The sequence below is a fragment of the Sander vitreus genome, chromosome 7 (genome assembly GCF_031162955.1).
Source record: "Sander vitreus isolate 19-12246 chromosome 7, sanVit1, whole genome shotgun sequence".
NCBI classification, from domain to species: Eukaryota; Metazoa; Chordata; class Actinopteri; order Perciformes; family Percidae; genus Sander; species Sander vitreus.
In genome coordinates, this window is record NC_135861.1 from 21,824,043 (window position 1) to 21,968,221 (window position 144,179).

Sequence of the window (144,179 nt, forward strand, 5' to 3'; positions counted from 1 at the left end):
AAGCAGACAATATTGTAGCTGTGTTGTATAACTGGTAGAAAGTTGCAGAGTAGGCCTACAAGTGTCTCATTCCTGTAAGTGAAATGCTATTTTATGTACGTTTGTGAGTCAACCGATATCTCCTGTGGCTCTGGAGGGAGCTTTCCAAACTTCCAAAAAATGACCCTGATGGTCCAACCCTGTTATTTTGCATTATGGGAAGTGTTTTTGAGCTCAGCTAAAAGTTAGGATATCTTTGCCTCTGCTGCTTATGGGAGTACATTACTAAATTGCTGGAGTAACCATTAAAGAATATTTTCATCGAACTACATTTGGCAATTTTGCTGTTAAGGCTCAGACAAGATGATATTCAATTTGTTTGGTTTGAACTTCACTTAATTTCTCAAGTAAATCTCCATTTGTCAGATGGTCTAAAAGCCTCAGAATCCTCCTCCACCCTCATATTTTGGATTAGGGGTGGCTGTTTGACCATTTCTGTAATACATTAGAAAGGGTTGCCACTTTGTAGAGCCTCTCTGAATTAGAATTGGCTGTTAGGGCCAAACAGATGATTTAGTTTAATTAAGTCAGAATGACATACTTGACCTTTTATGGTATATGGATCTGTGTGTTCATAAGAGCAATGTTTGTAGTTTTTTTTTCAGAAAAAGTCAGCTCATTTTTGTTTGAATATTATTTAAATCAGCAGTTCCCATCTGCAGTTGCCATGGGGATATGTGGGGATATTGTGGAGTACCTTGGCTAATTTGAAAAAAAAAAAAACTAAAAGAAATTATAATTTTGTAAAAAAAACACTTCTACACATATTTAGAAGGAAAAACTAAACAAATAAAAGCTTAAAAATTGGTGTGAGGCTGATCTTTGGTATATTAGGTTTCAAAAACCAATAAATTACCAGTTACAATGAGCCGACAGCACAAATGTCACCTGTTGCAAAACACATGTGCGAGCAAGAATGTGTGAAAACTAGTTAGCAGAGGATTGAAATTAGAACTGCAAAAGGTAATGATACATGGTTGAAGCATTCAGCGTTTGGCACTCCAAGTATATGAATACAGACTAGACCAAACTATAGTAAAAAAAGAGCCAAGCCTAAAAATTTGCAGGATCACTGTCTTGTATGAAAATATACAACATGCACCTTTGTTCTAATATGTTCATCCTTTGCTTGTTCAAATAACTATGCTCATTTAGAGTAAGCTACGAGACTTGTATTTGCACATCCCTGTAGACAAGAACTTTTCTAATTTAAAAGTTTTAACTAATTTATTTAAATTCAAGTTGTTTTTTTTTTTTAAAGAGCAACAGCATTTCTCCACCATTTTAAAAAAACTGCACAAAAACGCACTGTAGCATTAATTGGGCAGAGGCCCGGCCTCCAGAGCCTGGACAGGAAGTGCTGGGTGCACCAAAGGTCAGAAGAAACTGCTCCGATCAGTGTGTGGGTGTATCTCCAGATAGCAGGGAGAGGGGAGGAAAGGAAAAGGAATGAGAAATGGGAAATGGAGAAAAGCTGAGGAGGGAGAAGGAGGAGCGAGGTTTAAGTGAGACAGCAGAGAAAAACACACACACACAGAGAGAGAGAGAGAGAGAGAGAGAGAGAGAGAGAGAGAGAGAGAGAGAGAGAGAGAAGGGTTGGAGTGGGGGGAGTAAGTGGTGGAAGTGTTTTTGTGCATTGTGTGAAATGTGATCATGTCCTGGAGCCGCTCAGACAGCTGGGAAGTTCCCCTGCCCCTGGCTTCCAGCTGGGAACACTCTGAGGGGACACCAGGGCTGCAGACCATATAGTTCCGTGGTTAACCCTTCATCTGCTGCTGCTGCTGCGGAGCTATAAATAACGACACTCAAACGCCTTGGAACTTAAGTCACATTTATTGATTTTAGCCAGTATGACTACCTTTACACAGACCTCCCCCCCTCTCTACTGGAAAACACCAACACTTTCATAGGATTAGTTCAGCAGTAATACATCAGACTCAACTTGTCTTTACATTTTTTTTCTCCATATCAATTTTAACACCCTGACAAAAGTTTACATGTTTGTTTTCAATTCTGTGTAAAGGTTCCATGACTGAAAAACATGCATATGACATTTAGCTGTAATCAATATGCCACTAATAATAATGCACATTATTGATAAGAATACAGTACTGCATGACAATTCAAATAAATACCAACATACAGGTGAAGTCGTTATTTCATATAAAGATATCAAACTCCCATAATGGATCAATACTGAAACACAATAGGACAACGTAAAGTTTGCACAGCTAATTTTATTATCACAATGCTATCGCTTCCAGCAAACAGAAAACTTTTTCCTTTTTTAAAAATGTAAAACTATCTGAATTGCACTTTTATTTCCTAACTTCTTGTCCATATTGGTAACTTTAACGCTTCAACAAACAAGCATTGGCTATAATGGCACTATTCAAGCTTGTTGATGCTTATTTTGTTTTCTGTTTCCTGAAAACATAATGCTCAAAGATGTAAAAACACACACAACAAAAACTCAAATTGGACAAAAAGAAAGAGAAAATGCGCTCTCTGCACATTTTTTCAACAATACTATTGATATCACATTACCTTCACCAAACAAAGCTAGAGATGCGTAGATGTTTCCAATAGTACACCAATCTACTCCAACACATTACAGATGCTTGGAGCATTTTGTTCAATAGCCAAAAGGGATTTCATTTAGTTCCCAAAGTTTGATAAAAAACAACCTTTTCTTAATACCCCTGAATTTATTGAGTGGGATCAATGACCTGCAGAATTCAATACAATTTCAGTTTTATTGAGCTAATTTTAAAACGATCATCTCACTCATGTAGACGGGAAAATTCCCTTTGCACTTATTGCTGCTCACAGTCATTTTGAACCCAAAGTCCTCACCTATAAAAAAAGCAAACATAAAATACTAGTCTAAGATTCTCCCTTGAAACAATGAAGGCACTACTGGTCAGAAACGAAGAACTAAACAAACCAAAAACAAAACCCCGGCACTCACTCGGAGAGCCACGGCCCCAACTACGTCTTTCTCAGTGACGGTTTGTCTTCTTTCAGAGTCTCGATTCTTTTCAACCTAAACAGTGCACCAAGATTTGGCACGATAAACAAAGAGAGAATGAAACAATTCCAATTTGGAATTTAATTGTCGCACTTGCAGAGAATTCTGAAAGTCAGTGATCCCGTTTCAGTGGAACGCCCTCGGTAAGAAGTTAGGAAAAGCATATCACACCACTCAAATGTTTCCCAAAAACACAACTTACCTATTTGAGTCAGAGCGTTGTCAAGTTTCATTGTGTTATTTTGAACTATTCCTAGGAATAATAAATACATGAAAAAACCCCAGAATTTGATCACCCTGGATTTTTTTGTATGAACATGGCAGTTGACAAACAAAATAAAAACAGCATAAAATATGATGTAACAAAACAATTTAAAACATGATTATTTGATGGATAAAATCTTGAGGATGAAGTCATAATAGTAGGTCTGTGGTTTGTGGAGCTTTTACTAGAGTAAATAGTTTCTGTTACAGTATTTAAGTTTGGATGATGCAGGAGGACGTATAATCCTATAGTCTCATAACCTATACTGAATAACTCACAAACCATAGTACTATCACATTTTCCTATAGGTTAATTATAGTCTGTTATAATTCTATATAATGAAAGTGCACAGATAAACAATAAACTAAAACAAAACAAAAGATGAAAACAGACCAAACAGCTTGTTGATTTACATTGAGAAACAACCCCATGTCCCCTGGCTTGTCGTTGGAGGTTTAGATTAGCCAATCACAAACTCTTGTCAGAATTTCAGTTCATTGGACCTGTGAGAAATTGGCTTCCAGTAGCAGCACGCAAAGGTTTTAAAAATTTTAAAAGCAATAAGAAAGAAGTAGGGCTGTTTATTCGACTGGAAATCAGTGTTTTCTTTTAGCAATTTTTCTCAAGTCCAAATGGCCTATTAGTGCCAACTCTTTTCGGCGAACTCAATCAGCAGTGAGAATGGACCTTGTGTTGGTACTTCGTCATTACTGCAAAATGAAGAAACAAACAAATGATCAGCATTAGCATTAAATACATAATGTAATCTTTTCTTTACTTGCCAAGTGGGCAGCCATAGTCCGACTGCTCACTGAGTAATAATGCTGAGCTGCATAGCCCGGCATTGTTTGTCAATTGACTGTTAATATGGCAGCTGAGTCCACACAGACAAAGCAGACGGCGGCTGTAGTTAGTCAAAGCAACGGGAGCCATGTTAGGAGCCTTGAGGCAGCCGACCTCACTGATGTAAAAAGCACATTCGACACAAATTCTCCTGCAGGTGCAGTTAGGAAGCCAATGACTCACGAGTTCCATAATCTTTGATTCACAGGACAGAGTTGAAGCCATACCCCACCACCCAGGTCAAAGGAAATCGGTCTTTCTCATATGCCATGCAAGTTAATGAAAAATGGGTTATGTCATTGACATGCAGGCTTGCTATAAATCAGAAATTGGATGCATCATGTGGTAAAACTTAAGGTGATGTGGGAGGAGCCTGCAAGCAGAGGTAGGAGGAGCTTTTCAGGTGGCATGCCGTTATGACACCAGATAAGCCAGACATTGATTTCAAACTAGACGGAGCAAAGTGGGAATTCATCTATGTAAGGAGAGGGGGTTCTAGTCACAATCACGTCCTGGGGTCTATCTACTGCTCAGTGATTGCACAGAGCCTATACAAGGGTTAGGGGCTCACCTAATTTGAATCAATGTCCTCTGGTCGATCGAGCAACCAGTCTTCAGTTTCTTTATCCTTCCTCCAAAAATTACCAGGAGTTTCTCCCTCAGGAAACCCCTGGACTCATTTCTTTCCGCAGTATGAGAGTCAGCTCTCAGCCTGACATCTGGCATGTTTGGCTTTCTTATCTGCTCTCTCAGGAGCTGGTTTACAACATGAGTAGTTCTCCCTCCTCTACTCCCCAAACCTTTTCTGCATCAGCGCAAACTGATAGAAAGAATATCTCACATTTGTAAGTTAAGTGAATCTCAAACTTAAGAGTGATTGACCTCTAAGGAGGTGTGTACGATAGCCGTGTCTCCATGCTGTGTGCTGCGGCTTATGGATGCACACTCAAGCAGGGTTGACCGCTGACATTGTTCCATTTTCAGAGGAATAATTAGGCTCCCTCGCTTCATATTTGAGAGTAAGGAATACTGTAGAATCCTGCAAGATTATAACCTGAACATGATCATATTAAGAATATAGATTTTAATACATAGCATAGTGGTAGTAGAAAATGCATAATTTGATAAATCTTGCAGGATTTTCTCACATCAACCCTGCTTTTAGCATCACAAAACTATTGTGTCTATGATCCACAAGCGGTACATGGATTTAATAAACACAAGCCCCACTTATATTTTTTTTCTATTTGCGTAATGCTAGCTTGCAAGGGGTTAAAGCTATTGTGGATACAAAAAACAGTATGTCGCTGTCCTCACAAACCAGGAAACAAAAAAATAAATAAGTCACCCTCCATTTGCAAAGGTTAAAAGCATAATACACACGAGGGCCCTTCGCGTAAACGCTGATATATACACACAGGCAAATATTGGGAACACAACGTATGTGAGGACGTTACCTAACAAAAATATTCCGGGCAACTTTCCCCACAATTCCTTATTCTAGTTAAAGGGTGAGTGGTGATGCTGGAGGAGCAGGCTGCTGACAATCTAAAAGAGAGAAGGTCGTCATGGCAACCGAGCGACAAGACAGATTAGAGACATTAGGAAAGGGTTTTAAGCCACGTTAACCACACAAATTATTTGAGAGCTCTGAGCGATCTCCCAAAAATAGAGGATGGGGGAGAGAAAAAGAACAGTTCAAGCTCAAGTTGAGACACAAGGACAGGGCTTTACATCAACAGATAAATATACCGTTGTTGGGTGGGTCAACAGGCACTTTTGCCGAGTGGTCGGTTGGTTTTGTTTGCAGATTTACTGTGTGCACATGGGTGCCTTTTTGATTTGTGCTCTTCTAGGATTCCCTCCGTATTTAAAAAATCATCTTTGATCAAAACTATATATTGTATCTCTGTTCACAGTAATCATTATATCCACTTTAACAGAAGTAGGAACCTGAGGCACCTATGCTGAAGTGCACTTAATTTGGGTGTGGAGATCGATTTGTCAAACGTTCTTTCTCTCTTATAATATGGCTCAGAAACAATCCATCGCAACATAATTGGTCACATGGAATAGCCCTCCTGTATTTCACCAGACAACAAATAACTCCTCTTTTTACAATGTAGAGCCCTGTAGTACACGCTTTTGCTTTGTACCACACACCTGACAACAGAAAAACAGTTCAAAAGCTCATAAGCGTTTTTAGCTGCAAGCCATGCGATTCTACTGACCCTTTTGTATTGGTGTGCTAGCATCACAGCTTTAAAATGATCCTGAACTAAACACCTGTGGTCACAGGTGCTCCTTTTCTGCCCAAACAATTCTATAATAAAACCAGTAGCCAACCCACTTGTGATTTTTTTAATTCCTGTGTAGAATCATACTGTGCTCCCCTAGCAAGAAAGCAGAGGGAGATTGCATATTTTAGTTCCTTTCTCTTCAAAAGTTCCTTTTTCTTTAAGAGTGACCTGATTTAGACAGTGGGCTGCTGGACACAGGTCCATCCTGGGGGGGGCCAGGACAGAGAGGCAGGAGAGAAAAGAGGGCTTTTATTAAAGGAGCACCAATGCCGACAGACACATCACCGCCAGATCGACATCTTCTTTACAAGTCCCCAACCCCACAATATGTTACTGTTACCAGGCAATACACTTAGGGGGGCAGAAAAACAAGCACAAAAGCTGCCAGTGCCACTATTTACATCATACGTACAGCACCATGACAGCGGAAAGAATAGACACTTCATTATACCCACAATACCCCAATATAACCAGGGCCCTATAATCCACATGCCATATATGTCTACTACAGTCCAAACGTCTAGTGCACACTGTACATACATCTGCATTCCCCTAAGCGTTTACACTAGCACACACACGAGTAGCCGGTTAGTCACACAGCAGTCCCTAGAGGAGCGCAGGCTGGCCAGGGAGCTAAGCGAGCGAGTGGGGCTCTTTAACACTAAGGCAGGGAGGTTTTGGCCCATAGGCCCTCTCCCCTCTGTACACAGCAGTCCCTTGCAGACTTCTCAGCCGCCTCAGTCACAGTAGATCTTGTACTTCTCGCTGCAAAAGACTGGAGGGCCTCCCAGAATGCCGTTGGGCACAGCATTGTTGAGCTCTGGTCGGCCGGAGCCAGAGCAGGTGAGACTCGGACTTACGTGGGGGTTGATGGAGGTGCCACTGGTGGCCTTGCTGCGGGCCTTAGCCCGACCAGTGCTGCCTCCCCGGCGGGTCTGCTCATGGTCGAACTCCAGGTCTTCCAGACGCTGAGTCAGGGCAAGTTTCTGCTGGATAGCCATTCGCAGCAGGGAGTTGAGGGTCTTCTTCTCATCCTCTGCTGCAGCCAGCTGCCTCTGCATCAAATCCAGCTGAGTGACATACTCGTCACAACTGCAAAACAGACAGAGAGAAAACTGTAAAGTCCGGTACAGATTTTTTCACTTTGAACTGTAATTGAATACTATTAGCATGTTTTTACACTGTCAAAACATTCCTGTGTCATACCACAAGGCAGTAGCCTACGGGCAGCTCCAATAATACCAAACAGCCTTTGCCTCAGTGGAGCAAAGAATTTGTTGGCTGTTTGTTAGGTCTGCATTAAAGCATTGCAAAACTGCATTGCAACAGTCTTGAAGACAAACAACTGAGGTACTTGCACCATGACCTTTCCCATGGTTACAGCAGGTTTTTTGCCACCACCAGGTGGAGCCATTGATCCACACAGTGCAGACCTGATGAGACTAGCAGAGCGCCTGCATTATTAACTAATGATTTCATCACCCATTTCTGTCCCCTCCACCGAACTTCACAAACTAAAATGTTCTCAGCTCATTTTAAGTAATTTGAGCAAATACTTTACAATACATAGTGATAACCTTTGTCTGTCCACAGCTTGTCTTAATTGAATACTGCGACATAATAAACTTCATCCTGCCATGCCTGAAAATTACTCCACATTCCAAGAGCTTCAACACAATAATCACTCTGAACTTTCTTACTATTCTTTATTTATTGCAACAACAATTTTTTTTTTATATTTTAGCTTCTCCGAATAATATGAGGAGCGTTTGTGTGGTGGAAGTTATGAATAGATCACATACACTAAGGATGAAGCATTAACCTAAGGGTCACTCAGAAGATCCTTTGTATGTCACATGAGGAACAGGCTGAGGAGGGGTCAGAGAGAGGAGAAAAATGAAGATGTGGGGGAAAAAAAAAAAAATAGGGTTCATTGCTCCAGGCTGAAGCTGTTCACACCTTATCGCCACTTTTCCAGTTGAAGTGAGACTGTATCACTCCTATCCATCTCTTCCGACTCCCATCTCTGTGACAAATAGCACAACTGTCCCCCTACCGCTAAATATCACTGAGTGCTGCACTGCGGCATTATTACCTGTCTCCCTGTGCTCCCGGGGTGTGTGTGTGTGTGTGTGTGTGTGTGTCTAAGGCTGGACAGGTATAGAAAGTGGGTCACCCAGAGGGATTTTGAGGTGGGGGGGTTCATATCTCCACTCTACATCTGCTGTTGTTGTCCTCCCCTTTTTGTTTTCATGCTTTTCTCCTTCGCCAAACCTTTTTTTTCCCTATTCATTACCTTGCTCTCTCATTCATCTCTCTTTCAATCACATCCTCTCTCCCAGCTCTGATCATGCCTCTCCAGCCTTTTTTCCTCCGTCGCCTCCTTGATGCCGTCTCCGTCTGTCTGCCTGCGTCAGTCACTTTCCCTCTCCCTATCTTCGTCATCCCTACTTTCTGTGTTGCTGACAAAGCAATCTGAGTGACATTCTCTATTAATGGCTGACACACCTCTATGAAGGGAGGGGTTGTTATTTTAGCAAGTGGAATCTTATACGCCACAACCTACACCTTACCAACACTTATACTTTCAAAACCACAAGAATGCAGAAATCTTACTTAATGCTGCTCATCTTTTGTATTCCAGCTCTAACTTTCATTTTCTCAGTAGGCGTGTGAGATGTAATATTATTGTTCGGTCAGTGTTTAGTGAAAAAACCATAAATAAATGATTTTTCTGAAAACAAGCAGAATATCTGCCAGTAGGATGAGATTCATGACCTTTTTCCAACCAAAATAAACTGGTTTTTAATATTTTACGGTGCAAGTGTGATTTTGTGATGGTTATTATATTTAGAAGCTGCACTAGGAACAAGTTGAATTGTCTAAACCCACCTGCAAATAGTCTCGAAGGCAAAATCTGAGACAATAAAAAAACACACCAGCAACAGCAGATGTTTTTGCTGTGTGTGTGGTGCTGCACGTGATTGTGGGCCATGTGAACTCTGGCCTTGCCAGACCACCATACAAACAAACCATACCCTCCCCTCTTGTGTGTGCAGTTTGATTCCCAGTGGGACACACACACACCCAGACAACAGGGATCAGTGCTGCTTCATTAAACCCACTACGAGATGGGGGGGGAAAGACGACCCGGGAGGGAGGGGATAGGGGGGCTGGCAGCGCCTTCAGACGGCTCAGCTCCTCTTGCATGGGGGGTGAGAAAGAGGGCGTTTTCCCGGGAAAAAAACAGAGGAGTCTATTCTTCGGACTGGAGGGATACAATGGAAGCCTTTTGGGCCTGCTGATGGGGTGTGGTGGCACAATGTCTGAAGGGGGTTGGGAGGCGGCTGTTAGTCTTTTGAGGATGAACAAGTAGCAGGCACTTTATCTGCATATTGCTGTGATTATTTACAGTAACCAAAGTCATTTATGGATGCTTAAAAAAACCTCCACTATTGCAACAATCATCGTTCACTTCACAATCAATAATGGCTCCAAAGCACAGAAACACACACAAGCTCAGCTCAGCTGTTGTCTGGAGCTTGATTGGTCATGGTGGGATGGCTATCAGAGAGTGAGCAGGGAGGAGGAGGCAAGAACAGAATGAAAGAAAGAATGATGGAGAGGGAATACAACTAACAACAGAACAGAGAACAGCAGGATGATCAAGGGTGCAAGTTAGAGGTGAAAATGTGACTTGGGATGATGGTTTGACTGTTAATCAGTATGAGCAGGAGCTGCGAGCATGTTGTGGCATGTCTTAGGAATGTTAGAGGCAGGAGCTTACTGTTAACATGACACCAGAGACTGCAGCTGAAGAGGCACGCACACACATACAGAAACAGAGAGAGAAGCACGTATAGACAAACATTCAACCCCTTGTCTCTGTCATGAAATTCTCACTGAATGAAATACACTTTAAAGAAATCGCAAGTAACTCTAATCTATGAGAGCAGCATGAAATCACACAAAGGCACAGAAATCTACACAGTCTTTCAATTCCACTCCACTTTTCTTCCCCTTTGTCAAAAGCCACACATTTGTATCTGAGAGTTTTCCACGTCTCAGAAATCGTGGTGAGTGGTGATAACCATGGGAAAAAAAAAAAGAATGTCAAATTAGGCTCCTGTAGTGGGCTTTAACTGAAGGCCTGCCCCCTTCCTCTCTTTCTTTTTCAGATGACTAGAGAATCGGGTGTTGAGGAAGGATGGAAGGGGGGACTGTGATACAAAAAAGGGGGGAGTGTGGGAAACCTCGCTCAGGCGAGTCCCCCAGCCTCTCAATGAGTCCCCTGACCCAGCTCTGTGCCGTGTAGGACAGAATTTACATACCAAAAGGTGAATCCTATAAACAGACAGAATGTAATTCATGCATAGGCACCAGAACAGTGACAGACGATTGGGGTTGGAGCCTCAAGAGCATCACCATCAGGGGAGGTGCTTTGTGCACAAGGAGGAAAACACATGCGTTGATGCAGGCTGTAAACAGCAAGCTGTGATGTGTTTGTGTCTTTAAGCCTCTTTTGCTGGAGAGGCTTAAGATAATGACAGACACTTCACAATGGCTCTACTTCTTCACAGCAAATATGATCTCACACCTTCTCTGCACTGCTCTAACAATGACAAGTGATACAACTCATGGGTCCCTAGAGGGTACAAAATGGCGTCATTAGTAGGAGCAAGATCTGGTTCCCTCTTTGCCCTGGTTGCCTTTGGCCCAAATGGTTTAGCATTACACCCCCATCCTCTAACCACCTTGGCTCTGCAGTGTGCCAAAAGCCCTATGACAACATACACTGTCATATTTGCATACAGGGGAGTTTTCCTCCTGTTACCAATTGATTAGACACTGCAGGTATATGGAGTTACTTCAGCAAGCACACTTCAGGGACAGCTATTGGACTACTGAATGGGTAGGATGAGGGGCGCTGAGCTGACCACACATTCCCTCTATAATACTGTCTATCCCCACCCTCCTCTTCTACCTCTCGTCCCTCTGCACAGCTTGAGCTTTGCTGTGTATTGCGAAGGAGTCTTAAATGCAGAAGGAAAGACTGTCTCAGCATCTCAGCGCAGCCATCTGGACCGAAGATGATATTTACAATTTACAATTGAGCATCAGCATCTTAAGGATATTCACAGAGGAAAAACAACTCAAAAAGGGAGTTGTGCATCCATCGTGGAACCACTATAATTACAAGTTCATGTATGCACCATCCACCAAGGTAATCCATCTGTCCAACAAGTGCCCATACAAGGGCACTAGCACTAATTGTCTTACCTTCCCCAATATGCATACACACACAAAAACAAACAAGCAGTGCGTGAGTCTACTACGTGTTGAGGGGTGAATGCTTAATCCAGACTAAAATGAGGTGGGATTATGCACAGAACCTTTGACCGGCTTCTCTTTGGAATCAGAAAAGATTACTGAGTGTGTCAGTCAGACACACACACACACACACACACACACACACACACACACACACACAAAAAACACTACTTACAGTAGGTGACATATTTAAATGATACCCAGATTAGATACCTTCTGTGCTCTATAGTCAGGATTAATTGCTAGTATCCCTTCCTGACACGATTCTCATGTTACAATAAGACCACAGAGACACATATGGTAAACATGGATTACATCATAATATTATCTTTAGTTTACCTGCTTATGTGACAATATAAAGTGAAGTTATAATAGTGTGTCAGATAAATGCTTTTCTGTCGTATACGAGTCCTGGATGGCAGGATGAGTGAAATATATTTTTCCAGTGATGTCCACTGAGCAAGTTTCCTACCGTGTGGCGAACATAGCTCGGAGAGAGGAAAAGGTGGCCGCGTCCTCCTTCAGGGCTTTGAGCTCATTCCTCAGTTTCATCATGGTCTCGGTTACCATGGCCTTTTCGTTCTCATACTTGCTCTTCAGATTGGCCAGAGCAACTTCAGCTGTCTGTGGGTGGACGAGAAGAACAAAAGGGTCAGAGCAGCTGGAAGGCATAGGGGGTGTATTTCCTGCCGCAAGAAGTCTGCTAATTCAAACCATATCATCTTTTTTTTCGTTTTTCAAGTCATTAAGGCAGCAGCCTGTAGTTGTTATTGTTAGCTGCTGGTTTAAACCCCATAGGTGTGTGGGTTATGAGGGACTTTCATGTCTGCGCTCTGTAGTCACTGAGTAACCACACATATTCTTTAAAAGGACTACCAGAGCAACTGCATAGACAGTGTGTCTCTGGGTTATGGTTCTTTGTGCTCTGGAGGGCTGTACTCAAATCCTGACCACACAGATACTCTGGACAGCTGACATCATTGCTGCTGTCTCAACCAGTGTTTCTTATAGATCTTATCTGCAGTGCATTTGCTGCAACAGCTGAATAGACCTATAATAGCTGACACCCTCTTCTTCTGTTTCTGTCTTTCAATGAAAACTGACAAATGTTTGGGAGTGACACCCACTTAGTTAAAAAAAGACAAAACAACCAACCTGCTTGTTGGCCTTGAGGACAGTCCTCAGGGTTGCAATCTGTTCCCTCTTGGTGCTGAGCAGGGATTTCAGTTTGAGGATCTCCTCCATGCAGGCGTCCTTGTCCTTGTCGGCCACAGTGCCGAGCTCCAGAGAGGCCACCCTCTGGCGTGACAGCTCTGTGGTGCGGTCCACAGCCAGCTGCAGGTGCTTGATCTGGTCTCTGATGATGGCCACCAGATTGTAGATGTTCATCGGCTCGCGGCGGTGTTCAGACACAGGAGAAGGCAGTGAGGAGACCGGTGAAGGGGCTCCGTCGCTTAGGTCGGTCTTACCAGGCTCAGGGAAGAGGCCTTTGGTGAGCAAAATGGGAGAGCGGCGGCCACGGCCCTCCGGGCTGCTCCGACCACCCTTGCCCTGCTTGTAAAAGTCGAGCATGACGCGGTTGGGTGTCTCGTTGTTGCACATGCAGACATGGTTGTAGAGGGTGGCCAGTTCTTCGCTGAAGGTGACCAGCTCGTCCTGTGCCACACTTAGACTACCCTGGGATTCACCTGCCACATCGCTCAACTGAGGACACAGAGAGAAAGGCATCAATTAGGCACGTTTTCTTACAAAGTTTATAAAAACAACAAATCAAGCACTTATCAGAATGTCTATATATAGAGCAACTTCTCACCTTGCGTAGCTCCTTCTCTAGCTTAGCCTTCTCTTCTCTCTCTGACTGACTGGTCTTCTCCAGAGTTGCCAGCTTCCCTCCCAGCGTTGTGACATCGTTCTCCAGACGGGTGCGCTCCTCTTCGTAACGTGACTGACAGGCCTGGTATTCTGTCTTCAGAGTCTTCAGTTCCTCCTTCAGCTCTCCTGCTTCAGAAACAGCAACCTAGCGAAGCAAGATCAATGGTTGAGAATATGTCAAAAACAGAGACAATATGTATTGTAGGATGTTTAACTTATTCCTCAACATTTTTTGAACTAAATCTGACATTTTGTCCTGTCTAGCCTCAACTATAAGAAGACATGTAGGTACCTTGTACTTGCACTCCAGAATCTCAGGTCCATTGATGTCCACCTCGTAGTAGTCTCCATCTTCATGGCTATCACGTTCTTTCTCGTTGTCCAAGGCAGACTGGCGCTCCTTGCTGGCCTGGAGCTTGCGGATGGCGTTGAGGTTCTCCGTGAGGCGGTTGACCTTCTCCTGATGCTCGGAGAGAGCACCGTTAGCCTGCTCTAGCTGTTTCTGGGAGTCCTGCAGGGTGGACAGCAGGTTGACCTTCTCACGCTCCATCTGAGGAGAGAGGCAGAGACACAAAGAGTGGCAAGACGTGAGGTCATCATACTGTACAGTACTCTCTGCTTGGCTTATTGCACACGAGTAATTTCACATTAACCCCGTCTTGGTAACATGATGATGTGAATGATTCCTTTGAAGATAGATTAGATTAAATCTGTGGATTATCTGTCCTTTGGTAACTCTACCCAGTATCAGGCTTGTGTTGCCAAGGTATGTGAGGCTCATTTCCCAGTAGCCCAGCATCAGAGTCAGAATGATCTTGATAATTTGCTGGACTGGGTTCAGCTCAGCACAGGCAGAGACACTGGGCGGGTCGTCTTACACACAGTTGTGCTGATATAAGCACTGAGCTATTTCAGAAGCTGATCTGTAAATAATGTAAAAGTATCATGTACATGCTCATCTGCATACATTATTTATTAGTGCGGAATATATAATGAGGATTCATTTCAAAAAGAGATTGAAAGTTTGATTAAGATTGCTTGTCATGTTGAGGAGCAAAGTATGAAAGCATGACACTGTATAATGCATGATGCATTTGGCATTTAAAAGAAATCCATCATTTAAATACGCTGACACTTGTGTTCTCACATATTTACAAAACTACTTATATTTGGAAGAGGGGGCATACATTGCCAGGGACCTAATAGGGCAATACCAGAGGAGCGGACGTCTAGGATCGATTATTTGTGCACCTAATCAATAGAATAAGATAAGGTAGGAAGGGAACAGAGTATAGCTAAATGAGTAAAGGAAGCTTTTTGTTTACTCTGCTCTGATTCCTGCCTGGAATCTGTGGAATGACCTGGCAGGAGGCTTTAGCAGGCAGTACGACATGCTGCTGGGTCATATCAAACACAGGGCTTTGTCACAGCCCGACAGATTTATCACAATGGTCAGGTTGAGAACCAGAACGGTGCCCACAGCAGGGCAGCGTTGAGGTAACTTCAACTTTACTTTATTAATCCAACAACTGTGTTTATGATATGCGTTTGATGACTGGAGAACAAAAAAAAAAATCGTAATCCCTTAAGCTTCAAAACAATTGTTATCCACAGGTTCCCCGTCCTTTCTGGTAACCATGGTGCCCAATCAGGCGTGGCCCTGGACTCATGGGGTGATGAGCAAGCAGATGACAGGTCCACTGGTGCCACCACCCGCTGCCTCCCAGTCCAACAGAGCCTAAAAGGTGTGTGTGTGTCTCCCTGGATTAACTTTGAATCCCTGCAGCAGCCTTGGTCAGGATCTACTGACTCGCTCACTCTTTCAGACACACCTCCAACCTACTCAAATACATAGTCCTGCTGTATGGAGTTTTTTTTTTTTGGTAACTATTGTCAACCTAGTCTGTTTTGAGGAACAACAGCATTCTTAGTGTGATAAATCATATAATAAGCAAAGACATCTCACCAAGCTATTCCCATATCAAGAATATCTAGAGTATAGTAAAGGTGCTTTATGTCTTTTGACTCTCATTTGCTTACTATTGATTCTCTCTTCACTGAATACACCTAAAGTAACCGCAAATGCTGCTAAAAAAAAGTAATTTACATGCCAATCTGTAAGATTGCGATCGATTTATCTTGTGGAATGGATGGTTATTATTCACTAAAAGTGGATCGCAGGTCAGCGATATCTATTACTGTTAAAAGACAATGTTTTCAGTTTCCCACGGGGGTTAAGAACAAACCTGCATCAACTGCTGTTTAAGCTTCTGGATCTCTGAGATGTTAAGTTCGCTCAGCAGGTCATCCACGAGGCTGGGCGCAGGATGGAACAGCTCTTCCTTTTTGGGCGTGGAGATACGGTTGTCGTAGGTGATGGTATTGGCCAGTTTGGTGAAGCCATTCTCATATCCGTGGAGAGCCTCGTCGTTGTTGGGTTCAGTGGCGGCATCGTCGCTGAACTTGAGACCATCCAGAGAAATGCTAAGCGGGCTGAGGGGAAAAGGTGGGAACAGTGTGTCATTTAGTGTTCTTTACAGTGCGTGCTGAGGCCTGTGAGCGCCTTGTTTGTGTGCGTTTTACCTGTGACAAAGAGTGTCTCCAATGCTCATGTAGTGGGAGAGCTCTTTCCTCAGGGACGCTTTCAGCTCACGCTCAGTCTTGATGGTCTCCAGGGCCTCGCCCAGCTGACGCTCCGCGATTTCTTTCAGTCGGATGGCATCCTCCAGCTGGCTGTTAAGGAACTGAGTGTCTTCCTCTAGACGACGGATCTCGTGCTTCAAACCCTCAAACTCCACCTGGACAAAGGAGGAGAGGGAACACCTTTAATGAATTTTTAGATTCACACAGATAAATAAATACAACTTGATGCAGCTCCAATGAAAATGAGCTGTCAGGCTGGTTCATGTGTGGCAAACCAGCTGGACCAAAAAAGGTCGGTATTATTCATGAAAATGTTAATTGAGAACATATCCATTTAATTTCCCTTTCTAATTAGTTTTTAAAGTTAATTGGATTTGGGGAGACTTTTATATTGGATGTCTAAAAAGTAGGAGCCACCTTTGTTTTGTTTCATGCCCTCTGGGATGAAAATAAGAGAACAGAATTCAAGAGGACAAGGTCATATGGAAAGCAATAACAGCTCAAGCATAAAAGCTAACATCAAATGGAACTATCCTACTTGGACATTCAGCTCTGTTTTATGTTTGCAGATGTGCGACAGGGATGTTTTCATTTGACTAAACCCAGGAAGTGTTAGAATCTCTGTCTGAAGGATGATAGCTGTTAAAGAGTCTGTCAAACACTTCTACAACCACGCGGCAGCTCCAGGCATTAGAAAAACCAAAGACAGCCGCTTATCTCTTTACTGTTTCAGAGGATGTCTTTATTATCGTAATTAAATCAGAATTTGAATGCGCCGCTCATGCTTCTTTGGGCAGTACAAGGAGACAGAGTGAGCTGATGAGTGGAAGGTGGAGGGCCTGTAGGGGTACTAGGGTAAGATGCTGTAAGATAGTATACAGTACATGTGTGTTTAAAAAAAAAAGTACTGGGGTACTTGGACGAGATGCCTGAAACTTCAAGTTTAATTAAACTTAACAAAGACGAGTGCATGATGATAAGTAGCACAAAAGGCAAATTTGCCAAGGAGGGGATGTTCTGCTGCATGATTCAAACATTGTGCAAATAGAGCTGCAGTCATGTTCCATCCTCACCTGGCTCTGTTTGAGCACGGAGACCTGCTTCTGCAGCGAGATGTTCTCCTCCTCCAGCTCAGTGTAGTCCTGCAGCAGACGAGCCTCCCGGAACTTGTACTCCTTGATGTCATCACGCAGCTGATTCCTCTGAAGCTCCACCACCTGGCTGCTCTGTGGTGCCAAACAAATAGACAGAGGGACAAGCAGAGCTGTCAGTACTATTTCAATCTTGTTTGACTGAGTGTGGGAGAGACTCCGGGCTCCCTTCTGGCCAAACCCCTCGTGTGTGTGTGTGTGTGTGTGTGTGTGTGTGTGTGTGTGTGTGTGTGTGTGTGTGTGTGTGTGTGTGTGTGTGTGTGTGTGTGTGTGTGTGTGTGTGTGTGTGTGTGTGTGTGTGTGTGTGTGTGGTGTGTTTAACAGGGAGGTGGCAGGTGTCTCTCCGGGCAGTGGGCCATAAGTGTGCCCGCCTGCCAGCTCTGATGGCACCACAAAGACCGAAGCCTACTTATCTCTCTCACGGTGACAGGCATTCAACGGCCGGTCTAATTGTTTACAGAGGAGTTAGATTAGGCTCGGTTCTCTGTACAGAAAGATACAAGGACTAATCCGCGCAAATTATAGAAATCAGAAGTTGTGCAAAAAGTGTCTCAATTTCAGTTGGATTTCAAAATCTGAAATTTTCATTTAACGTGAAAATGTAACATTCATTTAACGTGCTAATATTTTGAACGCAAGTGCTAGTTACAAGCGAGCACCAGTGTTTGTAATATACTGTAAGTGCAGCTGGCTCTTTCTTGCTGCTCAGGAAAGGCATCATTAATTATATAAAAGGTTAGAGAGGAAAGAAACATGCCCTTCCCCCACTTGTAGACTGTGACACAAACCGAAGAATCCGATGAGCCCTACTGAGCCACCTGAATCCTTACTACCTCCTCACCCTGTTTAACCCTCCGTCCTCGTCTTTCAAGGTTTGACACTGCCCTCCCACCCCTGCTGACTGGCTCGTCCCAAAACATAAGAGCACCACAGGACATTTGGGTGGGGGGAAATCTTAGCTCGCGGCTGACTAGGGCAGATAAAAGCTCTGAAGTAAGGGGATACTCACTGAAGGACTTTTAAAACTGAATAAACGAACATGTGCGTGAACGTAATGTGAGAAAGAGCATAAAGCATATGAAATAGATCTCACTGTCTGAGCTGACCTTAAATGTTCATTTGCGCGCACACACACACACACACACACACACACACACACACACACACTTTGATTGTGTGTGTGATGCATGTCTTTCTCTCAGCAGAGTTGGCAGATATAACCTAATACCAGAGGGACAATTTGCCTCCCAATCCCTTGCCAGGTGGGCCCTTACTCTCATGCTGTCACCGTGTGGCAGCGTCACAATCCCTGCTCTGGGATCATTTCAACGATTGCAGGAAGTCAATCCTGAGAAGCTTTCACTTTGCAGACTCTCTCATGTCACCACTGTCTTGAGACTGAATACACATCAGTAGTATTACTAACTGAAACAGAGTGGGTAATTAGCTGGTGGTGACAGGTATCCTGATGGTTAGAACACCTTTTAATAACTAGACGGACCCCTTAACAGTGATGCATTAAAGACAACTTCCTAATCACACATTATTTATATCTGAGAGAAGTATTTCATAGTAATACAGCTTCATTCATAACCAACAATAATTAATGCTCTATATCTAACTAATGGGACTCAGGAGACGCAACAAAAAACGGTTTGTTTTTGTTACTCTATAATTTGAATTTACTCGCTTATTTGGCTTACTAAGAGAGGAATTCACTGACAAACATTATGTTGCTGGATCCCCGCTGATGAAGAGTACATGCTCCTTGTCTGCTCTGTGTAATAACTCATCACTTTGTGCAGAGCCGAGTTGTGGCTGACGTTTAAAGGTGCATTAATATTCATCAGGGTTTTGCGCATGTCTAATGAGCGTGGGTGTTTGCTGTGCGAAAGCCCTGATGTTAGTGCATTACTGAATAATGCATAGGCTTACAATACAGATCAGTCATACCACTAAGCCTTGATGCAGTGGTCCTGACTTCTGAACGTGAACTGAATTTAAGCAAAAAAGAGCTCAGAGAGTCAGTCAAACCATTAATAGCTTCACATACTCTTGTTGTCAGCTTTGAAGTATCAAACTACATACACAAACATATACACAATTATTTCATTAAGACCTTCAGCATAATCACCATGCTGCTGGGGTAACCATTTGTTTTTAACTCATCAAAGCTGTGCAAGCTGGTTGTTCAGGTCTTGGCCAGGGTTATGTGCCTCAGCTGGAGGATCAGTGCTGTATGGTCCCGATGAATACGGGCCACTACTGAACCTGATTACGATCCTCCTCCAATCTGATTACAATGCAAACCAGTGCTTTGACCTTTCACCTTGCTTCCACATCCTCTGTTGCACTGAGCCCCTCACAGGCTCAGGAGGGGGGGGTGGTTACACTGGCCTGCTGCCTGACAGAAGTTGATTTGAGTAAACTCCTCAGGGTTTGCGGTGGCCATGTGTGTCCCTGCTATAAAAGGGTGAATTACATTAATTAAGAGGAGCGCGTGTACGCCTCTCCTGGGAATGTTTGCGATATACTGCAATGTATGTGTGTGTGTGTGTGTGTGTGTGTGTGTGCGGCTAGATACTGGGATGTGGGATTTTGAAGGCCATGTGAGGTGCCACCAATAGAGAGCTTGTCAGTGGGAAGCCTTTCATGAGCATGGACCTATGTGTGGTTAGTGATGACCACCTGCTGGCTGTCACTACAGGTGATGTCTGGACAGCTGCTTCAATACGCCCACACACCCACCCACAACCACCCACCCACCCACACACACAAATGTGTCACTTCCATGCAACGTGGGTGGTAGTAAAAACACTAAGTAGTACAGCCATACCATAAACTTGCAGGATAGGCATGCTATATTAGATGTTTAATAGCATAGTGATGACTAGCACATGCATGTAGTGTACGTATATGCAGGATAAAGCATAGACTTTATTTGCTCTAATGGACCCTTACTAGGTCATACTGGGCTGCAAAATGTCACAAGAGCACACATTTCAGTGGGTCAGAGCTTCTTCCGACTGTACTGTATGAACTCTCACTTTCAACTCTAAAGCTTTCTTTTCACTATTAAACTACTTTTGACAGCACAGTGGGGCTGAGCCTGCTTAAATCTCACTAAAGCTCTGAGTAATTTTTCAATATGTTTGAGTCCCTTACTTCTGTGGGAAATAGCTCCATCACTTAGTAAGCCATGGTGGCAAGGTTTTAGGCTTAACACAAGTGTAGATTAGGAATGTTTTAATGCTTTATTAAAAGGCCCTGCTCCGGTTTTAATAACTGCAGAAAATTTTGTAAATATGCATTTCAACAAATCCATATTTACTAGCTTTAACACCCTAGTTTCATTCCCTTGAAAGTGCTGTGCAGACTCCCAGATGGCACAAGACTGTATAATGGATATAATAGCACAGACAGGCTCAATATAAATATATATTTTCTATCTTCTTTTTCTTTTCTCTCTTGCACTCTCACTCCGCTGACCTCTTTTTCACTCTCCATCCTGCCCACTTTGCACTTCAGAAAAATGCACATGCACTGGATTTCTTCCCCCAAATTGCTATTCCTACAGTGCAGAGGGGTTCCCAGATGGTATGACACCAAGTTCAGGTCAATTTTAACCCCCTTTCTCGCCTTCTCTGATTTCTAATACCACTGACCTCCATTTGGCTGTTTCACCAACGTGACTGCTCTCATTTCTCCAACCCCCACCTCTCCTCTCTCCTCCGCGTGTCAGTGTGCTTTTAGCGGCACACTAAATCCACATGTACAGTTGAATTCCTTTCTCCTACAGAGTTTTAGTTCCATCATATCTCTCTAATCAGATAAAAAAGAAGTAGACAGGGACAGTCATGTTCACTTCTGCTTGTAGATCTCTGGTGATATTGTGCACTTTTGGTCTTCAGTGAGCCAATGAGAAAAAAATATATATTTCTTGTAGGCTCTGCAGCATGTCAAGGTGACGTAAGCCCAAGTTAAATCTAACTCTACCGAGCTGAGCAAATCCCAGGATAACCTTCAGGAGAGACGAGAAATATATCGCAGATGAACTACAGCTCAACCCTCCCCCCCACCACCACCACCCCCAGTATAGGTTTAGACAGAGCAAAGGAATAATGAAGCTCAGGGGCCTATTGCTACTGTCAGAGTCGGGAATGTGGGTGAAAGCAGATCTGCTTTTATCCTCCTCTTTGCTGCAAGCAATTGTCATTCTATTCAGACTCCATTACGGAGAGAAAACACAGTCAAGGTCACACTTTTCAATGAGAAAATTAAAATCTAAAAGGTGAAAGGAATCTTGTGAGTGCGTGACTGATAGTACTTTGCCCAGTGTGTGACTGTTGAAGAGCCCCCAGGGTGAAAGTGTGTCTGCATGCACTTAACAGTGAATTACTGATTTTGAGGTCATGTTAGATGAAAGTGGAGAAATGTGCACATCAGTACATCTACACCCAATAGCTAAAGTGAATGTGTAGGCCTATTTATGTGTGTGTAGTAGAGTTATTAGGATCCATTGATCCGGCATGGAAAACCTCTTTGGTGCGTGAGCCAGGGGCTTAAATCAAGATCGACACATTTCAGAGCTTCCTTGATGCGGATACTAAAAGACAAATATCATTGGGGATCAATGGCACATGTATCTTCTAAATGTATTTTAGAAATGCACCCCTCTTAAGGGCTGAAAATAGCCTTCAATTGGTGAGACATGCCACTCACGAGGCAGCTAGCTGAAGTGGGAGTAGGATTAGGTGCCGTGGCCAGATAAACCAGATAACATCTGGAGGCCTTAGTTGTGGGTCACTTGTGACAATAGTAGTAGCAATGGCTGGTGCAAATATGGAAAATTAAGCAGCATGTGTCTGAGTTTTCACACCTCTTCTTGTTATATTCCTCTGCCGTGTCAGTGAGTCTTTCCATTTAGAGACCAATTGTTCAACCTTTTCTCTGTTCGTCTTTCTATACTGCCCAACCACTCCAACTAGCACAGGACAGGAGGTGATCTGTCTTGGTAGTAATGTGACAAGATATAATAAGGTAGTCGACAGCACCAGAGCCTTTTAGGAATCCTATTACATTAGCCTCACGTCAGACAATAATACCAGGGAACAAAGATCAACCTTCCTTGGATCCCTTTACCACTCAACTCTGACCTTTCAATAATCAAGGTAAAGCACCAGCGCTGCCCTGACAATTGAAATTCTGTGTCTATGTCCATCTGCTCCACTGAAAACCTGCAGCCTTGCACTCTCATTTCTTCTGATTGCAATAACTAGAATGGCCTTCCTCTCAATGAACTTTAAATGTCTGCCCTCTTCCGACCTTTTAAACTCATCCTATCAATGCAGATACCTCCCTCGCTCAATCCCCCACTTCTGTCAGTTGTATAATCCAGCCAACTGAAACCGCATTTAAATTAAGGGGAAAGCCTCATCTCTGATGGCTCCTTCGGCTGTGTCAATGAGGTGGGGAAAAAAACTATCATGTTTATTATTTAAATGGCCTCCACATTATGACAAAAAGCACAACACTGTAATTTATGTCTGTGAGTGCAGAAATGGTCAGAGCGAGTGAATCATTTCAGGATAACAGTTGTTAGGGCAACAACAATTACTGTTTTAGCACAGCCTGAGTGATGCAAAATATGGAGAAAGGGAGTACTGCAAGCAATCGCAGGGTGATGATGAGGTGGAAACGCATTACATTTTTTCCGAGTGTGACTAGAGTGTAAAGATAGACTGAACTAACACTGATAACACACAACTCAGCGTTTTTATCTTTGGCTTTGCTTGATAATTTCCTAAGAGGCAGGCAATGGGGATCCTCATTCTGCAATGATAATGACAGCCATCACTGGAGGAGGCACAGTCCTCTCAAGACATGAGATTGAATTTAATGAAGTCATGCCTATTAGAGAGCGCCTCCATATAATACTGGCTCATTGTAGAGGTTTAATCCTATAGACTGCAGCGTAGCAGTGAAATGTGTTTTATCAGTGCTTTAGGATATCATTCGAGTCTTTGGCATGGAAGACGGCGATGTCAGTACACAGCTGAAATGCTATATCTAAAGGGTTGTGAATGAACTGGCCTGTACAGAGACAAAAGCCGTTTAACACTGAACGGAGCTTCCAGATCTGTGGAATGGTGCAATAATGACATTATCTAGTGAATGATTTGTAAACAACACACAGTCAAATTACATTTGTAAGGCTTTTACAGGCCTTCTTTTAGCTGTACTGATTTCATGAAAGCTCAAATCCTAAATACATCTTAACTTTACAAGGGGACTGTTGTTGATATGCACGGGCAAAAAAACCCTCACTTTTAACCAAACACAAAAGGCAACAGTTACAGCCCAACTGTCACTTGCATTCCTTGATGAAATTGAGTCATTTATTGAACCTCGTGACTTAATATGATTAGCCATGCTGTCTCAGAAAAGCAGCACGGTCCACCACTAGTGCTGAATTTACTCTGATTAAGCCTTTCTCCTTCTCTAACGGATTTTAGGCCTCCTTCTCTTTCTTTGTACCATTCTTACCATCTCGTAGTGCCACCACCCCCTTCTCTCCCTGCCTGAGCTTTTGGGCTAATTTGAAACCCAGGAGACAAAGGTCTCTTTCAGTCCCGTCAGTCTGGTCACAATGCCAGCGTCAGTGCCCAGGCTCCCTCCATTTGCCTGCCACACACACACACACACACACACACACACACACACACACACACACACACACACACACACACACACACACACACACACACACACACACACACACACACACACACACACACACACACACACACACACACACACACACCCAGAAGTACCATTAGAAGGGTGCCATTATCTCCTATACATGGAGCAATTTACACTCCAGCCCCTTTTATCTAGCCAATTAGAGCTGGCCGGGCCCATGGTGCTGCATCAGGGTGTTTTTAATTTGGGAATGGCACCTGCAGAAAGGCCATCATGCAGACCACCAGTGCAACACCAGTTACACCAAAGCAGTAAATCAGATGTGCAAGAAACATGGTATTCCCTTTTTTTCTCAACTTTATAATACAATGTAAGAAGTATACCCTGAAGTGGGAGATTTAAGAGGCATAGTGTCTTTGTAGTGTGTGTTGTGTGTGTGTGTGTGTGTGTGTGTGTGTGTGTGTGTGTGTGTGTGTGTTTTATACAGTGTAACTTGTGTTCCGTTTCAAAAACATGTCTGATGATGACGAACATCTGGCTTCCATGATGCCTGACTTTACCAACTTAGATGCAGAGCTGAGCAGCAGCTGACCCAATTATAGTGGAATTTGGAGCTTTCCGGAATTAAAGTTGTTTTGAGGGACATGCCATTTAGAAGTCTTTTCTCAGTAAGAAACGCCGCTGACATCTGTCTTAAGTAGTGACTCACAGAAAAAACAGTGATTCCTGCAGCTGTCTGCTGTTAGAATTCACTCCAGAGGGGGGCACCTTTGTAACTTGCCCCCCTCCCAATTACACTGGAATTACCAACTTGACCTGCAAAACAGAGGACTCAGCTAAATCTGCTGTGCACAAACATGGGAAGATTTGCAATACTGATGGGTTTAACCACATAGCAAGAGCATTATACAAAGAGGAGGAAAAAAATAAGTGCTAAATGTCATACTGCAGAATGCCAAATGTAAAGCCAAAGACACACAACCCACGCTCTGTACTGCACTGCACAGCACTGCACTCTTGTCTCTTCTAATGAGGTCAATTAGCTGTGAGTACATGGAAATGGAAGCAGTGAAGAGATCAGACATTGTCCAAAGTGGGGCGCAGACAATAAAGGTTAGCATTTATGATACAGTCGTTGGGGAAGCTTAAGAGAGTAAATATGAAAATGTTTGCTGGAATGTGTGAAGGGTATGATCCGATGTAGGGAAATGGCTTTGTCATGCTTCAGCAAAACAGATTTCAGTTGGTAAAGTGCTCGTTTGAGGTGTTTTTTTTTATTAGGCATGTCACTAAAATGCCACAGCTGGGGCAACAGGTTAAGCACTACTGTCATTCAATGGTTCACAGAAATTTAAGATTTTAATTGATTAAATTATTCATGTAGGATCATGCCATCTTTTGCAACAGAGCATGTTTCAGTTTTTAATTATAACTCCACCCTGCATCACAATAAAGGGTGGAGGAAATCACATTAGGGCTTGAAGGCAAAGTGTTGCTTAATCCGCCTGGTCTCTGTCCCACAGTGTGATTAGTTTTATCTTAGCTAGGGCTGGGTTTAAAAAAGAAAAAAAGAAAAAAATGCTTCTGAATCAAATCGCATTTCATTTGAATGATCCGATATTGATTTCAAAAATCCAGAATCGATTTCTGTCTGTATCATATGAAACAAGAAGACCTAAGGAATCCATTCGTACCAATTACCATGCCAGCTTGTTGGCAAAGGGTGTTAAATAACGCTCCATTTTGGTGAGGGAAAAAGTGGCATGGCCATTTTGAAAGGGTCCTTGACTTAACCCTCAATATATCTGAATGAAATGTCACCCACCACTGACAGGGAGTCTATATGCCGACCGCCGCAGTGCCCATGTTAAATAAAAAGTACTTTAATGCAACTGCCTTGGGGTCAATTCTTAATGTAAACATTAATACCTTTACCTTATAAATATCCTTAATAAAATTGTTAATGAATTGAATCGGAAATCAGATCAAATCGGGACCTTGTGAATCGGAATCAAATCGATTCAGGAAATCGGTGACGATACCCAGCCCTATTCTTAGCATGTCAAAAACATACAAGTTGTTGACTCTGCAATCACACTTACAGTAATATAGGCTTTGACAGCAATATTGAAAGTAACAGAGGTGAATGAATGTGCGGAACAGCACAGGGCTTAAGATTGATCCGGGATGTATATCTGTTTTCTTTTCTGCAGCTTCAGACAGAAAAATCCCATTAACAAACACGCCCGTTGTTCTCAATAGCTGCAGGCAAACAGGGACAGACATGACCCTCTGTTTCAACTCAGAAGTGAGTTCATTTTCAAAGTATTGATGCAAGAAATACACCACCATGATACAGTGTCTTCTGATGAACAGAGATATTCTTTGAAGTGACTTTACCCGGTCCTCTTCTAACGTTGTATAATACATGCAGTGTGCATTAGTAGCATTGCCCTATGATACATAGCCAGCTGACCGAACTAGGCCTGCACGATTCGGGGAAAAATATGAATCACGATTTTTTAGCTTAGAATTGGCTTCACGATTTTCTGCCACAATCTTTTTCTCACGAAGTGTAATGTTTATTGCACACATGAACCATGACAAATCAAATTGGCAGTACCAAACATAGATTTGTTTTGGCACCTATAGCACATTGCACATCACCACAAGCCTGTAAACATAGAGGCTTCAGTGAAGAGAAGGGAGAGCTTTGCAGCGCTTGGGAGTGCTTTAAAACCTTTCATACAGTCCATGTTTAAAACTCACAGAAGAAAGTAGTAGCGTTTGTGATGCAGTCAGCTCGTAAAATTAAATGACAATCAAAATAAAAAAATAGAAGTTATTTAAAAATTAAAAATCGTGAACAGGGTGAATCGAGATTTTATAACGATTAATCGTGCAGGCCTAGACCGAACTGAACTGATTAAATTGTAACCCCCCTTTTATATAATAATTCTGTTCTAATTCTGATTGTGTATCCCCAACTCTTACCTCTCTCATCTCCTGAGAGATGGTGTTGAGGCGTTCATTCTCAGACTGGGTATTGGTGAGGATGTTGCGCGCCTGGCGGAGCTCGGTCTGCAGCTCCAGGACCCTCTGCTCGTAGTAGGCCTCCTTACATGCCGACTCCTGGATGAGAGACTCCTCACGGCTCTCCCCATCCGCTGCTACCTTCCTGTGGTTGGAGTAGGCTTGTCCAAAGGCCTGGAGATACAGTGTCGGAGGAAAAGAGCTGTTGTTTAGAAGCTATAGTATTCAGAAATATGGGCGGATATGTTTTTAATCCATTGTTAATACTATTTAGTGGCCAAACTAGAGACATATGTAAATCAGGGGGTAAAGCATTAACTGGCTAATTTAAAAAAAAATTTAATATCAGGGTTGTAACTGACAAAAGTTTGCTTTGTGATTTAGCCATTTTAAAGTGACAGTAATCTTTACTACTGTGGTTCAGCTGGGGACGGGTGCTCAAAAACTCCCAAAATACTGCCGTTGCCCCGTAGAGATAATCAGTTAGGCTCCATCTGGGCTGCATTATCCCATCTTCCCCCTGGCTCTCCCATCTCTCCCTCCCCTACCCACAGGACGGTGGCCTCAACTGCACGTGCTCTGCAGTGACTCCACAGATGGGAAAACCAAACAGGCAAAGTAGAGCAAATGGAATAGTGTCTGGGTGATCATGAAAGGCCTGTATTCTAATGCTCTTAATACCTTAGGAGATCATAGCAGAGTACGGGAAGGTCAGCAGATAAGATTTGTTTTTTGCAGATTGCCCACAAGGGATGAAATTCATTAAAATTAAATAACTATATAGACATATAGACTAAGGCTTTTGCCTTCTGTAGGGGGATTTTCTCAGTTGAAAGGCTGAGATCAGTCTTGTAGTTTGTGCAATATGAAAGATAGTTTCACTATAAATAGCGCTGCCTTAATTTTGACCTTAATTTGTTAATGGGCGGCTGCGAGGCAGCAAAATATGAACAGAGAGACAAACAGAGACAGACAGAGAGGGAGAGACAGAGTGAGACCTTAACTGCAGCAGAATCTAGGATAGGCTGATCTCTGTCTTCTAGAAATCTGATTATCCCCCTGATTACAGATTTCATTTCCAACCAGTCATCTGATGGAAATTCTGATTCTCATCTCGCCTCACAGCTCGAGTGCAGGCAGTAATCTGAAATCACCTGAGGCACTGAATCTGACCTTGTTTGCAGCTGCAGTACACGCTCTTCTCTCTCTGACCTGCTACTCCCTTACATCTGCATGTGACTGGCTGCTGCAGGCTTTTCTCCGTCTAACTGCGTATCATATTAATGAGTAATTCCTTTAGAGAATGGAAAATCTGGAAATTTGCATTAGCCAAACTGGCCTACTTGCAGGACTAAAACTATTTCAGTGGGTTACAGAAGTGCCTGACATCATGTCTCGTGCAGGGTGGCTACAATATCTCTCACATTCCAGGAAAGATGATGAACAGGGAGATAGCAAGGATGAACTCTCACACTGAGACGCAATATGCTTTATTTAGAAGCAATAACAGTTTGAAATGGTGCTAACTTTGTAAGTAGCATAAGTAACCTCATCTGTGGCAAACCACATATTAGCACATACCTGATTGTGCCAATTTAATACATTTTTACAGATGAGCTGATGACATTTTCAACCAGTTGCAGCAGTTAACATACTGAGCCAACACATGAGAGCTGAAATTAGGTGATTAATTGATTGAATGACAGAAAACAAATCAGAATTTCGATGATTATATATTTGTTTAAGTTAAAATGGAATTGCCAAGTTTCATCTACTCAGCGGTGAGGTTCTGCTGCTCTTCTTTGTGTTATGTGATAGTAAACTTAATATCTTTGGGTTTTGGACTCTTGGTCAGAAAAAACAAGTAGTATGAAGATATCACATTGGACCCGTTAAATAAATATCCTTATACCTTCCCCACAACCTCCCTTCTAACAGAAATCACACCATCAATCAGCAGGAGACTTTTTGATTAAAAGTCCTTACAAGAGATGGGATTAACCCAATCAGAAACCAGGGGAATCCCATTTTTATAATCTTGGTGTATGATGGCTATCCACCACCATCAAGGGACTCCAATCAATCCAATCTCAGAGGCCTGTTCTTTAAACATGAAGTAGAGCCCCTAGCCCAAACCATCTGACCCAAGGCCTTTAATCTCAACTCCCCAAGCGTGGTTTTTAGGGGAGGCTAAATTGGGGCCGCACGCGACCAAGCCTGTAATCCCACAGTGAGCTGCCCACCCAATTTATAATTCATCTTTAGCTTGCCATATGTTGCGTTTTTTTTTTTTTTTTTACATATATGATATGTTAGCATACGTGGATTATTAATCCTTTGTAAAGCTAATAAAAGGCAGATCTTTAGTCATTAGCACGCTGTCTGGGCTGGATTTTCTCACAGAAGGCTATGGCTAACATTATAGAGCTGCATAAGAAAAAGTCAATAGTTCAGGAGATTTATCCCTCTATGGAACCCAATGTCTGATTCCAGATGAGTGCATGCATGATGGGCTGAGGTTAGACACCCTGCTGGGCTGGGCTTTATACTGTGGGCTGTCATGTGGAGATCAAAGTAAATCATCACTGTGATCAAAAGCATCAAGTGATTGAGGATGATTGATAACATGAGATGAGTCACCTTTGGTCTTAGTTCTTTTTCTCTCAGCTGTCAGTATTATTTTCATTACTTCCCCATACACTGCTGACACCAGAACAGAGAATCTAGTCATAAGATTGACACATGGAAACTTTCAAAAGGTATAAATAGAGTCTTACATGGGTGGATGAATGCAGACTAATTTAAGGAAAGATGTTGCTATGCCTGCAGTTTTAGTTTTAGGTACAGCCTATATTAAAAACACTGGTTTCTCTGGTAATTATGTTTATTATACACCCAGGGTGTTAAACTCAATCCACTATCTGTAGGTCTATCTTTCAGCAAAACAAATGTTGCTATAACAACAGCGTGACTGCTTGTGTTCAAAGCATGCTGGAACACAGTTTAATTGTCGCATTGTCCTCTAATCTGACCAAAGACACTGCTTTGAGAGGCAAAGTCCACTGATTAGAAGGTGAGACAAATCAGGACTCAACGGTCATGCATAATTTTTTTGCAATGTGATCCCTGTTAAGTAACAGAGGGGGAATGCTAAACACTTGGTTCTGTAGGGAAAAAAAAAAAGGGAAATCCAAGGCACTCTTCTTCAAAATTATTAAAAAGCCTTTATTTTACTGGTTATTTCATAATAGAACATTTAAAAGACATAGGGAGAAGCAACCCTATGTCTTTTAAAATTTCTATTATGAAATAGCCAGTAAAATAAAGGCTTTTTAATAATTTTGAAGAAGAGTGCCTTGGATTTCCCTTTTTTTCTACACTTTATTGAATTCCCAACCCCAAAGAGCACCTTCAAACATCTGATTGAACTTCCTGAGCACCCTGAACTCTTTTGTCTTTCCAAGATACTTGGTTATGTAGCTTCCAGCCCTGCTGCTAATGTTCAACACCTTACATGGTGTAGGATGTTAAAGCAGAGAGAACATAAGTCACCGAGTTCAACGTGGTTTTCCCCGCTCAGAATCCTCCTGCGCATGTTTTTTTTTGATCCTTTGAGCCAAGAGCACAAGGGAGATGGGCTTTGGGTCTCTGACAGGTAACAAACAGATCGATACTGCCAGTCTCTGAGGCCCTGTGGAGCTTAAATGAACCAAATGTATTTTCAGTTTCTGTCCCGCTGGCAGAGAGCAGTGTTTTTTCTGTGGCATGAAGTGAGAATAGAAAGCGGGTAGAGATGTAACCAGAGATATGGTTACTGCAGACCATGAACAATAAAACCACTGGACATTCAAGTTAACACACACACACACGATTTGTACACACCCAGCATAATGCTGACATAATAATCTCACTAGAGGATGCCAGATAGGTTGCAGCAGGGCATGCCTAATGTGCAATACCAGATGACACAACCTCGAGATGCAGAACTGTGATATGAGAATGCATTTGGCAAAACTTGTGGACTAGAGTGGGTTGATTTTCAGTCTCTACAGCAGCATTCTCGTGCTATGACAAAGACAGCATGTGACGAATGCTGAACAATATAACGCTATGTCAATTTAGTTAGTCATACAGATGGTGAGCGTGTTGGAGTTGACCCTGGATGCCAAAGCAGTGGTCCGGCAACACTGAAGGCTCGTTGGTGTTAGAGTTGTCATTGTAGGCGATTGCACAGGAGGAGAAATGGAGCAGGAAAAAACTAAACAATGAATGAATTATTCTGCCTCGTGACTCACAGCTCACGTGGAGTCACAGTCAGTGATGATAAACAGAGACGTGCACTCTTTTTTTTACCATCTTATCGTCCGTCTCTCTGTCTCTATTCACAGGCCACTGTGCAGCCAGCGACTTGCAAGGGACAGATTGCTTTAAGGTGTGTTTCTATATTTAGCCGTTTTTTAACTGTTCATTATAAAGATCTCTTGGGGCATGAGTGGCATGGTCCTGTGAGGAATGCAAACCATGTCACGCAGCAGTGTATGCTTGTTTGAGTTTACTCAACTGACAGCGCTGTTGCCGATTAGTGCATGTTATGCCAAAACCAATGACACTTGCTATAATGAATAACAGAGAAGCTAATTATTTACTTCAGACTTTACTCTTCAGTGGGATTGAACATTCGCTTTCATCCCTCGACAATTCCGTGGAGGTTATGATTAACTCTCCACTGGTTTAAATATTCCCCTTCTTGCCTTTCACCAACTCAGCAACTTAAAATTGACCTTTTTAAGCAGAGATTTACTATGGCAAAATTACAAGAGGAGTAATTCTAAAGTAGAAGAAACTATTTAACAGTTAGATGTATATAAGGCGTTATATTTGCCAAACAGAAGGAGAAGGAGATGGGGAGGGAAAAAAAGAGGGTGAGAAAGAAATGCGAACGAGGGAGGGAGGGAGAGATATTAGCTGTTGTTTGGCACAGAGCCACATTGATTCACTGCATAGAACAGAGCCGTTGGGTTATTATTCACACACAGGCCTGGACAATTTCACACACTCGAAACGCATACACACCCAGTGTGCCCGAGGTAGGCCAAACGGCACCTGGTGTTGCCGTGTTGAGGCTTGCTCTCCCTTCTGAGATAAAGGAGGAAGAGGTGAGTGTTCAAAGCATCCTAGGGGTTCCACCAACACTGTGTGCAATTCATGTTGTCAACACATACAGGCGATGCACTGCATGCCAAAGGCAAGGAATACACTACAGTGAATATAACAAAGCAGAGGTTAGAGAAACCTAACAACGTGTGAGTATATGAGACACATATTACCTTAAAAAAAAAAAAGATTTAGCCTCAACTGTACTGGCTGAGCGATAAACTCTCATCATGAGACTTGAAGGGCGCGAACCTCCTAAAAACAACCACAAAGCTGTGCCAGATTTTGGATCTCCTCAGTTGCAGGGCAGGACAGAAAAAGAGAGAACGCCAGAGGTGATGGAGCCATTGGGAGAAGGTAGACATTAGGGCTGGGTCATATGGAGAAAATCAAATTTCATGATATTTTTGACCAAATACCTCAATATCGATACCGCAACGATATTGTAGTCTTGACTACTGGTGCTTTCACAAAATATTTACACAATGAGATTTTTGATAAATAATTATCAGTAATGTGGATATAATGACTTAGTGGGTAAAGGCAAATAATAGAACAGTTACAACAGTCTGGTAAGTTCAGAAAATGACATCACTTTACTGTAATGCAGCCTTTGAAATCAGGAAAAGACAACACTTGTCATTTTACTGTCATATTACGATATTCAAAATCTAAGACGATATCTAGTCTCATATCACGATATCGATATAATATCCACATATTGCCCAGCTCTAGTAGACATACAATTAAAGCACACACATGAACACACACACACACACACACACACACACACACACACACACACACACACACGTGTCTCTGCTACGAGTGATGCGCTAATCAGACTCATGAGGCCCTTTACATGCCTCACTGAAGAAGTCATCCTCAACCATATAAAAATATCAGAATAGCCTAATTGGGCTGCAGGAGCTCAGCGATGCAAAATCTCTACATACATTTTATCTGCTTACATCAGGCTGTAATGATTAAGCGCTAGTTAGTGCTTTCTTCAAATCTGGCTGGGGAAAACTAGATTTCATGTTTTATTTCGACTTCACACAGGCAACTAATCTGAAGTCAGCACGAGAGACTCTGTGTGAAGTCAGCCTTTGGTCAGATCAGAGCTTAATTTCAAACATGATGCTTATCTATATTCATCATACGTCTACAAAGACAGGAGCTTTAGAAAATATATCTTCCTTACAACATTTGAACATGAGAATCTCTTTTTTGAATCACAATCATTTTGGAAGATTGTGCTGAGATGTAAATGTCCTTATTTATATGTTATTTAAATTGTATTTTATATATATATATATATATATATGTTTTTTGTTTTTTTTAAATAATGTTCCAAATAAACTACAAAACTAAACTATAAAAGGTGAAACACCTGCAAAGAGAGGACAATCAAGCCCCCCACTGTTATTATAGTGTCTGTGTCAGCCTGAAGGCACTATACTGTGGGTGTTCATGGACTAACTCCTGTGTTATTATTACAGGGTAAAAACAGTCATTATGCCTCTGGCAGTGAGCTAAAGAACCTGGGTCTGAGTTTATTTAACCTTCAGTGCATAGATATATAAGACGAAAGCAGCGTTTACATGCTACACAATAGGCAGTATAATGAGAAAAGGTCATTTTAATGCCACTCATGAGTGAAATACAAGCTAAGCCTAAAAGCCACTAACAACATTTACAGAAAAAGCAGATTTCGGTCGAGTTAAGTGTTTCCTGAGAAGGTTTGTCTTGACTCAAGTTACTGTTTTTGTTTCTTCTATGATGCCATGAAAAATCATCTGTTCTTTCTTGTGCAACGGAAGAGATGAACCACAACATTTTTAACTCTACTTCTGTCTTCAGTATTTGATCTTAGCAGTCAATGAGCTGGGGTCTGAGTTCTTTATCATCGTTCATATCGTGGCAATGTTCCATACTAGCGCCAGCTCTGGGCAATCACAACCTCAATCATTTGCAATGCAAAGACAGCCTTATCGGTGCCTGCCTGTAGTCAGCCTGCCGGTTCCCCTTTAAGCCTGACACTCTGTGGCTGGATGAGATCTCCCAGGTCCACGCGCCCGAACCCCAGGGGAACAGCCGTCGTTATGGTTACTATGCCAATTACAGTGACAGAGCGAGAGGCGGTCAGAAGAGGCAGGGCACTGACACAGATGGCCGTTTCAGAGCTCAACCTCACACAGCTTGCTCTCCTCCCTCTTTATCTGGCAACAGTTCTCACCCATGCCTCTCCAATTTGAAATTTGTGCTATCTGGCCAAGCCTACATCATAGTAAAGAAGCAGTTCATCAGACTGAGCCTCTATTTAGTAAGTGAGTATTTCAGGATATTTCCCAAAAGAAACGGCTCCATGTGGAGCCTTTACGTATGACATCCACAGCTGAACCGACCCTCTCTGTTTACATAAATGACGAAGCTGGGGCTGCAGCCAGGAAAAAAAAAAACACACACACACACACACACACACACACACACACACACACACACACACAAAGTCTAAGGTCAGGTTTGAAGGAAGAAGGGGGAAGGTGAAGTAGAAATGGAATCCATTTGTTTGTGTATTTGTTCACGGTTAGTGGAGACAATGTTATGTATCAAACCCTTAGCCCTCCGCCATATCATTTTAACAATAATCAATTATTAGATTAATACCATATTTGAGACCCTTATTCATTTCCCCTCATCATCCTAGACTCATACATTAGTGCCGAGACATGTCTAATCAATCAGGGTGAAGCATTGACAGGATGGTGGAGGGACTGCACACACTCCATTTTCCTTCTTCTTGAGGTTTTCTATCTAAGGTGCCTCATATGTTGCCACTTGATCAAGTTTTCCTCCACTCACAAACAGGGCCAAAGTTATCTCTCAATCTCTGTGCTGTCCCCAACTCCCCACTCATATCTCTTCATTCACCCTCCCAAACCTAGAAGAGTCTCTTGGGCAGGTCCTGCCCTTGCTCCCTGGCCAGACAGAGACTAATGACCTCCCTTCCCCATTTGCTGTAATTAAATCCTATGTGACTGTGTGTGCGCACATTCTCTCTACCAAGGAGGTTACATCTTGGGTCTGGGTGGCAAGCCTTCCATATGTGGCCATGTCAGAAAATAATGAGGTGGGGGCTTAGTAGCTTCGCCATAATACTGTACATAACAGATACTTGATCGATAAGTGTAGAAAATAGTATATGCAATGCATACAGCAGACAAATCATTGTCTATGGTTTGCGTTACATAATAATGTTCTTTCATTCCATGTTCAAAGAATACTTTGTCAACTCTACAATACCTATACATCTCACTAACAACAGAGCATTCAAGAAAATAATGAAAACAGGAAACACAGGAATTGCCAGGTGCCCGTCCTATCCAAACCTCTCTCCCTTTCTCTGTCTGCTATCCCCATTTCTCAAGGACTCCTGAGAGACTGGCACACATCCAATTAAAACCCCTCCTCTCCTCGCTCTCTCTGAGCCTAAACATTAATGTCATTATTGCTGTACAGGCAACCCCCTGCCCGGCTATACAACTCTGTCTTATCTCAACTCCCTTTTACCCTTTATCTATTCCCAATTCCTCCCCCTCTCTCCCCTGTTCAACCATGCCTGAGGGTTTTAAAGCGTGGGCTACATGAGACTCGGGTGCGACACACTGCGACAGGGGGACCCAGACCCACTAGCCTATTTACAATGGGAGCCGGGGGAGGAATGAGGAGAGGAGGATGGTGGCGGGGAGTGGGTATGGAATGTGGAGAGATTGTAGACATACCGCTGTTCTCTGATTGCACTGTGGTGTTGAAGTTTAAAGGACCCCCAGGGCAAAGGGACAACCTTGCTAATGTTTGAATAGACAGTCTATTAAAAGGAGGAGATGTTTTCAAAATCTGCCCTCTGGTTGAATTAATTTAGGTGAGATGGGAGGCACTACTCTGCCATTTAGGAGATAATTGAGATGAGTGGACTATGTAGAATTACAGAGGAACCAGAGAGGGGTGTGCCAGAATGTACTCATGTAAACAGAAAGTGCCATCTGTCTACATCTCATCCCTGATCTCTTCCTGTACTGCACCAAATCACAGAATGCCCAGGGACAAACTACAGAGAAGAAACAACAAACTCTTTAGTTGGAGGATATGGGTGGAGAAATCATAACCTCTGGATATGTGTACATGTGTGGGTATATCTAGGGGTGGGGATTGGGCACCCACCATCTGTCCACTTATAGCTACCACAAGCTTATTCCTGCCATTTGTATATGCTAATAAACGTGGAGTGTCGCACCCCCATCTCAAATCTTTTGTATCTCTAGGGATATATTCAACTTCATTCTTCAACTTCATATATTCAAGGGCATACATCTGTGTCAAAGCCCAAGTAAGTAAAGTGTCCCACAATGGGGACTTCTGATTTCAGAAGGTCACTACAAGGACATCTACATTTTTCAGATTGCTTGCTATGTGTGTTAAGATTAGTTTATAAATTGGAATCTTGCAAATCTGCCTCTAACCAGTTTAAAAAAATCTGGGATGTTAGTTACAAGAAAAAAATATTTTATTTAATATGATTATTATTAATTCAGCATATATTTTAAACACCCACAGATACTACTACTGATGTACAACTTTTGAGGCACAAAATATTCAGTGTGAGCTAAAGCTAGGTGACTCTATATAGCTCGTAGTGATCGTCAGTTCCTGTCTCTGTTGCCGTGGAAATGGCCAGAACATTGTAAGGAAATGTAGCATAATGAGTGTAGATGTTAACACAGCAGGGGAGGCAAGCGCATTCCTCTCATTAAAACAAACTGCACTATTGAGACTTATTTCTTGTCGAACAGGTGACAGAAGTGACTTGCCTGATGAACCTCATGTGGTCATTTCCTCTGATCCACTAAAAAGATATCCGGACTGACAGAGTCATATTTCATATGCTTCCTATCTGCTATAAAAAGATAAGACTCCTCACAAGTAAACAGGATGCAGAGCGGGGGCAGAGGGCGTGAGTTCCGACTTCATTTCAGTAGAAGGAAGAAGAAAGATTTGATGGAGCAGAGCTTTGCATGGACTCAGTAAGAGGCCTTATGGTTAAAGGAAACCCATTGCCATTTTTTTATTATCAAAACACAAAGCCATAAACAAGCATGTTTTATATAAAAGGAGGGTGTCATTCTCTGTCAATCATGTTGCTTGGACTCTGTAGCACAAACGATAAGGCAGGTTTGTGGGCAATCTGATATAGCCCACGGACTAGAATAATAAGTAGCCATTGCATATCTTACACACACACACACACATTTATCTCAGTCACGTGTACGCACACTGGCTTCTTTGTTGACAGAATAGTTTATAGTTGTTTATAGTTGGGAAACTGGAGACTGGCCTATTCCATGAGTGAACTAAGTTGTATTGTCAGAGGCATACAGCCATTACTATAACCTCATCCACTGCTTTTAGCCTGGGTTCCTGCCGGATGTGGCACTGGTCTTCAGTAATTGGATTACACTGGTAGAATCATGACCCTGCTGGGCGGCTATACAGCTTCTCTACGTGCCATTTTGACTTCTGTGAATGTTTTAAAGAAACCGTAATACCCTAGGGCAGGGGTCTTCAACTGTTTTTAAGCCAAGGACCCCTTAACTGAAAGAGAGATGGAGCAGGGACCCCCTACTACTAATATTGTATAAAATTAAGTTGCATATTAAACTAGGCCTACAATAATGTATAGGGCGGCCTAAAACCTTTATACATATCTTTTTAGTGCATAGAATACTAAGATATTAAAATAATTGGCATGATTTTATAAATCTTTTAATTCTCAACATAAATGTGGTACAGTTTAATTCTTTGGGATTCACTGTATCCGTGGATGGCTACCTTAGTGACAGCGTTACCTATAGGCCAGTAAGCCTATCATCAGTGGGGATTTATATTTGCTAAAATATGTTGGATTCATGTAAAGACTTTTAAATTTTTGAAAAAACTTTAAAAAATTAATATTTTGGAGGCCCCCTGCAGTGACTCTGAGGACCCCCTGTTGAAGATCTCTGCCCTAGGGTATTTTAAAAGTTGTGAATTTAACTATATAATACATGTAACTGAGGCTGTTTTGCAATATTGGGGATCAAGCACAGTATATACTCAAAATAAAACCATCCATTTAATTGAGACGCTTATTTTATGTATATTGTGTTGCAAAGTCTTGTAAAGCTGCGGAAAGGACAGAGTCCAAAACAAATTTCCCTTCGGGTACAATAAAGTATATCTTATCCTATCTTATTATCTTGCTGCTAAACTGTGGGTTACATTTTTACACTTTATTATTACCTAATAACTTTGAAAAAGGCAGTGTGACCTGATGACGCACACAAAATTAGATTATACAATTTCCCTTTGGGCAGTCACAATGCTATGTTCTTCTATCAGTAGGCAACAACCTCTATAAGGCCTGGGGAGAAACTTGATGTAAGTTTCATTGAAGTCATGTATCAGCCAACAAACTGTTACATACATTCCTTCTACACTGCCTATTGTCAAAGCAGAACTTAACTAATGCATAATTTGTTTCATTTGAACAAACTGCAAAATCACTAAACTCAAACAGCCTTCCACTAATGCTCCAGAGTAAATGTAGCCTCTTTTTTAGCTGTGGATGGGTGCTGATGATGGTATTTTGTTTATCAGAGTTAAGGACAAAAGCCCTTAAAATCATTACAGATTAGCAGTGAGGCCATTATACCTTAAACTGGGTGGAATACTTCTTTCATTACTTTGCAATACCATATGGTCAGCCTTCTGTGTCACAGAAGGCAACATTAGTCTTTGCGAGTGGATCTTTTTGTAGATAGACCAGCCTGTCTGGACACTTAATACGGTTTTGCAGTGGACATTTCTTCACAAAAAATATTGTGTGGGTGGTCTTTGCAATAATTTGCACATCCTTATTAAGGCTGAGATTCATATAGCAAAAGTGCCAGCTCTCAGAACAGACTGCTAGGCTTGGCGGCCATTGGAGTATGCTTCTGGGCCAGGGCAGGGAGAACAGGGCAGTTTCCCAAAAGCAGCTGACAGCCTCTGTCCAGCCTTACCACCAATATTCACCTACCTGTCCCTGGCTACGGAGGCTGCCAAGTATGACTGGGCCTGGCAGACTCCCAGACCTCTGTAAGCCCTGTGCATGGCGGCTGGGATTCATCCTCTTAGGACCAGAGGGTAGGGGATTTGGGACTGTATTTAGTGCCATTTAGAAAAGATTACCCCTTAACTGCAGACTTGCCGTCCAGCAAAAGACATTATGGATAAAAGAATACCCCAAACCATGCTGAAGTGTTTAGCATATGCTAGGTCACAGATAGAGGCAAAAACATAGGCTAACTAAACACAGAAATGTGCAGTGAAATGAAACAATAATTGAGTATAGTGACTTGAATGAGCTATTAGGATAGGCTGGGAAGTTGTGATAAGATACAAGAATGGCTGAAGTAAATGCGAAAAGAGAAAAAAATTATGTAAGCGTGTAAGCGATGAACAGCTGTTGATGAAACATAGCTTGGTGTCATGGTGTGGCAATCCAATAATACGAGTCTGACTTTATTTATGACTTTTCATATAAGGGACCAGATGGGTTTTGTGTCCTTGTATTTTCTACTGACATCCAATCAGCATCCAACCCATTTAACACCACAGAAAAGGGCTTAGAGTCACACCAGATAGCTTTGTTTAAGGACATTGGGGTATATCCTTTAGTGATCTGCCATTTCAAAAAGGGACAAAAGTGACCAATCGTTTCAAATGTAGCCACAATGGAACGCCTCTCTAACTCTCCTTTGTCATACACTGTGTTCTGCTGGCATTTAACCCTCTCTTCATCTGTGACACCCAAGAACTGTTAACCTCAGTTGGCTCCGACAAACACACAAAGGGCCAGTGAGCCGAGCACAGAGGACGCAGGTTTTACTGAGCTTAACAATATTTAGGGTTGTGACTGCCTGGTTGAATTCCACAATGCAGAACACAGCTGCCGCTACACCGATAGGAGCGTTGCAGGGGAGGAGAAACAGGGACAGTGTGTGACTGAATGACTTTAGTGTGGTCTCAGACACTCGCCGCAGTGCAACAAGGACCAGAGGAGCTCTAGGACTTTATTAAAGTGTCATTGTCTGTGAAAAAATAAAGAACCAGTATCAGAAAATAAAAACTGATGACTGTGGAATGTTCTATTGGTCTGTTGTCTTTGGATAGGACATGACATCTCTGTGGCCAGTGTGTTCCCATTGCATTCACACAAACCTAAGAAAGGTAGAAAAACGGCTAAACATCCAGCCCAACGTAAAGCTTAAGATACCAAATGTTTCTCCAGTCTTCAGGCAAAGACTACGTGCAGGAACGAGCACTTCCCTCAGAACTGCATTTGGAGGTGTGGCACATGATGTCACCTGTGCGTGGCTTAACTTAAGGATATCAACAACAGCTGAGGGAGCACCACCTTCCACTGTTGCACTGCTAGCGTGTAGTATAATGTCATGAGCTACTTCATCATATGACTGAGACTATACTCCGCAATCTACATAACTGGGAAAGGTCCACACCGCCTTTGCATATCTTCACTAGCAGCCTAGCATGCAAGGGTGCCTTAATCAGAGCACTGTTTGAAGAAGGAACAGCGTATTGTGTACAGATCAGCTGTTGACTTAAGCTATAATGTACTGTGTGTCAAATGTCCTTGAGGAAAGTCGCATAATCACAAAGAATTGCGTGATCAGGCAAGTGGACATATAAAGTCTTGGCAGTGTTACAGTCCAGGTCTCCAGGAGGCAGCACAGGGGCAGTGGGCCAAGTGACTCACATTCACTAAAATGTACCAGCAGATGGATCTCTGTTAGGCCATTGCACTGCAAACTCTGCCAGTGGGCTACAAGAAAATGGTGCCTATCACTAAAAACAGTCCACTTAGTGCGTACCACCCTTTCAGTGGAGTGAAGAGGGAAAAGATGCATGTGAAGATTTTTGTGGTTGGAGGGTTATAAAGTGATTGAGAATAAGTAGAAAAGCAGGGTTGGCTGACAGTGTCCCTACTGCAGGAGTATGCCAATGACCATAAGATATATTATACAAAACACCAGAGGCCTCACAAAACCATATCATCACCATACTTATGTCACGATACGATATTATTGCGATTTTAAACATATTGCAATATTCTGCGATATATTGCAATTTATTACAGTTTTTCCAACTTCAAATTTTTCCCAATTTCAAATTATGTCCCCAAAAGAAAACTGTCAACATCTGTTTTATCTAAAACAAACAAACAAAAAAAATCTGTTCATTTCACTTTAATTTTATTGCTGCAAAATGGGATTGTCAAGCAGACAAACTTACCAACACATATATAATAATAGTTCGATACTTGGCGTCTGTGTATCGATACAGTATTGCCACGGAAAATATAGTGATACTATGCTATATCGATCCCCCCCACCCCTAATAGCTACATCAGAGAACCGATATGAACAGCCTATGAATACCATTAACCAATAGTTACATCCAGCCAGGAAACAAAATTAGCACCATCCACCAGCCAAAAAACAATGAAAATCTATTGAGTGGCTGGTAACATTTTAACATTTACTAGACATTTGGCTGGTGGACAAAAAAGTTATTTTGCACCCTGCTTCCAGCCAATTAATACTATTCTAGCTAGCTGTGAGATGATCCCTAAGAATTCCCCGACCAACACACTCAGAAAGCAGCACCTGCTGAGGAGGATGTACAGCTGCTCAAATTAAGGCACAGAGCTGTGCCGTTACTAAGCAACAGCAGTGCACAGAATTCCTCAATCTTCCTGCCTCAAGAGTAGCATGTTTGTGGGGGGGGGGGTGTTTTAATGTAAGTGCCCTGCCCAAGGGTAGGTGAGAGGCTGAGGATAGGATAAATGGCAGGGGAAGTTTGTTTACTGTCGTGATGATTTCTGATTGGGTGTTCACATCCAGCAGGAGACAAAAGAGGCGTATCTAAGCATGTAGCCTACATCGCTGTGAATAAATCTTGGCAACTTCCTTTTTACGTTTTTGCATACCAGTAAGTGATTAAGAGGAGAGGTTTGGGGTCACTGGAGAGGATCCTACTCTGTAAATCTCCCAGACAATCTATTCCAGTCTGCCCAAGTTCTCGGAAAACAGAAGGGTCATCCAAACATTGTCGCCTTAAATAGAAGATGGGTAACAAAAAGAACATGGCATTTATAGCTGACCAAAGAAATAACGTGTGCTTTTGTAGCTGCAGACAAAGCCACACTGGTCAGTTTGACCTACCTACTTCAACACCAACTACAACATGCCGAAAATCAGAGCAAAAGACAAAAGACTTTGAGGCTGATAAATATATTTGTCTTTCATAATTGCAGTGATCTATTGAATTATAAATTTGGAGTTTGAGTGGAAACTGAACACTGAGATAATCTTTAATTTTAGCTCATGCTGTGACAGTAGCTTATCTTGTGTTTGCTCCCCGCTACTGCTATTCTACAGACAATAAAAGAGGAAGTAGAGAGGGATGTCAGAAGAATGTGTTTGTACTTCTCTTGTGATAGCATCAAGTCTGCCCTTCATACAGAGGCTGGGTTGGGGGGGGTTGGGTAGAGGGATAGAGGAAAATAGCTATGGTCTTTCAAAGTAACATCTGATCAGTGATCTACAACCAGGATAACCCAACTCTGAGGCAAAAGAAAGAACCTCTGCCACAGCTTTGTGCAAATTGAGTTTATTGTCCACACAGATGGATGTTTGTGTTCCATTATGAGACAGAAAGAAAGCTCAGGCACAGTCTGGGAATCCAACCAGCTTCTTTAAACAAGACTTCAACTGGTATATTTTGAAAAACCAAGAAAAATCTTCTGAAATGTTCCTGCTTTTATTTGCTTTAGTTTGCTGCCATGGCTACTCTTTTAAACCGTTTCTTCTATTCAGATCTTTTTGCTGTCATTCCTCTGTGGCAAGTTGAGGCCTTCTTGCCAAAGATAATAACAATAAATAGAGAGAGGGTCACTGGAAGACGAGCAGAGAAGAGGGAGAAGCAGAGAGCTGAAAACCTCTCTGTATGCGTCTCTCTACTGAAATGCACAAAAACCCAAGGGGCAATGAGCAGATTTCTGGCAAGGCAATAAGGGGTTTACCAATGAACTCAGCTTTCTCAGCCATTGGTTGTCTGGCCTAGTGGGAGGACACAGGAAGAACCCATTATCTCAAAGGAGGATGTGAGCAACCATGAACAAGCCTGTGTCAAAGCGGGGATCTGCTTTTTTCCATGACTGCTTAAGGGGCACAGAAAGAGAGGCTGCAGTTGTTGGCAGGGCAGTCTGCCTAACGTCACTCTACAGCCATACTTCTAAATGTAAGATGTGAAACTGCTGCTTAAGTGAAGAAAATTGGACACAATGTTATACAACAGTAGGGAATAAGTCCGGCCACTGTGCAGAAAAAACAGACACATCCTTTATCTGACTCGCTAGCCAAGCTTGAACTGTCACTCAACATTCTTTCCATTCCCAAACGGCCGTAACTCGTCTGGTTTCCTTTGCAAGTTAAATCATCCCTCGGTCTTCTGAGCGGGAAGGTTCAAAATTCAAACCTACTCCCGCCCAACTAAACTAGTAATTCTCGTTCACAGAGGAGGACCCATCTAAGCAGAGAAACACTTAGACAAGATATTTAATGCACATGCTCAAAAACATAAGTCTGGGTATTGAATGTGATCTTAACATGTAAATGTAATGTTACAAAGTTAAAATATGCCTGAAGAAATGACCTGAACTTAAAACAGGATACAAATGAATGACTAAGATCATTTTTTATGTCCCATATCAAGCAGTATTGCAGATGATTGCCTGTAATAATGGTGATATCTGTACAGTCGGTAGGCTACATCTACACATGATTAAGACATTACAGAAGTGGGGGTGAAGACACACCAGGCCTAACTAGCTGTTAGTCAGACAGGAATGTCTTCAAAAAAGAGGCCATAGGAGCTGTATAAATAAATAAAAGGTGGCAGTGCAATGGGGGACACCCAGAGTAAAGAGGGGGTGGGGTGTGATGCAGCCCACAGAGGGAGCATCCCCTCCTCATCTTGCAGTTTTGCCCTTGTAGGGTGACAGATAGCCATTTTATGGCTGATGTCTGTCCATATGTCACAGCAAACCAAGTTCATATAGAATAGTCCAGTGATTAGACCATACCATAAGAAATTACAAGATCAATGGAATTTGTTTTGGCCCAAATGGGTAAGGTTTTACGCCTAAATTAAATGTGATGTTAAGGTTTTAGGGTTGATGCTAAGGGCACAGAAATGCAAGATGATATCTAAGGCATATTCTGTGATTTTAAAATGCAGCCTAACGTTACCTCTTTTAGCTGGTCGACCTCCTGCCTGACAGCCTCGTACTCGATCTCCAGGTCATCGTACTGCTGTTTAAGCTGCTGCTTCTCCTCCAGCACCGCCAGTCCGTACTCCGCCGCCTGGATCTTCTCGTTCGTGGTCTCACTCAGCTCCCGGGAGAGACGCTCGATCTCGGCCCGCATCCACTCCGGCGCGGCCTCCAACAAACAAACGGACATGGTCTGTACCGGTGACGATCAACCAACGTACGCCAGCTGATCTGCGACAAGGGGGGATGTTGGGGCGTCTTCAAGAGGTGTAACCTTGAAGAAGAAGCGGTTGCTTAAATTCGTCTGTATTTAAATTGCATGATTGTTACGCTTGGGTTTCTCGTTGCCGGTCTTGTTTCTTTGGTCATGTAGATGAATCTGTTCCGTTATCTCCGACGGGGGAGCTCGTCGTTATCTCTTAAAAATGCTCCATCGTTTATTATCCTGCGTTTCCTTCACCTCTCCCCCGGCTTGTTGGAGCAATTGCGCCGGAGCAGGAGTACCAATTGCAAAGACAAGAAAAAGGATGTACAACTTCTGGTTTGTACTTTCAAAATAAAGCTCTTGTCGACAAAAATACGAAAACATGCATCAGACCATGTGTCGTTGTGGATTGTTTTTGAGGGAGAACACATAGTGTGAAAACCTATTGATAATTTGCTAGTGTCAGCAGACAGTGTCGTAGCTCTCCTATTTTATTTTGAAGGCACAACCGATAAACTTCCGGTAAATTCATGTCTTCAACACCGGCTTTTTTGAAACAGCTGAACGGTCCGTTCGAAGAAAAAAAAGGCACCTACGCAACCAGCTGGGACGGCTTCTACAGGGCGGCAGTGCTTGACGGGAAATATAGTACTTGTAGTACGTGAAACCAACGAAAGGGGTCTACCGACGCCAGGAATTGAACTCATTTCCCATTAGGCTTAGTTTATTTGCTTATGTGGAGCACGGAAATCTCTGTCTGAGCCGTTTGTTTTCAACAACTGACTGCTCCGTAGCAGTAGCCAAATGTATATCTGCTGCCATCTGTCGGAAAAGTTAATAAATTATTTTTTTCAGGTAAATGCATTGCATATTCACATGTAACCTATGCATATAACATATATGCACACCCTTGTCCCCGGGGCCACACATAAAAGGGCCTTACTCTGACAAGTTGCTGCGTCGGTTTAATATTTTTTAAAACGTTAACGCTATTCAGGGCTCAGAGTTTAATGGTTCCTTCACCGTCTAACTATTTCCATAAATGTATATTACTTTATGCTTTCATTAATTGTATTCTTGTATTATATCATTTCTTATAGAAACGTGTAGCTTACCTGGTACACCATAGCGTATAGACCTTTTTCAAATAGAAAATTTGAAGTTCTGTTGCAGGACAAGCACAGGTGTGATTAATGTCTGCATGCTGGCTCACTGGCTTTGCTTAGCCTATGGGGACACTTGAATGAAAACAAATACATAATTAATGTTATCTTACACCTGTTTTCAGTGATGGTCAGTCAGTAACTAAGTAGGCCTACATTAACTCAGGTTATACCCTACTTGCATTCAATTTTGACGTAGGTCTACTTGTAAAGTTTATGCTGCTTTATATTTTAACTCCACTACTTTCATTTCACTATGGTTACATTTACAAAACCTATGGTGAATTATAAAATATGCTAATAGTTAAAGATCAGAAAAAGAATTCTATAATAATACTTCCATAAACTAGCCCTACACATCTACAGTCGTGAACAAATTAGGACACCCATGCTAAAGTTGACTAAAAAGAGGAATACAAAAATTATCTTTTGCAGATCTTAATGCCTTAATTAAAAAAATGAGGAAAAATCCAATCTTTAAGGACACCAATTTTCTTTGTGAATGAATAATGTATTGTAAATAAATAAATGTTCTTCCTTAAAATACAGGGGGCATAAGTAAGTACAGCCCTATGTTAAATTCCCATAGAGGCAGGCAGATTTTTATTTTTAAAGGCCAGTTATTTCATGGATCCAGGATACTATGCATCCTGATAAAGTTCCCTTGGCCTTTGGAATTAAAATAGCCCCACATCATCACATACCCTTCACCATACCTAGAGATTGGCATGGGGTACTTTCCATAAAATCATCTCTCAATGCAAATCAAACCAGCTATTAGGCTAACTGAAATAAAACCATATTTATTTTAGGATTGCATTGGGGTTTATTGGCTTTGAAGTCTCTCCAAATCCTGTACATCATAGACTGATCTTTTCCCACCAACCTAAGCTTTAGCAAGGTGCAAGGTAAGCCAATCAGTTTTTATCTACTTGCTATGTCACTAAGGTTTCACTATTTGTAGCAGCAGGGTAGCAGAGTTTAAGTGTGATGAACTCACTCATGACACAAATACAAAATCGGTTTAAATGTACTCACAACTACAGACATGCATATCATTAATCAAATACATATTAGACATGTTGAGAATCTGGTCAAGTGAACGACAGGTCTTTCCTAATGACAATATGTGCATTAACAGACTATAATATAGAATAGACTAGAATATATTGTGGATCATTGTATTTCATAACAGTCCAGCAGAAGGCAATAGTGATGTGGCTTTAGTATGAGTTTTTGTTGAGGAGTGGGTGCTGTATTTTCATACCTGTACTGTAATAAGATTAGTCTAATCCAAGAGGAGTCAGGAATAGCCCAACAACGACCCCCCCCCCCCCAGAGCTGCAGACCGGAGGAACCTGTTCATGGAGATAATTACAAAGCACACAATCTCTGCTACTTTTCAACACATTCTTGAGGTTAATTTATTCACATGCTTGATCTGTCATCCTGTTGAGATAGGTGGCATTCCACACAGGAGCGCACAGGATCCTGTGGGTTTCTTGTGTTGCCACATCCGCTACACAGGGATAATCCGAGACAAATCAAGTCAAGTGAGGCCACAGGATTGACTTTCCACAGAGCTGGAGAGGGAAAGACAACGTCAGAGCTGTGGAGATTGATGTTAGAAATGTTGTGAACCATTTGTGTTTGAAGATGGTGGTTATAAGCATCTCGTCTTACTTACTACAGGTAAATCCGTTTTTTTTCTTAAAATTAAATGTATTTTAGTACTTTTTGTTGTATTCATTGTTAGATTGGTCTTACCTTGTTAGCTAATTTAAAGTTGATTATTTTGCACATTGGTCTTGAAGACTGATAATGAATGTTGGACTGTGATGAGCTACTGAGGTCAAACTACCGGCTAAGAGTAGCAGGTTGCTTATCCTTTAAAATGGATTATGTCTGCTTTACATTTGATTGAATATGATTTATGATGTTGATATTTGATCAAAATGTGTATTTGTAAGTGGTTCTCTCTAACTTGTCTTATCATGCAATGACTGTTGTACAATTGAGATATCTTTGTTCTGTTAATGTATTTTTTTATCATGTGGACATGTTATGTCTTTATATTTGTTCTGGTTGAGATCAGGGACAATGTTGTTGTGTTGGCTGGACAATAAAGTTGATTCTATTCTATCTATAAAACATATGAATCACTGAGACTTTTACAGTCCAAAAAACAAAACACAGATTTGGTTATTTATGAGATGCCTTTTCTTGACTCTGTTAGGAAACTGCTTATAGAACTGTATTTCGGGCTTATGGTAAGGCTCCACAGCACAAATAGTTTACAGAATGCATATGATAAAGTGTATAATATAGTGTAACAAGGTAGATATATGTCTGTCTAGGCTCTGCTATGACTGTGGATGTGAGTCTAAGTGACTGTTCATATGGCACTCCATGCAAAGACAAGAGGTGGAGCTCTGATGGAATTCAGTAAGTAAGGATGATAGTTAGTCATCAATAAAATGTATGTCAGCGATTAAAGAATGACTACCGTATTTTCCGGACTATAAATCGCTTCGGAGTATAAATCGCATCAGTCAAAAAATGCGTCATGAAGAGGAAAAAAACATATATAAGTCGCACTGGACTATAAGTCGCATTTATTTAGAAATTTATTTCACAAAATCCAAGACCAAGAACAGACATTTAATATGGAAAGGCAAGTTATTAAACTACACAATAGCACACAGAACAAGGGGCTGAATACGGTAGGTGTCCGGTATGTTAACGTAACGTAACTGCACTGTTGACGAGCCTCTCCCAGCAGCACGTTGTTCAAGCACCCATCTGTGGACTCATTCCTCCAGCTCTGGCCATCTGGATTTCAGCGCGCGACTAGCTTTCTTTGTTTTCTTCATTGCAGTAAGACTAACCTTTTCGCCAGCCCCTCACAAGTTTCTCACTCACTCCAAACTTTCGTTCTGCTGCTCGATTACCGTTTTCGGCTGCGTATTTTACTACCTGCAGTCGCCTGCAGTCTTTTCTTTCTCAGTTGGCTTAAGGAGCAGCATATAGTTGTCAGAAGCCTGGAGCGCCTCTCGCGGCTGTAGACGGTAATGTTTTCAGCATGAAATAACATTTAAAAACATGTTAAATTATATATATTTTGATATATAAGTCGCACCTGAATATTAGTCGCAGGACCAGCCAAAGTATGAAAAAAAGTGCGACTTATAGTCCTGAAAATACGGTACATAAAAATGCAATTCAAATGCACCACTGGCTGTTTTCATTGTAATGCCCTGACGACTTGCTATACCTGATATAGTGCTCACACAGCGCTGTGGAAATCTGGCAATGTGAAACTATGCAATGCCAGACAAGGATTAGATCCCTCTAAGTGATCACATTACCACTAATGATCTTAACCATTTAGGTCTACATTTGGTGTTGCACTATAGTTTCTAAGGATATGAAAACTTTGTATTGGACTTTAATAGTGGTTTACGCAGCTGAGAAACCACTCACTTAATAGTTTTCTGGTATATTTTGACAAAGGAAATTAAATACAATGCATGTCACTTATATTACTAATGATTTTAGATTAAAGTTTTGTGTGATATCAGATTTTTCTTCTTTTCTTTCCCCCTATAATAACTCCAGTCAGAGCCCCCAGGGCAAAGTACACAATAGTAGGAGAAGCTATACGTTATGTTATTCCTGAACATATGCAATGCTCAATCGGCTGTGGAGGTCAAGCCTGCAAGTATGACAACCCAAGTTATTGGAGTGATAACCAACAGGCCATAAAAGGCCTCTACTCATCCTGGTACATATGCTCATTCTACTTTAGCAGTTGTGATAGTACAACAAAACATAACAGTTTTCCAAATATTCTATTTCAGTGTCAGTATCTATATATCCCACTAACTTTTCTCCATTGTTTCAGGGTTTCTGATTATTTTCTCGCTATGTCCAGACCCTCAACAGAAATCATTGAGAAGTATAACATCATTGATCAATTCAAAAGGTATACACAACTTTGTTTCTTTCAGCAGCTTCCTGACTAAGAACACACAGAACCTGAGGAGACGAGAATAATATTGTTGTTCATGTCTCTGTGTGTGTGTGTGTGTGTGTGTGTGTGTGTGTGTGTCTGTGTCAAGGAATGGTATTAAAACAGTGATCAACCTACAGATACCTGGTGAACATGCCAGCTGCGGAAACCCTCTGGAGCCAGAGAGCGGCTTCTCATACCGCCCAGAGGTCTTCATGGAAAACAACAGTAAGTGCTTTATACAATACGTCTTGATATATCTGTATTGTTGCTCATGTTGACTGAAAACATCTTACCATTTCAGTTTATTTCTACAATTTTGGCTGGAGTGACTATGGAGTGGCCAACCTCACCACTGTGCTGGACATAGTGCAAGTCATGGCCTTCGCACTGCAGGAGGGAAAGATAGCAATCCACTGTCACGCTGGTCTTGGCAGAACAGGTAGATTTGGAAGGAATGTTGTATGAAGTATCAGGACAGCCTGGTCTTTCATCTGTATAATCTGACATACAATGACGGGTTTCCCCTTTCTACCCTGCAGGTGTGCTGTTAGCATGCTTCTTGGCCTATGCTACCAGGATGACTCCAAACCAGGCTATTTTATATGTACGTGCTAAACGCCCCAATTCCATCCAGACCCGAGGTCAGCTGCGTTGTGTCAGACATTTTGTCCAGTTCCTTGCCCCTTTGAGGAGTGTGTTTTCCTGTGTTGAGCCTCGATTCAACCCAGTCACCCTGTCCCAGTACCTGAACCGCCAGAGACACATATTGCATGGCAATGAGAGGAAGGAGCTGAGGTACCTCCCAAAGATTGTCCAGCTTGTGTCTAGGCTGCTGTTGGACATTGCAGAGAATCGACAGGTAATTGAGGAAGACATAATTGAGGCCCCTGATATTGATGACATAGAGATGACTCTCAGCATCATTGAGAAGATGGGCCCTGAGTTATTAACAAAGGAGCCCCGCTTGCCAGGTGTCCCCACATTACCCAGACATTTCCACGAGCCACCCATCTTCTACCATCGCAAAAGTCTGAGCTACAGTGAGTCCGACCTGAGACGACTGGGATCACAGCTCAACCTCCTCACACAACCTCCAGGCTCCATGTCACAGAGTAGTATTGAGATGTCTCTTTCCCCATTTGAGGCCACTTCTGGCATTTCACACAGTCTAACAGGCTCACTCTGGCAAATCAAGAATGTAGAAGATGGATCCGTTCTGCTGAAGAAAGTGAAGCGGAAAACCATTCAACGTAGTGAGTCAGTGGGAAACAATGAATCTACCAAATACAGTGGCATGTTGTCCAGGTGGAAGGCAGAGCAGAGTGAAGAGTTAGTAATGAATGGGATGAAGCCTCAAAACAGAGGAGTGGAGCAATCGGAGAAGTCAGAGGTGCCCTTTATTACCCTGCAGTCAGAGTTGTCCCTGGACGCCAGGAGGTTGCTCGTGGCACAGGCCCTGGCAGTGGACCTTTTTCTTGATGGAGAGGAAGAGCACAAAAACTATGTCTTGGCCTGGCAGGTAACTGAGCCATACCAGTGATATGGTGGTATTTGTAGAAATGGAGTGCATGCATGTAGAAATTCAACAAACACTTGAATTTGCAAAGACTAAAGTTATGCTAAAATGTTAGTTGTCAGCTATTAGCTGCTCATGACAGCCTACAATTCACCACCCCAACAAAGGCATTATTGTATGCACACTACTCTAAATGTTGTCAACTCAAAATTTTGACAAAGTGACCATTCCAAATTAAAAGTAAAAGGACAACAACCCAACCCCAAACAAACTGATCTATAATGATCTGACTGGTACATGACATACAAATGTCAGTTTTTATATTCATTTGTGCCATAACTTTAATAGCATCACAAAACACCCCCCATGTCTAGAATAATTTCAAAGTGTATAATGATGTGAAAATTCTACACACTGCTGCTCTGGCCGAACAGGCACAGAACATACAGGCAGACAGTGTCTAACACGACTGCTGAATGTGCGCAGGCAGAACTGAACCAAGGCGGTGGCTGGGAAAGGCTGTGTATGGAGCGGGATCCCTTTATCCTCACTGGGCTTATGTGGGCATGGCTGGAGCAGCTTAAAGAGCCAGTCATCTCCATCCAGGAAGCTAAAGCCTTCAACGCCAACAACACTGATGCTCAAACTGTCCTCAACACACTTGACCAGGTCAGTGCGTACTATGTGCCGTTTCACATTTGAAACAACACTACAAAGAATTGCGTGCACTATGAAGCTCCCGAATATAATTTGGGTTTTGTTTTGTTTAACCCTCATTTTCATCCCTTTCAAGGCCTCTAAACAAACATTAACATGCATACTAAATTGTATGGCTCATATGATGGCAATACCAGAAGAGGTTGAAAATGCTTTCCTGAATCGTACAATCAAAGCTTTTACATGGGTAAGAAAATCAAGACACCTAATTATTGGGATTCATTTCAACAATTTAATTCATTTTCTTGTCATTGGTTTAGTTTCAACAACTTGAGTGTTGTTTGCCTTTGAACAGATCCAAAATAACTCAGAGGATGGAAGCAAAGTGTACGAATCCATGACTACAGCCCTGCGATGTGTCCTTGAGGACATGAGATCTGGGGTCATCGAAGCAGATGAGACGCCAATGTATCCCTTCTCTTTAAGATAGGTACTACTAGTCATGCATATGTGGTGCACTGCCTGTACCTCCATGTGGAGGCATGAAAGAAAAAATTGTGCTTTTGTGGCCAAATTGTTTCATATGTAATAACTTTTCCAAGAGTTTGTCAATTTGGGCCAAATATAAAAATGTATCACCATACATTTTGTCACTAGATTATTTTGTCAGAGATTATTGTGACTGATACATAACTATATGTCTCAGTATTTTCTTCTGTAGTGACATATTGAAGCAGGTGACAAAAGAATATTTAGACACATTATGCCTTAAAACTGGTGATATCCAACAGTGATATACCTCACTTCCAAAAGCGTAGTCAATGAACATTATCCTTACACCTTTACAAACTTCATCTTAACAAGCACGTTTATCACACAGTGTATCAACGGAGGATTTCTCATCTGTAATAAGTGTGTAAACATAGACTTCCCATCCTAATATCTGCATATATGATGAAAAGTTCATAATAAAAGCAAATCCTCCTCTTGTAGGCACCTTTTTTTGGAGCAGCAACGCTCATGACATGAAAGAATACGCTTTTAAGACATCTTTCCCGTCTATCCCTTCTGCTGAGGCCACGATGCTGGAGTAGTCACAAGCAACATGGGTGAACCCTCTAGAAAACAGGGCACAGAGCATAACGTAACAAGATTAGGAAATTACTGCAGAAGCAACATGAAGATACAGAGAAAATATCTGTATTTAGGCTGTTGCATTACTAGGAACCTGGCTGTTGTTGATACAGCAGACCAATACTAAAGCATACAGCATACTGTACCTGGACATTGTGTGAGAGCCTCCCAGTAAGTGGTATCGGCTCTCCAGGGTCAACCTGTGGTCTCGGTCATTTTTCCATGTCAACACTCGTAAGGAGAGGTCCTGAGATGCTGTCACCACACGAAAGCTGTCCTGTAATTGTGAAGACACTTATACGTGGCTCTCTACACAGAGGGTATATTGTACTGTATCCCAAACAAAGAATTACAACAGATGAAGGGATATTTCTTTGAATTCCAAATGCGAAAACAACCTACAACAGATATAGAAGAAATTGGCATAGTATGCTCTTTAAAGCTAGCAAGCAGGGCTCCTTTCAAAGAGTAGACCCATAGCTCCTGAGCAGCTGCCAACACTAAGCAGTTGCTGTCCTTGGCCTCGAGAAGGATGTGTGAGGAACCGGTGTTCAGTGTCAAGGGGAAGGACTCCACCTGCTGGACTACGATGAGAAGACATTCAAAATCAGCACAAGCCAAGAACAACATTTAGGGGGAAAATCTTTTAAATTCTCAAACTGTAGATTTCAGGATTAATTCTGAGATATTCAGTTGTAATATACATTTTTTGGGTTACCCACTTTCACTCAACCAGTTTAACTTGCATATATTTCAATTTGTGTTTACGTGCATTTCCCAGAATGACATTTACTAATATTAAATTTCACTGAAGCTGTGTTAGATGTCTTAAAGCGTTGGCATGCCAGTCATCCAGGGAATAAGCAAAATACACCATAACAAATGGATCCAATCTAGCTGTACCTGTACCAGCAGCTTTACAATATCTGCAGTTATGATAATAGTGGATTTTCCTAGAATGATTCACCAGCTGACTGCAATTTTCTGATGGCTTATACAAGATTCAGTACCACATATTAAAGTCAATCTGCACATATCTCAGTCCTCACCCTGGATCTCTGACTTGTACTTAGTTTTTTTAATGCTGACATCGAAGACAGTGAGGGCTTTGTTGTTTGGGCGCTGGTTGTGGTGGATGATGGCCAGTCTGGCAGGCTGGGTGGGTATGAAGACAGCAGCCTGGCAGCCGGAGACTGGCACAGATTGGCACAGAGGATCTTCGTCCTCACACGGTGAGGTCAAACTCTCTGTGTAAATCACCTGCCAACAAACCAAACATAAATGTACAAAATGTGTATGTAATGTTTTACTGTTCTTATCTATGAACACCTATTTTCCCACTATGTCATTTGCACTAAGTTAATGCAGTAAAAGAAAACACACAAGAACAGACCAATAAAGTCAGGCTGTCAAAGACAACAAGAAATACCTTTGGACTTAAATCATCATTGTCCTTGGTTCCAGCAGTGATCCATTTCTTGTCAGGTGAAACTAGGAGTGTGTTGACTTTAAATGTGTCACACACCATGACGCTGGACTTTTGAGTCAAAGCTAAATCAGCTAGTGTACACACAGATCCCTGACTGGTTCCAACCTGGAAGAGAATATATTGACTTATTACTACTTATTAGGGCTGGGACGATATGCTTTTGTCCCGATTCGATTCTTTCACGAAAACAAAAGTTGAATAATACACTTCTAGAGACAAAAACAATATCATGAGACATTTCTAAAAACTAATTGTTTTCTAAAAATAATGCACATCACATGTCAGTCTGACATTTATTTAATGTGTAAAGAAGAACATAACATGGATTTTCTGCTTTCGCTGTTTAGCTGGAAACGGATATGATGTAGTCACCGACGTCGGTACGGTAAAAACACTAAATATTTAGGTAAATCATTGGTTTAAAAATCACGATTCTAGGGAAAAGAATCAATTCTAAAATCTTTTTTTCCCCCACCCCTACTACTTATTACTTTTCAGATTTACAAGCCCATAATTTCTGAAGTTACTTACAGTCAGAAACCAATTGTTGTTGATATTGTACTGTAGTATTGTACAGTGTGGAGATGCAGTAGTAAAGGAAGCCAACTCATGGCCGGTCTGACCCTGCCAGGTCTTGATGAGGCCTGTGGAGTCTGCTGTGATCACAACATCATGCTTTTCATCACTTACAATCACTGTTAAAGGACTCTGCACAGGACTGCACCACAGGAGTTCAGCCTGAGGGAAAAAAAGGAGCAACATCAGGTGTTTTGGTGAGGGAATTTATTCTAGTGAATTGCAACTTTCGACCAAGAAGAGGGAACCGTCAGAGTTTCAGTAATGTTTAGCTGGAATGAAACCTGCATACACCTGGCTTGCAGTACATATGACTTATAGCCTAGTGTAGATGAAAGGTCTGAATGCAGCATGATGCCTGCATTCGGACAATGTCACTTTCACATCTGGCTTTACATTGTGGCATCTCGGATCTAAGAAAAACTACTTGTAAATGAATTGTGGTTAATGTAGGTTTTAGATGTGGGCAGCATTAAAGTGGACTTGTACATGTTTTCTAAGGCATGATCTATAATTACTGTATGAAAGTCATACAATCAATTTAGGACAGATGAAAAACAAACCTTATCAAAAGCGTACAGATAAATATACAGAAACTTGGATTAAGTAGATACCTCTTCAATCAAACTCTGTGCCTCCAAACATGACAACATTTTGCATTGGTACAAATACTTTAACATGGTAATACTGAGAATGCAGGATGATATGCTGAAGGTGTTGGCACTGACAGTTTGGATGTCCCATGCTCGGACTGTTCCATCAGTAGAGGCGCTGCACACTGTGGCACTTCTGCTCCAGAGGTCAGGACGCTGAGCTGAATTCCCCTGCAGGTACACCAACCCCACCACCTTGCCTTATGGACAGCATGCCAGATGTAAACATTTGATGAGAGACATTATGAAGTCATGCAAAGGAGATCAGAGAGAGAGAGAGAGCGAGAGAGAGAGAGAGAGTGTGTAGCCTGCCTGTGTGTCCTCTGAGGCTTTTGCAGGTGTAACCTCCTGACCTCCCTTCCGTCATCTTCATCTCTAAATGGCAACGTCGCAGGAAGTATCTCTTCCATGATTGATTCCCGTGTTCACTCCCCAAAACAGCAAGGTTACAGAAACCCCAGCTCTGCAGACACATCCTCCTGAGGGGACCACACAATTGAATGCGTAGAAATGTTTTGATTTAAAAGGTTATTCCCAGATGCATTATCTACTTTAACTTCGATAAACATACACATTTAATTTCTTAAGACATAGATGAAAGTACCTCCATAACCAAGGAGTCTCTGCAGCTTCATTCCATTCCTAAAAATACATCATTGTAATCAAACACAGACACTTTTGGGAATTATAATTGCCTCGCTCTATATTGCACAGCTACTTCCGCCGCAAGTTGGACACTTACCTTACACACACAGGAGGCATTTATTAAATCTTCCTCGGGCAGGAATGTAAAAATATGAATAAGGCAATCACCAATCAAGTGCGGGTGATGAAGATCCATACTGACATCAATTATTACACCCCCTCACCGACTAACTCCCCAAGTACGTCAAAGCAAAAGCTAGTAAGCTACATTTGGGGTGGCTACGGAAAGAATACAGGGACAAGAGGGATTGGTTTGTTTAGATTTTAGCCTGCAATGTCTTTACTGTGCCACCAGATGTCGCCAATATAAAGGTAGGTGATCCAGGGAAAGGTCCAGGTCCGGGAGACGCAATACGCACTGAGGTAGCGCGCATCAGATGCGTTATTAAACTAAGAAGTGGATGGAATTCTACTTTTGAATAACAAAAGCTAAAGTAAATAAATGCATGTATTAAATATGTGTGATTTACACCACCTGTTACCTGAGTGGAGATAGTATAACTCTTTTTGAGGTAATAAATAAATAAAAGTCAATGCTTCTTACTTGTTTTGTTTTAATATTGTTTATCTGCAGCTTTTTGTTATGCTTACTTTTGGCAAGTGAGTAATATCTGCGTAAAAATAAGCATATGTCCATATTGCGTTGAACCCTGATCCACTTGTAATAACCAAGTAAAACGCCATCCCATCATCAGTCAAGGTGAATTCACTGCATAGGAGTGTGTGTGTGTGTGTGTGTGTGTGTGTGTGTGTGTGTGTGTGTGTGTGTGTGTGTGTGTGTGTGTGTGTGTGTTGAGATTCAGCCCTGGCGGGATTCTTCAGCAGGGCCCCATGTCTCCTGTGAACACGCCCCAGATAGATGAGCCAGATATATAGCCAAGACCTGCGGGTAGCAGAGGAACTGTGAGAAAGAGATAATCGCACTTGCTCACCTCACCAAGAGTTACCTGTGACACCCTCGCAATGACAAGAGGGCCCAGCGAAAGGGGGCCACATAAAGGGAATTTGGATGATACACTAGCCGTCAATTTGTAAAAAGTTTTTCCCGACCGTCTACTGTTTTTTTTAAATGCTTTTCGTCATTTTGGAGTTCCTTTGGAGTTACCTGGGCTGTGATCGATCGGAGAATAAGCGAACTGAGTTATTCATCAGCTCTTCGGATCGTTGCATGAAACTGAGTGCGGGGCCGCAATGAGTCGGAGAACAAGACGCTGGATTTTAAGAGTTTTACTTTGTCTGGGAATTGTTTATTTAAAAATTGGGTGAGCTGCGCTTATTTGACTTCACATTAGTTTGTTAGTCTCAAACACAAAATACTTTAAAATTGTATCTGTTGTTTGTGCTTCAAAAGCGCCTACTGTATCCCATATGTGCTCAACAGCAGGCAGGTGATTTTACGTAGGCTACGGAAGAAAAACAAATTAAGAGAAGAGTTCAGTTAGACTCGTGGCAACAGCGTCCTTATCACTTAATGGCATTACTTTATGATAAAGGCTGGTAAAAAAAAATCACACCGGTATAATAATTAAAAAATATCTACAACCTTTATACTGTCTTTAACTTATAGAATTAGTGCTGCATTTTAGCTCTGACATATTACAAAATCTTTTTGATGACAATTCTGTTCAAATGCAAATGTCGTAGTAAAGCAGTCTATTTTGCAGGATATATTAAATATTTGAATTATGATCATGAGCTGCTATTTAATAAACTAAACATGCATTTTATTTAAAAATGTTATGTAAACTCTTTAGGATGAAAAATAAACTCAAACTAATAGCCAAACATATTAAAAATGGAAAATACATGATGGCCACTTTTTCTCAGTCATATCCATCTTCCATTCACAGTGGCTTCTCGTCGGTGGTGGCCCTAGGTGCGAGCATAATCTGTAACAAGATCCCCGGTTTGGCCCCCAGACAACGGATTATCTGCCAGAGTCGCCCCGATGCCATTATCGTCATCGGAGAGGGAGCCCAAATGGGCATCAACGAGTGTCAGTTTCAGTTCAAAAACGGGCGCTGGAACTGCTCTGCGCTTGGAGAGAGGACAGTCTTCGGAAAAGAGTTGAAAGTGGGTATGTTGCTGTCTGTTAACGTTTGTTTACAGTTTGAAACTTTTCCCCCCCAGCAGTAAACACAATGTATTAATCACCTTGCACAATGGTATTCATGCGCATTGTGCGTAAAATGCGCACAGTTATCATATCTCTGACACTTTTGTGATTTCCCTCAACAACGGTTGATATTCACAAAACGCAGTGCAAAACAGAATTTCCTTATTTAGGGGTATCAAAAAGTTACATTATTACCTGATGCCTTGGAAAAATAAAAATAAATGACCTTGACATGCATCCTTTTCCTCATCTTACAAAATATAATCTAAAAGCTGGTGCTCTAGCCAAAACCTGCACCAGAATGTCATCTGTCCTGAATTATTGCATTCATAGTATAAGGAGTATCCCATACGGAGTCAGTGTCATTTGCTCCAGATTTTTCATTGAGAAGGGCTTTTCTATAACGGGTATCTGAAGCCAGCACTGTAACAAAGCTCTTGTGACTGTTGGCAGCCTTTCTTTTCAGCCCAGCAGAGTCTCTGGAGACACATTTTCTCTGTTCTTTATCCTGTCTAGTGATGGGTGCTGTGGCTCTTACTGTAAGGCCGTAGATCTTACCACGGGTATAAGTTACAGTGCGGCAAAGCCAAGAGGAAAGTAAGACCTGAAAGTACTAAATTAGAGAAACAAATGAGTTCAAATCAATATTCCTCTTGAGAACGGATGAACTGCAGGGGAAGCTGTAATTATGGCTGGAGTTTTGTGACCTGTTTGTTGGCTACTATGAACTGATAAAGTGGATTAAAGATGGTTGGATATCCAAGATACCTATAACAGGAAGACCTAACAAGGTTTAATGATATTTTGTCTAATGATGCCTTTATGGCTACAGTCAATGTAGGAGGTTGATAACAGATGATGCTTTGTAAAACTATTTAGATAAAATCCTTAAAAGAATTGTAATTTATGTTTAGTTCTGTAAGAACTATTGATGTTAAACAAAGAATCCAAATACCCCATTGTGTAATGGTCAGTAGCTTGGACCAGCTGTTTGAGGCCATATTGCCTGCTGCTGTTGGAAAGAAAGGATAATCTCTTCATGCTGTTGAAATGAAAACAGTTTGACAATCTGTTCCTTTTTGAATGAGTGGTTTCAGCTCATCAAGAGTCTTGGTTTGTGTTTCCAAGACAGGAGTTTAAGTCTATGGCTTGGACAGCCATACCAAATAGATTGGTTTCACTGATCAGAAGGCCAATGGTTGTAAATGAATGCCATTGTTGATGCCCAGGCTGAGTGGAGCTATGGAGCTCACAATTGTTCTTAAAGCGAAGGAGCGAATGACCCGTGAACTGACATAATCCTTACTGGTAATGCAAGGTGCATCAGCTTTGAGCCATTTTAGGCCTCAACTGTGTTTGCACTTGAACTTTGTAGTTACACTAAGCTGTATGAGCTGAGGTCCATATAAAGAGGCTGGATACTGAGAGGTGCCTGACTCTGCAGAGATGAAAGAGAAACAAACATGGTAGAAGAACAGTGAACTGGCACTTCTAGTTCAACTTAAACAGGCTTTTGAATTTTTTGTCCATTCTCTTTTTTAATATCGTCCATCTCTCATTGGAAGGTAAGGAAGAAGTCATATCATCTCTTTGCGGTGAACTCACGCACTCAGAACTGCAGGGGAAAAATTAACAACGGTGCAGTCAGAACTGACTGACACACCTTCTTTTTTGGCACGGAGCCCATTAAGTCTATGAAAACGTCCACATAATTGATGCCTCAATATCAGTTTTTTTTTTCAATGGCAAGGGCACCCATCCAAGATGTTTATCAAAAAACATTGCAGCTTTACATAGTGAACCGGGTGGCAGGAGGAAACACGAACAAGGTATGTTTGTTTTGAACAAACAGAGACAAGAGGAGTTTATTTACACATAGATATGATGGATGTTATAACCAGGTTCCGAGTTTCCTGTTTGCATGATAATGAATCTCAGATCTGAAAATAAAAACATACTACTCGTTTATCATGTTTATGAATATTACATCATGGGCTGTTTTTACATTGTTTTAGAAGGGGAAAGTATTGCTTTGTTTGCATTAAGATATATTAGACTCTCGCTTATTATTCGACTGGAGAACTTTGCTTCAGGATTTGTCTATATGAATCCTGTCAGATTAACCTTTAGTTATTCGTCGATATTTCCGTGTGCATGTAAATGATTTGTTAGCTGGACTTGGGTGAGATAACGGCAGGATGAAGATTCTGATGTCAGTGCCTTATGAGTTTACACAGAATGTGACAGTTTCTGAGCGGATCAATAGCCCTTCCTTTCCGACAACCCTCTTATTCATACTGCTTTGTTGACTATACTGCCAGTGTCCATTTTGGTTCATGGGCAGGACGGTTTCCAGGTCAGGTTTCAAAACACTGCAGCGCTTGAGTGATATGTCAGCAAGACTGTGATGGAAGCACACATACTGTTAATGATTAATCTCCGTTTCCTATTTATTTCCTGTTACGTACTTATTGTATTTCCCTTAAACTTGAGGAGAAACACCAAGACATTCTCTATTTAAAAAAATATCAATGTATACCTGCAACTATTTATTCATCTCCTTCTTTTTCTGCTCCACTAGGCAGTAAAGAGGCTGCGTTCACCTACGCCATTATTGCAGCAGGGGTGGCCCATGCCATTACAGCCGCCTGTACACAGGGTAACCTGAGTGACTGTAGCTGTGATAAGGAGAAGCAGGGTTTCTACAGTAAAGACCAGGGCTGGAAGTGGGGAGGCTGCTCGGCAGACATCAGCTACGGCCTGGGCTTCTCCAAAGTATTTATCGACGCTCGGGAAGTCAAACAGAATGCAAGGACACTAATGAACCTCCATAATAATGAGGTGGGACGTAAGGTAAGTGATTAGAAATTATGTCTCCTTATTCAGCACAATGACTTTAAAGATCATAGAATTGTTCTCCAAATTTGAATTCTTTAAAGGCACAAAGAATATAACAGTAAGTGAAGACTAAAGATAATTGTAAACAGTGGTTAACAAGTCTAAAGCTGGCCTCAGTAACTATTATACGTGCCATGATGTGGTGTGGGTGAACCTTGCCAAGACTGAACAAGCAGGTTGCTTTTAAGGGACTTTTAACTGGCAGGGTTTGATTACATCCCAGATCTCTGCACTGAAAACAGATTGACACAGTACAAAAAGGCATTAGCCCAAACCCCCTCCCCTCCCCATGGGATTTGCACCATGTATACAGTTACCTTTATGACAATCCCCACCCACAATTTCTCTAACATCATAAACCCACATCAGGTGCAATGTGCTTGTACATGTAACACAGGGGTGTTTACTGTTTGGTTATCATCATTGATTAATATGTGTCTCTGTTGCTGTATAGAAGATTTTAGTGATATGCACTTCACTTGCATACCAACTCTAAACACAGTTTCAATTCAGTCATTACGCATAAGGTCCAAATTGGATCTTCATTAAGTCAAAATCATTTTAAATATACCATGCCATTTTTTTACTGTCAGACCCTAATGCTAAAGCTACAAAGGACATTCATACAACATAAAAACGGAATGGTAGACAACGATGCGATAAGGAAAGGATGGTTTTCATGATACGTTGACCTGCTCATTCAATGGCTTTTTTGCATGCATGGCTGCAGAACACTGAGAGTCACAAAGAGACTCCAGTAAGTCTCGAGGTTAGAGATTGAGTGGAATAATGTGCCAAACTGCTAAAGTGAGGTTGGAGTTAGAAGACTAAAGAAGTAGCTTTGCCCAAGTTAACTCATATCCTCTCTCTCTCTCTCTCTCTCTCTCTCTCTCTCTCTCTCTCTGTCTCACTGTGCCAAATAGCCTGATTCCCACAACTAACACGTCCATCCCCACAGTTGCTGAAAAGCCTCCTTGCACACAATCGTACCCAGTAGATCATTTTCTATGTGCACCATGAATTCAAATTGGCTTATCTGGACAGCTAAATTGCCTCCCAGGAAAAAGACTGTACTGTGGATTTAAACTTTGCTATTTCGTTTCTCTTCTTTTTGCTAATAAATGGCCTCTCTGTTTTGATAGTAACCCCCTCCTCCTTTTTTTATGCTAATCAAAAGCAGTGACACTGAGCAGGAGCGCTGTTCACAGCTCCCTGGTCGCATACGTCCGGACAAAAGCTGTCACAAGTGTTGGTCACAGAACAACTGATGGATTAGCGAGTTGAAGCCAAGGGTTTTATGACGTGGTTTGCTCAGGAAGAGTTTTTTTTTCAATTCTTGTTCACACCACGTCTGTATTTGGGTTTTATTGTTACAGTTCACTTGCCAAGAACATGGAGGCATAAATATCTCGTCAATGGCTTTAGGAGACCATATCGCATACCAAACTCCTAACATTTTAGCAAAAGGAAATTGCAATTGACCTTGTTGCTAAAGAAAATTCCACTTTCAGTCAATGGCACTTCTCATTGTCATCAGTTTGGGGTTTAGCAGTAATCCTAGTCACTCGGCGCCTTGTACAGTCACTCTTGACATTTATGTGTTGTGTGTGGTAACTACACACACAGAGGCTGAAATCTGATACATTATTTTGGCTTCTGTGTATATGGTATCACACAGCTATGTGGTGGGGCTGTATTTAATCCCCAACCATGGTGTATTTGTCAGTCACATTGTTATTAAGTTGCACATTTGTCATTTGCCTTTAAGTGCAAGAGTTGAAATGGGAATTAAGACAGTTTGAGAGACACCAGGGGTTCATTCTATGTCTGTATGTAGACATATAATTAATCATAATTCTATTGTGAAAAAAAAAAATATATATATATATAAAAACACAATCATATTTCCTTTAGCAGATAAAAGCAAGACGTTGTTATAGTAAACTGCATGGTAATTGGTTTTAATAATCTAGTATGGCTGTTATTAACCTATCATCAGAGTGTATTTATCACTCATCACTGGAGTGTTTTTACAGTTGTTACCACGTTACTAAGTTGTTTTTGTGTGTTTAGGTCCTGGAGAAGAGCATGCGACTGGAATGCAAGTGTCATGGTGTCTCAGGCTCCTGCACGACCAAAACCTGCTGGACTACACTTCCCAAGTTCCGCGAGCTCGGCTACATTCTCAAGGAGAAATATGCCCATGCTGTGCACGTGGAGCCAATCAAAGCCAGCCGCAACAAGCGCCCTAAATTCCTCAAGATCAAGAAGCCTTACTCTTACCGGAAGCCCATGGATACAGACCTGGTGTACATAGACAAGTCGCCTAACTACTGTGAGGCGGACCTTGTGACGGGGAGCTTGGGGACACAGGGCAGGGTGTGTAACAAGACTATGATGCAGCACATCAGCGGCTGTGACTTGATGTGCTGCGGCCGGGGATACAACACACACCAGTACTCCCGCGTCTGGCAGTGCAACTGCAAGTTCCTGTGGTGCTGCTACGTTAAATGCAACACCTGCAGTGAGAGGACAGAGGTGTACACATGCAAATGAGAATATTTATTGGTGTGTGTGTGTGTGTGTGTGTGTGTGTGTGTGTGTGTGTGTGTGTGTGTGTGTGTGTGTGTGTGTGTGTGTGTGTGTGTGTGTGATGATGTATGTGAGTGTGTGGATTCGTGTCTTTGTGTTTTCATGGACAAACTGGAACGGTTAAACTTTACAAGGAGGCTGTTATTGCAGTCTTTTCATACATAATGAGGAACTACTGTACTGTGTATACAGTAAGATGAAGATGGGGAGTCATGATTCTTTTGCACACAAAGCTCTTCACCCCTCTTCTTGGACTGTTGTGTTCGTTGTACCCTGGCATGTGGGAGCGGGTGCCCACAGTGTGAGCCAGTGAAGCAAAATTTCAAGACTTTTAAGCTATATGGACATTTAGCAAATGGACTTTGCCAATGCAAATGCATTATGGTGGATATGATTGCTGGGCAGGACACACTGCTGTAGTTCTCACTCTGTGCGCAGATGAAATGACACAGCCATTTGGAATATTTAACATACTGTATTTAGAGAATGAAAATAATTAATATTAATTTATTCTATAAAGAAAAAAACTACTGATTTTGTCCATTATGGATCAGAAATAACTAAATGTTGGGTTTTAGTTTATTAAGGCAATCAAAACTTGTCCACACACTTGTTAAAACACTGGATTTGAATCTGCCTGGAATAATGTGTTTTAGAATAATGTTTTTCCAGATGAAACTGGATGTAGGCTACTCACATTGACCTTCTGACCCTCTCATGAGTTTGTCTTCCCTCTGTTTGCTGCTAGTCTAGAGAATCCCACTTGTTGAGGTCGAAGGCTGTGCGCTCTACTGACTGTCTTCAATGGCATTGCTTACTTCAAGCCGATTTAGCTTAACAGGACTTATTCACTGATTAAAAACACAGGCACATTTTCCACTTTTGGTAAATATTGGTTCATAGAGTATATTTTGTAAAAGCCTATTTTTATATGAATGTCTTATTTATATATTTTGCATATTCAATGTCAAGTTCTGACTCTGACACCTGTGTTAAAATCCCCGTGAAAAAAGCTGATATATGTAAGTTGGCCCCTGCTGTTTGTCACTGCCATAGTTGCATATTGTAAGTGATAGAAACTGTTTATATGTGTCTGTGTTTACTGCGTTTCATGACTACTATTGATGAAATACAGGAACAGAATAACACTAAAAAGAAATGATTTCCATTATTGCTTCCTCATGCATCCAAGTCTCACTCTGATCATGACAAAAGAACATGGGAATGCCATAAACAAAGAAACTATGGAGTTTTAGTTTTGCAAGGACATAACATACTTGAACAGTTGCAATGTAGTGTAAATGGCTAGATAACAGTAAATAACAAATGTATTATATAACTATATGAAAATTGAAAAAAAAAAGAAAATTGACCTTAACATTTCCTTGCCATAAACCAACATGGTACTGGAGTTGTTGAACTTTTTTTTATGTAAATAGTACCTTAATTGCTCATTACATAGGAATCTATTAACCGTTAGAGTCATTACTTACACTTTCAAATGGACATAAATGTAAATCTTTATTAATGGTAGCTACATTGTGGTTTACATCATCATCAGGCAATAAAATAGGGATAAATATTCTCAAATATTGTAATTCAAATGGTCACCATGGAGATGAATCAGTTCTCAAAGTGCTTATCCTACAAGAACAATGTGTGCAATACTGGGCTGCAGAAAGAGAGATGTCCTTTGAGAGGGGAAAGTTATTCAGGCTTAATTGAGGGCCCATCTTGCAGACTGGGAAACAGTTGAATGTGTCAGAGGAGAAAAGTGTTTGTGCTCTAATGGTAGGGTACCGGAGTAATTGATGAGACTGGTTGGGCAGACTGTCACGGAGATGACTTGCTCAGTCGGGGGAGTGGGAGCTGTCAGGTGATAGATGACTCGCACATCTGCTTCATTCACTCCTGGGCCACTAGTTGCTACAACAACTCCAGTGCAGCAGAGAAAATGCAGGGCAGTTTCCAAGAGAGGCCGGCCGACGTGTCAGGGAAATGTTAACGATGCTAAAGCCCACAGTTACAGATTCCACTCTCATCGGCCTGGAAGTGGAGTGGGGAGACGGGCCCGAGGTGTTGACGGAAAACCTGCTCCCAATAATCTCCTGGGATTGACAAATGTAGCCTGTAAAGTTTTCACCTGTGCTGTATTTTAGAACATTCCCACATGGGCATTTTCCTTGCAAAACCTAATTTTTTTTTCTCCCCACAGAAAAAGCTGAGGCACATGAGAATGCAGGTTTAATTTTGAGTAGATTAGCTATATCATGTGTCATTGGCAGTGATAATCTGTCCAGAATAAAGAGAAAAGGGCATGAAGGGGATAATAACAGAGGCTTGTCTCTGTCTGACAAAAGCTTTCAGCTTTCATAATATTGATACAAAAGACTCGCGCATAAGAAAAGGCTGCTGCTCCAAAAGCTCTGGTTAAACCTAAACTAGGGTTTTGTGTGTAAGACGCACACCACATTATCTCATGAACAAAACACGTACATCTCAGAATCCTTTATATGTGTCACTTATGTACCTTCACTTGCGGTAATCTAACATATGACAAGGGCAAAACCCCAGGTTTGTGTGGATACTTTTGAATGTGGTGCTCTAAGGTTACAAGGTGCCCTTAGGTTCCACTAATGCGGATTAATCATTTACACCATCAAACCTTTGATGCTATTATTTACAGCATAACATGTCTTTTTTTTTAAACAAACAATGTAGTTTAGCTACTGTTCTAGTTAATCCACCTGCAGTGTTTTCCAGTCAGGTGCAAAAACACCACCACACAGAGGCCACAGTCACTTCTTCGTCATTGAGTCACAAGCACAAAATACCACCTTCTTTGATATCACAGCCTAAGTCAGACACCCTGCAGGATCACTGAAAAGCTAATTATACTCTTAGCTGTGTTTCTCCATAAACAGGACCAAGGGTTGCCAAAATGTTCAGGGGTGTAATATCCATGTTGCTGTGAAGTGGGGTTGCATTACCCTTTGGAGTTTTGTTTATAAGAACACACACACACACACACACACACACACACACACACACACACACACACACACACACACACACACACACACACACATACTCACCCATCACCTGCAGTAGTTGGAAGTTGGTGGTAGCAGCAGATTTATGGTTGGTAGTCTGGCTCACTCCCTGTGTTATTACTGGAGGCCTGCCACAGCTTCCCTATCTGCTCCCATGACCCAATACATCAGGGCGGCCCAGCAGTGTGCTCGAGCCAGCAATTAATGTCAAAGCCAACAATGAGTCTTTTAACACATATTTAAGCAAGATCCATCCTGCTTTTCGTTTTATCATTAGATCGGCCTTGACTGCGCTGATGATCAGATTGATAGCTGGAATCAGAATTGAACCGATGATGCAGACATTTGCTGAAACCAGTGACAGAATTCAGGATTTATTTCCAATTCATCTCATGAACCTACACCTAATTACAATGAACAAAGGGATCATATTTCTTTATACAGTCTTACCTGTTCTGTTCTTTTTTTGTGTCTGCATGACATATACTCACAGAATTAAAGTTACCCATGAAACATAGATAGCATCTTGTGTTTACTTCCAAAGACGACTGAAAATATACCACCAATGAAGAAGGAAATGACTCATAATTTCACAGTGAAAGAGTTGTTAAATCATACATTTTACAGGGCCTTCATTAACGCAAGGCTCTGTGCGTGTGTGTATGTGAACTATTCTGCTTCAACAGCTTCCAACGTTTCACTCAAACAAGTGGACAGCACTAAAGACAATAATTTGAAGGAGGAGGAGGAGGAGCGAGAAAATATGCTCTCCAGTTTTTTCTCTCCCCTTCGCTCTCTCTGACCATAAATCTTCTGACACATGATTATGTCAGTCATACTTTTGTTTTTCCTCTGGTTGAGACATGCACAAGCACCTGAGCGCTGCACAGTAAATTGCAGAGCACAAGGTTGTCTTTATGTGATTCCAGAGATACTGCATGGGCACAGAGCTCAATCATGCACTCTCTTAACAGAGTGCTGTTTGAGACTCTGTGATGGAAGCCAGAGATAGCAGACAATATCCACTCCCCACAAGAGAGATCCACAACTGTTTGGCACTCGCAGGGGGGGGGGGCTGTCTATCTGACTTCCCATGGTCTATCTGATTTTACAGGTAAACACAGTGGTCAAATAGCTTCAAGGTATTGTCAGTGGCATTAAGGTAAGAACACAGGCTGGATCAGCTCTTTGGGGGGATTTTGAAGGAGCCATTTACAATGATTTGAGTGAACATACCGGCCCGCTTAACCTGCCTTTTCGAAGCTTTTGAAATATGTAATCATGGAACAGTAATACATCTGATAAATAGGGTAATGAGAACTTCCAGTGAGTGTGTTAAAAGCTGCCTTTGATGGTGTGTAGTGTTGTATCTTCAAATGATCTGAGAAACCCATATGATACTTTTCCTTGTTTTTGGAGTGGTTTGAAACAGGGTTATAGAGGGCCCTCATACATGCTCCCCCCTCCCTTCCTCCAGAAGACGTCACCTGAGCTAAGCTTACAGTAATCCTCCGACGTCTCGGGCGTCCTGACACGGGATGTTTTGAACAAAAACACCAAACTCACTACAACCCCTTAAAACTCAGAGACGCTTAAGAAATATCACTGATCTTCATCCAGCGTCATGACACTCAGCCAGCCATATTCTTAGCCTGACCATTTACCTGCCCACACAATGCTAGCAGCTTCTCCTTTTGATTTAATTGTTTGTTGTTGTTTTGACAAGACGGCAGGTTCATTATAAACCACAATGTCACTCGTTAGGCTTCATTTGTTATCTCCTGATTAGGAAATATTTTCCTCACATGAGAATGGATACAATACTGAAATGAAATCGGTCTATCAGGCAACCAATTAACAAAGGAAAGGTGCACAAACAAGTAAACATTCTGCGTGTACTTTACTGATGGTGTCATAGCTTCCAAGCTCCCGTCTCTTGGCTCAACAGTTCAGAGGGAGTTACAATGAAGACTCTCCTCTAGCATCTTGTAACCTGTCCAGACATGTTTCTAAATGTATCATTGCAGAAAGCTATGAAACAATTTGAGCTGATGCTGCCAGTTTAAATAACTAAACCATGTGGTCAGAGCTATTATATCATTAATCTTCTCCCTCTCTCCACTCATGCTTTGCCAAGAGATGGAAAAACCCTCACCTTCAACCCAAAAGAGGTAAAGAGATACCTGAAAGTACTTCTTTTGATATGTATCCCACAATGCTGGTGACAAAAGTGTTTTGAAGTCAGTGCCACAGACCTTTTCAATCATGTTATCTTCATTTCATTCCCTGCTGCTGGATTGAAATGCATATCCCAGAAAAAGACATTGAAAGATTTTGCTGTAACAACCCAAAAAAAACGTGTTCTGCACAATTACAATTTGTGTGTACGCGTCACAAAGTGGCCTTTGTATGTGGTTAATTGCGTTTACAGATGGCATGAACTGTAATAACCACTTGTATGATGTTTTATGTCTCTGACTCCCTGTAAATAATAGTCAGTGTTGGCTGTAAACAAGGTAAAGGCCTCTGTAGAGATGTCAGACAGGTGGTATCTCAGGTCATTCTGTTCATTCCTCTGAAGATATTTTCCATGTGTCACTTATTCCCCTACAATACATGCGTTTCTAATTCACCTTAAACAAAACTGAATTGAAACACGTAATGTGCACCGAATGACCTCGGAGTCATTCAGTGACAGTGCTAGATGAGGCTGTGACAGTGCTAGATGATCCAACAGTTCAGTGCGAGGTCAGAGGTTTGTCAGTAGGGCAGGGGAACACAGCTGGATGCTCTGCTCTGAGTTCAGCTTCAGTGATGGTAATGAGATAAAGAATAGGACAAAAGGGAAGCAGGATAAAGAGAGCGATGGAGGGGAGAGAATCACTTTCACTCGCCTTTAATGATTTTACAGAGGCTTTATACCTACAGTATGTTGATTTATGGTTATTGTAATGTTATATCTGTTGTTGTATTTACAATACTGAGCACAGGCAATACAAATGGTATTTTCTTTGGCTGGCCATTCATTAGTGAGTGTCCTCTTGGCCTAGTTAAATCCAGAATGAAAGCCTGAGGGGTAGTGACTCCTGATACTGTGCCAGACAGTGACAAACACCCTAAAGGGTTTCTGGCAGGAAGTCTTTAGATTCTTTGCTCTTTTGCAGCCAAATAAATGACCCTGCTATGCACTGACAGGGAAATAGATGTATATTGCCTACATTTGACACAAGGAGAAGAGTATAAATATGATCCAGACTATTATCTGATGTCACCTGCGACTCCTGAAGAGGGAACAAAAGCAGCCGAAGCATTGTCAGTTGCCACAGATACCAGAGCAATCTCTTCAATCATAAATCACAGCTTTTCAAAAGGGTAGGTGTCTGGTGACAGGACAAGCAGGCCGAACAAAGCGCTGTCTGCTGTGACAGAAACTTAGATGAAGTGGAAGCGGTTCCTCTGAGTGCCAGACCTGATGGTTTCTGCTGAGATGACACCAGCAGAGCAGACTGAGAGAATCAGGATGCATTCCATTAAAGCGTAACTCTCGCCAAAATGCAACCTAGGGTCTTTTTGTGAATGTACCTGAGTCAAACTTTCGTTTTTCGGTCAAATGGCCTTTTGAATGGGAGTGCTAGGGGCACTTTTATGCTAGCCTCAAAATAGCTATTTTTAAAACACTAAGAAGGCTTGACACAACATGAAACTTTGCTCGAAGTATCACCAGGGGCTCTACACCTTAACGAAAGAATTGACAACATTGTTTGTGTACCCAGAGTTTACTAAAAAAGGTTTTGAACAACTCACCGTAGGTCTTGTTGTTTCCGGCCGCTACCACCTCGGCAGTCAAAACGAGTCGATAGCCGAATGCGAATGAACAGACTCCATATGAGGCTCCTTTTTCAACTACGAGGTCAATATTGTTTTTCAATAACAACAAAACAAGAAATAATCTGTGCATTTATATGGAACTAAGCTTTAGGAGCTTTCCATCTTTACTCTCCTCCCTGTTATGTTGCATTCGGAAATCGATTGTTTTTGACTGATAAAATGGCCGAGGTGGTAGCGGCCAGAAACAACAAGCTCTACGGTGAGTTGTTCAAAACCTTTCTTTTTAGTAAACTCTGGGTACACAAACAATGTTCTCAATGCTTTCGTTAAGGTGTAGAGCCCCTGGTGATACTTCGAGCAAAGTTTCATGTTGTGTCAAGCCTTCTTAGTGTTTTAAAAATAGCTATTTTGAGGTGCCCCTAGCACTCCCATTCAAAAGGCCATTTCACCAGAAAACGAAAATAAAGTTGCGCTTCCGTCCTAAATATGCTTTTAAACGAAAGTTTGACTCGGGTACATTCACAAAAAGACCCTGGGTTGCATTTTGGCGAGAGTTACGCTTTAAGGGGCTTCTTCAAAAATGTTGTCTAACAATGGTGATTATTGAGAGTGATTACCTTCCCTCATCATTTTGAAATCTTAAGAGTAGACTGTCCTGTGTGTATTATGCTGATATTTAGCAAAATATTGAGCTGAAAGATGCTAAAAAGCTCTGTAGAGCTGAAGGGAACTGCAGAGTTGGTGAAATTGTTTTACGACTCCATCATCTACGAGCAACCCCTTTCATTGTTAATATAAAAAAATATGAATTATAGCAGCCTTGAAAAAAACATAAACAAGAGGGGAGAACACGTGACCAGCACCCGCGATGGTTGCAAGCGACTAGAGCTCCTGCACTCGCCTCCGTATTTCATTAAATAACCAGATCTATTACTTTTTCTTCGACGCCAAACCGTTTTGTCTGTTATTACGGTGAATCAGTGAAACGCCTGCAGGCACGAAAAAGCAGGTCTCGTTGTCGCCTAAACTATCTACTCGTTCAGAGAAAGTTGCTAGCATGGCGGCGGCTAATGGAGAGGTAGCTAACGGAGCAACCAATGTGAACGCGTTCTCTAACATGGAGGACTTAATTGTTCGGGTCTTGGAGAAGCAGCTAAGTGTGCTTGAATCAGTGATCTACAATGCAGTGAAGGGAGTGTTGGCGGAAATTAATGCCTCGAAGCAACACATTGGGGCAGAACCTGAGATGCAGGAAATTATGGTATGTGAGCCGGAGCAATCTGACTGTGTCACAGTCACGATCCAGCGGCTTCGGGTGCCTGAAGAGACACAACACGTTTATTCGCCTGGCCGCCCTGGGAATGTTTGTTAACATTTAGCTAGACTGAACGAAAGAAGGGATGCGGTCTGTTCAGCTCATAGTCTGCTTGTTGCTCCAATTAGATTGGTGTGTTTTTCACACAGCTTATTCCAGAAATTGTTTTTGCACATAGCCTACTTCAGTAGTTAATAGCTCGTTGAGACCTAATTCTAAGGAGTTTATAACATTGTTCATGTTTAACATAAGAATTCACTAGACCTGTTTCAATTAACCTGTGACTTAAGTCAGGAGGTGCAGTTTTGAGCTGGAGTTTTGCGCGAACAGCGTTTGATATGGTCATGCATCTTACAGATAGGGGAGGGGGTCTGCGGTCTCAGAGGGTTAGGCGATTTATTTTACTTTTTATGTTTCTGTCACACCTTGCTCAGAGCTAACAGTTCACCCTTTGCCACAGAGTTGTCAGCAAAATCTGGTCGGGTACTCGAGACATGTATGCGTGTACATTTTGAAAATGGCTGAGCTTTCAATCCTTTTGAGCTTTGATATCTTGACCTTTTTCTACGGTTGGTTATTTTGTATTGTATATTGTGTATTGTTTGTGTATATTATCTCTTTGATTTTTGGAGCTTGTTAAGCACTTTGGTCAACTATGGTTGTTTTTAAACGTGCTATATAAATAAAATTGAACTGAACTGAACTTTCACAGGGGGCTAAACGGGCCAATCAAACGAGCTAAATTCCTGGACTATTTAAGAAGGAAAACATAGACGTGGCGCTTATACAGGAGTCACATTTACGTAAAATAACAATATAAATACTTCAAGGTTGCTGCCTCATCTAGTGACGACACCAAAACCAAGGGCTCCATTGTGTTGCTGTCGCAGAAATGCGCACTCGCCGTAGACAAAAGCATTAAAGACTTATCAGGCAGGATATCTTATATATGTACCATAATAAGGAGTAGGAAAATAGCCTTTGTTTCGGTATATGCACCGTCTACATATGATGAAAGTTTTTTCCCACGCCTAACCAATGAATTGCTCTCTCTCAATGATTATTCACTAATTATAGGGGGAGACATGAACGCAGTACTAGATCTAAATCAGGATAGGGGTCAATCACACGAAAGCCCAAAAACACATATCGGACATGTTTAAAGCAGTTGTGGAATCCCACCATTTTACAGATATATGGAGGATGCATAATCCTACTAGCAAGGATTACACCTTCTTTTCCACACGTCACCTCACCCACTCCCGCATTATGTGTTGTGCTCCAGTGAGCTTAAGGCAATGTTCCACACGATAGCAATAGAACCTGCAATTCTGTCTGATCACAATGCGCTGATAACCACATTCCGTTGTGATATGTTAGGAGAAAGCTTTTGATAGAGAATTTAGAACCAAACTGGCTGAATTTATATCAATTAATACAGACTCAGTTTCTGACCCTGCATATACATGGCAGGCAACTAAAGGATTTATTAGAGATTTTACATCAGAGAGGCAAGGACAGCGGATTTGGAAGAACGCTGTAAACCGCTGTAAACAAGTCTTAAGAGCAATCTCTTAAGACTTGTTTTTCTAAATCTACACATACTCTTCTAGTCACAAGTCGAACAGAGCTAAGGAGAGCTGAGTTCATAATGCACAGAGTGAGGCAAAATTACTATTTTAATGGCTGTAAACCAAGCAAATTGCTTGCTCTGAAATTAAAACAAAGAGCTACTATCAACAGCATCCACACAGACGGAGGTATCTCAACAAATCCTAAGGATATCAGCGCCACTTTTCAATCCTTCTACTCAAAGTTGTATGAGTCCTCCTGCAACCCAGATCCGATGCAGTGCCAGAAGTTCCTAAAAGAACTAAATCTACTTCTTCTTGACCCAGAGGAGGCAGAAGAACTGGGCCAACCTATAATGTTGTGGGAACTTAAATCAGCATTAAAAACGCTTTAAAAACCCATAAAAAAGGGAAAACGCCAGGGTTGGATGGAATTCCATCAGAACTTCTTCTACAGTATTTTGACATATTAGGACCTACCATTTTACAAGCTTTAACTTCAGCCATAGAGAAGGGTACTTTCCACCAACAAACCAACACCGCACTGATTTCCGTTATGCCAAAGAAGGGCAAAGATCCTACGGATTGTTCAAATTACAGGCCCATCAGCCTCATCGGGACTGATATTAAGCTTTATTCCAAAGTCCTGGCTCTCCGCTTAGAGCGCTTTATCGAGAAGCTAGTCCACCCCGACCAATCAGGTTTTATACCCATGCTGCAGACAATGTACGCAGACTATTCCATGTAATAGAAGAAGCCAAAAACCTTCCAACAACGGCAGCATTTTTATTAGTGGACGCGGAAAAGGCTTTCGACCGCCTAGAGTGGAACTACTTGTGGCAAGTAATGGAGAGGCATGGTTTGGAGGCCAAATTCATTGACATGGTGTGTACTTTATATGCGAATCCCACGGCCATAGTCTCAACCAATGGATTGCACTCTCAGCCGTTGTCCGTCAGGGATGTCCGCTCTCCCCCATGCTATTTGCAATCTCTCTTGAACCGTAGCCCAAGCCATAAGGCAACATAAAATCTGTAATATCCACATTAAATCCAGTAGCAGCACAATATCATTATTTGCAGATGATATGTTGTTGTACATTGCTGATCTTGAGGACTCTATTCCAAAAATCTTCTTTGTGTGAATTTCTTAAGTACAATGATTCCCTTACTCCCACCAATACATTTCTGGAAGAAACTTGATACCTTAATTCGGCAATATATTTGGAATAATAAATAACCTAGGCTAAAATACTCTACCCTACAACGTACCTCAAACACGGGAGGCTTGGCCCTCCCCAACCTTAAAGTGTATCACAGAGCCTTTCAGCTATGGGCCCTCAGAGTGTGGATGGACCCCTCATCAACAGTCCCATGGAGAGAAATAGAGCAAAACCTCACTGGAAGTCTAAGACTGCAAGACCTTGCCTTTGCAAGTGTGTGTCCAAAAAACGTGTATGCTAGCCTATGGCCCTATTATCACCAAGGCATTGACTAACTTTAAACAGATGGAGGAGCACTATGCTACACCAACAAGTGGAATTTGAACACCCCAATTTGGCACAATACACACTTAATGTCTGGTAACAAACCCTTTGCTTGCAAGCAGTGGAGTGACAGAGGCATTTTTACTGTAAACCAGCTATTCAATGAGAAAGGTATGTTGAGTTTTGAAGATCTAAGAGCTAGTTTTGAGGTCCCCAGGACATCCTTCTTTTTGTATCTGCGCTTAAGATCAGCCCTAAAATGTTAAGGAGTGCCATGGGGAAACAGTCTTGAGGCGCACCCAGTCATTAAATGGTTTGTTGATTTTCCAGTGAGAGGATTAGCGTCCAAGATCTATGCCAAACTGATGCAAGCATCCATAGGAGAACTCTCAATAGCAAGGAAATGGGAGCGGGAACTGAGCCCTGAGGGGAACGCAATTAATTGGGACAGTTTGGGACAACATTTTCCATTGTTCCAAGAACCCAAATCACCAGCAGATCCACTTCAACATATGTTATAGGACATATTGGACTCCTCAGAAGAGATATGTCTCTAAAGTCATTCCCACTCCCTATTGCACGTTCTGTCAACCTGAACAAACTGGAACTTTCCTGCACATAGTCTGGGAGTGTGAACCGGTGCACAAGTTCTGGAATAAAACAACATCAATAATATCTGATGTGATAGGATGTTGAAGTCCTACTGATCCGATTGTTTTGTTACTTAATGACGACTCTAAATTACACTTGCTTGAGAGACAGAGGTAAGTTTGGCTAGCCGGCTCAACTGCAACCAAGAAAGTGATAGCTCAACGCTGGCTCCCCCCCCACTCGCTTATTCATAAACTAGTGGTTGGCGTATTTTCTAGACATAGTTATGCTTGAGCTCTCTACAGCAAGGATTAACAAAGCCAAATCATCGACTATAGACCTATGGAAAAGTGCAGCAGCACAAATATCAGACCTAATGACCTCAGCATCACAAGAATTGAGGAGAGTGACTAGGCAATAGGGTTGGTACGGTTCACAAAATCCACGATTCGGTTCGTATCACGGTTTTAGGGTCATGGTTTTCGGCTCTGTACGGTTCTTGTTATTTTTTCTTCTTCTTTAACACTCCAGAAATATACTTCAGCATATGATATATAGCTAAAATTAGCATATTGAATGCATGTTGCACAATACATGCAGACAGTGGCAGTTCTATCTATTGTTTTATTTCCGCTGTCATCATAGGTAACATGAAATCCAAAATGTTCCCACACACCAGACTATATACGACGCTGGCGCATCCTCCAACTCCGGGCAGCCTTCCTTATCTCTCCCACTTACAATTTCTGCATGTGACGTGACCTGCAGCACTCCACACTCCACCTGAGGAGCGGTCGGCTCTGCGCCTCTCAAAATCTGACGAAAATCTTTTAAACTGACCTTTGTCGATCAAAAAAGCAGACAGATTCAGCAACTGTATGGCCTATTTCTCGCTTAAAATGTTTTCAGAAACACTTTTCAGTGAACTATTTTCGTAAAATACGAGATCGTATTCAGAACGAGACGCCATTAGAGTCTGTTTTGAAATTCGGGAGCAGCAAGAACCACATGACGCGTTCGTCCAATCAGCTACCATGTGTTGCGTTCGTCACGCTCATCCTGACGAACGCAGTAACCTTGTCGTTTCCAGTAAGTGTTTTAACATAGGTGTCAAAAGTGGGCACTACGGCAGCAAGTGGTTAGTGCACATTAACAGTGTACTGACGAACCGTGCGACACACACACACTCCGAACCAAGACAAGCGAACCGAGCGGTTCGGATGTTTTTTCATGAACCGTACCACCCCTACTAGGCAAGGTGTGATTTTTGTTTTTCTGTTGTTGTTTTTTTTTTGCTTATTTGTTTGTTTTGTTGTCCTCGAGACCGCAGAGGGTGGGGGGTGGGTGAGGGTTTTTGTTCTTGTTCAATTGTATCTGTCTGTTCTGTATGTTCAAAAATATAAAAATAATTAAAACATATTATCTAAAAAAACATAAACAAAAGAATTGGGATGTCCATGCTGATGACAAACAAATTTGCAAAAGAGCTACAATTCTTACAAGACAAAGCTTGACAGGAGATAGCGGTAGACGTCCTGTAACAGGTGGAAGCTTGCTACAGGTGGCAGGCCTTCAAAGGAAGCAGTGGGAGACATGTTAAGACATCAAACAACTGTGCTGCAGCAGATAGGGAAGCTATGCGGCCTTTGTAAAATCATGAGCAGATGAACAGTAGAATAACCATGTCTCAGTTTTATACAAAATCGGTAACACAGTAGTAGGAGTATCATAACTCTTTAAGGTAATGAGCAACCTGGGGGCACAAACATGCTAAAACAACTCTGACTCAATTATTAAGCAAGGCATCACAGGAAAAGAAGAATGGGCTAATGTATTATGAGAAAATGCAAAAGTCACCCCCTTACAGCCAGGGACCAATATCAAAAAGAGTCTGCTGCTCCTGATGAGTGTAATGGCTCTGACACACCAACCCGGCGGCCAACATTAGGCAGAAAAGGTAGTCGGACTGACTGCCTCCCCGAGTTGGTCAAAAAAGTGCCTCGGAACACACCGAAGCATTCTGCACGTGCGCGAGACATAATACGTCTCCATAACAGCAGGCAGCACTAATCTGTATTGTCGCCCAAAAAATGAAAACCGGCAGCTGATTGGACGAACGTGTCACGTGGGTCTGGCTGCTCCCGGATTTGACAACCGAGCATTAATGGCGGCTCGTTTGGAATACGATCTCATATTTTACGAAGTAGTAAGCGAGAAATAGGCCATACAGTTGCTGAATCTGTCTTCATTTCAGATCGACAAAGGTCAGTTTAAAAGATTTTCGTCAGATTTTGAGAGACGTTAGTCCGGCTCATCCCGCTCGTCATTTCTGGGTTAGCGCTCCACCAATCAGATTGGCTATTGAGTCCGAATGCCCGCCTGCCGATTCAACATGTCAAATCGGCCCAAATGAAGGCTGACGGCTCCTCCGACTGACGATGGCACGGAACCCACCGAACAGACTTAAGTCACTGACCTCGCCAGCCTGTCCAACGGTCGATAATCGGGTTGGTGTGTCAGGGCCTTAACATTGCATCACAATGTTTTCTGTATTCTCACCAAGTTTGGCACTTTTTCTCTGAGAGGAAATAAAAAGGAAAACAGAGTCAGAATGTGACAGGCTCATCGGTGCTCTAATGACAGGTTTATCTTGAAGAGAGACAGAGACAAACATTACCTCAGAGCTGCCTCCTCCAGTTGCTGCTGCAGGCTTGCCGCACACCCCAAAGACAGCGTTAGTTCACCGAGTCTGTACTGATCTGTCCTGGGGGAAATTCCTTTCTACTACTGTCCCTCACTGTAGCAGACTGTAGTTGTCAGTGTTGGGTCATATGATGATATATTTGTGTGTTTCGACAATGGAAAAATTCCACTATCGTGAACACATGCATGAACAGCAAAGCTGAAAGCTCAAACTACAGACATGTGTGGGATAAAAGATGGAGGCCAGACAAGAGAACACAAAGCTCAGGTGAAATCTACTTGTTGGATCGTTAAAGACAAATTGTCATCCAAATAAAAAAAAAACTGTGCCAAAAAGTCTTAGATGGAATGTTCAACTCTATCCCTAACAAAAGAACACATTTTTACGAGCATAAATTACACTTTATATAAGAAAGCAGTATCAGGAGGTGATTTTTATTGCCAGTACACATTTCACACTTATGCTGTTCAACCTGCCAATTTACAGTGCCACACCTAATACATAAGAACTCTTAGATGTGCCCGACAAATTTGGACCAACAACTGAAAATGAAACAACTGAAATTACCTTTTGCTAATAGAAACTGGTTAGATGTACTGTACAATGTAAGAAAAACTGTACCTCCTTTCACAAGCTGCCTCAAAGCCAGTCAGGCAGGTTTTCTGTAATTACATGAAAAATGGCTTTGGTCCCTCCAGGGGTTTTGGCCACATCAGAGACTGAAGAAGTGTCTTTGCATGCTTTTATGTGTGTTTGTGTGCGTGCGTGCGTGCGTGCGTGTGTGCGTGTGTGTGTGTGTGTGTGTGAAATTGAGTAAAGGGGAAATACTGACATACCGAAGAAACAGTGAGGGGTTCATATGTGTATATGTTAATGATAATTTCTTAGTTTGTGTCTGTTTGATACCAACGCTGGGAAACCTTTAACAAGTTTAATCTGACACAACAATCAAATTGGCTGTCAGTTTATACTGTCATCAACCAAATCTCAATTAACAGATCTGTCAACATCACAAATAAGACTAGTCGTACTGTTTCAGTCTGTTTCAAACCGTGTAAAACTCTAAATGCCACTGGCAACAAGCATCCCAGTGGTTTACTCTCAAGGTCTTTCATGATTTGTGTTAAATTGTGCGAGATTCCTCCCTAAATCCTGGTGATCAATCAAAACCTTTCGAAAGCAAGCCTTGGGCAACATATTCAGGAAAAACCCTGCCGTTTCAGAGCTGCAGAGGAGATGATGAAGATGGCTTAGGTGAGTATGAACACTCCTCTACAGGGTGAATTTATGATTAATCTAAGTTGTGTTAATAAAATCAATATTTTGTTCTGTACAAGAAACAAGCCAAGTGCAATTCACAATATCAGTTAACTAGGCTATTCTACAGCCCAAACAGATGTTGCCTGTGGTTTGATAGATTTGGGGGAGAGCAGAATCTGTCTGGAGCTCAGAGGCCTGCCAGATGCTTCTGTATCAACACCTCTTTTATCACCTGAAGAGAGTCATCATGCCAACTATGACAGTAATTCCATCAGAGAGGGCCACACTGACAGAGGTATCATCCCAGCATGGGTGAGTGGGATTGACTGAGTGTGCACATTTACATTTGGTAACATGCTTTCTGAGAATTCTCTTGGGTAGGGAGCACTGTCGGCCAATGTTTGGACTTCCTGAATTTATGCATTCAATAAAAAGAAGAGCAGCACATTCCTTCAGAGTTCTGTGCCAACCTGCATAACTGTATTTGCACATGGAAGCCTCTTTTCATGTGTAGGAGAACGGCAATAAAAGGGCTGCCATGATGGCAGGTTAATCCTCCTACATTAACACCCAAGAACACAATGATTTAACATCAAAACTCCAGCTGCTTGCTGCTGGTAAAAACAAAGGAAACAGTCAACATGATGCCTGATGACTTTCTGGCTTAGGTAAACAGAGTGTCTTACGGTAAACTTATTTTACACTTGTCTGATTGTACAAACAGCCATTAAGTGTGGCTCATGCTATAATCAACTGATCAAGTGGCAACAGTCAACAGGCATATAGGGCACAGAATGTGCCAAAATGCAACAGTGTGCTTTAAATAGCCCCAAATAGTGTTTAGGTAAGTTGACTTGTCGTCTTTTTTATGGGAAGGATAAGTGCTCCTACACACTGTGGGACACTAAAAGTTGCATTTGGCAGCTGCTCATTACATTCAAAACTGCTAATTAAAACAAACACTTTGGTTTGTTTATCCTCTTCTCATTCATGAAAACAGCAGAGTTTGCAAGTTTGTTTAAGGCATACCTGTTGTCATGTCATGTGGTGATTCCTGCCTGTTCTTGTGTGCTGGAACATCGTTATTTTAAAGGGTCCATTATTTGAAAGATTAAATGCATCCAATCTAGAAAAAATACAGGTATGTTTTTAGCCAAAATAGAAGTGCATTGTCTGAAGCAATCATGGCTCTTTCACCTAGCTATTGCAGGGCTAAATGTATTAATTATTTTTGAAAGAATTTGAACAATAGCTACTGGAACTGTCAATTTCATCCAGGTGAGATGAGAAATTTGTGCAAGGCCCTAAACCAGTAAATGTCTTTGCTTAGATTTCTTAAGCTAATTGTTCAAATCACATTATATTCAAACTTCATATCCAGACATACTATCTTTGGATTCTGGGTGTGTTTTTTTACAGACTGACTGTATTTTTGGGAATGCCAATAACAAATCCCTCTCCATGTTTTCCCTTGAGTACAACATGCCACAGCACAGTCCACAACTGTATGACGATTGCACCTTGAAGAGGAAAAATGCCTTTTGAAATAACAAACACTTGAAGCCAGATCATTACTTGGGTGACATTGTTTCTTCCAAGGCAAGCCTCAACCCTTCATCAGTATACAACTCTGCCCATTGCTCACCCACAGAAAATGTATTACCCTCACTCAAATCCACTTAGAGTAGACAGGATGCATTCCACAGCCGGTTGGCTGTGAGAGCCGAGAAGTTTTTGTAGAATTCCTTGAGCCAGCTGATGTCAGGTATGAAGCCACACCTCTAGTGCTTTTGACCACAAATAGATTATTGCAGATGAATTAGTGCAGACTGTCAAGGTCACAAACGATCCCATGTTTATATGAAGGATATAGTTCTCAAGACTAAGAGTCTACAGCCACACTATCAGCTATGTCTGTACTTGGGCACAGCAATGCTTTGAGCTAAACGCTAATGTCAACATGCTAACATGCTCACCATGACAATGCTGTGCTCGACTTGCTTGGAACCGTCCTTTTTTAGTTTTCCATTTACAGAAGTTGTTGATAGTACCGGGAATCTGGTACTTTTTTTGTTTCACCTTGGTCTGGGTTTGAAGCAAGCTGAGCGGATAAAGTACAACAGGGGCTGATGGGAATATCATGAGGTCTGAAGTCTGTCGAAGTATTGGACAAATTCAATTTTTAATATGCTGATGGCACAAGATGAAAGGTCAAGGGTTTATCAAAGGGATCACAATTCATCCTGTGGTCATCCTGAATGTGTGTACCACATTTCATGGCAATTCATTTAACAGTTGTCAAGACACTTTACCACAAATGTCAACCCCATGGTGGCGCTATAAAGGAAAACTGGGGATCATTCATTTATGTGCAAAATTTCATGGCAATCCATCTGATAGTTGTTGAAATATTTCAGTCTGGACCAAAGTGACCGACTGACAAAACAGCGTTGTTTTTAGTAGTAGTGTTTTTACCACACCTGCTGTCGTAAAGATCTTTTCCTTTCGCATAGCTGCAAAACCGTATATCCAAGTTTAAACCTTTATACGTGAATATTGTGGATAAATACTAGATACACGAGTCAACCGTTATCTTGGGATAGTAACAACAATAACAAAGGCAACGATAATGTGCCCGGAACAGCAAAAAATACGTAATGTCCACGGAACGAAAGCATGTATTACCCACTGTATTACTGAGTTAGTGTTACCGGGAGGTCACATAGTCGCGATGAATGTTTTGCTCAGACAGAAAATCATTCATTTGCAATAAGAGAATATGTTACAGATGCATTGTTGCATTTCAAGTGTTGCATACGGTAACTTTGGATGTATTGTGAGCTAAGCCTGGTGTCACTGTGTCATCAGCCAAAGCATTAGCAAAAGTTTTTTGTAGCAACCAACGTAATAATACTATTAACAACTTAGATTTATATAGTGTCTTTCATGAAACCCAAGGACACTATACACAGGGGGACAAAAAGAAGAAAAACTGGTCGCTAAATAGAAGGGGGATGTAATTTCATGTAGGCTACTGACATCAACCACGTTTTGCATTGTAAAGTTATTTTATGAATGAAATAGACACATTACATACGTACCTGTCTGGGAGGAAGAGGGCCAATTCAGGATCGGTTTTGAATAATTTAATTTACAATCTCCATCTGTTGAAAGCCCGATTGAGGTTGACTATGGTTTTCGCCTGTCTTCTGTCACTCTCCCTTTTAACTGTTCTAAATTTCATTTCCTTCTTTTCTGTGTTCTTTTCCAATATCAGCCATAACTACAACAGATGACTTCTAAAATAAAATAAAAATACAATTAGGCCTATATAAAGAAATCTCCTGCTTCCTTTTGCCTGGCTGGATTCTTAAACACAGGCTTTTCCAGTGTTAAGCCGAAATCTGTGACCCTTCAGAATGTGTGCTCTGTAGCGCCGTCTACCTGCCGTAAATCATTTTGTGACTATGTGGGAAAAATCAAACCCGGGCAGAGGCATTAATAAAAACTTTATAAAAATAGCGTTCTTTTCACTGTTAGTCTCACTTGCTGTTACAGGTCATTTATGATCAATAAATGGAAAATTAAACAGTTTCAGAACATTTAAAAGTTCCTTGTAGCTACTTTAAGTTATGACGATACATTTTTGACATTGTAAACTTCAGAGCCTTACTTTATCACAGTCGATATTTGCCATTTGTGCTCTGAAGTCACTCTTAATTTAATTTTCATACTAATTCAGTTGCCTTCAGAAGCTTTTGTTCTTTGCATAACCGATCTAATGGGGAGAGAACATGACTGGGTGTGGACTGACTGGGGAACACACTTGCCTCAAGACCCCAGGGCTTCTAATCTGCACAAAGTAAAGAAAAGCGAAACACAGCTGTCCTGCCATTTTCCTTAGGCCTATGTGTTCCATGTTTGCTACATTGAACTGTCTTTGAAGTTTTGATTAGGGTCTGTAGGATAAATCACAACAAATCCAGTTGTTTCAGACCACAAAGATCTGCATTCTCATCATGCATCTTTGAAATCATTTTGAGTCATCAGCTCCTGTGGGAACAAGTCTGAAGATAACCCATTCAGGAAGCTCATATTAGAGTCAATGAGGCAGAGTAGAGCGAAAACACAGAAAACATAGCCCTGCAGGTAAAAATATTCACGTAAGGAGGAAGCTTGAAAGTGGTTGAATAGACTGCTGTGCATAAAGAGAAAAGGCCACGTCGTCAAATGTCAACAGAACAGGAAGAAGATGCACATGCACGATTGTATGTCATTGCACCTGGAACACAATTTCGTCATTCAGACCAAACAAAAGTTATTTTGTCAGGGGTGATACATCTCACAAAGCTGTTGGGTAGTGAAAGATCTATTGCCATCATGAATTTACCTCACACATAACAAGGTCACTTGATTTGAAAAGCGAGGACTAACATAAGATAATAAACAAAATGTTTCTGGAACTGCGACTTCAAAGCCTGACTGAGATTGACATACAGTAGATAGTCACAGTTGTATATCCAGGTTTTGACTCTCGTGAACCTTTTAGGGCCACCCAACTGTTGTGTTTCAGTAATCAAATGTCATCAAGGTAGATAAGCACCATGCCAAGGTAAATAAGACTGCGTCATTGTTTTTATTTATATTTTAGTCTTTTTTTTGGATGCAAAACGTTTCACGGAACTGGTTTCTACTTTGTCCTCATGCGAATGCAAAGAAATAAAAAGCATAGTTAAAAATTTGGGGAAATAGCCTTATTCTCTTTCTTGCAGATAGTTTGATTAAAAGATTGATACCACTTTAAGCTATTCACCAGACTATTTCTTGGCAGGCACGGTCACTTCCTGGAGACAGTCTCCACTGGTTGCCTGGCAACCTCACGGTGACTACAAGACTCCAAGGAATATATAAAAGAAGGAAGGGTCATTACGTCATCGTAACAGCATCAGAATGTTGCATTGGTGCCAGGCTTTGGTGCCAGTTCTTTCAAGTTAATGGGGCGGCAAGTTCCACTATAACCCATCACATCATGTGTTGTTTCACCTTTGATATAAAACACATTATGCGATGCTGAATGATGTTTTTTATCTAAATGTGTGCGTTTGTTTTCCTTGTTATTGGTCTCCAAACAGATCATGGCTGTGTCCACCAGCTGTATAACGTAATAGCTCAACTCAAGCCTGTTTGGTCCAAGATAGGGATCATGATACATGACCAAACAGGGCAGGTCCAACCTATTATTGCTGACCAGACTGCAATCATAACCAGATCAATTTATTATGGCTCTGATTAAAACAGGCTGGACTCAATGATATGGCCTGTCAGGGTAAGGTAGGAGGACTTAACCGTATGCTACAATACCTTGCCATTTGTCTCAGTGATTTACATCTATACTGGTCATCTGGCCTAGATTAGCTAGCACACACAAAAGTCATGACAACCATTAAGCTAGAGAGGCTGTAACATTTGCTATCACTCACCAACATTGCAGCTCCCTGTGTGTTTCTTTTACACTAAAGGATTATTTCTTCCGTCAACAGTTTTATCTCCAAACTAATGTTGGGCGTCTCAACAGAGATATTTCTGGCTAATGTTAGCTAAACAAAGTGCAAATGCTAACTTAGTTCATTGACAAACTAACAAATAGCCTACTGTACTAGACAGCGAAGTGATAAAAGTCCAGAGGCATATAAAATGTGGTGAATAGCGTCAATAATAGGAAACATTATTGATAGAGCTGGCTAATGTTAGCATTAACAGTTTGATGATTGGTTAGTTATTGATAACAAAGATGCTCTATCACAATTAAATACAAAAAATACTACCGTCTTTGCACCAGAGACTCACTTGAACCTTCCTTTTTTATATATTCCTCGCAAGACTCCAGAAAGTGACCTCGTCAGGCCAAGAAATACTAATATTCTCATCTAACTCTGAGCAAGAAAGTGAATAAGCGTAGTTTCCAAAATGTTGCACTATTTTTTAATTGCTGTTGTAATTTTCACCACTTGCAGGACATGAATGTTACAGCAGCAGTCTTTATTCTCCAGGTTTATTTTCTCAAGAAAAACCTTTTTGGGGTTTTTAAAGTATTTTTAAGTTTGTAGAAGTCTTCAAAATTGCAGATTGCTGTTTCTGTCCTCACCAGAAGCTGTTTCTCTGCTTACCTGGAGATGGTGGACATTGGCACATTTGCATCTGCCGGTCTAAACTGCTGCTGCTTTTATTTGCCAGATCGGTGACCCAGGTTTGAGCAGAACTGCAGGTCTGACACCCGATGCTCAGCCTGGCTGTTTAAGGTGTCTTGCATCAATGAGACTGTGTCCTTTTTTCAGGCTCTATTGTAAGCCAAAACAACAGCACAACAACACTTTCAATACCGTAATATGTATAGTGATTGCCAAGGAATTTGGAACTCCAGACTAACCATACTTCGTCAACAACCTTTCATGTAGCTGTACCATCATAATATACTTCATGGGCACAACTAACCATTTTTAAACTCAATAATGACGTTTGTTTCATGGGATTTTTAATGTGACTCAAAGCTTATCTAGTAAAAACATTCTGTTGTGTTTTTGCTTGTGCAGCCCATCTGTTGTCTGGTCAATTACAATGTTTGCATTTGAATCTGAGTACACTCAGGTGTTTTCAGGGTTCTAAGCAGATATGCATCTACAGGCTCTGGCCACGGTGCAGGGCTTCATTTGCACTGAATTGTTGGCTCAGAGCTGCCCTCTGTGTGCATACCTGTGCTTGTGCATGAGTCTCGGCATGTGTGGTTCTTTGTGTGTTTGTTGCTTGCACTTTGCCTTATACACAGCTCAAACAGGGCAGCGGAAGAAGATACTGTATGTACATTTGGTACCAGGATCTTTTGTATTACAATATTCTGTATATGCATACATGTCATGTATAAGCTATAAAACATTATTTGCTGCCAAAGGAATGTTCTAGTCTGAGCTTAGTCTTAAACTAAATCTGAAATCAGCTCTTATCTTCCATCTCTCAACACTTATACTACTTTCATACTTTCCCTTGAGCACCTGGAACTTCAAGAAATCAGCATTTAAGGTACATTTCCACAGCTGTGACATGACTACCACCTTTTTATAGTCATTATGTTGATCATGGAATGCCTCCTGCTCATCTCTGATCAACTAAGTGCATAAAAAAAGATGAGACTACTTTTTTAAATCAGGCAGAAAGGAATGCACATTTACTCTCAGCTCGCCTTGGGGCCTTAGCCTGCACCAAACATGTTTTTGGAGTACAGAAAAGAAGACTAATGGCACCTACTGGGGGCTCCCACATGCATACAACTGTATCATAAACTGCTATTATGGCACACTTCCAAGTTATCCCGTAAGAATGGATTTATATTTGTTACGGTATACAAATGATTACTGTAACACATTGCAAACTGTAATGTATGAAAAGTGCTAATAAAAGGGTAGACTGAGCAAAATGTATCATAATCAGATCACCCTTATCTACTTTTAGACTAATTTGTCTCACATCTGTGAATGTGCAGAAAATTAGGTTAAGAGGACAGTATACTTGATTTATTTTTTTGCTTTGCAATAGCTGTAATGCTATTGTGATAAATTACCCCATAATTAGTTATTATCTGTGGAGATTTGATACTAATCTCACAAAATGTTGATTCTCTTTTCCAGAGCTGACTTCATAATCCCATAATGAATCTGTCCTTTAATTTAAGTCAAAAGAGCTACTGTCATACCCTTGTTCTCTCTCTCTCTCTCTCTCTCTCTCTCTCTCTCTCTCTCTCTCTCTCTCTCTCTGTGTGTGTGTGTGTGTGTGTGTGTGTGTGTGTGTGTGTGTGTGTGTGTGTGTGTGTGTGTGTGTGTGTGTGTGTGTGTGTGTGTGTGTGTGTGTGTGTGTGTGTGAGAACACATGCATGCAAGTGGAGGCATGAGAGTGTCTTTACACTTTCACCAACTTTTTTAACATGTCTGTCTGCTGCTGGCTGTTTTTCTGTGTGATTTCCTGTTGGTATTACCACCAAAATCCTGACCCACCAAGAAGATGCCCACAAATGATATCAGAGATACTTCGCACAGCCTGTTGTGTCGAACTCAACTCTAACCAAAACATGTACAGTTCAATAGAGCCTCTTGCAAAAGCTGTAAGTGAGATAGAGGAGGCACACAGCCTTCCCGGCACTGTCACAGCTTTAATGAGCCTTCGCACCTTAAGCTTCCCAGAGAGACGAAAAAACTAATGAAAGACTACCTTAATGAAACAATAACTAAGGTTTTCAAATTGTGAATACCCTCTTTCATTAAAGACTCATAACTAAGATCTTTTTCTCAAGCCATCTGATTCATCAGCCACTAAATTATGCCAAAACAAAGGGGATTTCACAACATCACACACATAGTCAATTAAAATACCCTGTGTTCATGGGAATAATTGGAATATTGAAAATAACAGGGATACAACTCCGTGTTTTTTCGTGCTCTTAGAGTCGGATCAATGATGTTACCTCTAAATGAGCAAAAGCCCCGATGACAAAGGTTGAAAAGCTTCTTCGGCTTATAGCCTTAACCTTAATAGTGGCACTGTGGGGACACAACATAGAATTAAATGTAATTATGAAAAAATGTTTCCAACCCAAGAGGTGCCTGTGAGAGGGAAACCAGAGAGGCTGTATTCATTTCACACAGCCCCGGGTGCTGAGAGGATATGGCAGTCCTTTTCATATTGGCAGCTGTTTGATCAGACTAACAGCGCTCCTTAACTGAACCATAGCTGCAGGTCTGATCTAACCTCCTCATCAGATTCAAAAGAGACACCGCGTCTCCAATGCACTCCAGGCTCTTTCCATAAACACAGCTGAATTATTCCTTTGAGCGCTCCTTGCTTGATACTGGCCTCCATTTTTCTTTCAGAAAACAGAAGGAGTCTTAACAACCGACAAACCTCACAGTGGTAGATATGGAGTAATGTTACCCGCAGTGTGTTTCACAGTGTCACTCTTATATCTGCCAGCAAGGGTGTGAAATTTTACAGTGAGGGCATCTGATAGCTTGTAGATCAATGTTGGCTGATAGTATTCTCTGCGTATTGTGGGAAATAACAGGGAAAGTAGAGGGCAGCAAAAGAAAGAGAGAAAGAATTCATCACAGACACTGACAGTGAATGGAGTTGTAGCTATGGCTCTGTGTTGTGTGTTGATCACGATTATCAGAGCCATAGTAGATGACTGATAACTGAGGAGTGGTGTGTGTGTGTGTGTGTGTGTGTGTGTGTGTGTGTGTGTGTGTGTGTGTGTGTGTGTGTCTGTGTGTGTGTGTACCTGTGTGATCTGAATGACTGCACAACAAAGAGTCTGAATGGATTTAGTCAAAGCTCAAACTGTGATGCAGCTGCATTCCGGGAGGTTTATGATGTGAAACACCAAAGGAAAGGAAACAATGATCACATTCATGAGATGTCATTTTCTTCCACTTTTATCTGAGGAATTTGTTGAGTACCCCCCTCTTTTTTTCATAACGTAATGTGTCCACCTTATCCAAAGTGGGCTTTTGTTAGAAGGCTTTGTTTGAAAAAGCCATTCTCACTAATAGGGTGCAGGTTAGTTACCTCTACAGTTAGTATCCATCCTTACATACACATGTACTGTAGTTGAGTGTAGTAGGCCTATGACGATGTATATACAATATAGGCCTAAAGTATTTCATATGCATGGATTTGAGTGTAAGAGGCTCAGAGGTTAATATGTGAGAATCATAAAGTCATGAAGTACCTTCTTTTTTGATTCAATTATCCCTCCCCTCAACAAAGGTCTTTTTCTTATTGTTACTACACTTGGATGTTTGGCCTTCAGTGAGGCCAAACATCCAGTTTCTTTTCACAATAATCGGCTGAAGAGGGAATGTTTCTCTGTGCTCACCTTGCATCCAAAGTGAATACAAACTTTTATGTTGTTTTTATTTTCATGAACTTTTTTTAATCACTTTTTTGTGTTGTTTTTAGGACACTTAAATGGGCAGTCATTATTGAGATTACACAAATTGGTCCCTTTGTGTAGCTCTCATGTTGGCAATTGTAATATCTTACAAAGGAAAGAGCAGAAAGCCACTAAAGGTTGTTCTGTGATAGTAATCATCCCAAACATTTCCCACAAATTGTACCGAAACAACATCTCCCACTTCTAACTGCAACACTACACCATTGGATGCATTGTCCTCCGCATCTGTATCTGTGGTGTGACGGTCAGCTGCTGTAACTAAAAGATGTCCATTCTTGACAAGTCTCATTATCATACTAATTTCAGAGTGTGCTACATGGCCAGTAAATCTGAAGAAATATACTCCTCTCACTGGTGCAGTGAAGAAACCTAAAACACAGACAGAAAAACAGTCATGACTGATAGAAGTGAAACATTGAAACTGATTGATTTTTTTTTTTTTAAAGCACCAAATCGGACTACCTGTGTTTGGGTTGTAGTGATGTCCAATGTTGGTAAAGACATTTTTGTAGATGAGTGGAACAAAATCTAGGTCTGCGTTTGTGTTACCTTCCCCAGATGCCAAAAGGGAGGCAGAAAAAGCCACACTGTGGCTCACTGTGTCAAAGTTAAAGAACACACAATCAATCCTAAATTACTTGCTGTACTTCCTGTTGAGACATATAGTCACATGTACACAAAATACTACACAGAAAGGCAAAAATGATGTACCTTTGTTGGCATTTTGAAGTTCCTGCAGTGCAGCCGTTTGTCCTGAAATCATGAGACACACATTCATAACCATATGCACAAAATTCATCACACAAATCCTGAACCCTATCCTTTACCTTCCTGCTGTTTCTCCAGCTCATCTATGCTCCCTTCACTGACTGTCAGTCTTTGCTGTAGAGTGCTGAGCTTCTGCTGAGTGACTGAAAGCTCTGTAGATTGCATTAAAGTGATAGAACAATGTGACAAAAAGCAGAAATTGTGAAGGTTTATAAATCAGAGGTTCAAACCAAAACTACCTCAGTTATGGTTTGGTATGATGTCAAAGGATGGCACAGTTATACCGTCATTCTCCATCTGCAGTTCCTCTGCCAAGCTCTCAGCAGCTGTCATCCTGGCCTCCATGGCTGTAACAAGAGTGCTCAATTGATTTGATTTGATTTTATTAGGATCCCCATTAGCTGATGCAAAATATCAGCTACTCTTCCTGGGGTCCACACAGAACATAAAACTACATTTTCAGACAAAACAAACAAAACTACAAAAAAAATAAGACATTTTCAAACAAAACAGTCATAGAATATAAGAGCAGTATAGCTAGTATTCTAATGCTCATGTAAGCTCAACTACATCTATTTTGTCATAAAGTGAGTCTTTTATTACAGCGTACCTGAATTCTCCTTCTCCAAGGCCTCCACCAGGCTCTCAGCTGTGGTTACTCTGGCCGTCAGGTGCCTCAGCTCTACTTTCTGCTCCACCACCATCTCTCTCAGATGTCTCAGTTCAGCCCAGATGTCAGACTGAAGCAGCAGCTCTTGTTCACCTCCCTCAGCTTCAGTCCCGGACCTCTGCGTCTGTTCCTTCTTTTCCCCGCTCTCAACGATAGGAGCTTGAAGCAAGATATCATTGTCATTGCTGTGTTTCTGAGCTCTGCAAAGATGGCAAAATATATGCACCAGCAAGAAGACCAAGGAAGTCTTCATCTTCTATTGGAAAGGATCGGTGCTCTGTTTGCTGTCTGTCACATAGCTGTGCACTGGATTTGCACAGCAAAGCCATTTATGTGTGTATTCAATGTCAGATGTGCCAAGTTGATAGTGAACTGCAAAAGTTGTGAGAAAGCACACCTGTAACTTAGAGTTATGTGGCAGGTGGAGGCGATAAAAGGGCACAAACAGAGAGAGCACTAACAGTGACCCAGTTGTTTTAAACAGATGGTACAGTTGTATCTTGGAGTCCTGCCATCCTTCCATAGGTGGATTTAAAACGTTTCTTTCTTTCTTCTTTGTTTAATTATTAATTGAATTAATTATTACTTAAAGTAAAACTCAAAGAAAAAGCAGTGTATTATTAAACACATTAATGTGCTTACTCAAATTACATAGAAGCATACACTGTTTTGCCATAAATTCTACCTTTATATAATCCCCAGACTACTCCCTATGCATATACAGTATGTTTGTGCATATTTGCACTTTATTTATGCAAAACGTATCTAGGTATGAGGCAGATACCTTAAAACATGGCCAATTAAAAACAAAGCTTCACTGTAGGGTTTTTTGGTTTTGTAATTCGGGTAAACAGAGGTTTGAATTTAGTCAACATGACCTATTTTTTTAATGCCACACTCAAACAGTACCTGAAGTCATTGTCCACTCTGTGTCAGAGAGGAAAACAGATCTGACAGAACTCATTCTCTGTCATGCAGTGACACTGTTTCAACATGATAAGACTTTCCACTGCTGATGCTTTTTTGCTGTCAGCCAGAACAATGGCTTTATGTCAGGGGAAGTCTGAAGTATCTTAAACACCTTGAGTGCAAACGGGCATCCTTACAGTTCCCTAGGCTACCAACAAGTTATTGGGAAGAGTTAGGGAAATTTCCCACTGCAACAAGACCATTATCTGGGCGTGTTGCTTGTGAGTCATAAGCGTGTGCATCAGTGACAAGTTAGACAATTAGACAGAAATAACAACAAATCAACCTGTCGTTAAAAAAAATATTTCTTGAAGCGTATAAAGTGCAGTGTATGGCATGATTTATTCTGATTGCTGCTTGTGTTTATGAATAAGAATATTGAGCAGCTGTCAGTCAGAATGAATCTGCTCACTGCCACATACAACAGGGTTTACACCAAACACACAGGCATCAATCTTTCTAACAAAACACTGCCAGCGCTCAGGTGGTGGGCATGAGAACACAACTGAGTGTTGTCTTTAGTACAACAGCAGATGAGCGATTTCATATCTAATCATTCAAGAATATATTAAATTGTTTTCACACAATCTTTCAGAATCCTGTATTTGCTTTGCTTTCTATAAATGACAGAGCTATCATAAAAAAAGACTTTGCTGTTGGGGTAAACACAAACAAATGTACAATATTTCACAGAAGTTTTAAAGAAGAGTTTTTTTGGAAAGAGAACACAGGGTTTTCTATCCTGGTGCCGGAGGGGGCAGAGATAAAGAGAGTAATAGTTAGACTGCGGTCACATTGGTATGCAGACAGTCATGAAAGCAGTGCAGTACCTGTTGCATCTTGCAAATTCGGTGAATATTGTGAAATTTCACCACTTAAATTGGGGAGGCCCTATTTTTTAATCACAACTCAAGGGATAACTGGTACGGTTAGATAAACATAAATGATTTGAATTACAGATGATCTACTGATGTACACTGGTCTACTAATGTATCATTATCCAGCTAACATCATCATCAACCCTGTATAAATGTTGCAGTTCTTTTGTTCTTGTTCTGTTCTTATCAATACAGTATTGGTAGATTTTTAAACTAGATTGTAGATTGCATAACTAGCCTACATAAATGTATCCCTGGTCCTACATCTGCAAATTAACAACTACAGGTACTGTAATGCTAGCATCAGCATGCTAACGTGCGCACAATGACAATGCTGACGCTTAAGCGGTAATGTGTACCATGTTTACTATCTGTGTTTTGGCATGCTAACATTTGGTAATTAGCACTAAAAACAGAGTACATAAACCAAAGTATTGACTAATTTAAATGATGCTGGCTGAAAAGTTATTATTACAATTTATCCTGAGACAAATCTCAAAATCAAAAATATCAACCTCATGGTGGCGCTACATAAAAGTCCCCAAATTGTTATCAGGATTATTTATCATCTGGGAACCATGAATGTCTGTAGAAAATGTTATGGCCATCCATCATGTAAATGGTGAGATATTTCACTGGACAAATGAAAACTTTGACCTGATTGTGGTGCTATAAAAAAGTCAGAGAATCACCAGTAGGATTCATCCTCCTAGCACTATGAAAATCGATAGAAATATAAATATATATTGCATTGCAATTCTTCTAACAGTTGAGTTGAGATATATCAGTCTGGACCAAAGTGGTAGATCTGCTAACATTTCCGTTCTACCACTAGTATAAAAAATAAATATATATATATTTCCCATACACTTCTATTAAGGTTTATTCATGCAGATAGTTTTGCTTTTATTCATCCATCTTTTGAGATATTGCACTGCAACATTTAAAAATTAAATTGAGCAAAAAAAAAAAATTCACACTAATCCTCAAAAACAGTAATCTGGGATTTGGGGTCCAGTTACAAGCTTTTCTCTCAGTCTGAGCGTCTCCCTTAGTGCAGTTTGCTGGATAATAGCTCAGCTGTCATCATCGTGTACCCAATTTCCTCTTGGGGATCCACAAAGTATTTATGTGCTATGTGGAATATGGAACACAAATATTACATTTAAAAAAAGAGCAAAATCCCCGTTATTCTGGATAATCCATAACAGTATTCGGGGACTATTTCTTCAATAGACGAAGAAGTTCAATGAAAACTTTATAGTGATGTTGCTGTTGAATTTTTTTAACTGTAATTGTTCAATGTTGTGAGCACTACATCCATCAAAGGCATGACATCTTAAAACATCTGCACATGAACACACCACCAGCGAGAACAATTTAGTGAACTGACCCTTTACTGGCACATTTCATACTATACAGTCCCATAAATGTAACCCTTATTTTGAGCCAGTCAATACAGTATATCCAGAAAGTGAAAAACATGGTTTATGGTGTCAAAAGTCACACATGCCAAAGATGTCTGGCATTACATTCTGTCAAAATGCCAGTTAACAAGGCAACGCATCATCTGTGGCTCCTCTCCCATTGGTCTGTTTCCAAAGTGTCGACCTGGGATCTGACTCCAGTAAATCTTCCCACCCAGGGAGCCTTGGACAAGAGCTTCCCCTCAGGTCAATCCACTCCTGCAGGGATGAGCCTCGCTTTCCTCTGTATCTGCCCTCGGGACTGAATCTCTAATCTGGATCTCTTCCTTCGGGCCTTCTCATGGGTCAGACTGGAGGCAAAAGGTCAGGTTTTTCAGGAATTGGTTATATTTTTCTTTGCATGCAGTTTAATCAACACCATTCTAAAAGGTGGAATACTAGGGATGTAGTGCAATATCTGCTGAAGTGTAATAAAATGACATCCAGGCAGAACTATCAGGCGTCTCAAAGTGACAGGCAACCTTACATACCTTCCTTCATTCACCTCTCAGGCAAATTCCTCTCTTGCTGTCTTTCTTTCTGCATTTCTCAACTCTTCGTCTCTTTTTTTCTCTCCATAAGAGTTAAGACAAACATGATGCTCTGTACTTTTCTATCCTGAGTTCTTTTGGAGGTTTAACCTTACTGATATTTTCTCTGTGCTCGCCCTGTGTCTTTTCATGCCCGGTCCCTGTGCCAGATAAATGTGACCTAGCCATGGAAATCATATTTGCTGCACTTGCTTTTACCTTTAATGAGCTCAGCTATTGGGGTTTTCACAGACTGAGCTCTCATAGGCAACTCTATTGTCTCCTAATGTAATTAAGGTGTTCTGTCAATGATCAATCAACATACCCTATTGTCAATATAATTGCATGTAATAGAAATGTTGACACATAACATAATCTACAATAATAACTCTAATGCCAGTAAGCACTCCACAAATTGACCAATCACACTGCTATGCTTCAAGACCCACATCTGACCCAGCCAATCATGCTGAGCAGTGGGAGGCCGGAGGTTGAGTCTGCTAGCTACTGTATGAAGTGGGTTTGACTGCAGGTAGTTAGCCTCAGCCTAATCTAATGATGCATACTTCCCCCTGTTTATGGCAGCCAAGGAAGAGGGAGCGCTAGCCTGTGCTTGTCTGCTGCTGAGAATGCCCATTAACGCTCTTTTCCCCCTCAGGTGATGACCACCTGAGCTATCAAAGACAAGTGTGTCTGTAACACCACCCTCCCCCTCCACCCCCTCTCATCACACTCCATCCTCAACCCGCCTTTGCTCCGACCTCCGCCCAGACACATGCTGTACAGTCGCTTGCACAGTAGATTGCAGTTGTTTTTTAGAAGTAGTTTTATTTTGTACGTCATCATCATCATCATCATCATCACTATCATAATTATAATTTTTTCATAACAATAAATTGACAGCAGATTGACAGTAGTCACAATAAAAGCCAGTACAACTGCATGAAGTCTTCTGTTTTCAGCTACTTTTGAATTTATGCCAGTGTGCTTCTATAGGTTTAAAAGGATAGTTCATTCAAATTACAAAGGAAAAAGGTTTCTCACTCACCTCATATGTTATGTGGTATCTAGCCATGTAGGTAGTTTGGGTTTTATTTGCCAGGTTTTTGTCAGTCTGTGAGATTTCTGCTGTTCACTATACAATGGAGGTGAAAAAAAATGAAAATTGAAATTGAAAATCCCAGGAACAGAAAGAAGAAAGGTGACAGGAAACTAGGAGAGAGGGAGATGGGGAATTACATGCTGCAAAGGTCCACAGTCCACACTGTCTGACACTGACACACTGGGTTAACTTTACCCAGTACCAACAAGTTGGTTTGACCCAGTGTTAGGGTTTTTCTATATTACTGTTGGGTTTTGACCCATGTCAGACACAACAGGCTCAAGTACCTTAACCTTTATTACCATTAAACTATCACAAAAATATTTTCTTTTTTTAGATCAATTTTTTATTATTTTTATATTTTTGAACATACAGAACATACAAATACCATTGAACAAGAACAAAAACCCTCATCCACCCCCCCACCCTCTGCGGTCTTGAGGAAAACAAAACAAACAAATAACAAAAAAAAAACTGAAAAACAAAAATCACACCTTGCCTAGTCACTCTCCTCTACTTCTTGTGATGCTGAGGTCTGGAAAAGTTCCAGTTTGTTCAGGTTGACAGAATGTGCAATAGGGAGTGGGAATGACTTAGAGACGTATCCACAAAAGTATTTTGTTAGTTAAAAAATTACGTACATGACGGATACGCAAATCATTTACAATCAGTAACAAATACATGTAAGTTTAAAAAGAGCTATTATAACACATGGCAGTAATAAAATAACCTAACATTAATATAAAAAAGACTAACACTAAGTTAACAACCCATAGTCCTGGATGATTTTCTATGGGTACTGTGTGAAATAAACCCAAAATGTGTTGATGCTATATTGAATCAATCTGATTTTGAGTGTGTACAGTTTTCTGTTTTCAGATCGCATCTCCACTGGAGCAATTGGGATTGAGTGCCTTGCTTAAGGGCATGTCATAATGTACTACTGATTGAAGGGAAAGCATTCCTCATTCATTATTCTAACCCAGATTTCCCCAGACCATCCCTCACATCCCCTTCAACCAAAGATGAATTTAACGCGGAAATGCAGCATCATGTTATTATATAATTATTGCAAATATTTTTGGAATAAGACTGACACTACACTGAAGGCCTAATGAACTTTAGTACAGTTACTATAACTCTCCTACAGCCCTTCTTCCTTTGTCCAGGACATTTCAAAACTTCCTGTCAGTGTCCCTAAACCCATAATAGATGTGTGTTTCTTCCCCTGTCTGGCATGCGTGATTCACTGTCCCTGAAACACAGCACCACCTAATCTTGAAGAGCAGATAAAGCTAATTAGGGGAAAGAGACATCAATCACAGCTCTAGGGCTCGTTATGTACTGTACATACCAAGAGTGGCATCTCAGTCACTGGGTGTGTTTGAAAGCTTGAGTCAGTCATACACACGTAGCTATTATTATGAGTTATGTCAGGAGGAACGACTTAGACTTGAAAAATGAGAAAGCTGTACTGAATGTTTCCTTGACTCTTTTTGGGAGTAAAAGGCTGTTATCATTTTCACTGAGCGAGGAGTAAGGGACTAAAATTAGTGCAGATAATCAAAGAAATCTGTCTCTTTTGTTGAACTGACCTTCAACGGTATAGATCATCTCAGAGACCAGAAAACTGGCGAGCAGCTCTGTTTGGATGTGCAACATGCATTAATACAGCTGTCACAGAGACACACGCACCCTTTCCGATGATTACAGCAGGTCCGGGAGGTTCACTAAACTCTGAGCAGAGGCAGAAGGTTATCTTATAGCTGAAGGTAGAGCTTCTTAAAAACAAAAATGTCTTCACTCCGTGTTTGCAACATTTTTGCTTTAATTGGCTCATAATAATTCGGTGCACCTTCCTCTATGTTTTTAAGACTGTTCTGTTGTATAAGACACTGCTGTTGCCTTGAAAGGAAGCCAGAACATTAGGGTGTAGGACTGCATTCATCCTATAGGTGGGAGTGTAACTCTTTCTATGTTACAACCTACAGTAGATGGAGTTGATCCATGTGGAGCCTACAAGATGTTCCACATACTGTACATATAAGAAGACTATCATTATTTTTTATTTCAGATATCAAACATGATCATTGCTTTTATTAGCTTTCATAAAATGTGGGTGCGTCAAACAGGTGTGAGTTGATGAAGACGTGCATGGTGAGTTCACTAGCAAGGTGTGAACAGGTATGTAAATAGGCATGGGTATTTATTGTGTGGCATGTCCTGACAAGAATGGATTATATACTTTAACAACTTCAGTGAGGAATTCAATGTGTTGCTATATACAGTGTATGAGCAAGAATAAGTGCATAATTAAAGTCTGCTGAATGAAAATTGTAAACAATATTCTTCCTAATAAATAAAATTAGCCAATACTCACCAAACCACATTGGTGTGTTTTTTTATGTTTTACTAAAATACTTTGCAACTTATAAATCTAGAATAAAAAATATGATACATCCATCCATAATGTGTCTATTACAGGGATACAAAAATACACCATATAGAGTAATATAAAATTATATAATATAAAATACTTCAAAGACAAAATAAAAACAGCGGCGTGGGGTAAAAGAAAAAAACGACGTTTAGGCACTGTAATGGAAACTAAGCTATTTCTTCTGCTTTCACCACAGGGTTATCAAACTACACATCATCATCTGATAATAGATGATATGAGCAGAAAACTGGGATACAAGTCTCTCAGTATGAAAAAAAGAGCTGGGCTGAAGCTAGAGGTTGCCTGTTATTACTCGTATGCTTTACTCACATCTGGTTAAGAAAATCCAAACAGGGTTGATGTTGAATATGAGTGGAGGGAAAGGGAGATGGGGATTCTACTGTTAATGCAATTAAGCATTAATGCAAATTGTTTCATTCCGGTGGTATAATAAATATCTTTGTATCTCCAAAGTCATTAATTTGGATTCAGATTTTGATGGGTTTTGTAAAATAAGGAATGTGTTTTGCATGGGTCTTTCGAGCCATGGAAATTAATGACGTGTACGATAGCAATTCAAGGTGAGTGATGAAAAAAAGATAATTAGACATTACAGAGTTTTCATGCAATTGCAGTGAAAACAGAAACTGACACAAAGCATGCAGTTTCTTTCTGAATATGTCAGCAATGTTTTAATACTAACATCAACTGGATGCAAGAGTAACTACTCAATCATAACAGACAGTGGTATGCTTTATGACATTGTTAAATAGTAAATAGTGATAATGAAAAAAGGTCCATAGTGGCCACACAGCACATCTCTAACTGTTAGAGTGAGTTGGCTGTGATGAAAACAAAGATCTTGGCCTGGAAAGTGGTAAACGTCCCCTGTCTCCAAAGCTTCATCTCCACATTAATGAAGAAATCCCTCGGACCCTCGACCTGTCGATTTAAGTACACAGCGCCCGTGTAGGCATTCAGCTTCCGGGTGCTAAAGTAGTTTTCCTCGTTTCCCTGGGTGATGCTGACGATAACGTTGTCTCCTGAGTAGGCGGGGGAGGGTCCGATGCGGAAGATCTGAGCAGGGATGACAATGTTGGACTGGAAGCTGAGGTAGTAGTAGGTGATTCTCAGAGGAGAATTTTGACACTCCAGGTAGTTAGGACAGCTGATCCGCTCACAGCGCCTACAGGGGACGCAGGGAAGGCAAGGTGAGGCAACTTTATTTGAGTACTTTCCAACAACAAGATAATTGAAAGTGAAAGATTTATTGTCTTATAAAGAAAACCAAATCAAGTACTTCCAAAAGTAGTGATAAGGCAAACAAAGAATATACATGTATTAAGCAGCTTTACCAACATTTAAACTGATTGATGGCATCTAATGCGGCTTTAGGACATGTCCTGATCCACTTTAAATGGGATTTCCTTGTCATTTTACTCCCCTCAGTCTTTTTGTTTTGAAAGGAAAACTCCAAAATAAATTATCCTTCATAGATTCTCATATGCATCAAAAAAACATAATATATAACATAAACATAAATATAAAATAATAAAAACATAACATAAAATAATCAACCTCATGAAAGATAAATGAGGTGTCATATTAAACATTGGTATGGATTTTTCACAGATTTTTATCACTTACGTGTCGGACACTTTGCGATAGTTTGGTGGACAGTTAAGAGAAAGGCAGCGGTACCCTCCTTGGATGTTGTAGCAGGTTTCAGCTAGAGAGCAGTTATGGGCCCCTGTGGCACACTCATCGATATCTAAAAACACACAGAATGCACAAGGGCTGGTTTACTGCCTGGAGATGAGGAAACACATTAGTCATTAGCCTCATTGCAGAAACATGTAAGACAAAATCTAGTCCTTGTGTGGGGAAAAACTGCTCAAGTAAAAAAATCTAATTAGCGAGACAAGAGTTTTAGGCCAATAAAGTTTTACAGTCTGTGTAATTACCGAGCCACTGTAAAAGTACCAATTATATTTATCTGAGCATAATCATTACTGTACACTCTATGTAAAGTTAAATGGGTGCAAAGTCATTTTTAAAATCTATTTCAGAGCAGAAGTCATTGAGGTACACTTGTAATGACGCAGCTACAGTACAGTGTGCATGCATTTTGTTGGTTTGTTTTGTTGTAGAGGGGTATTCACCTCTGCAAGAGCGTCCGTTTGGAGACATGGTATACCCATACTCAGGACAAGCACACTGGTAACTGCCGGGAACATTCACACACTTATAGGTACACAGATGGCCAATGCTTTGGGAGCATTCGTCAATGTCTGGATGACAAGGAGGGTGTAAATCATGTGAAATTGATTCATAAACTTGCTCAAACATACGTTTGGTATAAATGTGGTATTTGTGATGTGTACAAGAGTGTGCTCCACCTTCACAGGTGCGCCCATCCTCCCTGAGGTAGTAGCCCTGTCTGCAGTAGCACTGGTAGGAACCATAGATGTTGGCACACTCCTGACTGCAAGGGCTGGCCAAACACTCATTCACATCTGGAGATTAGAGGTTAGACCTCATTACTGTCACAATTTACTTGATCAAAGGATTTTCAATGTTTTTTATCCTAACATATAAACACAATGTTGTTATTAAGCCAATTATGTTTTTACTGGTTTGTGCTTTAAGGCATGGCATCACCCTCATCAGCAATATGCTGTACAGTGGCCAGCTTTCATATCAGCTTAGTCTAGGAATCTGCACTGTTCATGCACACACACACAAGCCTGGCACACCAACAAAACATGCACACACAGACATATTGTCATGAGCAGATAAAAAAAAAAAACATACAACCACATGCACCAACACGTACACATGGATGCACATACTCTCTCACACCCAGGCAGGCAGGCGTTAATACACACACACACACCTTCACAGTTCTTCCCATCGCCGGATAAGCGGAAGCCAGAGGAACACGAGCATTCATAGGAGCCTGGGGTGTTCTCACAGGTCTGGGCACACAGGCGGCCTGGGTAGCGCCAGCACTCATTTACATCTGAGAGGAAGAAGCAGTGTCATCATACCTCTGTGAGTGTGTATTGCATATGTATGTTTGCACCCATGTGTGCAAGTGCCCGTGTGCAGCCAAGCATGAGCATGCTTGTTGCACTGCACGACCGTATATACGTGTGAATGCCTGTGCGTGTTTGAGTGCATGTCAACGGGAGTGCATGTGAGGGGACCAGCTGCCTGCTGATAGTCTAAACACTTGAGCAAAGTCCATTATTATGAGAGTCACAACACAGTGAATCACAAAGAGAGGGAGCAGCAGCAGCCGCAGCAGGGGTAGAACAGAGTCCTCTGCAGCAGGAGACGTGATCGGCCCAGTGGCTACTGCAGCAGAGCCTGGGAAATAGCAGCAGCTCTCCCACCGCAGAATAATAAACAGGAGCAACAGAGTAGGTAGACATAGAAGTGGGGTGGCTGTACAGTAGTGCGAAAGTGATGAAGGGTGAAAAGGAATAGAAGAAGAGAACAGAATGAGCAGGGAACTGAGAGACAGGGGAGTAAAGGCGAAATATACAAAGCTCCACTTTTCTTTCTCTTAAAACTTGTATGTGCAGCATGTAGCATGTGCTTCTGCATGACGATGTGTATGACAACATACCTACACACATCCTCCTGAATGAGTCATACTGATAGCCCGTCTGGCAGTCACAACGATAGGAACCAGGCAGATTGTGGCACAGCTGACCCTCTCCACATTGATGCAGACTGCCCTGACACTCGTCCACATCTACAGTACAAGACACACATGAATGGCAAAGTGATGGAGAAATCAATACAATTACATTCAGCTGCCATGAATGAATGTTATTGGTTGTTATTAGTTTTTTGACTATGTCCTTAGCGTGTGAAATTTTATTCATTCTTTGCTGCAATGGAAAAACATGGCGAAAAATAAAGCCATTCTTCGTAATTCAACCTCTCTTGCCTGAATCACATCTATGTCCTCAAGTCTGTATATTAAACCATCAGATTACACATTCTTCATGTGTGACAACTACAAATCATACCAATACATCTGGATCCATCAGTACTGGCATGATAGCCACGGCTACATAGTATCTTCCTCTGGCAAATGTAGGATCCCACTGTGTTGATGCAGTTAAATCCCAGGCTACATGGCTGGGACGAAGGGCCACACTCATCAATGTCTGTTACCGAGAGAGAGACAGAGAGAGGGAGATAAGGATGAAGAAAGACAGAAGAAGAAGGAAGACCCAAAGGCACAAAGGCAGGGCATGAGAGACCAGAGGGCAGCTCTTAGCCACACTGCGTGATATCAAAGCAAACGCACATCACACAGTCGGTGTGTGTCTGACATTTTCTCAATTTTATCATTTCTTAGAGCATTTCTTTTACAATCCTTTCATAGGGGCGTCGGCTGCCTCGACATGCCCCAGTTCCTGCCCCTGGGGGCTAATTCCAAAGCATCAGTTTGTACTGGAGGAGGACAGAGGATTGGCTTTTATCCACCCCTCTGCAGCCCCTAACAGCAACCTGTCTGATCTCCTGTCTGTGTGGCATTTAACTCCTCTCTCACTGAAGCCGTACTGATTCACCTGCATGGCGTACAACCATGTGTCTACATGGACTATGATTCACCTGTGGGGAAATTTTGTACCTGGCCTGATTCACTCACTTGTGTTACGTAAAACCCTTGTTTGCTTGCTATATAAGATTTAACCCTAATACAGTGCCACACATTCATTTTCCCCCACACAAACATCAATTTATTTCATCTATTAGCACAAATAAACCCAGAAATACATATGTATAATTGAATGAAAATCTCCATACATTTTGCCCTTAATCATTTTTGCACAATTGCAAACCTCACTGTAATGGATATTAGCAAGTTTATAATCATCTCAGTAAGAAAGTTATTCTCCTTACCTATACAGTTGCCCTGTACGTCGTGGATAAAGCCCACAGGACATCGAGGTTTGGGGTTGCACCTAAACAAGCCCTCGGTATTCACACACTCAAAGCCGAACCCACAGTTATGGCTCTGCTGCACACACTCATTGATATCTAAGGAAGACGATTAATACATAAGCTAATGAGGACTGACTGAATGATTAATTGCAAAAGAAAACACAAATCAAATGTTATTAGTTTCAGTCTAATAATCTACTACATGTGGTAACTACAGTGCATGCATGCTAAAGAATATATACATAATGCCATACATAACCACTAGATGGCACTGTGGTTAAATGGCAGATTGTACAGGTGCTCACTTTTACTGCTCTTCATCTATCATAATGCTTTCCCTGTCAATACTCTAGAAGATAATCAAGAGAAAACTTATTGTATCACAAAAATGATGGTATTACAACGTAAACGTTAAAATGTATCTATACTAATCACTTAGTATTGTTGGGTCTTTGTTAGTGTAAATTATAGTGTGGTCTAGACCTACTCTATCTGTAAAGTGTCTTGAGATAACTCTTGTTATGATTTGATACTATAAATAAAATTGAATTGAATTGAATTACAACCACAATGGCATGAATGGCAGTTTAATATTTCAGCTAGATGAATACATCTAATTAGTCAAACCAGCAGAAGTCACATGCAGTATAGTCCTCTTCAGTGTGTAAATGAACATTGCAGTATATTCCCCAAGAGCCCTCTAACACCTGTCTACTGAGGGATTCACCTCCTGTCAATCAGCCTTCCACATCTGTTGCCGTAGTATGAACCAAAGCTGGAGGGAAATCACAATATCAAAGGAACGCAAGGCCAAAAACACCCCTGGCAAGTAACCCTGCTGATATAGGGTAGGTCTCTAAACAGCAGATCGTGATTGAGCACCTTGCTCCTGTCACAAGCCTGGCAGAGTCTGCAAAAGCTGAGTGAGCCGGACACCGACGGAGACAGAGAAAAGCTAAGAAGCAGGGTAAATGTGTGAGGGATTGGCTATGACCTCCTGGGGAAATTTTAACCCTTGGCTTTTTAAACAGTTTTCACCTTTCCAGAATGAGCTTAGTTGAAATGCCATCAAGATACTATGCATGTGCAGGGATTCTTTTTATGAATAGAAAAGCTTTACGCAATTTTGAATGTGTTTAAAATTTGGGAGTTTTAGCCAGGCTAATGGTATGGCTCTATGCAGAGCTATGCCAGTCTGTTGTTTGGTCGGTTGGTCAACCACTTCCGCCCAGATTAAAATATCCCAACAACTATTGGATGGATTGCAATGAAATTGCAGGGATTTGCGATTCCTCTGCCGAAAAGCATTGCTGTGATATACTATTGTTGGCTTACGTACAGCTTCACAGAGCTGCTAGCATGGCTGTAGACTCTTGGTCTTCTTTGCCTCTATTTCCAAAGGTTTTTTTCATATTTGTATATGAATTAAATATGACTGCATATATTATTGGTGTTCCAGGGACATAAATACCACGATAACGGGACATTATTTGCTTTAGTACTGCATTAAAAAATCCACTTTGTATAAAAAATAAAAACGCCTATTTTCATAGATTCATGATTATTATGTTTTGGCCCTAATCTACCCACCATGCTTTGGATAATAAGTAAGTGTAATGTTACCATAAATTACTGAGTTAGCTGTAGGTCACACCAGAGCCTTCTTTTTAATCTAATATTGAGTACATTTTGGCAAATCTGCACTATAGAAATTCATGCATTAGCTACTAGCAAATCAGTGAAAAAGTCTAAATTTCAACTCTTCAACATCTCCTATGACACCGAAAGAAAAGAAAGGGTGTCATTTATGGCACAAAACTGAGTTAGGAAGACAGTGGATATTGATGCAAGATTGCCCAATTAATTCATGGTCTTACCTGAGTACCATTTTGTTTAGAGAAGGGATAGGGACCCAATTCAGTTTCTCCTTGTGCGGTTACTTTACTTCATTTGTGAGAGGAGGCCAAAGGAGTGTTTCATTACAGTCTCTTAGTAAGCCATGAATAGGGAATAGGTAGCGCAGCACAAAGATGTTTCTTTTCACTCTGCACGCACTGTATGACGACGGCCCAAAGTGGCAGCTGTTTGGATGTTTACCTTTCAACATACTTTCTTGTTAAATGCTCATTTTGCCTGACTGAATATTCTTTAAGTTCACATGGAGCTGCAGATTAGCTGAGTCCCCTTGCCTGAATTTACAGAAACACATCTGCAGTGGCAAACAGCACTAATAGCACATCTAAAACTCCTCTTAGGAGTCCCTCTTCCTGAACACTGCTGCTGCTTTATGATTGAGACCTCTGCACAGGCTCAATTTATGGTGCATGGAAATAATGAGACTTATTGGGAGGTTTACAATTGCATCTCTCAATTGCAAGTTGGGTGCCACCCACAAAGACAAGCCAGGCAGCTCTTCATACTAGGAGTTAACAGCAAGTAAATACTATGGAAATATTTATCTGGAGTAACATTGCTTATTATTCCCTCTTGTCTGTGTACTCACATGCGAAATTACATGATTACTGGATGTGAAGAATTTTAAAAAAAATCTCATTTTTAATACTTACTCTCAAGGGTGGTCAAAGTGATTGTTTTCCTGAACAATGTGCTTTCCTTACATTGTGAACATGCAGTAATACAAATGCTCTCCTGCTGGTATTAACAACATATTCACAGTGAGTGAAAGTAAATACTTTGATTCTAATAAGGTGAGGTGTACCTTCACAAATGTCGTTGCTGATCTGGTATCCCGGGGGACAGGTGATCGGTCTCTGACAGCTATAACTCCCTGCAGTATTCACGCAGCGCTCATTCAACTGGCAGGCAGTCGTGGACAAACACTCATTTATGTCTGGATGTTAAAAAAAAAAGAATAAACGACAAATGATGTGTCAGTGTGAAGAAAGAGAATACATAATGAATAGCGCACAGTAGAAGACGCTGGATGACTAGATTTAGAAAAAGCGGATAAGGTGATGTACACAAGTACTGAGTCGTGGTCTGTGTAGTGTAACTGTGTCACTGTTTGCAGCTGTCAAGTAGGAGACAGTAGTGGTTATGGCTTAACTTAGATATATCCCCACGGAGAACGCTTGGACACATAGAGCAGTAGCTGATCAACCACATGATAAAACACATTTAGCAACCATTCTAATGTGGAAATAAAAGGCACATATGGGATGTATTAGGATATATCGTGATAATGCATGGATAGTTATCATCCCTCTGGTAGAGACCCAGTCTAAGAACAAGATGAAAAGAAGTGCTCCCATTTATATATATATATATATATATATATATATATATATATATATATATATTTTATTTTTTTTATTTATTTTTTTGTGCATCGCAATGTGTTTTTGAGAGTGAGGGGGATTAGGGCTGTATCTCCTCTGCACATCTAGAGGCACTGATTAGAGAAAAAGACAAATCAGTGGCAGACAGTCTTGCCAAGAAACTCGTCATCTGGAACCAAACTCCTCTGGCTGAAAAACACAACTGAAATGAGGGCTGAAATTGCGAGCCATTTTTCACTTCTGTGATTGCACAAAATTTCCACATGCTATCCTTGTGTGATTTCAGAAAAAAATTCAGCATTCTCACTACGTTTTAGTCCCTTACCCTCACAGGAGCGTCCATCTGCCATAAGGGAGAATCCTGAGAAACAGGAGCATTGTGGCCTTCCGCCCACTGAGGTGCAGTGTTGCTCACATGGGCTGTTTCCTGAAAATAATACTGTATAGTGAGTTTTAAATGAAACATACTGTACTACTACTCCATACAACAGTATTTAGGGTGAAACAAATGAGAGCATTGAGGCTCTGGGTGGGAAACAGAACATTATTTATTTTATTGCCGTTTGCTCATTTCCCTTTTTCCAGGTTGATCCCTGACCTGGTCATATTGTATTTCCTACTTTTGGCCCACAGTGTGGTAGACCTCCACCCTGGTGTCATGGAAACCAAACAAGACAAACAAAATGTGACCCTGCACAGATTATAATATGGAGAACTTGTGAGAATGAGTGGCTGATGCTGAAAACAAACTAACCTTTGATACCATCTCACCGCTTGTGTTTGACATTTGCAGCACAATTACATTTCATGGAAAGGGTGAGTTTGACATAATAAACATGTCAATCTAAAGCTGCCTGCATGCTGGTTTCTCCTGTAAACATATTCAACTGCATCAAAATGCGTGTTCCAGTCTCCCATTAAGATGTAAGCGAAGAATAAAAGCGCTCGTTGTGGGCTGTCAGGCCTGCAGCTCCCTCTCCCCTCATTAAGCTGTACGTGTTCTAACCTTCACAGGGGTTGACTGGGACAGGGGGGTGGGTGGGGGCCGGAAGCGATGGAGTGGGCTCCACTGCCGCTCTGTCATCCTCCTTCAGTCTGTTCTCCTTGTCCACCGTCTCTGCAGAAACATGAATAATCCCCATCACAGAAGTGCTGAATTACACTGTAATCAAGGATTCCACCTCTCAATCTACTGCGGTCTTAGTTAGAGGCTTACACCATGTGTAATTCTTACATCTTCATCGAACGATATGAGGCTAGAAGCTAGAGATGAAAGCTGTAATAGCAGTGAAGGTGAGACAGGAAAAAACATTGCCTTCAGACAAACATTTGGTTTTATTAGTGAGCCCCATCCCTCACTGTAATTTGCTGAGAGCTCTGGCATTAGTATCCTGTTGAGACAGGATTGGGTTGGTGAAAGCCACTGTTGATTAAAGTCTGGTACACTGCACACAGCATTACCTGAAAGGACTTGAGTGGACCTTCAGTTTGTGCAAAAAATTATTTACAAATGTTACAGCTAAAAAGCCCTTGGACAACAGCAGAGATGTGATAAGTTCAGCATTGCTGTCAGTCCAGGAAAGGGATGTTAGTGTCTGATTCAAATACCTATTATTAGGCAGTATCAGGGCTTGCAGACAGGAAGGAACTCAAACACACCAGGAAAAAAATACACTGTGAATGTGTAGACAAATTACAACAAATGGGCTCTTCTTGACAGGAATGCAGACTGTAAATCATATTTCAAAGAACAACTGGCACAGAGAGTCGCTTTACTGTGTACTAACATCACTAAAAATGTCTGCTGGCACTGTGTGATATGATTGGTGGTCTTTACTTTACCTTGTGCACAAGTGAAAGCGTCGTCTTGCAGCACATATCCAGGGAGGCACTCACATCGGTAAGAGCCTGGCGTGTTGACACATCTGTGGTGGCAGATGTTGCCCTCATATATCAGGCACTCGTCCATGTCCTCCACCTCAACAGGACCCTCCACTGCATTCTCCCCATCCCGCTCCTCACCAATGGAGAAGGCCTCTTTAGGGTACGGGCTGTCAGACACTACGGCACACGGAGAGAGTGGCTGTTCTCTCACAGGCAATATGGCTGCATGATATGAAAAACTGCATAAAACATTTAACATAGTTATATAACTTTCCCAAGAGGAAAATACCAAATATAATAATTACAGAAAAGACACAATGGCCAAAACTACTATATACTTCCTTGTTTGTTTTTATTGTAATGTTTATTTCTGCAGGGATAAATACACAGCACCAACAACTTTACCACATTATTACCCTAAACGAGTTACTACCAACAACAAAGTGGTTTACTGAAAAGGAATTTAATGCATTGCCAGGCAGGAAGGTAGGCAGGCAGGCACTATATCTCTTAAAATTCCAGCACAGAGGTGACCTGAGCTGCTATACTTTGTTCTGGGAGGCCAATGAGGCGCAACATTTTTCAGCAGGGTTGTGGGATCTTACTATAATGCTCCCTTTTATAGAAAATGGATTGTCTTTGGTATATATTTGGTACTTCTCCCTGGCAGTGCGCTGGTGTGTATCAGTGCCCCCACTCAACATTGTCTCCCTTGGCTATGGAGCATGCAATGGATTTACATTCTAGGTGTGTGAGCAAATATTTGTTGACAGTACCTTTTATTGGTTGTGGAGTGGAGTTGAGAGCGGGCCTCTCTCTGACAGTGTGCCAGCCGTCTGACTCTTGACTCCCAGCCCTACTCTCCTCCCCCTTGCAGCAGGTTAGAAAGACATGTCTGCAATGGAAACCCAGGTACTGGTGGGCTTCGCAGCGATGCCCCTCACGGTGGAATTGCAGCCCCAGAGAGCAGCAGTCACAGCACTCCTGCAGGTCACACAGTCAGTCCTTATACATCATGTGTCATGTAGTTCTTTAGAGTAGCTGTTGTACATTTAATTAAGAAGGCTACACTCATCGGTCCATATTGTACATGTTTGTTTTTAGGGATGCTAGCAACACAGCTTTAAGGATGGCAATGACGGTCCACCACATTGGTCAAGACTATAGAACGATAGAATTTTGTACTGACATAATGGTTCGCAGAGGATTACTGACTGGTGATCCCGACTTTGTATTCTAGCGCCACCATGAGGCTTTCATCTGATTTGATTTCACATTATCATTATAATGCCATTTGCTACTTACATTTAGTCCCCCCCCAAGGATGAATTAACATAATAACAATCACATCTTGACTTTTCTTGTTATCGCCATCATAAGGGCAAATTTTTAATTTGTTCAATACTTTAGTTTCTGACCTAATACCTACAAGACTAACACCATTCACATCATTCTCAGCTTTACTCTGTTTTTAGTGCTTATTAGCTAAACTAAGATGGTGAACAGGGTAAACATTACCTTCTTTATGCACATGTTATTATGCTGACATTAGCATTTAGCTCATAGCACCACCACTGTGTCTCTGTAGACTGTTTGGAGGCTGACCCTATAGACTCTGGCTGTAGACTCTTAATCTTGTTGAAATGAACTTTGATAGGACAAGCATGAATGTGGGGCGACTCTCCCCTTGCTCACAGTCTCTCACTCTGTTTCCCTGTAGCTCTCAGCAAGATCACCACTTAGAGTGCATGGGTGCAACATAAAACTGAAGTAATGACCACTCTGATGTACTGTGGTTGTAGATGGCATAATATTACTAAATCTACAGGAGTCTTATAGAAAGGTGGTGAAAACCAATATTTAACAGCTGTACTGCTGCAGCATAGAGTCGATAATGATCCTATGCTGCTTTAGAGCCACTGAGCCGTGCTCTGAGCAGGTGAGGTATCCTTCAACACCAAGGTCAGATGGAAATGAGTTGCTTTGGCAATCTGGGCAAACAAGATAGAGTTACACAGTCACCACGACTTGACCCTAATTGACCGCCATAATAGCCTTGTGTCTACCGCTGCTACTGTTTTAGCACATCAATTATCAGGCCATGTTTCCACAATTTCAGAGAGGCCAAACAATTGACATCTCACATTTCCAATTCCTGAGGTCTGCTTTGAAGGTATAGTAAAGCTTTAGCACTGTGGTAATCTTCAGCCGTAATTGGCCATAAATAATTTTGTCTAAATTAAATAAGGTAACTGAATAACAGGGAATTGGCACCACAGAAGTAATGCTCAGAGGAGATATCTAGAATAAAGTTGCTCAAACACTGCAGAGAGACTCACTGGCTTCAGACTATTACCATCTATAGGTGCTTTCAATTCTACTGTGACTAATGCATGCATCAATTGCTAATTCAGAGTGCATTGGGCTTAATTTGAAATTTAAAAATGTGATTAGGTTTAACTGTGAACCCAGTGAACTTTGTTTGCTCTTTGTGGGGGTATCTGGTCATAGATGCTTGCCTTGTACGAATCTATCCCACATTTATCGCTGACATCCTCTTGACACATGTTTCCTGCTCTGGCTGCATTCATTCCAGCCAAACACCGACTTTCTCTCAGGGAACCACGGCAGCACTGTTGTTGGGCAGTCCTGGCAGACAAAAGCACAAAGAAGAAAGGACTGCTTTTTCAAGTGATGGACTACAACTGCAGTCCTACAGCAACAATGAGTGGGTTGGCTGTTCTTCCCATGACTACTACTACACAGCTGACTGAACTGTTTTCAAGTTTCTATATATTTAATTAAAAATGTAAACCTTAATAATGTACCGGTCATAGCTCTGAGGACCATTCAGTGTTTCCAAAGAAAAATAAACTTAAATGTGATTGATCTCTTGCACATTTTAATTATGTCACTTTACTGATCTTTCTCCGAGTTCAACTTGCTAATAAGTCAAATGAAGTGGATAAACAGTCAACTACCTTTCCACAGAAGACAATTTGAGATGATTTACGGTGTGTTGAGAATTAAGCTAAATAATGTGAGTGGGCATTTAATAATGGCCTTACCAGCAGATGGAGTGCCTATATTTTGTGGGTTGCTCCATGTTGTCACAGTGACCATTAGCTGAAGCCCATTTCTCCCCTGTCTCACAGCAGGTCTTGACCAGCTCCTTGGCAGACACTATAATGAAACACAAAAACTCAGTTCCAGCTTTATCATACTCTGTGCAGCCAGCGCTTCAGAGGATATGAAATGGTTACAATGTGAAGTCAGCTGGAAGAGGATGGTTAACATTTTCCATCATAGAATCCCATCAGTGAGCTGCTACAACATCTAGTTACAGGATATCTGAAATGCAACTGGATTTCATCTTTGGTGGAACACTAAGTCTTGTCTCAGAAATAGACTTGGAGCTGGTTTTGGTGACTACACGCTCAAAATAGCAAGTACAATGTGTGTTTTTCTTTTCAGACTCCTCGACTCGGCTCTAACTTTCATTGGCAGGGAGAAGTATGTAACCCAAACTCTATAAAATTACCTTCAGATTAAAATTGTCCATTTTTGTTACATCCTGGCTAATCAGAGCTGGAGCAGAGTGAAAGAGTAACATATTAGCACTTCATTTCGAACAGGGTCAGGGAGGAGACAGAGCAAAACTACGTTATCCAGTTAACAGGAAAAATGTATGTGTGTTCCTTCAATAACAGGGCAGCGCATTCCAGCTTTGATTTGTGGCTCCAGTGCTATAGAGATGGAACTCATGACCTGCATGTCTTAACAGTCAACAGGTCAATATATTTGCCTCTCTGGATATACACCAAACACAATATCTTTTTGACTTTGAGTATTTTATTTTATTTAACTTAACTTATAGAATCTAATCAAAACTGGACTTAACCCTCTTAAATGTAATGTAACATGTTTAGTTACATTTATTATGTTTTATGTGTTGACACTGGCCACCTAGGAGCAGGTAATGTTTCACCAGTTTCACATAACATTAGCTAACTAGCACTTAATGCAAAGTATAGCTGAGGCTAATGGTCTTATGTTTTTGTAGGTATTTGGTCAAAAACCAAAGTATTAAATTGGAATTTTAACCTGATGAGGACACTATATAAAATCAGGGCATCACATAGGTGATTACAGTTCATCCTGTGGAGAGCATGCATGTGTGTACCAGATTCATTGGCAATCCATTCGATATTTGTCAAGACATTTCACAAAATCAAACCAACCATTTTCAAAACCAATGTGAGCCTGCTGGTGGAGCTAGAGAAAAAAGTCAGTGGAACACCAAAGTCATTGGGGTCCATCCTATGAGGACCATGAATGTCTGATGAAAAATGTAATCCTAAACTGTACCTCTCACAGCATGGTCTATTCCAATGTAAGCCTTAAATAATGGCGTAGGTCACACAGAGGAGAGACCAAGCAAAACTATTATTGCAGTTCAAAATAGATGAAGCTCAGCACAGACATCAGAGTGCCTAAGGTCATTCTGGCATTTCAACTTCCACATCCACTTTATTTTTGTTGAAATACCTCTAGACCAAGGCAATTATTTAGAGTAGAGCTAGTGACTGCTGCAGTGGCATAATTTAAAGGTATAAAAAGAAATCTAAACCTTGAAAGGCACAATGCCTCTTTGATACATAACTACAGTATCTGTGCCAGCCGTGCAGTTAAACAAGTCCCTTTGAACCTGAATGAATGTATATTAAAAGACAAAGAACATAATTATTCAGCCTCCTTCTTTTGCCTCCTATTCATTTTCTCAAGGTGGAATCACCCGTCATGAACATTGCACAAATTTGCTCCATGTGTCCATCCAAAATGTGGGATGTAAACAGAATTAAAATACATAGAATTTATCACCATGTTAACAGAGGGTTAAGTAGATCAAATGACTTTAAAGTGAGACTATTTCACCAAAATAACTACTGGGGATGAAGACAATGATAAACTATTTATATCTGTCTCTTTGACAGACCTTCTAATTAAGACTATATCACAACTTGCTCCATTCAGTTGTGCAATAATTAGCGATGTTGATTTATTGTGCTTGCACAATGGAAATCTAAAATACACACTTGAAGGTGGCCCAGGAGCATCTCTATGTCCCAGGCCTGTAATTATATATTTCCATTAGACTAGCATTAACACCAGATGCTTTCTTGTCCAAATCCAAAACTTGTGACATCACACCCTTTGAAAATATGAAGCTAGAATAACAACCAAAAAGGGCAACTCTCAACATGTCTGGAGGTGTCATAGTGCACTGCCACTAATCAAGGCTCATGTGTCTTTTCTTTTGTGGACTTGGCAGTTATTTGGGCTGAAGAGAACATGACCAACAATGTGAATAACAGCACATGCCATGACATACAAACTCATGTGGTTGAACATGTCAGATAATTGATGCTGAAAGCTTAAAAGCATGTCTGTGTTAGTATATATGTGTGTGTGTGTGTGTGTGTGTGTGTGTGTGTGTGTGTGTGTGTGTGTGTGTGTGTGTGTGTGTGTGTGTGTGTGTGTGTAGGCCCGGGTTAAGCTCAGAAGGGAGTGACACAATGTTCTTCTCACCTTCAACATGAGTACTTGCAGAGATATCGTGTCTTTTAGAAACACATAATCACTGTCCAATAACAGCTGGATGTGACATAACAGGGAGGGCTCTCCTGCTGTCACCATGACTTCATTTCCAAAACAGCCAATTCAATTATTGACATATTATGTCTTAATCTCCCTGAGATTGTGAGCCAACATTCATGTGATTCATCTTTGTGTAGTCTTAATCGGGGTTAAGGTTTAGTTGATGAGTGCCCCGAGGGCTTGCCTTAGTCTTTGATGGTTTCAAACAGTAACCTCCAATCCAATTACACCTCTTTGTGGTTAGATAACCTGAATGAAAAGCTAAAATATACTGCCAGGACTTATCACTAATGGTGCATTGAATTACTGTGACTTGTAGCTTGTGTTTCCTAAGTATGCCACACATGTCCTTACACACCCAAGCGTGCATACAGCCATGATGTTTTGTACAGTTCCTGCAAGGCAACATCAGCATTAGAGATCATTTTTGCATATTAAATTGGTTAAGTGTATTCCACTGCGCATCTCAGACCAAATATTCTACACAGTCTTGTAATCTGAACCTGTTTCCCATTGTTTTATATTTCTAAGGTCTGTTCACAAACCAGAACACAGGATATTTGCTTATTTCTTGCCAGAGGAAATCCATCCAAATCCTGATTTTGGATCTGATGGACGGAATAATATTACCTAATTGGCTAGTTTTACAAGCCCCATTAAAAGTAACTATTTTCTTCATTAGAAATCATTATATTAATGAAGCATACATATGAATGTAAGATTTCATATGAAAGGAGACAACATGCTTGTATTGTAAGTCTGAAAGATCTGTGTACAGCTGCTTGTATGTTAAAGACAGAAACACAGATGGTACAAAAGGCAGATCTGTTACAGTGTTGTAATTTATCACCAATTACTCTCTACTTATGAAGTGGGTCTTTTTAATGAGTGGTTTCCTGCATTTGGAGCAGATGTTTTTTTTTAATTTATAAGCATGGGTGACATGGGATCAGGCGTTTTTTTGAATAAGGACATGTTGAGGATGGGAGATAGGCCAGAATTCCTGGAAATGACCTGGAAGGCACCCTAGATTAACCAGAGTGAGCTATCTTCTTTAAATTTATTTTCACAGTAATGGTACAGTAGGAATGAACTCTCACACAACCAGCTCTGGAATTCACCCTCCTTTTCATCCTAAGGAAAATTACACATCTGCTCAGCCCACTCCCATATGCATGTTGTGACAGTACCGTTGACAAAAAACATCACTTCTTCAGTAATTCCACCTCACCTCAGATGATTTTTATGCTTCAGTTTTACCCATTTATCCATGTCTAATATTCTTCTAGTTTAGTTCAGTCTTAATGTAGGTGTAGGAGGGGAAGCTACTGAGTGGAGAATGTCTGAAGGTGTGCTTCAGATGAGGTGATTACTGGGAAGAATGGGAAACCAGCAGCCTCACAGGAGACAGCTAATCACACCGGCTCATGAGGGAGCAGTGAGTAGCGTCTGGCAATCAAGCCACAACAGTGGCCTCATTCATCACATGGGTATTATGCCGCTCACAGGTACAACCCCCAAGAAATCCTATACTAGGTCCAGGCCAGCATCAGAAAGCCTGAACAACCCCATCCCCCTTCTGAGCACATACTGCTTCTGGTTGGAAAGAGAGAGGGCAAATGAGCAGGAGTTATTGACTGAAAGAAAAAAACATTTATCTTGGGCCGTGTTCCACTGCAAAGGCAGGGCATTTATGTTTAAAGAATAATGGTTGTGTTCTCATTATAGATGCTTCCTCGTTTCCTCTCCAAATAACTTTGGCATCTTCTGCTAATGGCATTGATAACAGGCATTAGTCAAGGCCCTTATCAGCTGGGTTTTTCCTGTCTGTTTTAACATGTCAGCGCTCTGGAAATCTTCCCTTAGTCCAATGACCTTCCCCAGTATACATGCCCAGTGTCATTCCATCCTACAAACTGACTGGCCACACCAGTTACTTTGAGCTCCTTATCCCAGGAGAAAAAAATTATCTTTCAACTCAAAGTCTCTTCCACGAAGCCTTAATTCACAATTGAATAGTTGGACTTCATCCTAATGCACTTATGGACGTTGTAGAAAATCTGTCAAAACAAATATCTGATGTTTCCCCTGAATGAATAAAGGAGTTTCTATATTGGCTCACAGACGTTTCACACACAGTTTCACATTTTACCCAGAGTTGACCTTAGTCTGTAGCCCTCTTTAACTAAATGTGTCATGGCAAACAGCAACAAACCAGTCCAGTTCCTATATTATCTGGTGGTGCTGGTATATGAACTTGACAGAAACACCTCACAGATACTTTCAGCATATTCTACACATACCTATGGAGGCCAGGTGCTGAAAGGAAAGAAAAGTCCTGACAGGTCTCAACACAAATCATAGTATTGTAAAGTAGGTTAACTACACACCTCCGGATTGTGGACAAAATGCCAATAATAAGAAAGATTTCTCAGTATCCTGAACCAATTTCTTCAGTAATTCAGCCACTGGAGTGGGGATGAAATGACAAGGCTCATAAATTTCACTCCTTCATAATTTAGTTCACTCACTTCATAGGGAAGTCTTATAATATAGTGAGACTACATTGTGCCATAAAGTATGGGGAACTATGATGTAATTAGGTTTCCCTTGGCAGGATGTTTATTAATCATTAATACTTCTATAATTGCATAAAATCACATTCATTAAAGCTAAAACAGCTTATATTTTGAATATTATATGACATTGTATGAGATCATTAGATGTTATAAATTTATATTTTATCTGTAACCAAACATCATATTTTGGAATAAAACATGTTGTTTTTCTCATGTTTCCCAGTGCATTGTAACTCATCTTCAATACAGCCTAGTAATCACTTGCCCCCCATATACTTGCCCTCCTGGGGGTAGATTGGCCTGTAAGCCTTGAAGAGGGCTGATCTGTTTGTGAACATGCTGATAATCACATGAAGGATACAGGCAGCAGGATGCACAACCCCAGAGCTCTCAGTAGAGCATAGTAGGAAGAGACAATGCAATTTCAGGTGCTCTCAAAGGATTTATCAGCTATATTAGAAGCATAATAGTGTGACTATGGCGCTAGGCTAAGTATCATGTCCTACTTACAAACCTCTAGAGAAATAAATATAACATTCTCTCAACTTGAATGGTTAAGTTAGATAAATGCTATCCAGGGAAAACAGACTTTTCATGAACAATTGTTTTTCCTGGACCATTGCCAGCTTGGGTTAGGGTTTATAGAGTGATTATGAATTCCTCTTCAAAAGACAGGATGTGAGAGAAGGAAAAGGAAGATGTCCTCTGAAATAGTAACGGCCTAACATCGTCATCGCTGGGCTATAAAATCATCACACTGTGATCTTTTTTGATGTATGAATTTTATGTTTCAGATTTATTTTCAATTCAACTGCTTTCAATCACAAGAGTTAGGATCATAAAAAAAGAGATTACTTAAAACTCTTTAAAACGTACCTTCGGCTTCTCCCTCCACATTCTGAGACTTATAGTTGTAGAGGGTTTGGGGTTGTCTTTGAGGCTGCTCTCCATCCTCCCTTATCCTGACTGGAGCTCTGCTGGTGGGACTGAACTGTATTGAGGGGTATGAGGTCTGCTCCTCTCTACCGAGCGTCTGCCTGTGCTCCACTGATTCTTGTTCCTTATGGCCGACAGAATGGGAGCCGCCATGACTTCCTGTGCGGCTGCCTTGAGTATGTTTGTGATGGCCAAAGTGCCTGGGCCCCTTGTTTGCACGGGCGCCGTATGCTGTGTCTTTTAAAGTGTCCTGTGCCACTCTGTTTCTGCCACCTTTATGTCTAATGGTTCTGTCAGCAACTTCCTGCTGCGGCCTGTGGTTCTCTGTGGTCACTCTCTGTGTGGTTGTTAGCGATGTTGATGTTTCGCTCTGAGCCCCTGTAGTGGTTGGATCCATGTTATGTGTGACCTCAGCCTCCCTGTTCCTCTCTGAATCAGAGCTTTTTTGTTTCTCCCTCAGCTCATGTCTCCTGTCATCATGGGAGCTGAAGGAATTGGAGCTTGACTCTGGATAAGCTAGTGGTACTGTAGTAGATTCCAGTGGTTGGGCCAGATCTTGGATAGTGGAGGACGTTGGCCCTGCTAGTGTGTAGTCATAATCCCCTCTGCCAAAACTGGGTGGGTCCTGCTTATACAGTGGTAAAGTGTTTCCCACTGCCAGCTTGGAAAATGGTTCCACAGGACTCATTTGTCGGTTGTCATCACGGCTGCTAATGTCTCTTAAAGGGTTGTTGTTCTCAGTGGTCGTAGCCCACATGGGCTTATTAGAACTACGAAGGTCACAACCAGGGATAGGTGAACACATTAACCTCCCACCATCATTTGGACAGTGGCAAACCTGACAATTGTCCATCTGAAAGGAGTGTCCCGCCTCGTACTTCTTGTTGCCATAGGAACAGCCAATCCGCCCACATTGCGGACACCCATCTGCAGGTTGTGAAATATCAATGCAGTTGGGGGGGATTTCAGGACACGGAATAAAATGACAGCTTATCTTCCCTCCTCCTTGGGGACAGGAGCATTCAGTGCTTCCAAAATCTACAAAGTAAGCTTCACCCTCTGGGACTTTCCCCTTCCGGAAGCCTGCTTGGATGCAGTCATAGTACTGGTAACCCTCACAGGTGCAGCCCCTTTGTGTACAGATGGGACAGCAGGCACCCTTCTCTAAAACCGTTTCAATACAGCTTTGCAGAACAGGACAGTCCACACCTGTGCAGTCTCTCTGGCTTAGACAGGTGTCCATGCACAGAATCATCCAACATAAAAACAACGTTGCCCTCTGAACGTTCATTTTGCATAAAAGAAGTACAAAAAATAAATAAAAAATGTAAGTCAGTTCTTCAAAGTAAGGTTCTCTTCAGGCTAGATTTTATTCCAGATGAGAAAGAATGTTGTGTCTTTTAGCCTGTGAAAGTAAACAGTGGTTAATGATATATTTACAGTACAAATGTTATCTGGCATTCAGCTTGATAAAAATCAGTGTCCTATTATTTTTGGTTTGTTTTCACAGTTATTATCAAAAACACGTTTTAACTTATTAACCTGTCTGCTTTAATTTGGCCACCTGCCAAATGTTAATTTTTTTCCATGCCTACTCTCTGGACACCACAGGGGATGAAAGCTGTGGTTTATATTTTATTGTGGAAATTTGGCCAAAGGTAAGATTGACTGAGGGAAATATGTACAACAATAACCCAACAAAAATTGCCAGTTGTTGAAAAAACAATGCTGAAATAACAAAACCTCCCTTCTATGACAATGTTATAGTTTGCCATACAAAAGTGTTCTAATTGTGTTGAGAACTGCTTATCCGAGTTTATCTATGTGCAGCATATGTTGGTGTATTCTCATAAAATGTTTTTCTTCCCTAGAATATGGCGGGGATGTTGTGCAAATACTGTACGGTCATTTGAGTCCATTGTTCATTTCTGCCTATAATAGCTGGTGTTGGAGCATGCAAACCGTGCTTTTGCAGGGATACAGTAACACACCAGTGATACTGACAGTAAAGTAGCACAAGCACTGTTATAAGAAAATATGACTTGTAATTATTAAAGTCCTATAAGGTATAAAAATGAATGGATTTGATGCTTTTCTTTATGCAGCAATTGTACAGAGACAGAGTGGCAGCACAAAGTCAGAATGTGACAGGCTTGATTCTGTGAGTAAGTGATGTGACTTCAAATCAGCAAGCACATTGAGAACCAGGTGTTTTCTATTTTACTTTTCCTGTTTTTCCTCGCTGCTTGCTTTTGTGCCAAACGCGAAAGACTTATGTGACATTTCAGGCAAAAAAAAGTTCATAAATAGAGATAAACTCAAAAATGTTCTGCATGACAAACTCGTCTTAAGACATTTCCTGCTGAAATGATTCAAACCAATTTCAGTCATGCTCTTTCCACAGCCTATTTTGTTATCACATTTTCCCCAAATTGCATGTCCTTGGAAACATTTCCCACCAAAAGAGGAGCAGCTACAGAGAGCAAAACATAGAAGATGTTTACAGTTTACTTTTTCTAAACAGCCTATACTTGTTTTTGGAAGTATGGAGCTCCTGCTGCAACATACAGTACAAGAACGTAGGTGCTACTTATAATCTTTTTAGAAAATAAAAAAGACATGCTGGAACCTGGTTATTTCAAGTGCATCTGCCTGACTGTGCACTTATATTGGGGAATCTAATTCCAGCCTATGTGAGCAAAACATGCAGTGCTTCTACAATATATGAAATAATAAAATAAAATCCAGCGGCATTCACAATGATCTACTGTAGAGTTCATCAAAACAAACATAACATACATAGCTCTGTCTTTCTTCATAACATGTAAACAACATAACAGGAACAACACAAAGTGCACTACAGCTCCGTTTAGAGACTCAATGACGTCTTTGTTTGCTGGTGTACAAAATCATTTTACCAGATCTTGCAGTCTTTAACAGACACATGGCCCACTGCCATGGTGTGTTGAACTCAGCCCTAAAGGTACTGAAACTCTGTATGTTTGTCTACAACATGAGTGAAAGGGAAAATGTAACACAGTAAAAAAAAAAGGCCACTTGGTGATAATGAAATGTGATGGACTGAGAGTAAAACTCTCTCTGGTTGTACCTTTAAAGACCAGGGAAGTTCAGGGAAGGTCCCACAAAACATTTCAAACAGCGACTGTGTGCTTTGCCATCCCAGTAGCCAAAAAATGACCTTTATCCTATCTGCTCACTGTGCCCCGCGCGCGCACGCACATACGCACGTGAAACCCGATGCAAACATTGTTTTCACTCGAGCGAATACGCTGAAACGTCAATCCAATGACGGGTAATGAATTAAAGAATGACTCGCGTATGTGAAAGTGCACACTCGCTGTCGAAATGGGGACTTAAACAGCATTTGTGGTTATCGAACCACTTAATGATTTCTCAGCGTGTTATTGAGGCGACTTTAACATTTGGACTTCACAGTCGTATAGGCACACATTAAATAATGTCAATCAAGCATATAGGCAAGAAAGTATCTCTCTAGTAAAAATCAAACAAGTTTTAAAATATGACAGTATTGATCACAGAACGTATAATCTAAATAGTTGTCCCTATATGTTCACATGATTAGTGGAAATACAAATGCTCAATAGCCTATAGCATAACAAATCGTGCATTGACATCGATTGTTTTTATCCATAAAAATCACGTTGCCTACCTTGCATCTATAACCTTGCAGCGCCGCTTTGCTCCTAAAGGAAACTTGTGCGTAAAGTTTATGTCCTGACTCCGACTTGGGAGGCTGGCTGGGAGCGTCCTCTCTACCTTTTTTTCGGCGGGGGGGCGTGACAATCTTCCACAGAATTACTTCCAACTCTTTTAAAATTATTTCGGTTCCCTTTTCTGGATTATAATCATCCAAAAATACGAGAAATGATTTAACATGGAGCAACGTCAGTGGAAAATGTGTTGTCTACCTAAATGACTACGATGATCCAAAAATCAATTAGGATATGGTGTAGAAGAAAATAATGATCATAGAAATAGCCTAATAGTGCCTCTGGTAATATAGTAATCTTGTAAGAAAGATAAAAGTTACAGAATCTTTACTTTTTATATAATTTGGATTTGTACATTTGCATGTTCACAATTATTACTGTTCAACCTAACTATATGCAGCTAGTTGGTTTACCATTAGGTGCCATATCATTGACTAGTATGCCGTTTATTCCTAGAGATCCCACAAGCCACAACAAATTAATCATACAGACATGATTAGACATCACATGTTTGTGATCTTTGTCAGCAGAGCTTTTTGGATAATTGTATTACAATTGTAATTACTGGAATTCCTACTTCATGGTACAAGGGTCTGTTCTAAACAGACCACAGTGAATTTTTTATCTTTTCAGTATCTCTCCAGTTTTCTCTCATAAGCAGTTTGATCTTTAGGATAATTGAGTCACTAGTGAGAATATAGACAAAAGCTGCCTCAGTGGATAAATAGACTGATTAGACAGGCACACCGGTACTGGGTCAATTGATCACTTTGTTTCAGGGGTCTCCCTTGACTAATCAGTGACAGAGACGAGTCAGTGCCCCCATTATTAATTGTCTCTGTTCATTATAATCAAATGCATGCCCAGCTGCACCAGTCACACAGTACGAAGACCCTCCAGATGTCTTTCCCGATCCCGTTTCTCTCTCATCTAATTCACAAATCCTCATAAAAACGACACTCCTTTTTGCATTTTTGTGACTTATGAGCAGTGTATGATCATATGGACATACATAACTCTGCAAGTCATTAATGACAGTTCCTCAGTTTACATCTACTAATGTTACTTGCATAACTCCCTACCAATATCAGTTGTATTGCTTTTTCTGGTTCAGTTTGAAATGTTATCTTAGTCCAACCTGCATGTAGTCTGTGTTATAGCCTATCCCTACAGGAGACACATGTATGACGCAGGTGCACTGAACACAAGTTCAACTCACAATTGACCCACTCATTTGATCATTAATAACATGGGCATGTGAGCTACGTGGCCCTGGACCTGGCATGGAGAGCTGTTGTCACCCTTCTGTGCAGCCCTGCCCTGCTGCGACGCCTAAAACACAACCAGGCAGCACACATAAGCGGGTGACCCTAGAATGGCGGCAAGTAAAAACATAACCAGAGGAAATAAAATGTTATTTCCTTCCACAGATGTTGCACAGATTACAAAGATGACATAACACACATATATTGCAACAATGTAATGTCTTGCCAAATAAATTATCCTTTCTTGCCATTTCAACAACTATAAATGCTGCTTTCAGTTCTGAACTTTGCGCTTTCAGCAGTCTCTACATAAAAATAAATCATCTCTGTAATAAAAATCACTGGTCGAACAGAAATGAAACCCTAAATGCTTCTTGCCTTGTAGGTTTAGATCATCTGAGGGCCCTCTAGAATCTAGAGAGATGTCCTCATGTCACAGGCAGGGACCAAATGACCAGGTCCTCACATAGTAGTTGACCTCTCCTTACTCTTCTGGGGCCAGAAACCCTCATTTCAGTAATGGCTCTCAGCCTGCAAGATAATATCATCTGACACGCACTGATTTGGGAGAGGTAATTGCACCCCACACTGTTGTAATTTCTCATTCATGCATGTTTGAATGGTGACTTATGCCACTACTAATTGCCCAAGCCCACTGACTGCAACCCTGCCTCATAATAATGTACCTAATGGGCACTTTCTCTGTTTCACACAAGGATTATTGAATTAAAGTTTAAAGTTTATTACACTGTGTTTATTATTTGTTCTCCAAGCAGAGTGAAGTCATTCTTGCCTCAGTTCTTCTGACGATAGCATAGCCTTAATATTTTTCAGGGTTTTCATTACAACTGATGCCAGTGATAGTGACATCATTGTCTACTTGGGCCCCCCAATGCAGCAGGCGTTAACATTATCTATCCATTGTATGATAGCCTACATTGTCCTGATCTTCTGTTTTGTTTAAACAGGTGGGTAGCCTCATAGTGTTTGTTGTAACCTTTGTTAGCCCAGAGAGGTAGTGTGTAGGGTGGGCTAAATTGGTATATTGTATCAGTCCATTATCTGTTCATTTCATAAATAATTTCACAAGAACATGAAGTGGAATCCTCCTCAAACATCATCCCATTACAGAATTATGCAAGAATTCCAGCAACAAGTACATACAAAGTGCCAGATAATTATTCTTACTCTTCTAATCAAAGTGTTCTGACAGTAACTTAAAATAGTTATTGCAGTCCAAATCCAAAATAAAAGAGAGAGTCGTCTCCCCCGGCCCCTCCTCCCCAGACTCGAAGTTCATGGAGGTTGCCAGGTTGAGAGCGCTTCCAACAATGCTGACGCTAGTCTCACATAACGAGACATTACCCCACAGCACAGCAGAGTAGCTAATGTTAGATGCTGGCTATATTGACAGTCATAAAAGCCCGTGCTCACGCAGAGCTCTGTAGACTGACAACCACCCTATCTCGGCTTAAAATTACGGCAACAGGGTGCCCGGATGGCTCAGTTGGTGGAGCGGGTGCCCATGTGTGGAGGTTTACTACTCGCCGCAACGGGCCAGGTTCGGCTCCCGCCTGCGGCCCTTTGCTGCGTGTCATTCCCCCTCTCTCTCCCCTTTCAAGTATTCTGCTGTCCTGTCAAAATAAGGGCTGAAAATGCCCCAAAAATGATCGTTTCAAATAAAAAAATAAAAAATAATAAAATTACGGCAACAGCCGCTGAAAACACCACTACCTCGCCGTCCTCTCTATCCTACTGACAGACACACTTTCTCGGCTTAAAAGTATGGCTGTTGTGGTTTTGGACATTTCTGTTGCCTGTATTATGATTTCTGTATGTTTCCTGTTTTTGTATATTTATTCTGTATTTTTCTGTTCCCTGTCTTATAAATGTATCCTCTTTTGTGTATTGTGGTCTGTGTATATTTTGTTGTGTATTTTTCTGTTCCCTGTTGTGCATTTCCCTGTTTATGTTCTGTTTCCTGTTTTATTTTGATAGTCTGTTTTCTGTCTTGTCATGTCTAGCTTTACTTCCTTTGTTTTCCCGCCTGTGTGATTGTCTGATGTGCTCCACCTGTTCCCCAGCCCTGGTGTCATCTGTCTTGTGTCTTCTCCTTACCTAGTTTATTTAGCCCCTGTGTTTCCTTTGTCTGTTGGTCATGTGTTTTGCCTGTGAGTTTGCCTCTGTTTGTGTGTGTGTTTTCCCCGTGTCAGTTTGGTATTTCCCTGGTTTTTGGATACCTTTCTTCCTTTTTTGGTATTGGTTTTTGCCTGCTGTTTCTCCCAGGACACCCTTTGTTCATGTTTGTGTTTCCAATGATAAAGCCTCGAGTTCAACCCTTCTCTTGCCTGCCTGCCTCTCTCTGAGTTTGGGTCCTTTAATCCTCTACTACATGACAATGGCATTTGCCGCTGAAAACACCACTACCTCACCGTCCTCTCCTGACAGACACTTTCTTGGCTTAAAGTTATGGCAACAGCCGCTGAAAACACCACTACCTCGCCGTCCTCTCTACCCTACTGAGACTGTACACAGCCCACAGTCACCTATTCTGGGGTAACTAGACCACCTACTACCGTTGACATGACAGAGCACCACGAAAAAATTATGGCAACCTCCATCAAAAACGGCACTACCTCGCAGTCCTCTCCTGACAGACACTTTCTCGGCTTAAAATTAGCTGCTCGCGGTGCTCTGCATCCAGCGCACAGTCACATTCTGGGGTAACTAGGCCACCAACTACCGCTGATCTAACAGATCACCACGACCGGCAGCTCACGGTACACTGTACCCAGCGCATAGTCACCTATTCTGGGGTAACTGCTTAAAATTATGGCAACAGCCGTTAAAAACACCACTACCTCGCTGTCCTCTCCTGACAGACACACGTTCTTGGCTTAAAATTATGGCAACAGCCATATTCTGGGGTAACTAGACCACCAACTACCGTTGACCTGACAGAACACAATGCGGAGCACCGTAGTCGGTGGCACGAAGCTCTCAACATGAGACAGCTAGCAACTGCCGCTCTGTAGCATGGAGCTCTGTAGTCGATGTCACATGCCTACACCATGGAAATGGCAAGGGAATTTACAGCCCAGTTAAGATTATGTAAAAGGAGTTCACACTTAAAGCACAGCTCTGTAGAACTGCCTTGTTTTACTGTCTGTAGACCAAGTTATTTTAAAAGTTACTTCTCAAGGGAAATGTTGATATTTAAGGACTTTTTTTTTTCTTTTACTATAATTGATTAAAAAATAGCACGCAACATGAAGTTCACCAGATTGCTGAGAAAACTGCAGAGTCAAGACCCTTTGGACATCCAATAGTCTCCTTTGAGCTAGTCCCACCTCATTTCTTGAAACACACAAAATAGCTCCCCAAGGCAAAGGCTGATTTCACTGGAAAGTAATACATCTTATTATGCCTACCTACAGCAGTTTTAGGGACATTTAAGCTGTGTACTTTCAAAACTATTTAAAGCAATGACCCATCCAAAGCCTATTACATTTCCAACGGACAGTGAGCCCCCAGCTGAGAACATTGCCATTGAGTGAGGGTTTAAGTAAGTGCCATGGCCTTCTGTAACCAATTGTTTGGACCAAGCCAAGCATGGTGGTAAAGAAAGGTTCCCGACTTCACACCAGGAAGGAAGTGACCGCTGATGCATGCCAGATAAGGAGTCACTAGACAGAATATTAAAGCAGGTGCAGCCATTTGTGACACAGGAAAATATTTGATGTGCAACATATGGCTGCAAGTTTTTAGTCTAATAGCAGAGGTAAAAGGCTTTGGTGGTATCAGGTGTGGTATATAATGCAGCACCATTGCCCAATATAAAAGTGGGTGGCCATTACATACAACACATTAGAATCTGAAAGTCCAACCTTTCAGAAATAATAGTGGATTAACTGTACTGCAATCAGTATCTTTGAAGGGTATGGTAGTTTACCTCACCAAAAACAGTCACAAAATCAGACAGTTTAAAGAAAAATATTTGCAACCATTTGAGTTACCCTTTTTTAATCGGATATATAGTTAATAGTTGCTGAGCTCTAAGTCTGACAGATTTGTACTGAGGAAATTACAACAATCTCTATCCATTGCCCTGCATTACAATAACTTTTCCCTCTGAATGAGTTCAGTCTGGTACTGCACTTTGTGTTGTCTAGACATGAGCCTCCATGTGAAGTGCTAGAGACACAGAGCGTGACATTCAGGTATTGTTTTCCATGTTCTCAGACATTACATCATTCACTCCTAACATCAATTGTACGTGCACTGCCCATTGATAGGGTACAAAGTTGAAAATGTAGGACTGAAGCCCACACAGAGTGGTTTTGCCAAAATAAATTAAAGTTGTGCTGTCTTCTCAAGTTTCATTCTAAACTGCCATCATTGTTCTGAAGAAGATATGTCATTTTATTTCAACACAAAATAGCTTGAAAAAGTCAAACTAAGTTGGAACAGTTGTCCCTTTAGACCATGTGCAGTGTGAATATACAGTATACCATATGTGTAGATTGTAACTATACTGTACAGTATGGTTGTCATTAAAGGCAGTCTGGAACACAGCACCAGTCAGTGATGGGATTTCATTGCTAATGCACTCTGACTCAAACAATATGTCACCTTTGGCACAACGCAGCATTATCTAAAACACTTCAAAACCACAGTGTGTTTTGTAATCATGCTGTGCATCTTTCTGTGTCTAGAAAATGAGAGGCACATACCAGGAGGAGCATTGCTGTAATAACATCAAAGCGGATGAGAGTGTACAATTAACATTCTGTAAACTCTAAACTCATGTACTATCGCAGGACCAATTTTAATGCCAGAAAATTATCTCACACGCACAAACAAATGAAGGGGAATGGTTGGTTGCCATTTTTCAGCCATAGTCTTTTCAACCCCTGATATTTTGTTAAATATTGTATTGTTTAAAGGGCACTAATGAGATTTAATTTTTTTTTTAACCCATATTTCATATAATAAACTATCCCTTACTCATTGTTGTCATCCATGCCTGGGTGAGAATATTATATGCACATACATAAACCCATACATATAAGTAGCTGTCAGTGACACCTAGGGGTGAAACGTTGTACACTGCATATTCTTGACTGAATACTGTAAGACCCAGACAGCCTCCAAGAGACACAATGCAAGAATGACTGGCAGCCAAACGTTCATGATGGTCTGCTTTGTCTGGTTATTCAGATTAATTTATAGTTTAATATAGAAAAAAAAAAATATTCAGTTACTTGTGTCAGCCAACTTGTAAATGCCCTGCACTTTATATTAATTCACAATGCTGAGCACATATTTCTTGTGTAGTAGGGCAGGCTAATGTTTGATTAGTGGCCTGTACTGGCTTTCATTTATCTTACGTGAGTCAATGGACAGGGGGATCTATTGGCTAAGTGTCAAGCATTAGCCAAACACTTAAAGATATCACTAGAGCAAGAATATATAAAGTTATGTGATTAATTGTAAGCAATGGATAATATATTTGTGAATACACAAAAACTGGTTTTTGATACTGTGTCAGTAAAGTGTTAGTTCAAAGTTATGGTCATGTCTGTGGCAATCTTTGATTAGGGTGTCGTATTTGATTGCATTATGGTGTTTAAAGTTTTGTCCACCACTACATACAGTAGGCTACATGAGAGGGACAAGTCAACATATTAAAAATAACTCAATATACGAGACAACACCACTAGAGCCTACACTAGACTACATTATCTAGACTAGCGATGGATGAACATCTTTCTGACACAGAGTCACTGAAAACTGCACATTAAGCTTTAGATAGATTGGATACATGTGTATGGGGATTCGATTCAATTCAATTCATATCGATTTTAAATCTAATTCAAAATGTACCTTTAAGAAAGAGCGTCATTCCTACCGTGGTCTATGACGTTTACCCACTCCCGGCATGCACACTGGAAGTCCAATTATTGCTAATGGCGGGTATTTGTATGAAACGTAGCTAGCTACGTATTTTAAGCTATTGTTGGCTAACTGTTTAGCTAGCTACGTATTTTAAGCTATTGTTGGCTAATTGTTTACATTGATATAAAACAGGGGATTTCAAATTAATAGTCGCTGTGTGCTTTGAAGCAACTCCGAGGATAAACAAAGCGAAGGACTTGAATTAGAGGACTACCGTTATGGGACACCAACTGTAATCATCATGTGCCTGCTGTCTGTTAACTAACGTTAACGATAGTGATACAAACTGAGCAGGAAGACAGCGTGTGCTTGAAATGGCTTCAATCAGTAGCGATGTTAATTCACCTTAACGTCTTTCTGAGAGCCACGACCCCAAAACTACTGCACACATAACCTTTGCTAACTTAATGGCACGGAGGAAGTTTAGCTAGTACAGTACAGAACCTTAGCGTTCATTAATTCGACCGTCAGGTTCGCTGACAATACATTTACGCACACTCATGAAACGGAAATGACTTCGTTAAAATTATCAGTGTTGGCATTGGTATTATTTATAATCGTGATTCAAGTTAACGGTTCCTCGAAACTAAATATTCCCAAAGTGTTGCTACCGCTTGCTAGAAGTACAAGAATTAACTTCACATTGGAAACTACTGAAGGTTGCTACAGATGGTGAGTAGAATAAACTGAAGTCTGCCTCATTGAACTGGAGGGGAGCTGAGGGCATATGCTCTGTGAAGGGGTGTCATATTACATGGGGCATGGGAGGCCACATGGCCAAGTATACTGTAGTCTGTTTCATGGCAATGTGTGTGGGCCCTCAAACAGCTAACGTTAAACTTTTTAGTTCAACCATAGAATATGAACCATGGATGCACATCTCTCTGACACAGTCAATAACAACTGCACATTCATTGGGCTTTAGATTGGATACATTTAAGGGCTTTTTTTGTGTTCACCTTTTACTCAATCCAAGTTTACAGTAAAGCTGCAACTCCACCCCAAGTATGAAAATGTTATTCCACCTCAAATCTTTTTATGATGAATATAAGGTCGACATTGTAATTGTGACGAATGAAGAACTGTATGGCTACTCCACTTATGTAGCTAGGCTGCATGACTTGTTCTTCCAGGTCTTCCACCAGACCAGAGGTAGCAAGCATCCAGGCTGTGAATGAGGAGAGCGGCAGAGGCTGCTCCCGGAAAGCTGTTCTCCAGGCTCTCTCCACCCAGCCCTCCAGACTGACCAGCATCATTCTGGCTGAAGATGTTGGTAAATACAGTAATACTATATTAATCAACAATTAATAAACACAAGTCGCTCATTCATAAAATGTTGCTGTGTGCGTGAGTTAGGAAATTAATTTGTGCATAGTTGGTTCAGTTGTACATTTTCTGTATATTTGTGTTGAAGATCATCATCATCTCTGTGGTTTTGGCAAATGCACTACCATATTGAAGTGTGCTTTGCTGACTGTTCACATTCTTGCACAGAGATGGGCAGAAATGTACAGAGACATTCAAATGCAAGCTTCCTAAGTTGAAAATCTGGATCTTGGTTTTCAAATCAGCCTCTGCGCAACGCTCAGTGGATTTGCTCTCTGAAAAAAAGCAAATTTTGCACTATGATCTAGATGGTGCAAAAGCAGAGCATTAAAAGTCAAAAGCGCACGTTGATCAATATTCTTTATCATATTTTTACGGGCTGAGTGGACGGTCACTACAACAAATTGTTGCGCTTCATTATTATGTAGTGTGGAGTACATGTTAATCTTGCAGTTGCCAGCATCTGTAGGGTCGGTTATTCTCATTTTCTATGTAGTGTCGGATTCACTGAACTGTTCTATGGTCACGTTTGTAATGTTCTAGAACATGAAGAATTCAGTATCAGAATATATAAACTACAAACTCTTCATATTATTCTGCCGTTACAGAATAATGAAGCATGCTCAGCAGCATCATATAAGCTGAGTCTGTTTTGTGTTCTTATTTATTCATCATCTTTTTTTTGTTTTACATAGATTATGGCGGGATAGTAATTTGAGAATAACTAAGAAAACATTAAGGATTTCTAAAGGCTAGTACATAACATAACAAAACAAGGTATAAGTGCAGTTTGTAGACTATAACAAATGAGTATAATAGTATACAGTGTGATATGTTGCAGTGCTCTATTCCCTTCAGAGTTTAATGGTCCTGTTGCACAACACTTCATTCTTCCTTTTTTGCTATTGTGTAATGCTGTATGTCAGCTGTTGCCTGTGGCACTGTTGGCCAGTAATGGATGACTGGCAGATGTGAACATTTGCTTTGGAATCAGGAAAGTTAAACACTTAATAATAAAGTAATCAGTTCAGACCACAATCGCTGGCTTTAAGTGTGGCCTATCTCGCTCTACCTGTTTCAGGTTAACCAAAACATAATCCAAAATTATCTATTGCCCATGCAACAGCCCACTTAGCAGACCAGAAAAGCCACAACATTTGACTTGATTGTTAACTGTGGAGCATTGTGCTCGAAGCAGAGGATGCCTCCATTGCTATTTCTATACACATGATAAAGTATGTGTTTTAGTCAGGAGGTCGATCGATATGCTTTGTGCCTCCAAAAAGAATTACTGTTCTGCATTTTGAAATTACTGTTTCTTTAAAACACCAAGCCATTTATTTCTGAGCTTTCCCTGGTTTGGTGAAAGTGTTTTATTATAGTACTGTACAATACTGTGTATATGATGTTTTGTCCCCTCATTCCTTTGCAGTTACAGGACAAGTACTGCGTTGTGACGCCATTGTCGACATCGTCAGTGAGATCCAGATAGTGTCGACCACCAGAGAGCTACATCTTGAGGACTCACCACTGGCACTGAAAATTCATGCACTGGACTCTGAAGGTGACATATACTGACTTATGACAGGATAATGTGATTCACATTATAGGTTGCTGGTGTTAATGATAAATAAATAGCACCTTAAGATTATTAAGAATAATTAACATCAATATGTGTAATATTACTCATAATATACATTTTTCTATTGTAACAAGTCCATGCTCTATTGCTTATTTGCTGCTCTAAAGACTTGTAACAGTAATGACTGAGCTGGCTCTGGGCAGCAATTTTTATACCCTCTGGCTGCTACTGTGAGATGCCTGTGTTCTGTTTGACTGGTTCCATTCAAGGCAGACACACTTAGTTTAATGAGCTGTAGCTACAGCCTGATTCTTTCTGATGATGGCTCCAGGGCCTGCTGTTTTGTTTTGTTTTTGCTTAAAAGTGAATTTTAGATTCCTCAGACAAAGTAGATTGCAAATGAGCGGCTAGTGTCCTGTAATGAAATGCCTATTGGTTTTGTTTTAGCTAATTTGAGTGCCATGAGCTTTCAGACAATTGTGCTCAGCATCTATTATACGTTCAAGTATAGTGACCTCAGCCCTATAACACAAGTTGAAAGGTCTATGCAAATATCCTCTGCTCCTCCTGCAGTTTATGACTAAAAGAAATAGCAGGTCTGACTCTTGTCCTTTTTTATGTTGCAGGAAACACCTTCAGCACCCTTGCAGGTCTAGTGTTTGACTGGACCTTAGTGAAAGATGTAGATGTGAATGGATTCTCTGACTCTTACAATTCCTTACGGTAGGCTTCCCTGTGTAAATACTGCACTCAAACGTCACTGAGCAGTTTTTACTTTTTAGAAAATCTGATAGCAAACCACAAGTAGACAAAATTACCTACATCACCTACATTGATATGCCAACCTAACTATAAAACATTTAATACAGGGATTCTGTTGTTTTACCAAAGTAGTGTAAGGCTTCTTTTTTACTTTTTGGTTCCTCTTCCTCTGAAATTGAATAACCTTTGAGGTCAGATGCTGAGATGAGATTTAGATGTATTTTTTAATCGGGGTCTTCTCTCTTCTCAAGGGTACTAAAATTCTCAGAGTCCACCTACACACCCCCTGGATACATATCTGAAATGGAACGCGTTGGGAAACAGGGCGATATTATTTTGGTGTCAGGACTGAAAACAGGACATGCTAAATTAAAGGCCAAAATACAAGAGTCATTGTATAAGGTAAGCTGTTATGAGGTACAAAAGATATAATTCTTGGCTGTTGACACCAGCACAAAGTTGAAATAATCCACTGTATTGTTACAGTCATCGACAGTCTTAGAAGAAGATGTTCTAGTTAGGTTGTGCCCTCTGTGAGATGGTTTATCTCTTGAGATTCAGACTAAAAATAGCAAAAGCTTGCATGCTAGTAATCCTTCCTGCCTTATATATGATGTCACAGAGGTAGTGACATTTAAGTTGAATTTCTGTCTTGTCAAATAATTAGTTTGTTCTGGTTTGTTAAGGCGGGAAGCTGTGTTGTTTTGTAACCATGGTATCTGTTATACAGGATGTGGGTGCTGCAGAGGTAAGACTGCTGATTTTAGAGAACATCCTGCTGAGTCCTGCACATGACGTCTACTTGCTGGCGGGAACTTCCATCCAATACAAAGTCCTGAAGATAAGACAGGGCTCGATCACAGGTCTGACTCATGTTCACTGAAGAGTACAAATCTATTTTCTGTTACTATAGCTACTCTGTTTCTGAAGCTTTATTTAGCAAACTCACACCTCATAATGTTCAAGCATCAGTTTAATTCTTAAAATATGAATTACATTGTGATTGAGTCAATTATGTTCCTTAATGTGACCAGATGAATGGAGCTGCTGTTTTTTTCAGTTTTACCTAGCACAGAAATAACCATCTCTTAAGCTTGTTTGTGTTGTGTTTGTCCAGAGCTCTCAATGCCTTGTGATCAGTATCAACTGCACCTTCAGAACAGTGTGATTGGCACTAATGGAAACCCAAATGTTGCTGTGGCCAGTCTGGATCAAAGCACTTCCAGAGTTACAGCAACTCAACTTGGACACATCAATGTGGTGCTGGATCATAAGAGTATCCTTCTGACAAGTCGTATTTGCACTCTGTAACAGTTATTATAATGTTATAATTTCATGTACTTTGCCTTGACATCTTCAGCCGATAATATATAGTGTGGGTTAACTGCAGCGATGAAGGTGTTTTTACACCAAATCTTGTTTTTTTTCTCTGGGAGCAGTGGAGTAGTACTACTAGGAGTAGTATTGTGCATTTGGCAAAAATCAAGTTTAGAGTTGTCATTATCAATGAGTGTGCCTGGGTTTACTTTCCTTAGTAGCATCTACTTAGGCCTTCGAATGCAAGGAGTATCTCGCCTACCCAACAGCACCCTGTATGTGGTTGAACCAGGCTACCTAGGTCTGTTTCTTGTTACCATTAAAAACATAAAAGTCAATAGTCCATTTTTATTTATTTTTTTAATATGTAGCTAACCTCTGTTTTCTCTATAATTTGTTTAGGTTTTAAAATTCATCCAGGAGACAGCTGGGTTCTCGAAACAGGCAGAGTATACGATATCCTCATCGAAGTCTTTGATAAATCCAGCAACAAAATTTACCTCTCTGATGTGAGTAGGCTTCACTAAAGTTACTTTGTTAATCGTTTCTATTGCTAGAGACGCTGACAGTAGTGTAAAAGTCAGTATTCTCCTAAAATAAATTCCGGACACACTCCTGTGACCAGCATTGTTTTATGCTGTTGATAAAGTCCAATATTTCACATTTCATCTTTAGAGTAGTAGTAGTAGTAGTAGTAGTAGTAGTAGTAGTAGTAGTAGTATGAGCTCAACAGTTTTTCTTGCTTATTCTTGTTAGTATAATAATGGACCTGTGTTCCAAAGCTTTGAATAGGACTTTCCTAGTACCTGTTTAAAGGAAAAAAAAAAAAAAAAAAAGTATTTTGAGTTTGGTCATCTTTTAATCAGATGCAGCCTGAAACTCATCTGAGAGAGATTTAGTGAACTTTGAGCCATCCTTTGCTAGCCTATGAGTTTCATTAGCCAATAGGGGAGCATGATTCAGAAAATGTCACGATTCAATATCGATTTTTAGGCTCACGATTTGGTTCAAAATTGATTTTCGATCTATATCTTATACATCCCTTAGTACATTCATGTGGATTTTTTATTTAGTATCTTTTATTGTCCATATTATTCATGTGGATTTGTTTGTTGTTATTTTAACGTCCTGTTATGATGTATGTTGTATGTGATGTCTGTAAGCTACTGGGACCTTGAATTTCCCCTTGGGGATCAATAAAGTATCTATCTAGCTATCATGTGATTGCAGTAGACAAAAAAATATGAATCGATTTTTGGAATTCTATGAATCGATTTTTAATCAGTAGAAATCACGATTCGAATAGGAATCGATTTTTTTGCACACCCCTATTAGCCAATATTTTAAACCAGGGATGACAAAACTATTCCTACACCTATTGAAGTATTATCTTGACACACATTAAAAAAATAACCTCTAAGTCTGTAAAAGTTAAAAACCAGCCTTCTATAATGAGTCATACAAAGACAGTAGTTTCAAAATCAAAACAAATGTGGTTGATTTTGATTTTGCAGAATGTCCGTATTGGCACTGTCTTCCCCCTGGAGTACTTTGAACTCCTGGAGTCTTCTCTGAATGGATCATATCATCGTGTCAAAGCGCTCAAAGAAGGCTTAACTCTCATTGATGCAACCCTGAGAGCTGTTGTGGATGAAGTGAGTTTAATTGCAACTTTGAACCTTTTCAGTCTATATTTCAGCTGGAGCATCGGCATTGCATTTACCTTCTGCCCCTTTCTTCCACTTCAGTAGAGCAAGCTTGATCATTTCCTGTGGCCTCTGTTCTGTTTCAGACTGGAAGGGTCCATGCACTCGCCAACCCAGTCCACAATGAACAGGATGTAGAAATCTATAACCCTATAGTTCTCAGTCCCAGTATTCTGACATTTCCATGGCAGCCCAAGGTTGGAGCTTATCAGTACACAATAAAGGTAATTATACAGTTTCTGAATGAAACGCTTGGTGCCCAATGGCTTTTATCTTTATTATATTTATCTCCTATGTGTCGTTGGGCAGAAGTGTCAAGCATATGACACCATTACACCTTTTATATATGTTTTTTTAGCTATTCGTACTTTGCTATAAAACTCAAAATTAATGTTTTTTTTTTAGTCATTTTACCACTGAGAGGTGTCATTATGGTGCATGTGATGACTCCTTTTTTCTGGTGCTTGTGACAGGCGACAGGAGGGAGTGGAAATTTCAGCTGGTCTTCCTCCAACACAGCTGTGGCCACAGTGACTGTGAAAGGAGTGATGACAACAGTCAGTGACATTGGCGTTAGTGTAGTTTATGCTCATGATCTACGCAACCCGCTACACTTTGGCCAGATGAAGGTAAGTTAACCTGGAAAACGTCACATGGTAAACAACACACCCATTAAATATTAATTTGGCAGTTATGGCTGAAATGATAATCCTGATTACTTTGATAACTGATTTATCGGTTTTATAGTTGTATAATGATTGTCTTATTTTCAGGTTTTAGTTTCACTTTGATTGTTGCTTAAGATTTGAACCACATTTTTTTGTATTTTCTAAAAGGGTTTTGTGTCCCCGCCACCAAAGAGCACTGGGGGGGTAATGGACACTTAAAGTGCTCCTCATCATTTTTGTTCTTACAGTTGCTAATTAGTGCTGTCAGTTGAACGTGTTATTAATGGCATTAACACAAACCCATTTTAACGCCGTCAATTTATTTATCGCGAGATTAACGTTCTTTGTGGCCTAGCAAACTTTGTAGTTTTTTTTCACATGCTGTTGCAACAACTAGTAACGTTAGGAAAACTACAACACCACACCGGATCTAGCTAGACCGGAAACAAAACAACAGGCACACTTGTTTGGGCTTGCGAGCCGGCCAAAGAGTAGTACATACCTGCAAACTAGTCGCTTTTCAGCGTAAGGGAAAATGTTATCCACATGAATCGTGTAGATCCGAAGAGTTTTTATTTGGGGGCGGCGAGACCCAGTGCTAATACGGCACCGGTGCCTTAACGACCGTTATCTACCGGACCGAATAGCAACGCGGATTTCGGTGCCTTATTTAGGTGCAACTTAAATGCCTGCACTTCTTTCTGATGCTCCGAAAACGGATGTTAGAGGGAACTAAAACATCGCCGCACGGGACTCTAGTCAGCACTACACTTAGCAGCAGCTAACGTTTACCTACTGTTAGCTAGCAGCTGGAGTAAACACGGTTAAAATGCTGACAGCTAAACGGTGTAAAGTGTGACTGTGTTAGAAGTTATTGTAAAATACCCTTTTCCTATCCAGTGGTTGTTTTCGCCATTTTGTGCTCCTTTTTTTTTTTTTTTTTTAAGATCAACTTTTTATTGTTTCATATTTTTGAACATACAGAACAATTACAATTGAACAAGGTGCTCGTTTTTTAGATAAATCTTTTGGTTCAGGCACCGTTTTAAAAGTATCGTTGTATCATGTTGTTAAGAGCATTGAAATGAGAAAAAATAATGGGACAAAAAGAAATCAAGGGACATTTAGAATAGAGAAAAAATGTGCGATTAATTGCGAGTTAACTATGACATTAATTGCGATTCAATATTTTAATCGTTTGACAGCACTATTGCTAATGCTTAATTTCTTCGGAGTAAGCCTTCACTTTTGATGCAGCATTTGCACAAAATGTACTTACTTGTTTGGTTTCATTGGGTTTTACATGTATGTCAAAGCAAAGTATGTTTGTTCACTTTTCGCAACAATTTCAATGTTGAAATTCGGGAAAGTTTGAACAACTCTTCAGCTTTGGACTCGGCGCTACAATTTCTTTTTTTAAAGACTATTGCTCTGCTTCTTCCTGCTCAAATTTTTTATTAAATGCTGTAATTTGTCATATCTAATGGAAGTATTTTATGTGCTTGCGGTAGTCATTGAAGTAATTGAAAACACAACAGATGGTAAATTATTTCTGAAGTGCATCATCATTATTAATTATGAAAACATGAAACTGTGTAATTGTCTAACCTAGTTGTGCAGTCATAAAAAATACATTGCAGTCTTATAGCTTGAATCTCCCCATTTTACTATCATTCCCAACCCTCAATCTAACACTCTTTTATACTTCTTTGATCCTGTTTTTCCTAAGGTGTATGTTGTTGAGCCTGTGGCCATGGACTTTGCTCCTTGCCCAGTAGAGGCCAGGGTGGGCCTGGTTCTGGATCTGCCCCTCAGGATTTTTGGCCTCCTGGAGGAGGTGGAGAAACAGCGGGTCATGCTGAGTGACTGCTCCCACTTTGACCTGCAGGTTGAGCAGGAGAACCATGGCGTCTTCCAGCTACTAGACGGTGAGTCTGGGTGATCTGACTGTGTCATATTGTGATCACTCTAACGCTTTCTAAAGCATTGTGAATTTTTGATGGCTTTCAAATTGCAATGTTTATCTCTTTCAAAATTCCTTTCTTAGGAAGATTTAAGGTTTTTAATTTTGGAATCTTGTATTATTGATCAGGAGATTGGGCTGGCACATACAATACGACCACTCTGTACTCCAGTGTGGTTTAAGATAGGAAGATAAATGAGCATCTGGGTGAACAATTGTGGTTATTTGTACATTGTGATTTTGCATTCTATCTTACTCTGTGGCTTCCTCCTACCCTTTTTGTCCTGATCCAGAGAGGCTGGTTCCAGGCCAGGGGCACTGCAGTGGGGTGAAAGCCAAGGCCCTGGCCACTGGGTACACCATACTTACTGTGAGCTACACCCACGGCAACGTTCACCTCAGTGCCAAGATCACCATTGCTGCCTATCTTCCTCTCAGAGTGAGTCCAAAGGTTTTGTCCTTCCACGGCTTTGCTCATCATGAACTTTGAGATGTATCATTTTAGTTTCTCAAGGCCTCCAGAATTATTTTTGTTGTGTGAAGTTTTTTAGTTCTTTAGTTAATAGTATACTTCACATGTTTTCTTTTTGAATGCTGAGGCATCTGCATGGTGTAATCATCTTCAACCTTACCTGAAGTCTTTGTTGTGATTGCTATTATTCTTTTAACTCGCCTCATAACACCAATTAGGTTTTGTCTTCGAACTAAACAAACCCACTTATGCACACACATGAACATTCATACACATACTCTCGCCTTACAATCAAGTTAGAAATGCGATGATCAGAGAGTCTTAAAATGTTCTCCTCCTCTTTCCTCTGTTCATTTTAATTATGCATTTTAAACCTAATACACAGATTTGTTTTCTATGTTTGGGCTCTAGTACTGCACAGGAATGAAAATGAATTCAACTGTTGTGGTAGAGTTCTTTAATTTAATAGTATGACCTGTATTATGATGAGTGACCAAATCTCCTGTCATGAAGAATTTCGTCATTCCTGATACACGGACAGCTGTGGTTTTCTTGCTTATTACATTTAGGTTATCAGTACAGTAACATGCTGTTTGATGCCCCACTTTTGAGGTCCTGTATTTTTTATCATGGGATTGAGTAGTATTCTTCAAAATATTGCAGACATTTTTGTTTGGATGTTTCTTCACTTGTTTTGCCCTGGCAGCTAACGGATGACCCAATTTTGTTTCTTTGCTGTAAAATAAGTTAAGCTAAACATTTTGCCCGCTTAGTTTCTCTTAACACTAATGCCCAAGCTGATATATATAAATACCTGCTTTCATTTTAAATATTGAGATAACGTTCTCCTAGATTTTTCAAAATCTCCCTTCATGACATTTTGCACACCTACTTTCTGCATTTACTAGATTTTGGTCCCCCAAATCTGTTGACGTTTGTAAAAGCATTTCTTTCTGAAAGTGTGCTGCTGTAACATTTCATAATACAATACTTTTGTTTGGCAGGCGATTGACCCTGTATCTGTGGCCGTGGTGACTCTGGGATCATCTAAAGACATGTTGTTTGAGGGCGGGCCACGACCTTGGGTTCTAGAGCCCTCAAAGTTCTTCTGCAACTTGAGCGCTGAGGATGAGGCCAGTGTTCGCCTTACGCTGACCAGTCCCTCATCTCACAACTATAACCAGCACTGGGTCAGAGCAACCTGCAGGGCCCTGGGAGAGCAGGTGGGAACTCCTGAAATTATATTGTTTCTATTTTCCATTCATGCCGCCAACCGAAGAATTGTATGGTTAGATTTTATAATATTTGAGAATAAATACAATATCTCAAAATCTTAGCTTTATAATCTACCTATAGTTATTCATATAACTCCTCTGTATATGGGAGCGTCACGCTCCCATGTGCAGGCTCCAAATAGTTATAGAAATAGGACTTTAGTATTTTGTCATCAGCTTCAGTTGTCATTATGTTTTTCTTCAGGTGCTGGAGGTGATGGTCGGTAACAAGGCCAGTGTGACCAATCCTTATCCTGCTGTGGAGCCGGCAGTGGTCAAGTTTGTATGTGCCCCTCCGTCTCGCCTCACCCTGGTCCCAGTATATACCAGCCCACAGCTGGACCTGACCTGCCCGCTGCTGCAGCAGAACAAACAAGTGGTATGTATGTGGTCCCTTTACAAGGGTCAACACGCTTCACCTTGCTGTGTTTAGCTGCCTACATTTACCTTTTTATTACTGGTATTTGTTTTGTATTGATTACTTACCTTTATCCATGGCTGTTCACGCTGAAATCACTGAATTTCATTTTGGTGACGTGCCATTTGAAGAAAGCGAACAGCTATCTCACAAAAGGACTTTAACACAAAAATATGAACACATTACTGTTCCTGTAAAATCATTAGAAAATATCTTTGGCTCAATGATGATAAGGATTATAAATGTTCCATAATAGAAGCATAATGTTTGGAAAATGAATTGATCATCACAACAGGTACCTGTTTCAAATTACCGCAATCCCATTTTGGATTTGGCTGCTTTTGATCAACAAGGAAGGAGGTTTGACAACTTCAGCTCTCTGAGCATATTGTGGGAATCGACCATGGTGTCGCTGGCCAGTATTAAACCCACTATGCCCATGGAGCTACAGCTGTTCGAGGATGGCAACAAACAGATGAAACTTCACGGTAAAGCATTGTGTCTTGCCTTAAACCTTTTCTAGTTTGTTTTGTCGTATTTTTAAGAAAGAGAGTGGGTTGTCGGCTTAACTCTTTTGTTTAGACATTTGGAAAGTAATGAGGGAAAGGCAGCAGAGAAAGCTATGGCAGGATTTAATTCTAAGACAGTGGAGGCAGACAGGGAATTATCCATTCACCCACTACTGGGAATACATTTTTTGTTGTGTTTTTGCTGTCTTTTTTTGTTTCTATAGATTAGTGATGCCAAATAGTTTGGATTGTTGTTAAATTACTGTTTTGTTTCTGCTGTTGTTGTTGTTGTTGTTATCTGTGGCAGGACGGCAGACAGTTCTTGTCCACCATCAAACAGGCATTGCTGCCATCACAGTGACAGCTCTTGGTTACCAGGTTTTACATCTCACTGCAGCCAAAGTTCCCAGTCCAGTAAGTGACTTAACCACTAAGATGTTTGTGTCAAAATGTTTCACTTCCTCTAAAAAGCAGAAGCAGCAGAACGTTATTCAAAATAACCGTATAATGTTGTCCTGTGGATCTGCTAACATTTTTCTCCCAGTCAGATCAATGTCAGGTGAGTTTTTTTTGCCTAAATAAAGATCTGACTATAGCTAAGTTTCCATCCACTTGTCAATTTAATTATCTGAAGTTCGGTAAAAAAAAAACATGCAAATGAAGCTGGTGAAAGTGCGTTTCCATCCAACGACTTTAAAGCGAATAAAAACCTGTGCGTAATGACGTTGCATGCTGTTTTGCGGTCAAATTGGTATATCGAATTGATTTGACACATTTTAAGGTGTTTCCATTCATTTTCACACTGAATCGCACAACATTCAAGCAAACATTTGCGAACAAAGTTTTGCTAGACAAAATGGATCGTGCCATCTACCAACAAATGATCAATATTGCACAAGTTGTAATAGTGCTTATGTGCCAGCTGATAGCGACATATCAAGCTATAATAAGAAAACGACGACACTATCAACACATTGCTATGATGATGCAGATGCACGTAAATGCCCGACGACAATGGAGGCGGCCTGTGGTGTGGGAACGACAGCGCTCCAAACTGTTCTGGGAGATCGTGGTTCAGAGACACTTCACGGAAACCCTTTGGTTGAAGCATTTTCGGATGACCAAGACAACATTTGACCTGTTGTGTAATTTTATTGGTCCGTCCCTTTCCCCAGATGTCGCAAGCTATCGCCCTCCGGTTCCAACCGAGAAGTGTTAGTGTTTACGCCGTGTGCGATGCCATACGAACGAGGATGATGCGAAGGTATACATACCTACCTGGGGTGGATGAGGCGCATGATATCTCGCTGCGTAACTCCAGAGCGCACCTTGTGCCACAGGTGTATGACACAATAGACGGGACTCACGTCCCGATTAGACCCCCTGCTGAAGGCTACAGGGATTTTGTCAATAGAAAGGGCTGGCCATCAATCGTACTACAGGCTGTGGTAGACGATCGTTGCATCATAAGGGACATTTGTGTCGGCACTCCCGGTAGTGCGTCTCCTCGTTCGTCCACTTACATCTGTCTTTGTTGACACCCGCCATGTGTGCAAACAGAGCAGAAATACTGGGCGGAAATGAACTAAAACTTCTTCTTCTTCGTTTTGTGGCGGGTTGCAACCATACAATGACTTAAAACTTAATCGCAATTCATTATTTATTCGGCAAATAACGTTTCCATCAGCGTTTATCGCATAAGCCATATATCGATCAAGATAAAATCCGATGAGACCGAACGTATTTCCTTTGAGTCGACATTCATGAAATTTAATCGAATTTTACTGTTTCCATAAGGCATTTTTCATTCGATATCACTTAATTCGGATAAAAACGTGTGGATGGAAATGTTGTGTTTTGTGTTGTTTGGAGTCAGTGTATAATATTTACATTTGTAACTATAACACTAAATATTTTCCAACCCTTCTTCTACTTCTGGACAGTATGACCCATTGACCCCTGTCTCAGCCACCCTGGAGCTGCTATTGGTTGAAGATGTGAAAGTTTCTCCTGACACAGTTACCATATACAACCACCCTGATGTGCGGGTAAGGGACTGACTTATACATATCTCTTTACCCCTGCAAGGGTAAACACTGACAGACTTGGCTTGTTTTGCTAAAAGCAAAATTGCATTTGATATTTCATCATAAAGGATATAATTTACTCTTTTAATCAAGCAGAACAAAACATGGAAATTAACTTCTTCACACTGGTACCAACTGAATGAATTAAAACGTTAATAATGATTGCTCTAGGCACACTGGAATCCTATATCCCTCTTCACTCAGTGGGCCTCCCTCTCCTAATCCTGTGGGATATAGGAGCAGTGTTCGGCAGGTGTGGGGGGTTAAATAACAGCTAGTGACCTGTGTAAGAGGATTTTAAAGAGCGAGTGTGGTCAGAGGTCCTCTTTGATGTCTCATGCCAGCTGAGTGAAAAAGAATTACAGTAAACTCTGACGATTTTCTGACTCGCCCCACAATATGTGATCATTTCAGTCTTAAAGTGATTTTCAGATCTGTCACAAGGCAGTAAATGTATTTTGTTTTGCAGGCGAATTTGGCCCTGCGAGAAGGTTCAGGACACTTTTTTGTCAATACCAGTGTTAAAGGGATAGCGAACGTGGTATTCCAGGAGGCCCAAGGAACAGCTCAGGTAAGAATGAACATCTGGACTGTGATGGGATTAGTTCAGGGCAATACACAATTGTGATATTGAACAACACACTGTGGA

General features: G+C 41.0%; 6 protein-coding genes across 13 annotated transcripts in view; 3 read left to right on the plus strand and 3 right to left on the minus strand.

Moving 5' to 3' along the window:
• Nucleotides 1–2,803: 2,803 nt before the first annotated feature.
• LOC144521078 (protein bicaudal D homolog 2-like) lies at nt 2,804–45,303 on the minus strand. 4 transcript variants are annotated; one of them, XM_078255354.1, is made up of 12 exons: nt 44,778–45,303; nt 27,172–27,384; nt 17,398–17,550; nt 16,265–16,479; nt 15,928–16,174; nt 13,974–14,231; nt 13,623–13,826; nt 12,965–13,513; nt 12,282–12,433; nt 7,339–7,570; nt 5,636–5,726; nt 2,804–4,045 (listed from the first exon to the last, which is right to left on the minus strand). In XM_078255354.1, the coding sequence occupies exons 1-11, from the start codon at nt 44,988–44,990 to the stop codon at nt 5,679–5,681; spliced, it is 2,484 nt and encodes an 827-aa protein (XP_078111480.1). In that variant the 5' UTR covers nt 44,991–45,303; the 3' UTR covers nt 2,804–4,045; nt 5,636–5,678. The 4 variants fall into 4 exon arrangements, with proteins under 4 accessions (XP_078111480.1, XP_078111479.1, XP_078111481.1 ...); XM_078255353.1 differs by having other exon boundaries at nt 2,804–5,726; XM_078255355.1 differs by lacking the exon at nt 5,636–5,726 and having other exon boundaries at nt 44,778–45,302.
• Nucleotides 45,304–49,595: 4,292 nt separating this feature from the next.
• Nucleotides 49,596–53,130, plus strand: ptpdc1b (protein tyrosine phosphatase domain containing 1b). Its single transcript, XM_078253879.1, has 9 exons — nt 49,596–49,606; nt 49,791–49,952; nt 50,073–50,153; nt 50,290–50,408; nt 50,485–50,622; nt 50,723–51,702; nt 52,186–52,368; nt 52,493–52,603; nt 52,712–53,130. Exons 1-9 carry the CDS (start codon nt 49,596–49,598, stop codon nt 52,844–52,846), a joined length of 1,920 nt encoding a protein of 639 aa, XP_078110005.1. The 3' UTR covers nt 52,847–53,130.
• fbxw12 (F-box and WD repeat domain containing 12) lies at nt 52,626–57,152 on the minus strand. Its single transcript, XM_078255356.1, has 10 exons — nt 56,951–57,152; nt 56,813–56,850; nt 56,521–56,687; nt 56,284–56,408; nt 55,511–55,717; nt 54,920–55,084; nt 54,540–54,750; nt 53,893–54,074; nt 53,637–53,767; nt 52,626–53,474 (listed from the first exon to the last, which is right to left on the minus strand). Exons 1-10 carry the CDS (start codon nt 57,047–57,049, stop codon nt 53,375–53,377), a joined length of 1,425 nt encoding a protein of 474 aa, XP_078111482.1. The 5' UTR covers nt 57,050–57,152; the 3' UTR covers nt 52,626–53,374.
• An 825-nt stretch (nt 57,153–57,977) lies between these two features.
• On the plus strand, nt 57,978–65,678 carry wnt7ab (wingless-type MMTV integration site family, member 7Ab). The gene is made up of 4 exons (XM_078255357.1): nt 57,978–58,175; nt 58,764–58,990; nt 61,611–61,882; nt 64,001–65,678. Exons 1-4 carry the CDS (start codon nt 58,105–58,107, stop codon nt 64,481–64,483), a joined length of 1,053 nt encoding a protein of 350 aa, XP_078111483.1. The 5' UTR covers nt 57,978–58,104; the 3' UTR covers nt 64,484–65,678.
• Nucleotides 65,679–97,163: 31,485 nt separating this feature from the next.
• On the minus strand, nt 97,164–129,488 carry LOC144521082 (fibulin-2-like). 4 transcript variants are annotated; one of them, XM_078255362.1, is made up of 17 exons: nt 129,400–129,488; nt 118,412–119,876; nt 112,367–112,481; nt 111,818–111,947; nt 110,075–110,282; nt 109,257–109,520; nt 108,421–108,531; nt 107,740–107,841; nt 106,835–106,966; nt 104,074–104,211; nt 103,191–103,331; nt 102,782–102,910; nt 102,044–102,169; nt 101,547–101,663; nt 101,310–101,438; nt 100,795–100,918; nt 97,164–100,333 (listed from the first exon to the last, which is right to left on the minus strand). In XM_078255362.1, the coding sequence occupies exons 2-17, from the start codon at nt 119,760–119,762 to the stop codon at nt 99,976–99,978; spliced, it is 3,675 nt and encodes a 1,224-aa protein (XP_078111488.1). In that variant the 5' UTR covers nt 119,763–119,876; nt 129,400–129,488; the 3' UTR covers nt 97,164–99,975. The 4 variants fall into 4 exon arrangements, with proteins under 4 accessions (XP_078111488.1, XP_078111489.1, XP_078111487.1 ...); XM_078255363.1 differs by lacking the exon at nt 129,400–129,488 and adding an exon at nt 122,163–122,243 and having other exon boundaries at nt 109,257–109,475; XM_078255361.1 differs by lacking the exon at nt 129,400–129,488 and adding an exon at nt 122,163–122,243.
• A 454-nt stretch (nt 129,489–129,942) lies between these two features.
• The window catches only part of nup210 (nucleoporin 210), a 31,380-nt gene continuing 17,143 nt past the window's right edge, over nt 129,943–144,179 (plus strand). For both annotated transcript variants that reach the window (XM_078255358.1, XM_078255360.1), the window contains exons 1-20: nt 129,943–130,118; nt 130,580–130,719; nt 132,205–132,336; nt 132,981–133,077; nt 133,368–133,518; nt 133,847–133,979; nt 134,234–134,392; nt 134,666–134,734; nt 134,836–134,942; nt 135,948–136,088; nt 136,226–136,363; nt 136,613–136,768; nt 138,537–138,735; nt 139,064–139,209; nt 140,247–140,465; nt 140,722–140,895; nt 141,230–141,422; nt 141,751–141,857; nt 143,387–143,491; nt 144,000–144,101. In XM_078255358.1, the coding sequence (XP_078111484.1) occupies nt 129,958–130,118; nt 130,580–130,719; nt 132,205–132,336; nt 132,981–133,077; nt 133,368–133,518; nt 133,847–133,979; nt 134,234–134,392; nt 134,666–134,734; nt 134,836–134,942; nt 135,948–136,088; nt 136,226–136,363; nt 136,613–136,768; nt 138,537–138,735; nt 139,064–139,209; nt 140,247–140,465; nt 140,722–140,895; nt 141,230–141,422; nt 141,751–141,857; nt 143,387–143,491; nt 144,000–144,101 (2,829 nt within the window). In that variant the 5' untranslated portion in view covers nt 129,943–129,957. The remainder of the gene's footprint in view (nt 130,119–130,579; nt 130,720–132,204; nt 132,337–132,980; nt 133,078–133,367; nt 133,519–133,846; nt 133,980–134,233; nt 134,393–134,665; nt 134,735–134,835; nt 134,943–135,947; nt 136,089–136,225; nt 136,364–136,612; nt 136,769–138,536; nt 138,736–139,063; nt 139,210–140,246; nt 140,466–140,721; nt 140,896–141,229; nt 141,423–141,750; nt 141,858–143,386; nt 143,492–143,999; nt 144,102–144,179) is intronic.

What these genes read in the sequence shown, in the direction of transcription:
- fbxw12 (XM_078255356.1), bottom strand. Translation starts at nt 57,049, where the DNA reads ATGGATCTTCATCACCCGCACTTGATTGGTGATTGCCTTATTCATATT. An exon ending in ATGCCTCCTGTGTGTGTAAG is followed by an intron (nt 56,851 to 56,950) that starts GTAAGTGTCCAA and finishes ATGTATTTTTAG; the next exon opens with GAATGGAATGAAGCTGCAGA. An exon ending in GAGCATGGGACATCCAAACT is followed by an intron (nt 55,718 to 56,283) that starts GTCAGTGCCAAC and finishes TTTTTCCCTCAG; the next exon opens with GCTGAACTCCTGTGGTGCAG.
- LOC144521078 (XM_078255352.1), bottom strand. Translation starts at nt 44,990, where the DNA reads ATGTCCGTTTGTTTGTTGGAGGCCGCGCCGGAGTGGATGCGGGCCGAG. An exon ending in TTCTGGAGTGCAAGTACAAG is followed by an intron (nt 13,827 to 13,973) that starts GTACCTACATGT and finishes TTGCTTCGCTAG; the next exon opens with GTTGCTGTTTCTGAAGCAGG. An exon ending in TCCTCAAGGCCAACAAGCAG is followed by an intron (nt 12,434 to 12,964) that starts GTTGGTTGTTTT and finishes GTCCACCCACAG; the next exon opens with ACAGCTGAAGTTGCTCTGGC.
- ptpdc1b (XM_078253879.1), top strand. An exon ending in GGTCTTCATGGAAAACAACA is followed by an intron (nt 50,409 to 50,484) that starts GTAAGTGCTTTA and finishes TTACCATTTCAG; the next exon opens with TTTATTTCTACAATTTTGGC. An exon ending in CGCTGGTCTTGGCAGAACAG is followed by an intron (nt 50,623 to 50,722) that starts GTAGATTTGGAA and finishes TCTACCCTGCAG; the next exon opens with GTGTGCTGTTAGCATGCTTC.
- wnt7ab (XM_078255357.1), top strand. Translation starts at nt 58,105, where the DNA reads ATGAGTCGGAGAACAAGACGCTGGATTTTAAGAGTTTTACTTTGTCTG. An exon ending in CGGAAAAGAGTTGAAAGTGG is followed by an intron (nt 58,991 to 61,610) that starts GTATGTTGCTGT and finishes CTGCTCCACTAG; the next exon opens with GCAGTAAAGAGGCTGCGTTC. An exon ending in ATAATGAGGTGGGACGTAAG is followed by an intron (nt 61,883 to 64,000) that starts GTAAGTGATTAG and finishes TTGTGTGTTTAG; the next exon opens with GTCCTGGAGAAGAGCATGCG.
- LOC144521082 (XM_078255362.1), bottom strand. Translation starts at nt 119,762, where the DNA reads ATGAACGTTCAGAGGGCAACGTTGTTTTTATGTTGGATGATTCTGTGC. An exon ending in GTGGGATAGATTCGTACAAG is followed by an intron (nt 110,283 to 111,817) that starts GCAAGCATCTAT and finishes TGTGACCTGCAG; the next exon opens with GAGTGCTGTGACTGCTGCTC. An exon ending in GGATGGGCGCACCTGTGAAG is followed by an intron (nt 101,439 to 101,546) that starts GTGGAGCACACT and finishes CTTGTCATCCAG; the next exon opens with ACATTGACGAATGCTCCCAA.